The sequence below is a fragment of the Ochotona princeps genome, chromosome 1 (genome assembly GCF_030435755.1).
Source record: "Ochotona princeps isolate mOchPri1 chromosome 1, mOchPri1.hap1, whole genome shotgun sequence".
Lineage (NCBI taxonomy): Eukaryota > Metazoa > Chordata > Mammalia > Lagomorpha > Ochotonidae > Ochotona > Ochotona princeps.
Window position 1 is genome coordinate 69,079,847 of NC_080832.1, and position 144,179 is coordinate 69,224,025.

The window sequence follows — 144,179 nt, forward strand, 5'->3', positions numbered from 1 at the left end:
CACTAGATTGTATAATAATGGGTGGTTAAAACTGGAGATGTCCTTGTGATAAGGCTCAACATAACTGTCTAAAAAATTCACACAGCTCACATTATGTAGAACAGGAACTGGCATTCCATAATTCCCCACAATGAAGAGCTGGAGATCAAGGACCAATCAGCCCAAAGGAACTTCATTGACTTCTCAGCACAGCATCTGAAGATTGGTCATGTTTCTACAAATAATGTCTGGCACCAAACAAGTGATCAAAAACATGGTGGCTGTTATTAGAATAGTCATTTCATTTTTATTCCCTGCAGTCATAATGGCAGAACACTAAAAGCATTTAAATTAATTTTAATGACTCAACCATCTGGCAATCACAGCTTCTATTTTGTATAACAAGGTGCTCATAAATCCTAGTTTCCCAGTTTATATCTGTTGTCCTGGGGTAATTATTAGTAGTGATCCACGAAAGTGCCTAGGATTCTAAAATAAAATACGTTCTCACTCTGTCAAGCACAGTACTCAGCTGCTTTTCTGCACAACAAAGAGAATGAATTAGATGGCCTTTAAGATTGGGTAAGAGCTCCCTGCTTACAGCCTGGGAAAGCAGTGGAGGATGGTCCAAATTCTTGGGACCTATACACCCATGTGGGAGACCAGCTTTAGATGACCTCAGCTCTGACAGTTGCTGTCATCAAGGGAATGAAACAGCAGAGGGTATATATTTCTCTCTGTCTCTCATTGTCTCTGTTAATCTGTCTTTCCAATAAATACAAACATATATTTTTTGCAGATTGGGTAAAACATAAAGATTTTTGTGAAAATATATAGGATATACGTGGGAAATAATTTGTGTTTTTAAAAAAAGTCTAAGAAAAAATAATAATGTCTAAGGTTATGTAAGGTATAGCTTAGGTTAAAAGGACATAATTTGGTGGCTTTTTAAACTTTTCAAATTGAGAAAGAATTTACATGCATGCCTGGGAATCTCTTTGGAACTGTTCCTCACTCTCTCCAGTTCATGTCTCTTCTTCCCTGTTTACTCTCACTCGCCCTTCTCTCTTCAAGGATTGGGGTGGGGAAGGGAATAGGCAAGAAGAGAGAAAGATCTCCTCCCTTCCCTTATACTTAACCCGTACCCTGAAAAAATCAAGGCTTCCAGAAAACATTGGCCAGTCTCCAATCCAAGCCTAGTGAATCATCACTCTTAAACAAACATTAACAGAATTTTTTCAACTACAGGGAACAAAAAAATATACTTGCAGATTTACAAGAGTCTTCTGTCACTGCATGAAATCTACAGAATTGCAATCTCGAACCCAAGAAATAGTAACATTCCCACTTAGTCCATTACTAAACATTTTAAAATACTTACAGCTAGAAATAGACTCTGGAGGTTGGCAGAATTTTTTAAGGTTTAAATTAACTGCAGTGCATGAAAAGTTTGTCATTTCTTTTCCATCAGACCACTTCTCCAATTTGAATATTGTGTTACTACTATTTATGTCCACCTTTAATCACATTGCTTTATTATAAATCATTGATCAGTAAAACTTGTAAAATTTAAATCAAATACATAAGACTTACAAAGCAGATGTTGCAATCAATACTGCTTACTTTAAAAGTTGATTGATTATAGCAACATAGTTCATGATTATGAAAAAATAAAGATTTTTATGTACCTCGGTAGATATGCAAAATTTAATCTTAAATATGAATCATACTGTAATTACTTGATTGTTGCAAAGAGCTGACGGGGGAAAAAACAAAAAGCAAGGATCCTGAAGAGAATAAGAAATTGTGAAAGCAATCATAGAGGGAAATAATTGTTACATTTATGATTCTTTCAATTATGGATTATGAAGACAACTGCACTGCAGCCTTTTCAGTTTCAAGACAGCATGATGTTTGGGATAATAAGCCTCTGCATAAAGCAAGTTTTATCAATAGTGTGTGCAACTTAATTGGCTACCTTTGAAGCTAAGGCAATATTTTGGCTTTTCGGCTTTGAATCCAGCTGTATTTTAAAACATTGGCCTTCTGTCCAGCTGTTTGACCTCCATTTACATTCACAGATCCTCTGGAGGAACATGCATATACGTTTTACTAGAGCTGCAACATTTTCACAAGGGAGGAATAAACCTTACAGTAAGCTGAGACTCTGCTAAGCATCTGTAGGTTTATGTGTTTATCCAACAACATGCCTACGTTGCACCCCTAGTCTAGTACAATTACGCTTAGCATTTACAGGATCATCACTTCAAACCACAGGAAGAATTTATTATGTCCTCAAACAAAGCTAGCCTTTATTAATGCCTGGCCTATTTACCAGAAATAGTATAACGTTTTCTTTTCCCTGTTTAAAATTGCGCCTTGAAGTTTTGCCTTGAAAAACTGTAGCAGGTGAATACTAGACTACTATACCAACAGCAGGTACCCCCAAAGAAATGGGAGCCAATGAGGCTGACAGCTTGAGAAATGGTGGTTTCGCTGCCTGAGTTTGTGGACGTCAGAAAGCAGAGACTTACAAACTTAATATTGTGAAGAGGAGAAGAGAGTGAAAATATGTTCTTGGTGATTGAAAAGGGAGATCAAAAATTCTGATGTCATCAATATCTTGGGAGGTAAATTTTAGGGGAGGTAGACACTCATTTTCAGAAAATTTCATTTATCTACCCCATTTAGTCTCCCTACAGTGGTATCTCAGCTGTAATAAGTCACTGTTCTCTATAATTTATGCCATACAGAAGAGTTTTTTTTTTAATGTTAAGTGTCTTTCAATCAGTAACATCACAACAGAGAGTGCCAAAGAAAGTGAATTATCAGAGACTATGTTTAAAAAACAACATATTGTTTCACAGAACCCAGTTTTCCACTGTAATATTACCACAAGAACTTGGTGTTTTGATTGGTTTCACCAGGATGATATCAGGTTTTCCAGGACTATCTATACATATCTGAAACCATTCATAAGGAAATCATGCAGTTCTAGGCAATAAGGTTTCCATGCCCTCATTCCTGCAAAGGAGCCTCTACTTCCTCAGACAGCTCTTTCTGGCACCCTTTACACCTTGCTGGTCCTGAAAAATAGTGTTAGAACTAGAGAAATGGCAAAAGGTTCCCAAAACACCCACATACAATCCCAGATTGACAAATTTCCAGTTTTCGGGTTTTCCTGAAGATTGAAAGATTGATCCTTGAAAGCCATTATTAAAATACAATATGCTATCAGAAGACCTAATACTTTGCTGTCTGACATCAACTTTGTAATTTCCTAAAACCTTTGATAGAAAAGGCATTGAAAATATCATTAATTTTCATTCATTCAGACACACATTATCAACCAACCACAACCAAGCTAATTGCTATGTATTCTCAAAGCAAGTTTTAAAATTATCCACCGTCAGGTGATTTACCATATGGTGGGGAGGGTTCTTCAATAAGCTGATGGAAATATTCATTATGAAAAGTCTAAACATGGATCTCAATGTTTTTTGGAATCAAAATAAACTCATTATTTAACTCCATTTGCCACAAATGATTTTATTACATGTAGTAGATTAACCTTAATAATTAATCATTGAAAAGGGGGGAAACAGAAACTTACTTTTTTATTTCAGAGAGAGAGAGAGCTCTCATTTGCTAGTTCACTCCCCAAATGCCTGCAGGTGCTGGGACTTCCTACATTGGAGGCAAGAGCCCAATTACTTGAGTGATCACGGCTGCCTTCCAGGGTCTGCATCAGCAAAAAGCTGTGTTGAGGAGAGCCAAGTATTGGATAAATGCAGGCACTTCAATGTGGGTGGGATGTGGGCATCTTAACCAGCATCTTAACTCCAGGACCAGATATCTGCCTCTGAATCTTAAGCCTTAATATAGGGAGAAGAAAAGTTTCCACCAAACTCAAGGCAGTCGGTAGGGGATGCATCAGATATAGAGAAAAGAGCACCACAGAAGTGACAAGTACACATTTTTCCCTTTTCCAGCCTTTCCACAAGTTAGCATATCCTACGATCTCTCAATATTTTAATCCAAATAAATAATGGCATACCCCAAGTCTTTAGGGTATAAGCACAAGGGGCAACAAAATAATTGGTAATTAAACTTTAATCAAAGGCATACTCCAGTTATCCTGTCTTTTTATTAAAATGTCTGTCAATCCAGCCCATTATACTACAGGACAAGAACTCTTTCCTAGCAAAACCTTAACTTGTGGGTCTGGTCCTTATTTCATTATGCATTTAATTATTTTTTGTCATTGTGTATTTTATGATAAGTTTTCATAGCATTGTTTCCCTTTCAATTCTGAGAATAAAAAGTGAAAAAAGAATGTGAACTTAGATGATCCCATGACTTTGAAGCCAATATATCTGAATGTATGATCGCTTGCTTCTGCATTTAGAAACCCTGGGAATGAAAGTATCTGGCTGATTATGAAAGTGTGTATTTTCATAAAAAAATGCAGTCTTAGCCAGCTCAGCACAGGACATTGAAGTGACTAAGTATCAAATTAAAGATTATTCTTTTTTGTGTGGAATTCACTCCAGCAAGAAATTGAACAAGGGGATTTGAAATCCAAAAACAGTGGGACCACCTCCTGAGACATTATTAATTATTAGTTGGCCCCAGTCTTCCAGTTTCTTATCTCCCTATACACTATATGTCCCCATAACTTTAAATTATTATCATTATTTGCTAAATGCCTTCTGTATGCTTGGTACCCTAGCAAGCACAGAAAAAAAGGTACTATACCCACCCAGGGGCTTTCTACCACAATTACACAGATATAATTTAAGCCTGAAAATGGGTTGTCATTGTCAGTTACAGCCTTTTCAATGGGCTTAGAGGCAGTGGAGCAAAACTCCAAGTATACAGATTCATCCACATCTCTTTTATTTCTTTGGCTCTTCTCTCTATTCTGCAGCCTGGTGCACTGGCCCAGACAGCACAGTCACCAGAGGATGTCACGGGTCAGTAGAGAGGACATCACAGCTCAGAGAAAACGACCAACACTTAGGAGAAATCCTGAGCAAGTGATTCACATCTGATCCTGCTGCCTGCCATGCCCAGGGCAGGGCCTGTGTCCAGAAGCAAGGAGAGAGGAGAGTGGGGGAAGCCGCAGTGCTGCCTTCCTTCATGAAATCTGTTTTTCCATGTTATCAGCACCCGTGCACCCCAGGGCCTTTGCTCAATCTAGACATCTCCACCAAAGTCTGGGATGATAGCTTTCTGGAGAAGCAAGGCCTGACACTTCATTCTTTTCCAAAAATGTAAGAAATGCAGCTTATCTATTCCTTAGGTGTATCTCCACGGCATCCTAAAGTATACAAAAGAAAGGAACACTGGGAGGTGCATTTTCACCTCTATTTTTTCCCTTGGCTTTCAGTATTGCTAATAAGAAAATTCCATTTTTAAAGATTAACATGTCCTGGCGGCGTGGCCTAGCGGCTAAAGTCCTCGCCTTGAAAGCCCCGGGATCGCATATGGGCGCCGGTTCTAGTCCCGGCAGCTCCACTTCCCATCCAGCTCCCTGCTTGTGGCCTGGGAAAGCAGTTGAGGACGGCCCAAAGCTTTGGGACCCTGCACCCACGTGGGAGACCTGGAGGAGGTTTCTGGTTCCCGGCTTCGGATCGGCGCGCACCGGCCGTTGCGGCTCACTTGGGGAGTGAATCATCGGACGGAAGATCTTCCTCTCTGTCTCTCCTCCTCTCTGTATATTCTGCTTTCCAATAATAATAAAAATCTTTTAAAAAAATTAACATACACTGTAATGTTTCTGGGTTAAATGCAGAGTAGCATAAAAGTAATATTCACATATGTCTATATTAATATCTCTATTTCACAGCATTGAGAGCATCCCAGACAAAAACCACAGGAAACAGATGTAAGAAAAAGCCAGTGGTGGGATGGGGACAACACGGGGATGGGGTGTAAATAAATGGCAGGAGGTTCAGAAAGTAACTGAGTTTTCTCTACTGGAAATTTCTTCCCAATTCCACAATCCCACCATTATTAGGGCAATCACCAAACCAATTACACCCCAGGCTCTGGCAGTAGTTTTTCTAACAGTGGTGCCACGGTGACCAGGGACTCGTCATTAGGGCATTCCATGTTTCCTCTGCCCAGAAAGTAGAAGAGGAGGAGTCCTTTCCAGTTTTCTGACAGGAACCAAGCAGCACACACACACACAGCTTAGTCCCTGAAAGCCACTTCCTAGCACAATGTGATTACACCTGCTGAAGTGAGCTCTGCCTTTCCAAGGCTGAACAAAGAACCTATACACACACGCACGCACACACACACACACAAACGCTCCATATGATACGGTGGCTAAATTATCTAAATTTGAACACAGGCATCCCAAAGCAAAGCTCTTATCTGACCATGAATACATTGGACAGTGCTAAATACATTTCTGGGAAGAATATTCACATTTCTGCCGCATTATTGCCTAAGCTTCACCCTTTCACTAATTCACAGAGTCAGCACCTCGGTCATTTCAGCCTAGCATCATACCACCAGCTATACCCACATCTGCAATTAACAATGTTCAAGTTTGCTATTCCCTCCCTGGATGTCGTTTATTGTTTCCTGTCTGTGTGTATTCCATCTTGTATTTTCTCCTTCATGTATGTGTTACACACACATTCACTACAATATTAAAGGTTATTTCCTGAATGCTTACTGTGTACAATACATTGGCTAAATATTTCGCATCATTAAGTTCAGACTCTAAATATTCAGCATTCTAGTCATGTCTGCTATAATGCTTAAATTTCTGAAATGTCTTCTAGGTCTTAGTCCATTGATGTAATATGAATGTAAGTTCTTATGCCCTAGATTCCTGGCATGTGTCCAACGATTCCCAAATGCACACAAAGTTCCTTTCTTATGGTTTTCTTTTTTTGATAACCTTCTCATTTGAGCTGTGAAAAATCCTAGCTCATTTTCTTTGAATAAACCTCAGTTGTTCAATCATTAAAATAAACGAACTAGCCTTCACCAAACAGCTCAGTGAAATTGTTTTGGGTCTTGCAGAAGTAACTTCAAAGGTGGTTTTGTCCAGATGGGGCTTAGAACAAGCTAACCCAAAACTGGAACCTTGGCATATTTTAAGATGAAGGAATATTTTAAGCTAAAAGGACTTGAGAGGAGAGCAGATGCGGGAAGCTGTCCCTGACCTGACCTTCTCCCACCTTCCTCCCCGAAGCAGCTCATAAAATCAAGCAGGATTTTCTGACCTTTCCCACAAGCAGGCCATAAGACCCTCACATGAGAGGTGCCCTCTTCATACCCAGAAAAAAAAAAAAGGACTAGTCTTATCACTGTATTACAGAGACAAAGGGATACAGGAAGCTGAGCAAACAGGCCAGGCGAAGTTTGCTCCAATTTATTATTACATTACCTCACACCCTCCTCTTGTCCTTTCATTTTTCTCCATGAAATGAGAGGGGGAAAAAAGCCACTGTGAAAAATATGCTGGCTTAACTGTTTCTTGAGGTTTTTATTTTTTTATGCAGTTTCCCATGTCATATAAAACTTGCATTAAATAAATATACAAGATTTCTTCTGCTAATCTGTCTTTTGTCATGGGCGGTCTCAGCCATGAAATCAGATCCTGCAAAAGGAAAGATATTTTTCCTTGCTTATAGTGCAAAGCTGCCTCTCCTGACACAGAGGACGCAAAATAGATGAAAACGCTAATAAACATAAACATAAAAGTACAATTATAATGGATACTACTTTGAGAATATGAAGCACAGCTATGCTATGTTGACTTTGAAAGTATAGAGTTTCAAGATAAAAAATTAAGGCAAAGATGAGTTTCAATTGACACAAAGATTTCCAGTACCACTTTGCAACATGAGTACGTTAACTTTCAATCTGTAAAAGTAGAACATATGTGCCTTTTTGTGGATCCTGCAGATTTGTAGTATTTATACACTGATCAGCCAATATCAGCTTATTTAATAATAGATGATCATTTTTCAATTTGTAGCTCTCATCCTGTCTTCTAAACCTTGCCAAGCACCTATGAAAATAACAATAACCAGGTGGGAAGCATATTTTTAAGAACAGGTTAAAGGATTTCAGACTGGAACAGCCTTCTGATTTCTCGTAGCCACCCAGATCTGTCAGATCTGGAATCCATAATTGCCACAAGCCCAAAGCTGGGTGATCCATATCAGGGTGGAGGAGCTGGCACTGCAGCAGGGAAGCGAGAGATTACACGTCAACAAAACAGTGCATAAAATCACAGTTGTTAGGTAAGAGATGTTTTCATTTTTACATATTTTTTTTCTTCATTTCTGTACTGCCTAAATTCTTCTTTCTATCCAAACGACTGCCAGGTTTGTTGATAAAGTCCCCTTTTTCCTCTAGAACTTCCTCAAGATCTCCAGGTTTCCTCACTCCTGATTGTTACTCCTCCCCCCTCTCTTTCATCAGTCGATGTAATCTACTTTCTCCTCAACCATTTTATTTTTTTTCTAGCTTTTTCGTATCTCAAACCTGGTTTGTACACCAGGAAAACTACAGACAACAGCAGCAATATCACTCTATTTTTATTATTTTTTGGAGGAAAAAAAAGTCAACTTTCTACTCCTCTGAGGGAGGATTCTGCGTTGCGTTCTTTTTATTGTTACAGGCATCCTGACTCAACCAAGGGTGCCAAGTGCGAACCAACTTTTTCCAACAAGAGCAAACGCCCTGCGCAAGAAGCGCATCAGATTCGGTCTATATAAAAGCCTGTGGGCGCCTCGGCCTTTTGATGAGACTGTATATGGTCTGGATGAAGTCACAGAGGTGCGGCTGAAGAAGCCAATGTCAGCGCGACCTATTCAAGTCAACCCCGAGCGAGGTTGCAACAATGAGCGCGGATTAGCACTGACAGCTCCCTTCATGTGATTCTTTTGGACAGGGATTAATTTAATGTGTTGCTGTCAAATGAAACAAAAAACGAGATGGATTTACTAATGACTCTATTCTATACCACACACGTTCCCACTCCTGATCTATGTCAGAAGGAATCTGACAGCAAGAGAAAATAATTTTTTTAATCAAAAGGAAGAAGACCTCGCCGTCTTGACAAACTTTCAGGAAGGGAGTTTTCACTGAGCTCCCAAGAAGGAAGATGACGGGGGTTGGGGGTAGGGGCGGGATCACGTGAACTAAGGCGAGCGGAGTGGGGGCTGTGGGGCGGCGGCTGCAATTCCAGAGCAGAGCTGCAAGACCAACCCGGACCTGACATGGGTCCCAAATTTCTCCAGGTCTCAGTCACACACACCCCCTCCCCCCCCGTGTGAACGTGAAAGATTACAATTGCAAGACTTCTTCTGGCTTCCTCATAACTTTCACTCGCTCATTTCTGGGAGAGGGGGCCCCTTCAATCCCACCAAGGAGTGCTACCCTTGTTCCTAAAACACCCCTGTTTCTGAGGGCTTGACAGAGATCGAAGGTTGAGCCTCCGCAGAGCGAGGTGCCAAGTCAAATGCCTCCTTAAAATAGTTTGGCTGCTTCTTTGTTCTCTCTAACAAAGAAACTTTAATTCGCAGTTCTCTGCGGGGAAAGACAATGCAGACAAGCCATTTTCGGGTGAAAGGTGTCTCGTCGATTAATAATCATTGAATAATCATCGGGGATTGGCAGGAGTTATTCTATGCACAGGGCGCTCATCACGTGAAGCTGCATCGATTTGCAATCTACAATGGGCAGGATTCCTCCCCCGCGGTGGCCTGGTTTCACCTCCTTGGAGGGACACAGGTCTCTAGCCTTAGGTATTCGTGTATGCTCGTGCCAGTGGCCGTGAATGGTGCAAAACACCGCCCCGTGCCCCGGCCTCCCGGTGTCTGAGTTCAAGATGCCCCGTGCCAAGGCTGGGCCCAGGTGCCGGGAGAACTTCGTCCCGGAGCAATGCCGCGCTGCGCTGTGCAGGAGCCTGGGACCCGCGCTAACTGCGCAGCCCCCGTGGACACTGGTGGATACGGGCAGGGCTGCAGGAGTGGGCCCGGACGGAGGGCGCCTCCCCACGGAGAAGCCGTGGTGGGACTCGAATGGAGCGCGGGCGGCACAGGTTTGGAGAGAGTCTCCCTTGCCTGAGCTCGTGTGTCTGGAAGCCTTCGTTGACTTGCCCAGGTTCTGGCTGGCAGTAAAGGGACTCCTAGAGAGGCCCCTGGCCGCGCCCCTGAGAAGCGCCGTGGCTTGGAGAGGAAATGGCTGCGCGCCGGGCCGGGCCGCCGCCTTTGCGCGCTGCTGCCCGGCCCGGCAGGCGCCGTGCGTCCCTCCTCCGCTTTCGGCGCGGTACTTAGTGCGGTGACTCTGAGCAGTTTCCTAGCCCCAAACAAAGCCTGTGCGGGCTCTCCGAGGGCGAAGCGCCAGAATGGCGCCCAGCCTCGCGGGCAAACCCGCGTCCTGTCCTCGCCGCCGCCCTCACCCCCTCCCTGGTGGGGCCGAGCCGGGTGGTCGGGAGAGGAACGCTGAGTATGTGTTTTCCCTCCGGGTTGCTTCCTTCCCACAAACCTCGACTCTGGAAGTATCCCTTTACTTCTCTTCTTTCCCCTACCTTTCTCCCAGGTTCGTTCTAGATATGTTTAGACTCCCCGGAGCCATCATCCCCTCCCGGGCCGCCCCAAGTGCAGGTCTCCAGACACAGGGCCCTTCACTCACTGTTCCTCGGCTATCCATCCACCTGCACACCCCCAACACACACACACACACACACACACACACACACACACACACACGTACACCCGCTGCCTCCAGGGCAGGAGCCGCCAGCCCTTCTCGGTCACCCTGAACCCAACCCGGCCCGGATGTAGCAAGGATATAACAAGGGCTTGGCAGACACCCAGGCACGCTGAATGGGCAGCTGAGACTCGAACCCAGCCTTCCAAGAGCTAGCCTTGGTTCTCGGTGCAGAGAAAAAAAAATTCCTATATAGTGCTCCATACTCTTAATACGAACACATACTTCTTTTCTCATCTTCAAATAAACTGAGGGATATAGCGTAAAAAGAAAAAGTACAGTATCTAAGTGCGTTTTAAAGAAGCCTTGCTGCAATTGTAACCCACAGAACTGAATTTTGGATCCAGTTCTTAATTTACAGCAATCGATTGGAAAGAGAAATTAAACCACCACACATTGAACTGCCCGAAGTTGACAAGCTGCGTTTATATTCATTTATTGAAACGTTTACAAGATACCTAACCATACGTGTTATTCCTGTACGACAACGAGAAACCACAGCCATGCACAATAGAGTAGTATATACAGCACGAGGTGTAAATGAAATGCCATCAACTTTAAGCAACGCTGGTACAAGAACTTCTTTAAAGAGGCAAAAAGCTAAGGGGGACGGGGCTGAAACAATCTTGTAAAGAAAGCTAACTAGAGAATTTTTTAGTTACTTGCAAGTTACCTAAAAGTATCAGATTTCCTTTGAAATTGTTTCTCATTTTTATTAGAATCTAATTGAAGATCATCTGTAAAAGGAGGGGGAAGGAAGGTAAGTAGAGAAATATCAGTTGCGCACATAGATTTTTGAAGGAGTAAAAGAACCACAGTACCACCTTGTGGGGAACAAAGATTTTTTCTTCCTCAGTATTATGGCTGTCGTATTTCCCTTTCCTACAGTTTCTTTCCATCTCTCCCTCTTCTTCTCCCTCTCTCCTCTCTCTCATATACACATTTAAAATAAATAAAACTTTAAAGCACAGTTTAGGTCTTTGTGAATAATTGTGACACTATGCTTTCTGTATTATTTTAAACATCATTGCATGCTTACACGAACATTTTTTAAGATTATACTAACAAGGGCTCGGCAGCATGGCCTAGTGGCTGAGGTCCTCGCCTTGATCCCATATGGCTGCTGGTTCTAATCCCGGCAGCTCCACTTCCTTTCTATCTCTCCTCCTCTCAGTACATCTGACTTTGTAATAAAAATAAAAATAAATCTTTAAAAAAAAAAGATTATACTAACAAGCTAAATGTAACATTATATTAAGAAATTGTGACTATAATACTACACATCATCCCACAAAAATAATAGTCTTGGAATACTAAGTATGGATGTATGCATGCATCTTTTTAAGGCTAATTCTTTTAAAAATTGGCTTAACCTTCATTATTAAACACTACTTGGGCTTTTATTTTTTAGAAAAAGATTTATTTACTTTACTTGAATGTCAGAGTTACAGAGAGGGGGCAGAAAGTGGTCATCCTTTGCTGGTTCACTCCCCAGATGGCTCCGGCTGCCAGAGCTTAGCTGGTCTGAAGGTGGGAGCCAGGAGCTTCATTTGTCTGTTCACCTGCTTAGCCCTGACCTACAAATCAATCTAAGAGTTGTTTCTCTCATTAGCTCTAACACTAGGAGAGCAACTGGACATTTATAATATTTACCTTGACACAACTATTGCTGCCACTTTCAGGATATAGAGAACACACACTAAGAAGTAAAATTATAGGACTCGAAAGCGAAAAAATGCAAAAGGCAAACTGTTCCCCATGCGTTGTACATCTGGAAAATCTTGCATGACACAAAAGTTTCCTGCTCTAAAATGTGTCTCCTGTAGGGCAAGAGGGAACTCAGGGGTTACCTGTAGGCATTCTTTATTCTTTGTGCTTTAGAATCACAGCGCTGGGGTATCCCTCTGACCTTCAGGAAGGACGAAATCAAAAGCATCCCTGGAAGAGACCAGTGTAGTTCCAACTGTGGTCAGCAGAGCCCTAGGGGCTGTCAAAAGATTATGAGGGGAGGATAACATTGACGAGGCCCCTCATTCCTGCTTCCAGCAAGCCTCCCCGTTTCCATGATTTCCACGTACAGGAAATCTGCCTGCGACAGAATGTAAACAGGCTGCCCGCTTAGTGTTAGAAAATCATTAGCACAACCTGCTTTGCATAGTCTAATGAAGAATTGCTGTAAGACATGATCTTGTCAGTTTAGTAACAAATGCGCTTTAAGAACAGCCCACCATTCTTCCACATATCATATTCTTCCTTTTTTTTTTCTTTAAAACAAATCTTTCATTTAAAATGTATTCAGATTGGTTGTAGAACCAACCAAAAAAATCGCTCTGTCCACAGGTGCGACTTGTGTGGTGCACACGCATGGCTGCACGCAGAGTGTGGGCCTGGTTCCTCCTCAGCAGCACAAGAGTCTGTCTGGGTCAGGAACTGCTGAGCCAGCTCGCCCCTTACCATGACCCTGCAGTGTTCAAGTTACGGATTATGTCATGTATTTCATTTCATCCGTACGGTTGAATATTTAGATGTTTGATTTCTATCATGTCATTGCACTTATGCTTCCTCTTGTCTGAAACGTATTTCCCACACTTTTTACCTGGCCATCATCTCTGTTTGCAGAGAAACCACATCATCAACTAGAAAAAGCATCAATTTCAAAATCTTAAAATTTCTCGTCAATACTTTTCTGGAGGGAGCCAATCCTTTCTGTTGAAACATTTTAAATACCTAAGTACAGTTGAAAATCCATTTCTTCACAAGAAAACAAATGCTTTTACCTCTTTTAGATATTTCCAGTTCTTCAGGACTAGCACTTACGTTTTTTTTGCAGAGCTATTTGGAGCTTTAAGGTATTTAAAATGTGCATTCTTTTTCAAACCAATATTAAGGCGGCTTTTCTCACACATTTGTTGAACCATCTAAATGCGAGACACAAGGCAGGCATTTGGAGCAGTGGTTCAGATGGTGCTTTGCTGCCTGCATCTCGTATCGAAGTGCCAGGTTTCACAGGAAGCAATGCTGCTTTCAGCCTAGCTTTCTGCTAATGCACACCCCAGGAGTCAGCGGATGATGTCTCAAGTGCTTGGATTCCTGCCACGCACGTGGGAGACTTGGCAGGAGTACTCAGCTGCCGGCTTCCGCGGACCCAGTCCTAGCTGTTGCAAGTAACCCAGTACTTGCAAATGAAAGAATGAAAGCTCATTCTTCTCTCTCTCTCTCTTTTTCTCTCTCTGTCTCTCTCTCCTCCCCCTCTATTTTCCACCTCTCTTTCAAATAAAATGAAAATAAATTAGTAAAAATATTTAAAATTAATCATTTTGCCAACTTCTTATACAATGGTTTGTGAACACCCAAGAAGATTATAGTGTGGTGAGAGAAATCTATGCTAGATAAATAACCACAATGCAACATTATTATAAATTATAATAGTAACAGTAAAAGGATATTATAATAAATGACTTAACAATGGGATTGTTTCTCAAAAAGCTGCAAAATGCTGTATTATCTCCCACCTTTTAGACCAAATCTTCCATGGCATGCTTCAAAAATATTAGGTATGTGTTCTTTTTCTAAGAGAAAGCATACATCAACATAGAGACAACTGGCTTATAGCTAACAAAATTTTGATTGAGATCGACAAATCTCTGCTTCCACTTTCTGTTAGTCTTTGCCCACACAGGCGTTTGCATATCACTGCCTTTTCGCTTTTCTGCTGCGAATTCATTTTTCAAATAACGATCAAGTAGGATATTCAAGTATATAAATAAACACTGCTGCTTAGATAAAAACAAGAACATATGTGAAACTACATTTTTGACTGGCAGTTAACACCAACCCAGCTATCTGAAAATCACGGTTGATGAGATGGTTTAAAAAGAGCCTAAACTCGCTTTGCAGCGGGACTCTAGGTGTGCCCGTGCTTAATGTGTTAAAGTCTGCACTTCAGTATAGGAAAAATTTGCACAAAAGCTGAAATATACAGTGTGGGGTGTTTTTTTGTGTGTGTGTGGTTTTTTTTTTTTTTGTATCATATTGGAGGAGCAGGGGCTAGAGAATAAATGGTGTGACTTTTATCTATAGTTTAGTTTCCAAGGATGTCAGTTGTAATAGCTGTAAGAGACCAAGCCTAAGCAGAGCTGTGAACTCACAGGAAATTCAGACATGTCAGAACCTATCTGGGGGACACATGAGATTTGGCCATCAAAGTTCTATCTGTAAAGGAGACTAAGGAGGCTCCCAGAAAATAACTCAACTTTAGATTAACAGAGGCTTTCCGAATATCAATGTGACTCAGTAAAGGGTACCGGGCTGATGTCAACAGAGAGAGGATTGTAGCAGTATTAGCGAGCTTATGTGGGAGACTGCTTGAAAGTGCTGACAAGAATTCAAGAAGCCCAAATGACCTTGGGGTCAGCGGAGTGTGGAGAAGATGACAACCAGAGAAACACTATTTTGTTTCTGTTAGTGTGATCCTCTGCCCCAGGGCCCTATTTTTATTCAGTATCTGGTACACCCTGAGGAAATGTGAGGAAGATAAAATAATGCCAGGCCTTAACTGGAGACTGTTATTATGAAGTTGGCATTGGCTTTGTTCTTTCTTTTTAAGTATTGGTTCAGTTTGGATGTTGGAAGCAAAGTCCCTTTCTATTTGAATCCTGAAAAGCAGAGAGAGCTATTGAAGAAAGATTATTTGAGAGCACATTTAGCAACATTTAACCACTTGAGGGGGGGTGGTTAAAAAAAATGTCTTAGAACTATGACTGAAAGGTAAAACAGACCAGCCCTGACCTCTAGGATTGGCACAGGACTGGTTCTGAGAGGGTTCGAGGGAACTTGCTGGATTTTTGGAAAATGTTATACATTCTGATAGAGTCTGGATTATACTAATGTGTACACTTGTTTAAACTCAATGCAATACTGGAGATTTTTACATTTATTATGTATACATTTTACCTCAGAAGGAAAAATGTAAAAAATCTTGCTTAATGATATGATGCTTAATGATATGATTGCTTATGATATGTGCTAATGTCTGCAATTTGCTTTCACTGGTAAATGACCTAAAAATCACGATGCAGTAATGCATAGACAAAGGGCTCAGCAGCTGGACAAAGATGTGATGAGACAAGAGCAGTAAATGGTTGCAATGAAGGTGAGGAGGTAGATATTTCAGTGTTTATGGTAAAATAGTGTGGTGTGTATTTTTAAGCTTCCGTAAGAAAACTTTGAAAAGAAAAATTCAGTCCTTGAATCTACTAAAGTTTGACGTCTGAAAGATAACGGAGTATCTTTATTTCCATCCTTGTACAGACCACAGAGAACCAAGACAGGAACAGGCAAGATTGAAATGTCAGCTCTCCTTGTTTCCTTTGGCTCTGACTCTTCCTCACTGTCTCTCTCCTTGCCCCTCTGGGGCAGGTTATATATTACTCCCACCTGGAGGTCAGTAGTTCCCTGGCACTGCAGCCATTCTGCATGTCACAGGGAGGATGCAAGCACTGTCACTGGGTAACTATCCTCTCCTCACACACACACATATCACAATTCAACCAAGCTCACAACTGGACTCCTGCCCATCTTCTCAGTCACATCATTGTTTTTCATGTTGCTGGGTAAGTAACTTCTGGCCACCATCAGGTTTGGTATTCAGTGCTTCAGTGAGAACCAATAGGGCTCTGAGATGATCCTGCCCCCTTTGGATTCCAGGTCTGGGAAGTTCTAGTTGTAGGGTGGAGTTTCTGTTTTGGTTCCTGTTATCTCATCAGGTCTCTGTAGTCACTCTCCCACTTTGGTGCTTGAGGCCCAGCCTGTCACATAAATAGATGATGACGGCTGTACCAGCATAACCCTTAGGGTTGGCGGCTAAAGAAAGCACCAGAAAGGGTCCTTGGCTTGGGAGGCGTGAGACAGAAAAAGACTGAGAGAGCTGAGATTGTGGCTGAAGAGTTGAAAGTCAACCCCTTAGGTATTAAAAAAAAATACATTTAATAGTTGACAATATACTGGGCACTGTGCCAGACACTGCCTAATTTGGTGATGAACGAAACAGATATAGTCTATGACCTCACTGGGTTTACAGTGGTGGAAGAGAGAGCAAATAAACACTAAAAAAGCAAACTTAGGACTGGCACTGTGGTATGAGGCTAAGCCTCCACTGCAGTGCCAGCATCCTACATGGGCACTGGTACATGTCCCAGCTACTCCACTTCCAAACCAGTTCCCTAATTATGACCTGGGAAAGCAGTACAGAATGATCCAAATCCTTGGGTCACTGCATGCATGTGAGAGACCTGGAGGAATCTCCTGGCTTCTGGCTTTGGACTGGCCCAGCTCCAGCCACTGCAGCTATTAGGGGAGTATACAAACAAATTGAAGACCTCTCTGTCTCTATAATTTTGCCTTTCAAATAAAAATAAAATAAGCCCTATTTTTTTAAATCAATATTATGTTATTTATTTGTGTGTTATATTTATTACAAACACTATAGGAAAACATGGTTCCTGGAGCATATATGAAGGGTACCCACTTTAAAGGGATGGGTAGGGAAATATCTGAGGAAGGAGGGCGATGAGGAGGTGCCGTCTGTGTTGCAAACCCCGTGAAATGTGATGCAGAGGAACAGTTGTTTAAAGATAGTCAAGGATGATCTTGATAGGGAAGGGAAGAACACGTAAAAGCTTCTGAGATGGCCTGATGATAGTATAAAGGCAATAAAACTAGTGTGACTTGTACAGACTGGTGTAAACTGGGGTGCGTGAGACCTTAGATAGGATTGTGGTCAAACTTGGGGCAGATCTTATTGTGCAGCTTGGTAAGTGGGTTAAATCTTTAGATACTAACATACAATGGAAAATTATTGAAAGGTTTTAGGGTAAGAATTGAAGTCTTCCTAATGGCTAGTAAACTAGTATATAGAGGAACTCTCTTTCCTTTGTCTTCCCCATTTTTGATTACCAGGCCTCCTGGAATACTAGAAGAATGTCAGCTCCAAGAGGTCAGGGATTATTATCCACATTATCTTTCTTATTAGCAGAAGCTCAGTAAATACTTGTTGAGTAAACAGCGTATCTCTAAGGACAGTAGGTCTTCCCTAAAATTGTAGAGTTAGGTAGTAGAGTACAAAGTGACTAAATTTGTTTTGTTTTTTTCGTTCTTTTATTTACTTGAAAGACAGAGTTACAGAGAAGGGGAGAAGAGAAAAAGAGAGGGAATGAGAGACTCTTCCATCCATTGGTTCACTGTCCAGATGGTTGTTATAGCAGATATGGGTCACACTAAATCCAGGATTCAGGAGATTTTACAGGGTCTCCCTCATGAGTGGCAGGGTCCCAAACACTTGAGTCCTTTTCTGCTGCTTTTCCCAGGCCCTTAACAGGGAGTTAGATTAAGAGTAGAGCACCCAGGTCTTGAACTGAGGCCATGCGGGATGCTGCCTTCTTAAGCCACAGCTAAACTTGCTATGCCATAATGCCATCCCCAATAGGACACTACTAATTGTTCCACAGCAAAGAAGACATTACCTATCTTAAACAAAGAATAAAAGCCAAAAAGCTCTTAAAATAGAAGACCGAAGTTAACATTGTGACTCAGTGTGCTAAGCCACCAAAACTAGCAATGATAGCAGCTTCAATCTGAGTGCCAGTTAATGCCCCCAGATGCTCCACTTGCACACTAGCTGCTTGCTAATGCACCAGGAAAGCAACAGAAGCACAGATAGAAGATGACCCAAGCACTTGGGCCTCTGCTGCCACGTAGATCAGGATAGAATCGTTGGCTCCTTGCTTTAGTCTAGACTCCTGGCTTGTTGTTATGGACACTTGAGGAATAAGCTGGTATTCAATCTCTCTATCTCTCCTTCTCCTTCTCTGTTGCTCCTTCTTTCAAATAGATAAAATCATTAAGGATTTAACTATTTTTTATTCACTTATTTGAAAGGCAAAGTTACAGAGATAGAAGGGAAGACAAAGAAAAGAAAAAGAGCTCCTCTATACACTAGTTTGCTCCCCAAATGGCTGCAATAGCTGGGGCTGGGCCAGGTTAAAACCAAGAGACCAGAATTCCATGAGAGTCTCCCAGATGAGTTGCAGGGGCCCCAGGACTCAGACTGTGTTCCACTGCTCTCTCAGGCACATTAGCAGGAGGCTAGATTGGAAGTAGAACATCTGGGATTCAAACTGGCACTCATATGGGACACACGTGTCACAAGTAGCCACATAACCCACCTCACCAGAGCACTGGCCTCCAAATAACTAAATCTTTTACAAAATACAAGTATGTTTATTTACTCACAGAAGTGGCATGAAGGTAGAGAGAATAATTAATATGGTTAGAATGAGGCAACTTTAACTTCATGTAAAATGGGATTTAAGATAAAATAAAAAATAAAACCTTTATTTCTCAACATTAGCATCATCAAGTTCATCAAGTTCAAGACACTTTCGTTAAGTGATAATTTCATTTAGTTCATCACTAAAAAACTGAAGATATTAGGAATTTAACCGTGTTTATATGGTCTTATTTACATTAACTGGAAAAAAAGGGATTCCCTTTAAACATCTTTTGAAATCTGGAAAAGAAGTCATAGGGGGTTAAGTCAGGGTGCTATTAATCATGGATTCCCTTGGGGCCAGCGCTGTGCTGTAAAGGATTAAGCAGCTGCCTGCAATGCTGGCATCCCGTATAGGTATTGGTTTGTGTCCTAGATGGTCCACTTCTGATCAGTTCCCTCCTAATGTGCCTGCAGAGCAATGGAAGATGGCCCAAGTGCTTGGGTCTCTGCTGCCCACCTGGCAGACCAGGAAGAAGCTGCTGGCTCCTGACTGTCCTGGCACAGTCACTGTGGGCATTTGGGAAGTGAGGTAGCTAATGGAAGATCTATCTCTCTCCCTGCCCCCAACCCCTGTAATTTTGCCTTTCAAATAAAAATAAATCTTTTTTAAAACCATGGATTTTCTTCACTTAGAACACTAACAAGATTCATTTCTCAGAAATTGATATGGAAGTTCTGCTGCAGGCTTCATCTTCAACATCATTTCATCCCCAAAGTGAGTTATCCATCTGTGCACTGCTGATTTCTTTAGGGTATTGTTTCCACAAGCTTTTCATGAAGTGACATTGCTATCATCACTCTTCCACCCAAGCTTGGCAATGAATTTAATGTCTTTGCTTTGATTTTATCAGAACTCACATTGCTCTGATAGAGGCTATTTTCAAACTGATATCTTTCTTAGTGTCTCAAAGTAGATTCTGCTTAGAAATACATTAATAAGCTTGTGTTGCTTGTTTGAGTCTATTTTGACTCAGAAATAATTTGCAATCAATGCATAGTTTTCTATGATTATTTGAAGATCTCTAATATTTTAGGAAACCTACGATTGGAAGTGAAAAAAGTTTGAACTGTGACGGTTCAGGGGACTGTTGGTGAAGCATTTGGAATGTACGGATTCAAATACATTAGAGTACAGAGCGGATCTCCAGGTACTACCAGACTGGCCAGGCATTGTCATTAGGAGCGGGTCTCTATCCCTGCTCTGTTGCCTGTGTAAGGCTTTGCTCTCCAGAGAACTCATTCCAAGATGAACTCTAAGATGCTTAGTAGTATCTCTGAGCATACTTACTATCAACTCAGCAATCCCAGGAGAAAGGGTATACCTCTTTCCCATAGATACAGCCAAGTCTTGCTGGTTCTTTAGACCTGACATGCTTTGCATACCAACACCTGAACCAATCACTAAAGGCGTGTCATCAAAGGGATGTACTACTCTGCTTGGCCACTCTTAAGTGACGTTTTATACTGAAGGAAAGGAGTAATCATTTTCATCAGAAACCCAGGTTCCAAGGGGTCATTCGCCAAAGGAAAAACCAAGATGTCAATGTGAAAAGGCAAGTCAGCTACAAAATGTTATGCATCATTTTTTCATGAAAAAAAAAAAAATCAAAGGCAGACAATGGCTAATAAACAACCATTTTTTGAAAGAATGCACATTTTATATGAACCCAAGCCTTCAAGTTATTCACTCTTTTTCACTAAATTTTCTGATAGATTTCCTCAAGTTTTGACTAGGTGCAATTTTCAGAAAATCATAACAACAAAAGCATAGAAATCCAGTGATCATGAGAAAACCATAGTATTGAATTCACAAATGTTTATGTTGACAAATGACAGGAAAACAGGAGCTGTTTCTAAGAATTGTATGCATTTCTCATACAGTATTAACTTAATATTTCAAAATCAATTTTAAAATATGTTAAGTATAGCACTTGGTGCAAGCTTATACATGCTATTCTGCAAAGTAGTAAGAACAATTTGTGGGTCCAGCACAATAGCTTAGTGGTTAAAGTGCCTTGCAACTTCCGGGATCCCACATGGGCACTGGTTCACATCTCAGCTGCTCCACCTCCTATCCAGCCCCCTACGATGCAGCCACTTGAGGAGTGAACCAGTGGATGGAAGATCTTTCTCTCTGTCTCTTCTCTCTGTAAATCGGACTTTCCAATAAAAATAAGTAAATCCTTAAGAAAAAAGAACCATTTGTGCTTTATACCACCTATTTACTTAAACAGAAGTGCTGAATTTTGAGAATTTTTGTATTTATTAAAAAGCTTAAAAATTTTAAGTGTTAATGCAGATGAATCAAAAATGAAAATTTTGAGAATCAATCTCAGCAAGACATTAGTGAAGCAATAAAAATGGAACTTGAGAAAATTCTACAGTAACAAAAATTTATTCTTCAAAGGAAACAATGACTGAAGATGAAGAGCAGAAAAGCAACAACTTCATAAGCAAACATCTCACATGTGCAAAGCCAGTAAGTTACAATTAGTATAAAACAGCTTAACAGAGGAATTATATCATCACTCAACATGCTGTAGTACAAGTACTAAGACTCAAACACACTGTGTGAAACCAACAACTTCTTATTAACAACTACTAATTTTTGCAGAACTATTAAGGTGTGCAAGAGTAACACACATTTTCTTTTTTTTTCCTGAAACTTCCACAAGTCTAAAGTTATTTTATTTTTTTTAATATATATTTTTATTATATTATTTATGTATCTGAGGTGAAGGGGGATATTGAGGGAGAATCCCCACCTAGTCTCCCACCCGCCCAAGGTCCCAGATGTGGGGCATGCTGAGATACTTGCTCAAGTAGTCTTAATAGTCCTCCAGTTATGGATCGCTGCCAGTCACATCCCTCCCAACTCGATTAGGTCATTGAAGAAGCCACTGATTGTCACAGTCCATCATGGAGTCTTCGTTTGCCCAGTGTTTCGCTGCCCAACGTTTAGCTGAGGTGGTTGATTGACCTGTTCCGTCCTCCGTCCTCTCTTAGCCAGGGCTCTGAGTCCAGCAGTTGGATTGGGGAGATCACCAAAGAGACTTAGAGGTATTCCCAGATCACATTCCTGCATGTTCCAGCTAGTACAGGTTCTGGCACAGTCCATCACCACAATCAGTTGGTTATTGCAATCGCTGGGCTGGCTCCGTTCTCAGTCCCGACTTGCACTGGAACCAAGGGGTAACACACATTTTCAAGAAGAGCATGCAGATATACCTGGCAGTAAGCAAAGAAGCTCCTCTTTAAATCGCCATGAAGGTGAAGCGCTAAGCCTAAGCAATCATGAATATCATAGTGATTGCTGAATCTCCAATACTCAATCCTAATAGACATTTGATATTTTGTTCAATTTGAAAATGAAATACATAATTATTCAAACCAATTATTTCTGTTATCAAAAGCTAATAATTTGGTAAGACATTTAGTGATCTCGAATCAAAATCAATTAATCAATGTAAAATTTAAATTAATATGAAGTTTTAAAGATTTATTTCATTTATTTAAAAGGCAGCATTATAGAGACGAGAGAGAGAAACCTTTAATCTGCTGGTTCATTCCCCAAATGGCACCAAATGCTAAGCTTGGGCCAGATTTAAGCCAGGAGCCAGGGGCTTCTTTTGGGTCTCCCATGTGGGTGCAGGGACCCAACAAGTAGGGCCATTCTGAGCCTTTCTCTCTAAGCATGCCAGCAAGGGGCTGGATTGGATGTGGAGCAGCAGGACTTAAACCACAGCCACATGGGAAGGCAATGGCTTTACTGAGTACACCATAATGATAACTTTGTAAATTTTTTTAAGATTTACTTATTTTTATTGGAAAGACAGATCTAGAGAGAGAGGAAAGACAGAGAAAGATCTCCCAAATGGGAGATTCCCCAAATGGGCACAATGGCCAGAGCTGAATGTGTCCAAATCTAGGATCCAGGAGCTTCTTTCAGGTGTCCCATGCCAGTGTAGGGTCCCAAGGCTTTGGGCCATCCCTACCTGATTTTCCAGGCCACAAGCAGGGAGTGTGATCGGAAGTGGAGCAGCGGGGACAAGAATGGGCACCCAAATGGCATATCAATGCTTTTAAGCAGAGCATTAGCCATTGAGCTATGGCAATGGCCCATCAATATAAAACTTCAAATGCTAGAACATATGTGACAATAAATCTGCAATCAAGTAAATCCAGTAAGATTCTGTCATATGTTGAGACACATAAGTTTCTAGGTCTGAAAATGAAACAAAGCATGTACCCACTATCCGTATTTACTATACCTTATCGTAACCTGGACTGTTTGGACAACACCAAGTGTTTACCTGGTATTCCTCTAAAATCAATGTTAAGAACAGAGAGCACAATGTTTATGGAAAATGATAAACATTACAGAAAAAACAGGACAGTGCTAAAAAAAAAAAAAAAAGGCAATACAGCATGCAGTATTAAGCTTTCCACCCCAATAGATGCCATGCAGGAACTTTGGAATTATTCCAGCAATGCAGATAAAGAACCTGGGGCCCCATGAAGACACCTGGAGACAGTATTTCCAACCTGTCCTTCCATGTGAGCAAGTTGTAGCTGCCGGCCTTGGGCATTCAGGTTGACCTGTATAGAAAAAAAAAAGAGAATCTGAGGGGACAAGAGTAGGGCACTCAGAATGTGTGCCACATGGAGCAAATAATAGAAACTGTTACTTAAGAGGAAAAAAAAAAACATTAGAATAAAGGCACAGTGTATTAAAATAAAATGTAACTTTAACTTCTTTTAAGCTCCAGGGTAGGCACTCTTTAAGGGTGCTGCAGTATAATGGCCACTACTGTCTACACTCAGTACGTGATGAAAATGTGATTTATTAGGACTGTGCCATCTAGGTATAAACGCAGCAGAACACAAGCAGAACACAACCCAGTTTCACTGAGCTCTGAGCTTCATTTTTTTTAAAGTTCACCTTTGACAACCTATCTAAAGGCTTGGATGTAAGACTTTTTCTTCTGTAAGAAATAGACAAATTTTTTCAGCCATAGAGACCCAAGAACAAAAATAATATATTAAGCTCTAATAATTTCCCACAGCGACATAATTATATAGCCAATTAAAAATCTAAAATAAAAAAGCATCTTGAGTTTGAGCAATCATCTCGCTCCTTATTCTCTCTATATCCTGGATGTCTCCCACTCTGTCTCAAGATCTGACAGCATTTCAATGCTAAATTCTTAATGCACATTTCACATCTTATTACAGTCCTGCAGCTAAATTTTGTTGCTTTCAGAAATTGGTTTTTAATGCCAGCTCAATATGCTTTAATCGGAGGTGAATTAGCCATTCTGATAATATCTATTTCTTTGTAAATTAAAAGAGAGACCAGGCTATAATGCATTCTTTGTTTTCCAAAAAGGATCAATCCCAGGCTTATTAAAGTTGATAATGAGTCCTTTATTTAAAAAAAAAAAGGTAAAATTCAATTCTGAGCAAGTAAAGGTAAGAAACATTATGTGAAATGTTTTTAAGATAGATTTTATTTTATTGGAAAGTCAGATATACAGAGAAGAGGAGAGAGAGAGAGGAAGATCATCCATCCAATGATTCACTCCCCAAGTGGCTGCAACAGCCAGAGCTGAGGTAATTCAAAGCCAGAGCCGGGAGCTCTTCCGGGTCTCTCACGCGGGTGCGGTGTCCCAAGGCTGTGGGCCGTCCTGGACTGCTTTCCCAGGCCACAAGCAAGGAGCTGGATGGGAAGTGGAGCTGCCGGGATTAGAACCCATAGGGGGGCCCGGCGGCGTGGTCTAGCGGCTAAAGTCCTCGCCTTGAAAGCCCCGGGATCCCATATGGGCGCCGGTTCTAATCCCTGCAGCTCCACTTCCCATCCAGCTCCCTGCTTGTGGCCTGGGTAAGCAGTTGAGGACGGCCCAAAGCTTTGGGACACTGCACCCGCGTGGGAGACCCGGAAGAGGTTCCAGGTTCCCGGCATCGGATCGGCGCGCATCGGCCCGTTGCGGCTCACTTGGGGAGTGAATCATCGGACGGAAGATCTTCCTCTCTGTCTCTCCTCCTCTGTGTATATCTGGCTGTAATAAAATGAATAAATCTTTAAAAAAAAAAAAAAAAAAAAAAAAAAAAGAACCCATAGGGGATCCTGGTGCTTGCAAGGCAAGGACTTTAACTGCTAGGCTACCATGTTGGGCCCATTATGTGAAATTGAAACAAAAGACAACTATGTTTTTGTTGGTTTAATAACTACCCCATGTGAGCAACACACAGATCTCACATCAGAGTGCCAGATTTCAGTGTCAGCTATTTCACTTTTGATCTAGCTCCCTGCTAATGTGCCTAGGAAGGCAGCTGACAATGGCTTCAGTGCTTGAGTCAGCACCATGGACGCGGGAGACCCAGATGAAATTCTTGACTCCTGGTTTCAGCCTGATCAAAGCCCTGGTGGTTAGCCGTCACTAGAGAGTGAATCATACGATGGAAGGTTTTTGTTTTTATACGTTTCCTTCTGTTTCTCCCCTTCTCTCTGTCACATTGCCTTTCAAATAAACAAATCATTAGATGTAAATTTAATCAGTCATCTCATATTCTTTAGAATGAATTATTAAAATTGTTTATTAAAATAACTGCTGCTACCTGTATGTCACATCAAAGATTCTTAACTTTGGACAATGAAATAAAAACTAATGTTGGCCTAGACACATGAGAAACTTACTAAACAGCTGCAAGAATAATACTTGCTCGCTGAGGTATACAGTGTCAGCTAACTTGTAAGGAGACTCTGTTTCTCTATCTAATATTTCATTCGCAGTAACAATTTTAAACCTCACATATTTTCTAGACATTATACTACATACTTTCACATGCCATTTCTTTTCCATTAAAAGATTTAGAGATGGATTAACATTTTAATATTTAAGAACACCGATACAATTCAAATTCCTATTAACAACTTAAATAAAATATTTTAATATTGGTAAGGCATAGGCAAAGGCTCATTTAGCCCAATACATACAGTTGGCACAGTCAGGCTTCAAAATTTTTATCAGATCATTTCTTGATGTAATAATTTAAACTAAAGCTACCAGCACGGGTTTAATTACCCCTGCTGAGGCCAGCTTCTGCATTTCAGGTAGGAGTGTCCACTGAGGAAGAGTTAATGCCACTTGCTGAGTTTCTTCTGCTAATATTTTTTTGAATATGTGAACACTATCGATTCTTCAAATTTATCAAATGTGATAGAACAAGTGAATGTTGCAGGTGAAACTCAAATGCCATTTGGGGATGATTTTCCCATTAGGGCAACTTCCCTTCACTTTATGAATGCTTCTGGGCATAATTACAAGACACTGTTAGTTTTCCTGTACCAGGTATTAAGGCATAAGTGTGTTACATAATTGAGCTGATTAACAATTTTTAGACGATTAATTAGAATCCTAACAGAAATTTAACAGAACTTTTCATTAATACCTTAATCTTGATAGCTCCAATTTTCCTCTCAGAACACTCTGAATTCCCAGAGATGCCTTCTATTTATGGAGCCTCTATTTACTTAATGGAGCTTTTAGCCATTGAGAGTAGCTCTGTGGGGTGCTGGGAAACTCAGAGGAAGATGTGAAGAGAGCAAGAATGTAAAACAGGTCCTCTCAGTCCCGCCAAGTTTCAAGCGCGACAATACCCCTTACCCTGATTGCAACTTCAGCAGAGTGAAGTGGTTTGCTTGCTGAAATAATGAATAGTAGATGGCATCCATTTTAGTGGAAAGTTTTAATTTGTGATTCCCTGAGGCTGTATGAAATGAAACACCCTTATTTATTCCCGTAAATGAAGCTAAATTGCTTCTAGAATTTTTTTTTCTGAGAAACATCATCCAAGGACAATTATTTGACATATTAGTCTGGGAAATAAAACATCTAATGAATGCACGTTGCAGTGAAGATCATTATTTCCATGCCGATTATTTATTTCTAAAGCATGTTCTTATCTGATTTAGTTTATGCCTTTAAAAACTGATGCTGAGGTACATTATAATGTTTTAGCTTGCCTCGGTAGCTCAGAAAATAAAAATCTATTCTCTCTGATTCACATGTTTTAAATAGAATATCAGATATTTTGGAAAAAAAATAACCATTAACACAACAATAATTTGTCATTATTAAATGTCAACAAATAAACTGCTCAAAGAGACTATAGTAGGGAATATTTGGGAAGAACTAGTTTATTCTTAGAAAAATCTAGGAAGAATAAGAATGCTAAAAATCAGTAATATATTAAGATTACAGAGGAATTTAAGTTGACCAGGAGGGGAAAAAAGAGCATTTTCAAAAACCTCAAATACTTACAATATCTCCATTTCAAATAATTGGAAGGCTAATGAGCAATCAATTTAGGTATTTACTAAACCTTCTTCCAATGACATTATATAAAATATTTGGTAACTCAATCCTTGTACCTGAAATAAATTAAATGATACTTACTTACAAATGAAATTGCTTGTCTACTTTCTAATTCCAAATAACAAACTAGTAAATGGAATACTCTTTACTGACCTCCTTCAACAATATTCTTTTCATTAGAATGTACTGGCATAAGCAAAGCTAGCCTCCAACTCCTGCTTTAGTCTCCTGGCCTCCCACTCAGGGCTCACTTTATGCTGCATGGTGCCGTACACACCACTTATGGATATCCGGGGAAAATCATCCTAACCTCCCTCACATACACACACAGAAAGAGACCTCCAAAAGTCAGACCTGCAGAAGAAACTGCACCCATAGCTCTGGGCCATCGAGTATTGGGTACTGGAAACATTATTTTCTGGTGCTCCCATTCCGTGAGGAAAAAATCGAGAATCAGAAAGGAAGAAGCAAAAAGAGACTTAGGAAAAAGAGCAGTCTCACTGGGGCTAGTGGTGGTACTGCACTGGAAAGTCATGAACATGTTTTTTTTCCCTACTAATGTGCCCAGGACAGTCATTCTTCATTCTCCTTCCAAGTGTACACCTATCAAGAACTAAGTGATTCTGCGACAACCGAGCTTCCTCACATCTGTGATGGATAACTGATTTCCTCATTATCACTCATCAAGGAAAGAAAGATGGAAATTTACACTTACTTCGTTTATTTCACCATAATTTCCATGAATCGGTCACTTTCAACTTGCCCCAAAAACATTTGCTGTATTAGGTAGATAGAGTTAAATGCTTATGTACTTCAAAATAAGTGGCAGGATCTAGACATGAATTCTTTTTCTAAAATTTTGGCTTTGAAGAGAAAGGACATAATTCTTAGTTGCAATTACCTTACCACATTTGAAAGACAGAAACAGTTCTCATTTGGTGGTTCACTCCTCAAATACCTGCAACAATAACAGCTAGGCCAGGTCATACTTACATGCGGAGAACTCAATCCACATGTCTGCATGGGTGGCAGGAATCCAGATCCTGGATCACTCACCACCTGCTGCTTCCCAGGAAGCAAGAAGTTGAAATCAAGATCAGAGCTGAGCCTCAAACTCAGACATTCCCAAACGGAATGGAGGTGTTCCAAGTGTTCCAACGGCACGTTAAGTATTGCACCAAATGCCAAAAGTACAGGAAAACTAAAATTCCTTTCAGGGAAAGAAAAATAGGAAAACCAAAGAAACAGAATAACTTTGGCATGGAACACCTTAAAGAGCATGGATTTAAGTGCCAGGATTGTCATCTGAGAATGGTTTATAACGGGGGAGAAATGTTAGAAACAATTTCCATGTCCAACAGCAGAATGACTCAATGACATCCTGACTTTCCAATGTAAAATACCTATCTGCTCCCTTTCGACCAATTAAAGATCAGATCTTGCCCTCAGCCAACACTGCACCCCCTTTGAAATCTCATGCTCAAATATTCCACTCTCTAATCAACACCCTAGAACCATGCAGTCTGCTCAGGAAACTTTCAGCACACTTTTCTTCAAACGTCTGGCAAATCTCCACCACACTGATCCTTCTGGCTTCTCCTAATTCTCTATATCCTCTCATTGTCTTTTCAAGTTAGAGCCCGTGACCCATCATCTCAACTACACTCTTGCCAGAGGCCAAAACTTCCTTGTTCTGAAGTGAGTTTCATCTACACAATTCTGTATCTTGCCTCCCCTTAAGAGTTCAAATTGCAGGTCCAGCGCGATGGCTCAGTGGCTAAATCCTCACCTTGCAACCACTGGAATCTAATGTGGGCACCAGTTTATGATTTGGCAGCTCCACTTCCCACCTAGCTCCCTGCTTGTGGCATGGGAAATCAGTAGCGGATGGCCCAAAACATTGGGACCCCACACCCACATGAGAGACCCAGAAAAAAACTCATGGCTCCTGAATTCAATGCCTCCCCAAACTTTTTAATGTCAAAACTATAATTATAATATTGGAAAATACCCTGGCAGGAAATAGAAAGCATTTGATCCTTCATTTTAAGGAATTTTTTTACACTGTATTTATTTTTAAAAGCAAAATTAATCCAATTATTAGACACCAAGTAGTTTATTTGAATAAAATATCACATGTGCTTCTCAAAAATTTCATTAGTTTTCCTTCAAAATATGTTATGCTTGAGATGACATCCATCAGTTTGTAAGGCTTTTTTTTCTTCAATTTCTACCCTTGGTGTCGGGGGGAAAGTGGGTGAGAACACTGTCTCCAAATCCTCTTTATCCTCTTCCTGTATTTGGGGGCAGTGGGGAGAAAAGGAGAGAATCCACACCCAGCCTCCCAACTGCCCCAGCACCCATCATCAACCCAGGGTCCTCGGTGCGGAGCATGTTCCAAGGGTTTTTGCTTAAATGATTTTGACAATTTTGAAATGTTGTCAATATTGCTGACCCAAGGATGAGGAAATCCCTCCAACATACATTGGCTGACATTGTCAACCCTAGAATCTCCATTTGGCCATTTGCCATCATGGCTTGGTTGGGGCAGCAGTACGACTTGTTCTGCTCTACTTCCTCTGCCATGGCACCAGATGTCCTCTATGATCCTCCATAGGCTGGGCCTGCCATCCACAGCTTTGCATTTTCCACGGAGGAGGATAATGCCCTGGGCCACCCGACCCGGACTGCACTGGACCCCCACCCCAGGATCTCATGGACCATGCATCTGTCACATCAGCAGATAAGGACCCAGGCCAGGCAACCCAGACCCTACTGGACAACCCCCGACGGCCCCCGGGGATCCACCGTGCAAGCAGATCTAAGGATCTAGGCCAGGTGATCAGGGTCCTGTGGGACACCCAGGCCGCAGGGATCACGGACCTAGCACCCACCATGCAGGAGGGCCTAAGGACCCAGGCCAGGCAACCTGGGCCTGGCTATATCCTCCACCACAGGGGCCCATGTTCCAGGCAGCCCTCCCCTACCATCCCCAGAAAAATAAAATAGACTGGGCGACTATCTTGGCACACTGGTATGGTTAACACAGATTTGGCATTAACCAGGCCCAGGATGCTCCCCAGCTATTAGCTGCTTTTCTCCCAGCACTGTAGCACTCGCCTATATACAATACAGGCTAGGCCATTGCCCACAGCTGAGGTAGTTTGTAAGGATTTTAAAGGATGATCTCTTCAAATAATTTTTTAAATGCATTTATTTACTTACAAGGCAAAGAGAGACAGAAAAGCAGACAAGAGCTCCAATCCATGGCCCACCACCCAAGATCAAATGATGCTGGGCCAGGCCACCCGGGTTTCCAATATGGGCAGCACTTTGTGCTTCCCAGGGTTTGTACTGGCAGGAAGCCAGAATTGGTAGCAGAGCCAGGATTCAAGCTCAGGTATTCAAACAAAGGATGCGAGTGCAGCAACCAGAATTTATTTTTCAAAGAAATGAATTCATTTTGAAAGTTGAAGTTGTAAAATGAGACGCCAGCAGCCAGAAGCTTCTTTTGGTCTCTCAAATGGACAGCATGAGCCCAATAATTTCAGTCATCTTCGTCTTCTTTTCATAGGCCATGATGAGGAAGCTAGACTGGAAGTGGAACAGCCAGAACGTAAACTGGGGCCCGCAAGCTGTGTCACAATGCTGCCTCCCCTGCCCCAATTAACACCTTAACTGTGAAGCCAAACACCTGTTACACTCCAATTTTTTTTTTAAGATTTATTTTTATTGCAAAGTCAGATATGTATAAAGAGGAGCAGAGACAGAGAGGAAGATCCTCCATCCTTTGATTCACTCCCCAAGTGACCACAATGACCAGAGCTGCTCCAATCTGAAGCCAGGAGCCAGGAGCTCTTCCGGGTCTCCCATGTGGGTGCAGGGCCCCAAGGCTTTGGGCCGTCCTCAAATGCTTTCCCAGGCCACATGAAGGAGCTGGCTGGGAAGCGGGGCTGCCGGAATTAGAGCCAGCACCAATATGGGATCTGGAGCGTTCAAGACGAGGACTTTCACTGTTAAACCACCATGCCGGGTCCCCAAATGCTTAATAGTTACCAACAAAGAGAAATTTTATTCACATAGCACATTAAAAAGTCGAGTTTATCCTCCTCATTCTAAAATGTACAACAGTTGGAACTGCATTTACAGGATCTAATGGCTCTCCTTTAATGGTCAAGCATAATGTTCAAATTTCTTACAATATTACCAAGGAATTCTGAGATTAGTTGAACTTTTTCATGTCAAGTATTTACACAACAGTATAAAATATTTTATCTGCAGAACACATGGGTGCCATCACAGCATTCACTAACAGCTAGCTTGCTTGGGTTTGGGGGAAGAAAAAAGAACATTAACTGCAAACACATATGTCTGCTAAATGTGATGTCAGAGATTGGCTGGAGCTGCACTTGTTGTAAGCCTCTACTCCATCCTCGCATGCTCCACTGGGACACCTAGGAGCCAAGTCCCTCTGGGAGTTCCATGGGTTAGCTAAATTCCAGTTTAGCTCCTGCCAGGGTGTCAAAGCTCTGGTACAAAGAGGGGAGAAGCAGAAAACATGAAACAGACCTAGGCGTGGAAGAATTGCATCAGTTTGGAGAACCATTTTCTAACAGTTTTCCTGAAATGCCAAGAGGTTGATGATCCCCTACATCTACATTTCAATATAAACATAAAACAGCAGAAAATTGCTTCTAAACATTCTATCCAACAGTTGGGATTTTTGGTTCTGGGGCAAAGAGGAAAGCTAGGGCTTCACAGGTACAGCTCCTGCATTTGGATTCTCCAGAGAAACAAAACCAAAGGATATATACGAAGAGATTTAATATGACAATTGGCTCATGTATCGTGAAGCTGAAGCAGTTCTACCATCTGCTGTTTGCAAGTTGGAGAACCAGAAAAGCCAGTAGTGTAATTAAGTCCATATTCAAAAGCCTAGGAATCAGTAAAGCCAAAGGTGTAACTCTAGGTCCTACTAAAGGGACCTGAGAACAAGGGACACTAGTGAGGTGGGCTCTGAGGAGGTGGGCTCGCCTCTGGTGGGGGTGGGTTCAGCTCTGGGGAGGTGGGCTCTGCTATAGCTGTGAAGTGAAAAGGTCCAATAGGTAGCAGCTCCAGGGTCTGCAGGGAGAAAATGGACGATCCAACTTACGGAAAAAGAGTGAATTCACCTTTCCTTCACCTATCTTATTCAGATCCACAACAGAATGGACTATGCTCATCAACACTGAGCAGGGCAGAGCTTCTTCACTCAGTCTACTGGTTCAGACAATCTCTATGACATCCTCATGGAGACACCTAGATATAGTTTCAGCAGACATCCAGGCATCCTTTAAGTAAGTCGACACAAAATTCACCATTACAGAGCTCAACCATAACGGCAATTATGAACATCTGCTGGTTATATACCCAGTCATAATTCCCTGCTCTGTTGCTCTTAAGAGTGATCCATTTTTTTCTTCTGATTGCCATCTCTATCTCCACCTCAAAGTTAATACTCCCGTAAGTCCAGTCTCCCTAAAGGCACAGCCCTTCTGAGATAAATAAAAAAATGATGCTGTCTGTTCCATTGGACAGTGTGGTATGTGATATGGAAAATGAAACTTCTCATACATGCATTCTAAATCAGGAAAATATCAACTCCAAAGCAGGTGAAAACTGGGGAAAGAAAAACAAGTCTATCTCTTCATGTACAAAGCATAAATACACATACAGCCTATAAATACACAGTGGGGAGGCGTGGGTGCTGGTGTCCACACCCCATAACAGAGTGCCAGTTCAACTGCTAGCTATTTGATTCTAATTCAGCTTCCTAAGATGCCCATGCATCAGAAGAAAATGGCTCAGGTGCTTGAGCCCCGCAAGTTCCTTGCTCCTGGCTTTGGCCTTGCCTAGCATCACCTACCGCACTTCCCCTGTGGATTAAAGACCCCCTTTTCTATCTATGCATGCTTCCCTACCTGTTACTGCCTTTCAAGTTAAATAAACAAAAATACTACTTTTTTTTAGATGTCTTTTGGAAAACACCTAAAAAGGGTCCTCAAGGGGAAATAATTTTTTTACAAATTGAGAAATACTATTCCAGAACATGGCAAATACCACAAAAGGCACATGAGAGTAGAAATGCAACTGTTTTATTTGCAAGCCTATGCAGTAAATGAAATCTGAATTTAGGCTTAGCTCTTTTCTTTCCAGTTAACTAGAACAATAAATAGCCTTACATACTTAAGACATTTTATATTGGGGGCCCCAGTTATTGACAATAGCTCATGTTAGCTGACAAAGCATGAAATGCTATCCGATATGACAATAATTTAACAGAATGTTACAGCAGAGTCATTTGTTTCTGCTATGCTTCCCTGATGCTAGACGCCAGGGGCCCAGTGCTGTAGCTTACCAGCTAAAGTCCTCACCTTCCATGTGCCCAAATCCCATCAGGTACTGGTTCATATCCCAGCAGCCCAGCTTCCCATTCAGCTCCCTGCTTGTGGCCTGGGAAAGCAGTGGAGGACGGCCCACAACCTTGAGACCCTGCACCTATGTGGGAGACCTTGAAGAAGCTCTGGGCTCCTGGCTTCAGATTGCCTCAGCTCTAACCATTGCAGCTACTTGGGGAATGAATCAGTGGATGGAAGATTTTCCTCTCTGTTTCTGCTCCTCTCTGTACATCTGACTTTCCAATAAAAATAAATAAATATTTAGAACAAAAGGAAAGAAAATAGATGCCAGGTAACCACATAGTCAAAATGAGCCAAGGAAGAGAAAAACCCGACTATTAGAATACACAAAGTGAGTGGGGAACAAATTCTAAAGTCCCTCTCCCCTAGGCTCCAATGTTACGGGTTACAACCGAAGACAGAGCTGGAGCCTAGAGAGGAGTTATTAAAGGTGCTGACATGAGGGTGGATAGTGAAGGGTGCTCAAAGTGGGAGATACTTCAAGAAGCTCATCTGCACAGCATGTTATATATCTGGGAATTTCTAGGGCCACAGCAGATGGGTGACTGAGATCGACATGAAATTCTGAGATCTAATTTTCACACTTCATTCAGGAAATGTAAAGAGAATTATAAGGCAAAACTGAGGTGAGTCAAAGACAGGCTTAAGGTGAGTCAAGACAGCTCCCCTGTCACTTGTCCGTGCTTTAAGACTTGTTATCTGGAATCCTTTGTTTAAGTGACAAAGAATACAGGCAGCAGCTTACATGACAAATGGGGTACCTTCTGCACCACCAAATCATACAACAGAAGTGGACTGGACCTTGAGCATGTCTGGATCTGGAGGCACTAACCAGCAAGGGCTTCCCACTAACTAGAAGAAATGTGCCAGGTAGGTAAATTAGCACGGCTTTATTTTAGGCTAGCACAGATAACAGAGGTCAGGGACCAGCACTGAAGTGCAGCAGGTTAAGCTGCCCACAACGCTGGCATCCCATATGGGCATTGGTTTGAGTCAACTTTCAGTCCAGTTCCCTGCTGATCCACCTGGCAAAGCAAGGGAAGACAGCTCAAGCATGTAAGCCCCTGCGACCCATGTGAAAGACCAAGACTAGCCCAATCCTAGCCAGTGCTAACATCTGCGGGGTGTGTCAGTGGATTTAAGAGCCGCCTGCCTGTCTCTACTTCTCTGTCATTCTGCCTTTCAAACAAACTTTTAAAATCAGAAGTCCAAATCTGTAAGTGAAACACAAAAACAGAAATATCAGAAAGGAAAATGTTCAACATTATATAAGCAATTCATTTTGAAAAGAATCCCAATAAAAAGACAGATGGATAAATAAGGTAACAAATAAACAAGGGCTGCAGTTACAGTGAACTTTTTAAGAAAGATTTACTTATTTTTATTGCAAAGTCAGCTATACAGAGAGTAGGAGAGACAGAGAGGAAGTACTTCTGACCGATGATTCACTCCCCAAGTGACCACAATGGCTGGAGCTGCTCCGATCCAAAGCCAGGAGCCAGGAACTTACTCCAGGTCTCCCACATAGATGCAGGGTCCCAAGGCTTTGGGCCGTCCTCGACTGCTTTCCCAGGTCACAAGCAAGTAACTGGCTGGGTAGCAGGGCGGCCGGGATTAGAACAGGTGTCCATATGGGACCCCAGCACATTCAAGCAAAGGACTTTAGCCGCTAGGGCACTGCACTGAGCCCTATAGTAAAATGTTAAAGGTACACGTTTGGTGAGACACAGGTGATTACTTGCAACTTTCTGTTTACTTCATGTCTCAGCGACAAAAAGTTGGAGCAAAATGAACTCCATCTTTACCAGGATTCCGGTCATGAGCAGTAGATGAGGGAAACTGAACTTACCACCTAGGGAAAGGAGACTGACAAAAACAATTTTTATGCTCAGAATATGTTACAAATATTTCCTGAGTCCCTATAGCATCCACGGTACTGAGAAAACAGTTACTGGTGGTTTGGAAACGACAGGTGACAACGACAGGTGACAGGGACGGGTGGTGCCCTCTACTGATTCCATCTGCTTCTGTTTGGTTACCACTCCACAGGGGCGCCTTTCTCACGTGAACAACCGAGATGGCGCCGGGTGGGATCCTCCAGTAAGACTGAGATGCACACAGAGGCCTCCAGCGTGGCTGTTCACGTTCTGTATGGAGCCAAGGGTGCAGCGAGTGCCTAACTCGGGATCTCGGCTTCCTCCCACACACCGCGTCGAGGAAAGCCCACTTTGCAGAGTTCCCGGCAGCTCGGAGCCCAGAGCGGCTTCACCGAAGCCCCCGTCCGTCCGCGGGCCGCTCGTCAAGCAGAGACGGTGCGGCCGAGGTCACCGAGCAGACGCCCACCCACACCCTTCATCTTTCCCGCCGGTCCTTCCAAACACCAGCCACCCCAACTTCGTGTTTTTTCATTTTTCCCGTCGTAAGCGCGCCACTTCCGCTCGCGCACTTTCATGACGCCAGGGCATCAGTTCTCGCGAGTTCCCTCGGTGGCTGAGGTGCTTTGCCGGAGATCTCGCGGCATTTGTCCGACAGCTTCAAGCCAGCCTCTGACCCTCCTCGCCCCGCCCTCCGACTCGCGGCTGCCCGGTTTCCGATTTCGGAGCGGAACCGGAAGTGCGGCGGGCGGGCGGGCCCGGCCGCGGACAGTGCGGCGGAGCCGGAGCCGGAGCGGCCGCCGTGGCTGCTGCCCCCATCCCCGCCACGGGTCGCCGGGTGGCAGCGCTGCGCCGCTCCAGGCTGCGGGTCGGTCCCGAGGCGGGTGGGCGCGAGTCCCGCCCGGATCGTCCGGGCGGCGCGGTCCCCGGGCTCCCGGGGCCCCCCGGGCGCCGCCAGGGATCATGTCTACAGCCTCCGCCGCCTCCTCCTCTTCCTCGTCCTCGACCAGTGAGATGATCGAAGCCCCTACCCAGGTCCTGAACTTCGAGGAGATCGACTACAAGGAGATCGAGGTGGAAGAGGTGAGCCCGCGGGGGCTCGGCTGCTGCTGCTGGCGGTGAGGCTGCCCGTGTGGGGCTTGCCCTGGGCTCCCCGCAAGGACAGCCCGCGCGGCTCCACACCTGCACGCGTTCGCTGGACGCGGTGTTCTAAGGGTCAGCCGTGGCCTTCAGTGCTGGCCTGAGGTCCCTGTCACTCGCTCAGTGCCTGCCCGCCTCGTAGGGGATGCTTGACGCTTGCCAAGCGACTCGGTCATCAGTGCTAGTAAAATGTTCCCCCTTAGTACCCGACGGCTTTGCACTTTCCCGATACCGTCCAACAGCCCTGCCTTCAAGTGGGCTGTTTGGAACGAATGTAGACTAGTCAATGACGAAAAGATGTTTCAGGCAGCGTGTTAGGAGATAATAATTGATGGTCTTGGTGACAAGCAGAGTATTGCTGCTTTCCTAGCTAGTTGTTCACGTTTATCCTTTTTGGTGACAGCCAGGCTACCGCTGAATTTCCGTCTCTGGAAGCCGTTCTATATTCTGCGGCAGTTTATGTTAGGTCAAAGTATTTCACTACTTTTAATATATTGCTCCTCTTTGATTAATAAAGGGGCAGATTGTAAGGACCATACAGTTTAGATAAGGGAAAACCAAATATATGTTTTAAAGAAACACTTTGGAACTTGTTAAAATTTTAGCTGGGTGCAATATGTCCAACAGTTGCCTTTTTTTTTTTTATCATTTTAAAGTTTATTAAGCATTCTGTTTCACCTGTACCGTAAAGAACTTTAACTCCTAGTGAAATATTACAGTATGTCAAAGAATTTTAGAATCCAAAATTACATTTAGGTGGTGGAAAGTGAAAAATTACTGAGCTAATGAACATGTAGTGCCTTTTTGTCTTTTTTTCTTTTTTTATTTTTCAGTTATAAGACAGTTCAGTATGTCCAGTAAAGCACATATTTGGGAACAACTTCCTAACCCATTTGAACTGAACTATAAAACATAGATCCTGAGTTTTGTTTCATTGTATCCATAGAGCGGATCCTACTGACCAGGACATGCAGAACACCAGGCAGTGTCTGACATGTATTATTAGGAAACTCAATTCCAGACAGGAGTGATGACCTGCCTTAAGGTCGCATGGTTAAGTGAAGGCCTGCATTTTGAAAAGGGAGGAAAATTTTGGGTGGATTTTTTTTTCTTTTCCTATTGAAGCTATGATAAATTCCTTTTTCAGAAGTGGATAGTTGATCCAGCTTTCATGGCTAACATTCTTTTGTAAGAATAAAAGCAGAATGAGTCAGAATACAAGAATTGCAGTTTTTAAATAAGCATTTACGTCTACTCTGGTGAACTGCTATGCTGGTAGACAAGGGAGTGTTATATAATAATAACTTGGGCTTTGTGGTCTGCCTCACAAACTGACTAGATTCTGCCGACCATGCTCCACACATACTGCTTTCTGAGGCCTTTGCATTCCTGGGTCATGGAAGAATGCACGTTTCCAAGGAGACATTTGCCATTTTCATGCTCTTCCCCACAACACCATTTCACTTCTAGTTAGCTTCTCCTAAAGTTTCTAAGCCCTTCTTCAAGATAAATTTCAGCTTTGGGGGAAGGGTATATGTGGGATATTCCTAGAGAATAGATGTTTGGTTTTAGATGAGAATTTCTCCCTTAGGTTATGGAGTTATTGAGGGGTTTTTGGTTGTGGCTGTTTTTGTGTTTCTGTTTTTTAAGTATCTAACTTGTTTTCCCTTTCAGTCCTGAATTTACATCTTTCTGATTTTGAACAACTGTTACATAGTTTCCATCATAGTCTTCATTTGCACATGTTAAAACAGTATTATATAATACAGTGCACTCAGTACTGTTTCTCAATTTCATTTCTACCTCTGGAATAATCATGAATAGGTGAACAGAAATAAGATATTTTACATTGCTTCCAATATTTTGTATGAAACAAATATGTAGTCTTTTAAATAAAGACTCTATTTCTCAGCTCTCCAGTAGTAAATATAATTGAATCATTGCTTGTTTATTTTTTCAGATGGCAGAGTTACAGGGAAAAATAGAGAGGGAAAGAGAAATTATCTTCCTGCTGGATGACTCCCCAAATGGCCACCCAGGTCTCAGATGAGTGCAGAGGCCCCCGCACTTGGGCCATCTTCCAGCCATATCAGCAGAGAGCTGAATGGGAATTGAAGCACTGTGGATCTGAGCTGCTCCTTGCTCATGGGATGCTGGTGTGGCAGGTGGTAGCTTAATATGCTGCACTACAATACTGGCCCCGCAAAAACTGTGTTTTAAAAAGAATCCCATCCAGAGGACAAATAAGCAATTATTTAATAGGTGAATAAGATCTGAAACATTGGCTACTTTCAGTCTTTGGGTTTCTAATATTGTGACCCAGTAATGTTCTTTACGGAATTTTTTTTTAAAGATTTATGTATTTTTATTACAAAGTCAGATATACAGAGAGGAGAGACAGAGAGGAAGTTCTTCTGACCGATGATTCACTCCCCAAGTGACCACAACGGCTGGAGCTGCTTGGGTCCAAAGCCAGGAACCAGGAACCTCTTCCGGGTCTCCCACAGGTGCAGGGTCCCAAGGCTTTGGGCCGTCCTTGACTGCATTCCCAGGTCACAAGCAGAGAGCTGGATGGGAAGTAGAGCTGCAGGGATTAGAACGGGCGCCCATATGGGATCCCGGGGCATTCAAGGCGAGGACTTTAACCACTAGGCCATGGCGCTGGGCCTGGAATTTTTTTTAATTATTTATTTTTAAAAGATATATTTATTTACTTGCGTTACAGAGAGAGTACTAGGAAAAGACAAATCTTGCATCCTCTGGTTCATTCCCCTAGCAATGGCTAGGACTGGGCCAGTCTGAAGCTCGGAGCGGAGGGCTTCTTCCAGATCTCTTATGTATGAGAACAGGGTCTCCAGAACTTGGGCCATCTTCTGCTGCTTTCCCAGGTCATAGGCAGGAAGCTGGATTGAAAGTGGAGCAGCTGGGACACATTGGGAGCAGCAGTGCCCCTATAGTATGTCAGCACCGCAGGCTATGCTACTGTGCTGGCTCCAATTTATTTTCATCTTAATTGGAAAGTAGACAGGGGCCCGGCATGATAGTCCAGCAGCTCAAATCCTTGCCTTGCACACGCCGTTATCCCATATGGGCAATGATTCTAGTCCCAGCATCCCCACTTCCCATCCAACTCCCTGCTTGTGGCCTGCGAAGCAGTTGAGGAAAGCTCAGTGCCTTGGGACGCTGCACCTGTCTGGGAGACCCAGAAGAAGCTCTTGGCTCCTGGCTTCAGATCAGCTCAGCTCCGGCTGTTGCAGTCACTTGGTGAATGAATCAGCAGATGGAAGCTCTTTCTCTTTGTCTCTCCTCCTTTCTGTATTTCTGTCTTTCCAATAAAAAAAAAAAATAGGAAGACAGTGAAAGGTCTTCCATCTGCTGCTTTACTCCCTATTGCACCTAACAACCAGAACTGGGCCAGGTGCCTGGAACTCAACCCTGCTCTCCCAATTTGGGGGGAGGGACTCATGTACTTGAGCTGTGTCCTTATCTGAAGCAAGTAGCCTGGCTAGAACCCTTTGACAGTGGGACACTGACAGCTCGGGTGGGAGCCGAGGCCACTGAGCCAAGCCTCCACCTGCATTTGGCACATTTTAAATTCAATTCAGATGACAAATGTGCAAGATCTCAACTTCAGACATCTATTCATATACTTCTTTAAAAGAATCATTTGGGTTTTTTAAATTTAAAAATTTTTCTTTTTTAGATTTATTTCATTCAAAAGGCACAGTTACAGAGAGAAGTATACAGAGAGCTCTTCCATCTGTTGGTTCAATTCCCAAGTGGTCACAGTGGCCAGAGCTGGGCCAATCCAGAGCCAGGAGCCAGAAACTTCCTCTGGGTCTCCCACTAGGTACAGGAGCCCAAGGACTTGAGCTGTCTGCGGCTGTCTTCGCAGGCATGTTAGCAGGGAGCTGGATCACAAGTGGAGTAGCAGGGATTCATACTGACACCCATGTGAATGCCAGTGCTGCAGACAGTAGCTTACCCAATACATCACAGTGCTACCCCCAGGTTACATTTAGTTTCTACCATTCCAGATGATGATACAGACAAGGTCACCAAAAGTTGTGAAGTGTGTACATTAGATATGAGACTGTACAAGTGGTAAATGCAATCTGGAATACAGGAAAGTGCACCACTGGTTAAGCAGCCACATGCGATGCTGGCATCCCACATGGGCACTGATGTAAGTTCCAACTGCTGCACTTCTGATCCAACTCTGCTAATGTTCTGGGAAAGCAGAGGAAGATGACCCAAGAACTGGGACCCCTGCCACCCTGTTGGGAGATCCAGATGAAGCTCTTGGCCGCTGGCTTCTGCCTTGCTCAGCCCCACCTGTTGTGGAAGTGAATGGAAGGTAGATACCTCTTTGTTTTTTTTCTCTTTGCAACTCTGCCTTTCAAATTTAGAAATAAATAAAGAAAGAATCAACCCTAAGCAAAAGCTTAGATGGAATACTGACAGCCATAATTCTGCAACTTTGAGCGTGTCACTCAGTTTGGGAGCTTGTAAAATAATTCAATTTTCAATCATTCAACTTATAATACATTTTTAAAAGTCTCTTCCAATTCTAAAATTAAAGCTTGTTCATTGTTTCCAGTGTTTATGCCCTAGTTCTCTCACAAGCTTAGAATTCCCTGAAGCACAGTGGTTCTTATCTCTCATGGAATTTAACTGATAGCCAAGCAGCCCGAGGTAGGCAGGACAGGTGATACCCCTGTCTCACAGATATGACCAAGAGCTCCTAGAATCTGCCTGTCCAGAAGCCCCGTGCCTAAGGAAAGGATGGAGGAGAAACTGAATGTGAGGTTTCTTGCTTTGTGTCATTTGCTCTTTCCACTGGACCTGTGGTTTTGGTTCTTTGGGCAGACCTTTGTAGCCAACCTTATTGTGGAAATGAGGAGCCACATTCTGATTTTCGTTACACTAGTTGGTCCTAAACATTTCACGAGTGTTCTGCGTGCATGATACTGCTGAAACACTATGGAAGATGAAGAGTCCTAGGATCCTCTCCAAAAAAAAAAAAAAATTGACTTGCCCTGAGATTAGAATAAGCACAGCAGTTAATTATATTTTCAGAACTGCAGACTTAGACCTGTGGATATAGTCTAGAGTGTAAATTGAGCACATAAGCTATAATGTGAAAATGGAGTTAATCCCAGAGACTCCATCAAGTGCAGTTTTAAACTAGGTTTTGAATAAAGTCACTGGGCAGGGAAGCTGCTGTCATGAATCGTCTTTACATTTGTTGGTTTGTCTGGAGAGCTCTTGCCCTACAATGTCACATAACTGACTCCTTGCTACCATTGAAGGGCCACCTCAAGTGTCCCAGGCTTACAAAGCCTTCCCTGAGTAACCTAAACCTTTGTCATTTCCACAAGTGCTACCCTTCAGGGTACTTTACAGCAACTCAAATTATGAAGTGCTTTATTCACATTTGCAATATGTAGCACATGGAAGAGTCTCTATAAATGTTTGTTGAATGAGTAAATGAGATTGTCTTGACAGTAAATGGCCATCTGACTCTCATATCACATTGATAAAGCAAGGATCAAAATAAGCTATGTGTTTAACCAAGAGCATTTACATTAGGAATGAGGTCTGCTTATTTCAATGTTGATCTCATCACACTCAGCAATTGCTCGTGTTCATCAAAAATGGAAGCTCCTGTCAAAGATACTGTGAATAAGCTAAGTACTAATGAACTTTTACTGACATGCTAAAAAGATCCTGTTTACAATGATTGTTTTTTTATTTATTTATTTTTGAAAGGCAGAATGACAGAGAGAAGGAGACCCCATCTTCTGATTCACTCCCCCAAGTGATTGCATCAGTCAGAGCTGGGCTGGTTCAAAGCTCAGAGCTAGGATGCTCCTCTGAGTCTCCCAAGGGGGCTCAGAGGTCCAAGGACTTGAGCCATTCTCTGCTGCTGTCCCGGTCATTAGCAGTGAGCTGAATTTGAAGTGCAGCAGCCAAAATTTGAGCTGCACCTATTTTTTTTTAAGATGAGTTTGTTTGTTTGTTTGAAAGATAACATTAGAGAGCTCCATTGGTTGACTATAAATGACAGTAGGTAGGCCAAACTGAATCCAGGAGCTAAGAGCTTCATCTGTGTCTTCCACCTGCATGTCAGGGACTCAAGCCCTTGGGTCATCTTTCATTGTTTTTCACAGGCCATTAGCAGGGACCTAGATTGGAATTGGAGCAGCAAAGACATGAACCTTTGGCAGCAGGGGATGCTGACATAACAGGCAACTGCTTTACCTGCTACCCTGCGGTGCTGGCCCCACGCGTTGCTTTTTGAAATGGAGGCCTATGATGCTGACCACAACCACAGCAGATGATCAGGGGTACAGCACTGCACACATCATCACTGCAACAGCCATAATCAATGTCAAGGATCATTAAAAGACGTACGAAGGTTGCGTCATATTCCATTTTAAAGACTTGACTAGCAGAGGGAAATGTAGAAAGAACTTGTAACAGTGTATTTTCCAAGTTTAAGCTACAAATATATGGCAGTTTATATTAGAGAAGAACATGATTTATAGCTGACTAAAAAGTCTGTAGATTTGTCAGTTTAAATCAGGATGTCTAGATAATACACTTTCCACGGGAAGCTCAGTGACCATTGATCTGTGGCTGTGTCCTTACAGAGGTCATTTTTGTGTAGCGCACGTGTCACCAGAGTAGCTGAGAAAATGAACTGAAAGAAATCTATCAAATAGATCAGAAGTTTTATGGTGGGCTTTTAAGATTGCTTGAAAAATCCAGAAGAAAGCTTGAATAATGAAAGCCTTTTATATGATCAAAATTCTCTCGTCAGCAGATGGCAGTTCTCTCCTGCCAGGTTATTAATAGAAATTAAAGTTCTGAAATAGTTGGGAGGCTGCATGTCCTACCCAATAAGTGTAGTATCTGTGCTTGTTCTGTCATGTTCCAGACTCCTGGTCAGAGGTGGCTGCATAGCCAGGGAGGGTTCATGCACGTGGTCTGTCCTACAGGGCCAAACCGAACTTTTGGCTACAGTCACTAAGCTAAAACACAAATAAACTGTTCACAGTTAAGATGGCATTATTTCACAGCACATAAAAATACAGATCATTTTCTATTGAGTTTAATTTCTGTGTTTAACTTTTTGAAAGAATTCTTTCCTTAAAAAAATTAAGTTCTGATTTTGGTGTTTGTGACTTTCAGTGATAATTTCACAAAAGCATTCTAATGCCATGTCTTGTATTGTTATCATTTCTGTTATGAAGAAATTAGATTGAAATCTGCTTTATTGGAGGCTATAGCCGAGAGAGGGAGCAATGCATGTCTAAAACATTTAGTTTAGAAAACATTCGTAAACTAAGAGGGTAGTACTGCTAAACTGATTCCCCTTTAAAATCAGTCTTCTTTGCCCTGCTGTGTTCTTTTGTTTTTTCAGATGAGGGGTTTTTAAGAACATCTGAAATATTTGCTTGTAAGTTTACTCTTTTAGTGAATGCTACGATACAGAAGACAACTTATAACTTAGCTGTGTACTGTTTCTTAATAATTAATGACGAAGTGTCAAAGAAACCATATTATTCAGATGTGAATATAATCTAAAAGCTTATTTGATTTGTGAATTTGAACTAAAAATATGTGGTAGATTTCAGTGTTTTGTAGTTTCAATTTTGGAAATCTTTCAAATTATTTACCTCAATTGCCATTGTGCCTGGAGCAGGGCCTCCTGTGCAGGTCGTTTCTGGTCTAGCTTAAGTAAAAGAGAGGCGTCAGGAGCCCAGGCTTTTGGCCAGCCGTTAAGACACCAGTTGGGAGGGTCCTGTCTGAGTACCTGAGTTCAAGTCCAGGATCTCCTTACTGACCCTCACTTCCTGCCCACGCACACTACGAAGTAGCAGGTGCTGCCTCAGGTTGTTAGGTGCCTGGGTCAGGTTTGCTGGCTCCTGGCTTTTGCCTGGCCAGCTAGCACTTGAGCTCTGTCATTTCTACCTCTCAAATAAATAAACAAATATTAAAAAGAAGCAGATGAGATTGCATTTTACAGTTTGGCATTGACTTAGTCCTTACCTAATAATCTATGGAATCTCCATCCAGGTTTACCAGATGTGCTAACTACTCTGTAACTCTTCTCCATCACCTTGCATTTTTTCCGTAATAATTAACTTTGTTAACAGATTTTGTTTGAAACAGTTTCCTAAAAGAATGTATGATTTTGTGTAAAAAAAAAAATCATGCGCTTGTACTATTTTGTCCCCATCAGCAGGCTGCTGTGTGCCTCTCACCCTGAGAAAGCCAGAGTGTGGACACTAGTGGGTTTTTATGACCAGGTGTCTAGTGTAATCATCTGTCTCTTAGTAGCAAAAGAAAAAAATGTATTTTGTGTATTCACAGGTTTGGATTTATATGTATGTAATGTGTACAGTTGAAAACATGCAAAAATAGATGCTTTAGAACAGTGAGAGATAATATAGTAATTAGAAAAAATGAATTTATGATTCTATGCCATCATTGTATCATGACACAAATTTAGTTTCTTTTTTTTTTTTTTGTTAAGTTTTGTTGTTGGTGTTTGTTGGAAAAGTAGATTTATGGAGAGAAGGAGAGACAGATCTTCCATCTACTGGTTCCCCCCCCAAGTGGCTGCAATGGCCAGAGCTGAGTCAATCTGAAGCTAGCAGCCAGGAGCTTCTTCCGGGTCTCCCACGCTAGTGCAGGGTCCTAAGGCTTTGGGCCGTCCTCCACTGTTTTCCCAGACCACACACAGAAAGCTGGATGGGAAGTAGAGCAGCCAGGACATGAACCAGCACTCATATGGGATCCCCATACTTGGAGGTGGAAGAAGATTAGCGAATTGAGCCGTTGTGCCAGGTCCTTGACTCAATTTTATTTTTAAAATATTTCCAAAAGTGTGATGATTGACTTGATTAAAATGAAATAATGTACTTGATTAAGTTCAAGTAAACTGCCATATGTTGAAAAGAAAAGACATAGTAGAGCTGGTATTTCCCATGTGGGGCTTGAGGTGCCTGTGGCACCACCAGTTCCCAAAGACAGTTTTAAATACGGCTGAGCTTGCTGATAAGACCTGGGTGGAAGAAGGATTCAGTAGTGTGAAGCCCTGAAATTAGAGGAAAGTGGACCAAGGATAACTCTAGAAACCATCAGTATCTGCTAAGATTTGGACAGAGGAAGAAGAGTCGATGAAAGAAGCTAAGATGGAACTGTTTCTTAATCATTCCTCTTGATGCTTAGTGATGTTACCGTGAGCTACATGAGCAGTCTTGCCATACCTTTGTCGGGGAATCTCCGAACCCGCGGAAGAAAACCCGACACCTAGTGAATGTGTAGGAAAACTTTATTCCATCAGGCAGCATGCAAACAGGAAAGCCGTCTGCTCCTTCTTTCTCTCTACTCTGTCTGCCCCCTCCCCCCCCCCCCCCAGGACCCAACCTGCTTATATATAACACCTAGCCATTCAGCTAAAAGGTCACCCCTGCACATGGGAAGCGACCAATCAGCTAAAAGGTCACTCCTTCACGCGGGAAGCGACCAATCAGCTAAAAGGTCACTCCCGCAGGCAGGACACGCAGCCACGCCCCAAGGGGAAGACGCTTCCTGAACTTGTTTACTGCTGCCCTCGTGAGGGCGTTGGTCTGTGGTGCTGTGCTAGACAGCCCCATAGATGGTTAGGCGCTCTCAACAGCTCTCCCTTTTTGTTTAATTAACAAGGGACCATGCCTGTCTTAGGTGTTCCGAGTTAGCACTCTCCTTACCCGTCATGGGCTGACCGCGTGGCCGTGGACGCGGCACCTGTCTTAGGTTGGTAGAGCCCATATCAGATACTTACCCGTCTTTGACTACCGGTCCAGCATGTTCAGCCATACCTTGGGGGACTCTCGTCTATGGAGCACAAGCACCGCTTGCACTAGCACCTGCTGTTGGGCTTAATGGCGCCATGCTTGAATTAGGGGATGCGGCCAACCCAGAGCACATGAATGACAAGGAGCAGACCAACGCTGGTTAGACCAGCCCACTGGCGAGCAAATGAAAGGCCTCTCAAGACCCAATCGGGCCACTGCTCTACTGAAGCTACTCTTACCCCTATGGCATTGATGGAAAGAATTTGCGTGTGGAGCTCTCTGGTTAAATTATCGAACCTCAAGGACCAGCTGCCATTATCAGCACAGCAGTGCCTAACCCATTCCAACATTGGGTCAAGCCACCCCCATATTCACTACAATTCAAATAAGAAACATTGAACCAATGGGAAACCAAAAACATAAATGGTGGGGAAACACATGCAAAGGCAGGGGATATAGACACATTACTCTTACAGGTCACATTTACATTTTCTTCCCAACTGGGTGAGTTACTATAGATACAGGCACAGTTCTGTATCCCTGTCCCACCAGCCTAAGCGAATGCTGATATATCTGAGTGGCCACCATTGCTGGTACACAGTACTCAGGCATTCCAAGGTTGAGCGAGCAGGATCACCATATGAATAATTATACCCAAAAAAGGTTGAGTTGGAAAAGATGGAAAGCAAATTTGTCACAGCAAAACCTGGGGCCACTCTTCTGAGTGACACAGTACTTTGACATCCCGTCCATTCCGGGGGCCATCTCCAAACACCAGCACAGCATGGCAGTATCTGATGTACTCCGGTCACAGACCATTGCCACATTCAGCTTGCGGGCAGAGTCAAGGAACGGTGGCAGTCATGGTCATAGCTACTCCATCAGTTCGGTTACCCTGAAACCTCCCTATGGTACGATCCGCCATCAGGATGCAAGGTCTAGTCTCATTTACAGCATAGGCCCAGGCTTGGAAGCACACAGCACCAGGCAAGATGATACTTATGTTCCTTATGGTATCGATTTATTGTCCCAAGGGACAGCGGGCAGTCCGATGCTCTCATTGCTGGTAAAGAACGTAGGCAATATACGGCTGTTATTGGTCACCGGCAGGGGCATCGGCCATGCCCTCACTATCATCCACAGGTGAAGGTTCTGGTCGTGTCCGTTTGCTGCCAAGCTCGTTGTCAGTGCAGTCATTAGCATCCACCACATCAGGGGCTTCATCTTGAGGAGGCTCTTCACCACACGTGTCAGACGTTCGGGTATCCACACTGGTCCTTCAGAATCCTGCGGAAAAACACAAACTGAACCTCGCATCCGTCATAAGACAGGATACGGGCCTCGCCATGCTTTTGTTAGGACATCCTTCCACATAACCCGGTCTTTCAGGGGCCATCACCCAAGGCATGCCGCTCAGCAGCAGAGCAGCTATGCAAATCCAAAATCAAAAAATTAAAAATATATGTAACAAGAGCTAATTAGTGTTTTGGGCTATTGGGGAAGAGGGAGGCTCCTACTTCCCCCCCCCCTTTAAAAAAAAAAAAAACATTTATTAAACTGTGATAAAAACATTCCATCAAATTACAAAACCTGAGTAAGAAAAACAAACGGCACATGCTTAACTGTAGTTGACATTCAAATAAAATTTGCATTCCCAAAATATTATACAGTAATTAGAAAATACCAGCCAAAGTAATATTAGGATACTTTTACGTGCGGTCTCAACAAATTTGAACAGAAGCAAACTTTAACAAAGGTAAATTTTACAGTGAAACATAGCAGTAGATTAAGGATCTTAACATGTTTATTTTACTGCTATTTGACACTATGATACAAAAATAAGAGGATTTACTTGACATTTTTAATAAATATCTCATGGGCTGTTGAGTGCCTTACTGGTGAAAAGATTTAACTGGCTAATCTCATCAATCCATTTTGTACATTTAGTAGGCATCAACTCTGCCCTACATAACTCTTAATGCAATTCACAGCACACAAATGGTTATCATATTAAATACATAATCAACTCGGACTTCTCAACAACGAGGAAATTAGTAAACCATCAAATGGACTGCTTACCATACACTTTCCTCATAACTAAATAACACACAAAAAAATCAAAATAATATTTGTCATCACTCTAAACTATTGCCAGCAACTGACGGAAACTGCCAATTTGCCATATTCATGTTCACAACGTGCTAAATATACTCTGCTGTTACTTCATCCTTTTTGTTTAATTAACAAAGTCTTGAGTATGGCATAAGCACGCTCTACTATAGCCTGACCCGTGGGATTATATGGAATGCCAGTGGAATGTTTGATAGCAAATTCAGAACAGAATTTATACTCTTGAAAATTAGGAACATTCATATACTTGGATATCTAGCATTTCCCAATGCAACTTTAAGAGCATCTTAACTTTTTGGTTTAGGAGTACAAAACATGCTATACAATAATTTCCTCTTTTGCTAATTTGATAAATCACCGTTCTGCTAATTATATCTAATAAGAAACATTCGTGACAACAGCGTTTACTATAACCACAAAAAAATAAATTTTCTTTTGAAGAACAGTCATCTCATGATTTATTTACAGCAGTAATAGAATGTTCCTTTTTTAACGGAAGACTGCATATTCTCTAATACATCCCAAAGCAAATATACTATAAAGTTTATATACCAGTTACACAGTAAGAGGGCTTCAATATTTGCTTTGAATATATTCATTGCAAGTACATTTTGAAGCCTCTTAATTTTAGGTTGATATCATGAGGTTATATAGTATCACCTGTGATATGATCTAAACTGGTTTAAAAGGCCTTTATAATTATCTTCAGGTACTATTTTATACTCTATTCACCGTTTTCAGGTTTTCCCTTTGCCTTCCTAGATATATACATATATAGATACACGGGTATATATAAAAACTGCAGTAAATTTTGCATCCCATTTGTCTATACAACTCTTAAATGTTCATTTATTATGTGAACAATAAAAACTATTTCATGAGGTTCAAGTATAGATGAATAAATACCACTGTAAGAGTAAACAAGAACTGAAAGACAAGCACATGTGCACATGCAAAGAAAAGTCCTTAAAACCTATTCCAAAGTGTTATGATCTCATGTTGTCAATATTTTTTCTAGTAATTTATCCATTTTCTGCTTATAAACATGAACTTAGACCCAAATAGTTCTTCTCATTGTTCAAGTTTGTATGTTACAAGATTTACCAATATACTATTCAAGTTCTTTTTTACTTTTCTGAAGGAATGCTGAAGGATTCATTAGCTTTTATCAAATGACTTTAAGTGTCAATGACATTTTCTATAAAAGGATGAATCAGTCAATTTAAAGAAAGATATTTGATTTCTGTATATCGGATTGTGATGACTTAAATCACTTGGAACCTAGTAAACAAAATGGTAAATGAAGGCATATAATTCAGCTCTTGCACTAGCTTGAAATCTAGTGGGACCCAGGAGAATGCAGGGGATTTGGGGTTTGGTCCTCCTGTATGGGAAAGACCTGCCCAGGGCCACGCAATTCTCTCCAACCTTGCCTCTCCTCCACATTGAGGTCGCATGGCCGGACCCCTAACACATCCCAATCACCAGTCCAGGGAGGAGCCGTAGGCACCAAGGGCGGGTCTCCTGGTGGGGGTCTAGGTACCCAGTATTTCTTTGAATGACTCACGGATGCAGTTTCTAGTCTTTCTACCAGCTCATCCAATTCGCTCCCTGAGGCTTCCTCTTTCTCCTCTGAATCTGATCCTCCTGACTCACTAGTTGCTCCTTTTGAAGAAGCTTCCTCTTGCATTTCTCGCAACAGCTCTTCCCCTTCCTGCAAGATTTCCTTAAACTTGTCTGACCGTTCCGTAAGACAAGACTTAACCAAGGTCTAGAAACCAATGGTTCCCGGCGGTAACGGACTCTTCCGCTCAGCCCACAGAAGGTCTCTCCCGAGGCGCTCCCATTGGGGCAGAGTCGTAAAACCTGCATCTAAGAACCAAGGGGAAACCCTACCCGCTGTCTGCAAAAATGCAAGCACCGTTTTAGCCTTCACAGGAGTACCATGTTTTTTCAACAGTTTCCATAACAGCTCCTGCATACACATACTAGAAGACAGATTCCCCATAGTGTTGAACGGTATTATTCCCTGACCGAAGGCTGTCTCGTCACTAACCCACGATCCTTTCTTGTCGCTAACTCGCAAACCTCTCTCTCGTCACTAACCTGTGAACCTCTCTCGTCACTAACCCGTGATCCTCTCTCATCGCTGCCCTGCGAACCTGACGCGCGCGTCCCTGCAAAAGCGGCTTCCTGTGCCTATGCTCAGCTACTGACTTTTTCCCGCGTGTGCGGCTTCCTGAGCTGTGCGCTCAGTTGCTTACCTTGTCCCGTGTTGTGCGGCTTACCGGCTGAAGTGGATCCGAGTCACAGCACCAGATGTCAGGGAATCTCCGGACCCGCAGAAGAAAACCTGACACTGAGTGAATGTGTAGATGTCGGGGAATCTCCGAACCCGCGGAAGAAAACCCGACACCTAGTGAATGTGTAGGAACTCTTCATTCCATCAGGCAGCATGCAAACAGGAAAGCCGTCTGCTCCTTCTTTCTCTCTACTCTGTCTGCCCCCCGCTCCAGGACCCAACCTGCTTATATATAACACCTAGCCATTCAGCTAAAAGGTCACCCCTGCACGTGGGAAGCGACCAATGAGCTAAAAGGTCACCCCTGCACGCGGGAAGCGACCAATCAGCTAAAAGGTCACTCCCGCAGGCAGGACACGCAGCCACGCCCCAAGGGGAAGACACTTCCTGAACTTGTTTACTGCTGCCCTCGTGAGGGCGTTGGTCTGTGGTGCTGTGCTAGACAGCCCCATAGATGGTTAGGCGCTCTCAACATACCTTCTGATTTTTGCTTAGAATAAATGGCAGAGATAGTATTGCTGGGTTGAAAATGAATATATTTAAGATGTATCCTGATACATATATATCACCAAGTAATATTGGAATTTAGAATTTTTGCGAGTCCTATTGAAATCTGAATATTGTTTTAATTAGCATATCTTTGATCATAAGGGGTTTTGCCATCACTGTGTTTGTTGGCCATTTATAAGTTCATCTGAACCTTTTTTGCCATTCATTTTTTCGTATCAGGCTTGGAAAGTTTTTTCCTATCCCTGTTTATAAGTATGCATTAGCATTTTTTTTTTTTACTTCTTATGGTTTTAATTATTACACTAAAGTATTTCACTCAAGATTCTTAGGAAATAGTTTTTTATTTTTGTTTTCCTCAAATTGTTATTCTAATGTATTTTACTGCCTAATCCATCATTCTCCCTGTAGTTTGCATTGACTCAGGGGTGAGCTGAACAGTTCTGTAGTGGTTTGGTGAAGATGCAGTTATCTGAGAACTCAATTGGAATACCAGGAATCCAGGATGACTCACTCGTGTCTATGGGGTACCGGTATCTGCTGGGACCTGGGTTGATCTGTCAGACACACACTCTCTTCTCCACACAGCCTTTCCTGAATCAGTTGGGCTTCTTATAAGAGGTGCCTGAATCCCAAGAGGAGTGAATCAGACGCTGCTGCTCTGCTCAAGTCCTATCTTTAGACGTTCCCAAACATTGCTTCAATTACAATACTGATTGAAACAGTCCAGAGCAGCCTTAGCTCAAACCAAATCTGCACTCCCTTCTCAGTGAGGAATAGCAGGCACAGAGGGAAAGAATTGATGGGAGTCAGCACTGGAAACTTCTACCATATGTCTGTGATAAGTAAGCCTCCCATTGACCCAAATCCATCCTTATTTCTTAAAATAAACTAGACCCTTTTGCACCCCTCTTCTAAATTATCAAAATTTTAGTTTGATACAGGCTTGGCATTCCTAACCCAGAACTACAGAGTCTGGATTGTTGACTTGATGCTGCAGTTGGAAAATTCCACACTTAATCTCACATGAAGGTCACAGTGAAAACTTAAGTGCACCAAAAACATTGTATAAAATTGACTTTGGGTTGTGTATTTAAATGCAAATGAAATATACATACATTTTGTGTTTAGACATGAGTCTTAGTCCCAGGTATCTCACTGTGTACTTGTACGTGCAAATATCCCAGAATCCAGGATAGGAAAACCTTCGATCCCATATGTTCTTTATAAGAGACACCCAATCTGTATAACTTTGAAAAGTTGAGTGCTATATCACGCTTGCTACCTCTGGGGTAGTATTTCCTAATCCTCCTTCTATACAAAGTACTGAACCAAGTACTGTGTGCCCATGGGCTGATTAAGTCTTTCTTTTGACTTTCTTTGTGTTTTTGTTTTTGTTGTTGTTTTCCAAGCACTCAGCTGTGGTCGTCTGTATTTGAGCTGTCTACCACCCATAGCCTCTGATAGAGGTACCAGCATTGCCTCACTTGGAAGACTTTCATGTTAAGTCCTCTGGCTTTTCTCTTGGCAGGGGTTTTACTGTATCTCTGCTAGGTCCCGCCAGGACTAAGGGAGCCTGCCTCTTGTCTATCTCCCTTGCCGCTATCCTGATTCCTTTGTAGATGCCTCTGTTTTGAGAACACCTGTGAAGCTGCCCTGAGTGAAAAGTAGAGAGTAGGTCCTCCTGCCCTGGAATCCTTTGGCTGTTCTAGCAACCATAGGCTGCAAGTTGGGGGAGGAGTGGTGGTGCCGAGCTTCCACCTGAATTCTGACATTTTGTTCTGTTTCAGCTGCTGTTCAAAAAAAATTGCAAGTACTATGGGCTAATCTTTAATTTCTTCTCTACCTTACTTTCAGCCCAAAAAGGCATTTTTTACCTATGATAGCTACATTTATGCTATATGGAAAAATGAAAAATCATGTTTTTTTAATTAATTTTTTATTATATTTTTGACAATCTTTACATAATTAATTAGGGTAAAGGGTTCAAGGGCTATAGGAAAGTGGGTAAGACTATTATTCCCGTATTGTTTCCTTCATGTTTAAAGGGGGGTATTAAGGGGGAAGGCCCACCCAGTTTCCCACCCTCCCCAGGTCTGGATGTAGGGCATTCTCCAAGGTTCTTGCTCAAGTGGTTTTGATAGTACACCAGTTATGAATCGTTGTCAATCTTGCCACTCCAAGCACGATGAGGTCCTTGAAGAATCCACTGATTGACACAGTCCATCATAGAGTCTCCGTTTGCCCCGTATTTCGTTGCCAACATATAGCTGAGGTGGTTGATTGACCTGTTCTGTCCTCTGTCTTGCTTAGGGTTCTGAGTCTAGCATTTCGATTGGGGAGATCTCCAAAGAAACTCTGTGTGAGTTGTTCCCAGACCAGATTCTTGTATGTTCTAGCAAGCACAGGGCCCGGCACAGTCCATCGCCCTGATCAGCTGGTGGTTGTGATCGCTGGGTTGGTTCTGTTTTCGGTCCCGAGTTGCACTGGAACCAATGGGTGTTGCAGTCCAGGCTGGTTCTGCCCAGCACATACTCGGCCCTCACATAAACCAGTGGGTGTTGCAGCCTAGTTGGAGCGACCCACAATAACCCCCACCAGGCCCACCCCCTACCCTGGTTTGCCAGTATGTGTAGCAGTAGTCCAATCTGTCCCACATCCCATTCGGCTTTCGTACATGTCAGTGGGTATTAAAGCTTTGTTCCATCTAACCAGCTGCACTATACAGCCCACACAGATGCTGTTGGGTGTCTGTCTAGCCACCCCAGCCCCTGTCCTAGTTTTTGTGCCCTCCCGTGGAAGTGGTAACACAAGAGGGTGGAGCCCACTATTTTCCTCCCAGGCCTCTCCCACTCCCGGATTATGCACTCCAGGTAGTTCTGTGGTTTGACTTGACAGAATTAGACCCCAGTGCCAGCTTCTGCCAGCTGATGCTGTGGCTAAGCCCAAACAACCCTCTAATTTTGTTTGCACCAGTAGGAATAATCAGCCCAGCTTTTCCCTGATCTAGGCCACATGCAGCGCACAGGTGTTGTAGCCCTGCTTAGTCTGGTCTGCCCCCATCCCAGCTCACGCTCTCCAATGGAAGTAGCTATCCAGCAAGGGAACCACCCCTTATTCCCCTGCTGGTTCTACCCCCTCCCTTGCTGGTTCTCACGTGTGCTGGTTGGGTGCTGCAGTCAAATCCAGTACAGGCAACCTCACCTTGGCATTCCATATTGTGCACTGGTTTTTGTTGCGACCAAACCCGGGTCGACCCACACGGTTCTGGTGTTTGGATTTGCCAGTGGATGATGAGAACTGATTCAGCCTGGTCTCCGCCCAACCCATGCCAAATGTATGTCAGTGGGTAACTTTCCCTGGCCTGTTCTGGTCTGTTTCCTATCATGTTTCTTGTGCTTACCTGCCGGGTCTGTGTCCTGCCAGAGGAGTTGCCCAGTCTCCTCCATCAGAACCTCTCCCAATGCCAGATTTTGCGCATACCAGGGGGTCCATGAGCCAGCCCTACTCGGTTCACCTCCTGTCCTAGTAGGAACAGTGGCTTGTCCTGACTGGCCTTCTACCCAAACTGGTCCTTGCTGATGGATATTTTGTCCCAGCCATGGCTCGTCCATACCCACATATGGCTCACACATGCTCAGTAGGGGTTGAGACCTTGCCTAGTCCATCCCACATCTACCCTGGTCTTCCAGGACACCAGAGGGTGTTTGACTCTGACCCAGCTCTGTGCATCCAATCCCAGTCCACACTTGTGCCTCGGGTGACTACAACTGTTTCCTGATCAGAACACAGCCCCCATTCCAGCACATGCGTCCCTTGGTGGGAACCTCAACCCAGCTAGGGTTGTCCCCTTAGCTCCCCAACTGGGCCTGTTCCCAGCCATAGATCACGCGCATGCCAGTGGTTGCTCTGACTCAGCTTAGCTCAGCCCCTCACCTGTCCCGACCTCTGCCTTAGACACTGTGGCTTAGCTTTCCTGGCTCATGCAGACCAGGAGGTGCAAGAGCCTAGCTCAGCATGACCTGTGCTCCATCCTAGTCTCTAGGTTTGCTTGTGGGCTAAGGTTTGCTCAGTCCTACCTGGTCCACCCTGTTCCATTACCAATTGACACATTGCCCAGCTTGTCCGACCCGCAGGTCTGGACCACATGTTCACCAGCGGGAGCTATGACTCGCCAAGGGAGTTTCCCAAGTTCCTTCACTTAATCCACTCCCAGACCCAGTTCTCATACATACCCTTGAGTTTAGGCCAGGTTCTGGCGAAGTCTGGCTTTCCATTTGGTCTTGTATGAGCTGGTGAACGTTGCAGCCCGGCCCACCCCACACCCTATTCAGGATGCACATTTGGGTGCTGCTGCCTTGACCAGTCCAGACTGTTGCAGGTTCCTTTACCTGTGAGTGATGGCAGGCTCCTGGGTCACACCTAGCTTAGTCCATCACCACCCCAACCTTCGAGCTAACCAGAGGGGCTAGAATTTCCACAGGGTTTGACCCACACATCCCTCACAGAATCTATGCCCGGATATGGTTCTCAAGTGCTAGTTCATGTAATGGCCTTGCTTAATGTGACCCTTCTCCTGATCCATCATCATGTCAGGTAACAGGATATGATTCTGCTGGACAAGCCCCAAGCCATAACTTTTGCATGGACTGGTATTTGGTGGTCAGCATTAAGTGATTACAAGTTTTTCAAAGGAAGAGTTACTGTCGTTGGGAGTCTTTATGATTGATTCACGTCCTAGAAGCTCTGGGTTCAACCTGGAGCTACCTAAAAAGTAATTCAAAGAACCAAAACCCCCAGAGCTCCCCAGCCGGGCAGCCAGCAGGCAGAGCTGGCACCAAATGGCGTACTGGCTGCCCGGGGACAGCTCACCACGTGCACATGGTGACTGGCATCTGGGATCCAGGCATGAGATGTCCCGTCCTGAGGCCCACCAGCAGCCCGGCTGCTGAAAGTTTAAACTCCCAGGCCCAAGGTCGCGCCCCTCCCCAATCCCATTCACCGCCCAATGAGGGTGGTGGGTGGGCCCCGGACCTGCCCAGTCACGGAAACCTCCCCCCCCCCCGGAGAAATCATGTTTTAATATGCAAAAAATTAATTTGTAAGCATCACCTCTAAACTTACAACTGTACACATTTGATTTTATATTATTTCTATAACGTTTCACATTTTTGTATGCAACTTTGGACATATCTTTCTTATCATGTAAATGCCAGTTTCATGTAAAGAAAATCGATGCTTCTTGAGGCCATGGGCTGTCATCTCACATGAATGTACCTGTATAGTATTTCAAAATATACTGGAAAATTCCTTCTCAAGCCAAAAAGAGAAAGGTTATTATGCTCTCATCTGTTCCTTTGGTTTTGAGAGCTCTGAGTCAGCCATCATCTCATCACTAGGTGGCACTGTGGGTCATGAATAGTCATACCAATTCAATATGTTTTGTGTGATCCACAAATATGGGTGTTTGAAAACCCTGCATGGACATTCAACATTCATTCCTCAGAACAAAAAAAATATGGAACAAGGAGAATCCATTAATTTTCTAATATGCCAGTTGTTTTGGTGTATTAGAAAATTCTTCAGAGTACCTGTTTGAGCTTACTAAATTACTTCATTCATTTTAGTTGATAATAGCATGCATAGTATCAGTAGATGGATTGTTTCCACGTACAGCTTCTTAGTCTAATGTTGCCGTAATGTTAACCATTTTTAATACTTGTTTGCTCTTCATCTTAGTTTATTGTGAGAGAAATAAACACAATGGCCTCCAATGTTGATTGACACCCTACTCCAAACACTAAACCTTTTGTAGTATATCAGAAATGCCTGCTTTTACCTATAGATATTGACTAGGGAAAACGACAGCATCTCTGTTTTACTCTTGAGGAGAAAAACTTAAAAGATAGCCTGTGCACCATTAAGACTTATGTTTTTTAGAGCCCGGCGCAGTAGCATAGTGGTTAAAGTCCTTACCTTGCACACGCCAGGATCCCATATGGTCATCAGTTCTAATCCTGGCATCCCTGCTTCCCATCCAGCTCCCTGCTTGTGGCCTGGGAAAGCAGTCAAGGACAGCCCAAAGGCTTATGACACTGCACCCATGTGGGAGACCTGAAAGAGGCTCCTGGCTCCTGGCTTCGGATTGGCTCAGCTGCAGCCATTGCCGCCACTTGGGGAGTGAATCATGGGATGGATCTCCTCTTTGTCTCTCCTCCTCTCTTTATATCTGGCTTTCCAGTAAAAGTAAATAAATCTTAAAAAGCTTACATTTTTACTAGGAAGTTCCCTGGCCACTTGTCTTGCTACAGTTATTAGTGCCCCTTTATACTGTTCAGTGTGTGCTGATACAGATAATAACTCATTTGCTCATCTTACCTGTAGTAGTCCCTTTTGTTATAGAAGAGTGTTATGCTAGGGTTTTGTGTGCCTACCTTTTGTCTAGGGTGAAGTTCCCTCTAAGGGAAGACATAATTGCTACTTTCTATTACGTGGGCAGCGTTATGTGTTACAAAGTAGAATGGATGACATTCTTGTGTGAGACTGCCTGGCATCAAACCAAACTCAGCCACTTGCAAACTATGTAAACTCGGGTAAGTTATCTTACCTTGTTAAAGCTAGATTCTTCATATGTAAAACTAGGATACCATTAGTAACTTGTAGGGTTGTGGAAATGAACTAATGTATGTGAACACTTAGCTCAAGGCTTACTTTGTAGGAAATATATATAAATGGGATGGGGGAGTTTGTTTCCCAAGGAAAAGACCTTGGCACAGTATTTAAATACATGGAAAGTTAAGATTGGAGTAGATAGCATTTAACTAGTGTCTAACTAAAATCTATTAATTTTCATTTTCCTTTGAATATTTTATATTATGGAAATTTAAATGTTTTATAAAAGTAGACAAAGCAGCATGACCAACCATGAATTCATGTGATACTCATTGTTTAACTTCAGTATTTACTTTTATAAGATTTGAGAATTAGGTTAGTGAGATATAATGTACATATGAAAATTCACTGATTTCATATGGAAAATTCAAGATGTTTTTCATGAATTAACCAAATTGACAGCCATCATGACATATCGGTTTTGAAATATTTTCATAGGCCCGGCGGCGTGGCCTAGCGGCTAAAGTCCTCGCCTTGAATGCCCCGGGATCCCATATGGGTGCCGGTTCTAGTCCCGGCAGCTCCACTTCCCATCCAGCTCCCTGCTTGTGGCCTGGGAAAGCAGTCGAGGACGGCCCAAAGCCTTGGGACTCTGCACCCGTGTGGGAGACCCAGAAGAGGTTCCTGGTTCCTGGCTTTGGATCAGCGCGCACCGGCCGTTGCGGCTCACTTGGGGAGTGAATCATCGGATGGAAGATCTTCCTCTCTGTCTCTCCTCCTCTCTGTATATCTGACTTTGTAATAAAATAAATAAATCTTTAAAAAAAAAAAAAAAAGAAATATTTTCATGATTTCAGCAAGAGACCTGCTGCCTATTTATGTCTTTTACCCTCAGCACTGGGCAATCTCTGCTCTACATTCTCTGCCCTATAGATTTGTCATTGCTGGACATTTCATATAAATGGAATCATGTAATACATGGTCTGTCGTGGCTGACTTCTTTAATTTGACAGTGTTTTTGAGGTTCTATGTTGCAGCATATGTCCTGTTTCTTTTTTCTGCGCAAGTAATATTCCATTATGTTGATAGCATGTTTTGTCTTATCTTCACCTTGGTTATTCTTTTGTTATCTATATTGTTGTCTTCCTGCATCCACTTCCCCTACTCAGTTACTGTGTTATTGCTTTTTAATTTTTCAGTGTATTTTTATTTATTTGAAAGAGCGTCATGAAGATAGAGATCTTCCATCCACTGATTTGTTTATTACCAGGTTCCCAGAACAACCAGGATGTGGCTCAGCCCTCTCACATGGGCGGAAGGGACATCATACCGCCTCCCAAACTGCAAGAAGCTGGATCAGAAGTTGAAGCAGGACTCAATCCTAAGCACTTCAGTTTGGGATGCAGGCATCCCAAGCACTTGCTTAACCTGTACCACAACACATTTATTCTTGATTTTACTTGAAAATAAAGGAGTGTATATTTAATCGTCCTTCACTTTAATGAGCATTCTTACTGCTTACTGGACAGTCTAAGACATGATTTCTCAAATTTTGTGACGTAATTGTTAAATAAAGATTGACATCAGTGTTATATGTTAGACTGGATGTGTTTGCTTCTGATTCTTGTGGGTTTATTTTTAACTCAGGTTGTTGGAAGAGGAGCTTTTGGAGTGGTTTGCAAAGCTAAATGGAGAGCAAAAGATGTTGCAATTAAACAAATAGAAAGTGAATCTGAGAGGAAAGCTTTTATCGTCGAGGTAAGTTGGAATGTCATTTCTATTATGTAATTCTCCACCTGGGATAGTCCAAGAATTTAATAGTATGAAAGAGACTGTTTCTTAGTTATTTCTTCTTGTAGTATTTAGTATCATTGGTACACTGTTTCCTTAACATTCTGAGTAAAATTAAAGAGAAAGTGAGTTATACTCTCACCCAGCAGTTCAGACCTGGGATGATAAGGTCATCGCTGAGCTTTGAAATCAGAGATCTTTGAGTCTGACTTTGGACCAGACCCTCTGCCCCCAGCCCTCTTTTATTGGCTCACTTGCATACTACCTTCCAACCTTTTGGAGATTGTGTGAAATAACTGAAAAGTCTATTAGAATTGAAAAGCTAAACATGTTGGCTATAGATGGGTAAAGCTTACTGGTAGCTTGTAGTAAAAAAGATTTAGAAGGCAGGTGTTTGACCTAAGGGTTGAGGGACCAGCGTCTCATCCTGGAGTACCTGGGTTTGAATTCCCAACTCTGGCTGCAGACTACCTTCCTGCAGTGCAGACCCCGGAGGGGTGGAAGGGGAGAGTAACAGTGAGAGCTAGAGTGTTTCCGCCTGCAGGTTCAGGTGTAAACTGTGTTCCCAGCTTTAGCCCTGCCAGTATGAACCAGTACATGGGAGCTTTCTCTGTCATTGTAGCTGCCTCTCAATAAATAATAACAATTTTGAAAAAGCTTTAGAAGCTTAGTGGACTTAATACGGGCCAGTAGCACAGTGTGGGTAATAAGGAGAGGAAGGAGAGAGGGAGAAGGGCAAAAGAAAGAATTTAAAAAGGCAAGAAGTAGTCTGAGGATGATGGTGGAAGATAAGATTCATTAACAGAATTTGAGATGTAGAATAAGAACAATTACAGCTGACTGACCTCACTGAAAAGTAGGGAGACCAGCTGCATGGTTAATCGTAATTACTGCAGTGTTGGAGTTATTAAGGCAGGAGCGGTGCACATGGAGAAGAGGGAATTGATTGAATAAGATATGGAAAAGAGAGGCCAGTATATTCAAAGAGTGTACCTTTTAAATCAGACCAAAGTTCAGACCATCATTGTGTGACTTCTTGGCAGGAGCATGTTTAGCAAATGGCTTACCTCTCGTAGCCTTAACGTTAAGGTCTTACCTTTAAGAAGGAAGTGACAGTAGCACCCTTGCAGCATTGTTGTGCTCGCTACCTACCAGTGTGGATGGACTGCACTCTGAAGCTAATGGTGTGGGCAACAGGATCATGACTTCTGCTTGGATGTCAGTCCTGGGCCTTCTCTGGCATCTTGTCCTAACGTTACTTGCCAGAGTTCATTTTCTTTTCTTTGTATTTATCATGTTCTGTTTATAACTCCTATTGTAGTACTTCCTGTGTTGCTTTAATTATCTGTTTATATGTCTATCCCTCCAACTCATCTTTTGGAGGACAGGAAGTTTTGTGCTGTTCTGGACAGGCAATTGGTATTTTGAGTGCTGCAACCCCACAGTGCCTGCCATTAAAAAGTTATTGTTCAGTGATGTATACAAATGTTTTAGAGTGGCACAAGATTATAATGATGCTATAAAATCAGAATGTCAAAAAAAAATCACCACTTTTTGAAAGAAACTTTAATTTGTTACAGCTTCGACAGTTGTCCCGTGTGAACCATCCCAACATTGTAAAGCTATATGGAGCCTGCTTGAACCCAGTAAGTTTGTCACTTTTTGTCATCTGCCTATAAGAATGATGTGGAAAATGTGTGCAAGTGTGTAGTTCATGAAATTACTTGCATTAGTTGTTTCAGAAGCATTTTTGAAAAGCTGTTGTGCTTGATGCATTTCTCTAGTTTTAGCAAAGCTGTGTATTGGAGGAGTTATTTCAGGTTCTTATCCAACCACCTCATCTTCTTATGAGGTTTTTGATAACCTATGACAGCATCTGCTGCTCCGCTCTGAAGAAAATCCCAAAAAAATCTTGTGCTTATGGCTTTTCGTTTGTTTTTTTTATCTCCCTTTTTAGGAGTACTCCTAGGAGACGCACTCATCTTGTTTCCCTCTGGTCTCCTTCACACAGTACAGACTGAAAATGATTTCTAATGTGTTTATAAAACCAAGAGATTGAATTAAATTCTCAAGAACCATAGGATGCTATAGCTCTAGTTAATTCTTCTGGTGTATGTTTCCTTTAGGTGTGTCTTGTGATGGAATATGCTGAAGGAGGTTCTTTATATAATGGTGAGTGTCAATATGCCGGTCTTTTCTGGTGGATCCAAAAGTTTGAAAGCTTTTAATATATACTGTAGATTATTCAGTATTTATAATTTACCATCAGAATTTAGAATCATTTTTAAGTTAAAAATTAAGAAGTCATATACACTGTGACCTTAGTGTATAATGTTTAGAGGTACATTGATTTTTTTTTTTTTAATTTGGGGGATTTTTCATTAAGTTGAAAAGCATTTAAGGGACTGACACAGTGGCTCAACTTGCTCATCCTCTGGCTGCAAGCACCAGCATCCCATATGGAAGCCGGTTCATGGCCTGGCTGCTCCACTTCCCATCTAGCTCCCTGCTTGTGGCCTGGAAAAGCAGTAGAAGACGGCTCAAAGCCTTGGGACCCTGCACGTGCATGGGACACCCGGAAGAAGCTCTTGGCTTCTGGCTTTGGATCAGCTCGGCTCTGGCCATTGTGACCCTTTGGGGAATGAACCAGTGGTTGGATGATGTTTTCTTTCTCTCTCCTGCTCCCTCTACATCTGCCTTTCTAATAAAAATAATTTTTTTTATAAAAAAGCATTTTGTAGTTAATGAGATTTGAAATCAATTTAAAAATATCTGCAAACTCCTAATCTACTCTTACTTCACTTCAAGCACTCATTTTAGAAATTTTAGAAATCTTTATTCTTACTTTGTTTAAAAAAATGAAATGGTAGAAACTCATTTCATAGAGCATTTTAATTGAAGCAATAAAACAAAACTGTGCCATTTAGTTTTCTTTGTAGAGAAAAGCTGTTTCATCTTCCTGAATATCACCTATATAGTGAATTTGGCATCTCTAGTAGTAAGGTTATATAAATTATTACAGATTTTCAAAGTAACATTTTGTGTAGTTGCTTTATCCTTAGTACTTTTGTATTCTTCATTCTTAATGGTATCTAGTTTAGTGCCCAGTGAAGTAGTATAGTGGATAAAGCTACAGCCTGCAACACCAGCATCCCAGATGGGCACCAATTTGAGTATCTTTTTTTTTCCTGGTTTTGCTGTTTTCATTTTCTAGTATCTTGAAGATTTTTTGTTCACTGAAATCTTATTGAGCATACAGAAGTCTTCTGCAAATTTATTCCTCTTTTCTGATATCTTTATTTTTGTTTTAAAGATTTATTTATTTTTATTGGAATGTCAGATATACAGAAAGGAAGAACTTCTGTCCAGTAATTCACTTCCCAAGTGACCACAGTGGCTGGAGCTGAGTTAATCTGAATCCAGGAGCTTCTTCTAGGTCTCCCAAGTGGTGCAGGGTCCCAAGACTTTGGGCCACCTTCAGTTGCTTTCCCAGGCCACAAGCAGGGAGCTGGATGGGAAGTGGTGCTGCCACGATTAGAACTGGTGTCCATGTGGCATCCTGGTGCATGCAAAGTGAGGACTTAAGCTGATAGGCACTGCACCGGGCCTGACTTCCACTTCTGATCCAGCTCTCTGCTAATGTGACTGGGAAAGCAGCAGAGGATGGCCCAAGTGGTTGGGCCCCTGCCACCCACATAGCAGACCTGGAGGAACCTCCTGGCTCTTGGTTTTAGAACAGCCAAGTTCCTGCTGTATGATGATTTGGGAAGTGAACCAGTGATTGAAAATATCTCTGTCCCTCCCCCTCTGTCTGTGACTCTGGCCTTTAAATAAATACATAAATAAATTTTTTAAAAGATATCTGGTACTTCAATGTTTGATTTAGTTCAGCTGCTTTATGTTTTTGTCTATTATAGCAGGTACAGTTACAAATATCTGATACATATAATTTTCTTCCATTCCTTTTTTCTGCATCTCCATTACAGTAGTATGACTAAGACCATTTACATTTTGTATCATTATTTCAAAGACTTTGTCCACTTAAAAATTACAGAAGGCATTATTACTTTGGCTCAAATACATGAATAGCATTTACTAAGGGTACTGCTAAATGTTATATGCTTATCTGGCAATTATCCACATGCAATTATTGTTATTATTATTATTATTTAGAAGAGATTTAAGATTGAACGGAGCAAATGTAGACAAATATCCGTTTGTGTGTTTGGATACTGTTTGCGTTAATAGTGTGTGTTTCATTATATGCAATAAAGTTCTTTTTAGTTTGTGCCTTTCTTTTGCAGTGCTGCATGGTGCCGAACCTTTACCGTACTACACTGCTGCCCACGCAATGAGTTGGTGTTTACAGTGTTCTCAAGGCGTGGCTTACCTTCACAGCATGCAGCCCAAAGCTCTAATTCACAGGGACCTGAAACCACCGAAGTAAGTTGTGATGAAGTGACAGCTCCTTTTCCTCCCTACTTTCTCATCTCCCTCCCTTACACCCTTGTTGCCACCTCCACACCCTCAATACTGCAAACTAATTACTGCATTGCACTTGAGTTTGTTTTTTTTTGATGGACTTTAATCATTTAGTCATTTATCCAAGAATGTTATCTTTAGTAAGATGTTTATTTTTTGAGAACTCCTGCCCTAAAGTAGCATGCTTCTAGGTGCTGTTGGTCTGTGAATTTACTTCTGTGCCTGTAGTCTGTAGTGTCATCTCAGCTAGTTCCTTAAGAACAGAGACAGACCTGACCTGTTCCCTGCTCTGTCCCTTGCACAGCCTCCACATAGTGGACATTCTATCAAAATTTACAGAGTGGTTTGCTTGCGTTTTCATAGAAAAGCAAAATGCCATTTATGGCATCTGAGTAGAAATAGAAAATATTCTGGATTTTTCCATAATCAGAATCCTATGATTTTGAAAAAATTTTGTAATTCTTTTTTTTTAATTTATTTTATTTTATTACAAAGTCAGATATACAGAGAGGAGGAGAGACAGAGAGGAAGATCTTCCATCTGATGTTTCACTCCCCAAGTGAGCGCAACGGCTGGTGCTGCGCCGATCCAAAGCCGGGAACCAGGAACCTCTTCCGGGTCTCCCACGTGGGTGCAGAGTCCCAAAGCTTTGGGCCGTCCTCAACTGCTTTCCCAGGCCACAAGCAGGGAGCTGGATGGGAAGTGGATCTGCCGGGGCTAGAACCGGCGCCCATATGGGATCTCGGGGCTTTTTTCAAGGCGAGGACTTTAGCCGCTGGGTCCAAAAGAATTTTGGTTTTAAACTAAAACTTTAGGGGTTTTATTTCAGTCAAAACCTGTTCGTGAAATAGATTATACCTTTTCTTTCTAATTTTTTTCTTCTTTATGAAAGAGTGAAAACATCCATACCTGTCTTCTTTCTACCCTCATCTCAGTCTATCGGTTTTCTAATAAAAGGCATCCTCTAGGAGATAGGATCTAGTTAGGTCTGCATACTAAAATTGATGTTCTTCTTTGTATTACCATTTTCCCTGGTAACTAATAAAGTCACATTTGAGCTCTAGAGTCATGAAAAACATTTATTTATTTATCTGTATACCTATTTCTTTATTGTATTATTTTGAGGCTGTAGTAAGCTACCAGCTGTGGCTTCTGAGGAAGAAACACTTGGTTTTTATCCTTGGCAGTGGATTTTCAGTCCCTGTTTGCCTCTGTATTATCATGGAATTGAATTCTTAAACTTACAAAAATCATCGCTCTTATCCAGCAGTAATGATTAATGTTTCTTCTATGTTGGTTCATTTTCATTTATTTTTTAAAATATTTAGTATTTCTGAAATCATTTTTTTGTGGTTGAATTCCCATTTCAGGACGCTAATGTTGACATGCTGGAAGATTGTTTAAGCCTCACATTTTAGTTTGGCTGCAGAGAAATGTGTTCAGCATTTTTGCTCTGGAGCCAGAGACCGATAGATCAAAGTGTGGACCTACCAGTTTCCCTACAAGAATTTTAGGTTATGGTCAGTTTGTCTTTATCAGTATTCCAAGCTATGGTTCATAATTTTAATGGCCATTTAAGTGACCCAGTAACATTTCATAGAAGGTGAAAGATAATATCCATGTTGTTTAACTATTTCTAGTCCCAGAAATATGTTTTTATTGTGAAAACAAATATTGGCATTGTAATGATGGTTGTTTTTTTTTGTTTTTTGTTTTTTTAACAGCTTGCTGCTGGTTGCAGGTGGGACTGTTTTAAAAATCTGTGATTTTGGTACAGCCTGTGACATTCAGACACACATGACCAATAACAAGGGGAGTGCCGCATGGATGGCACCCGAAGTTTTTGAAGGTATAATGGCAAAAGCATGATATGATTATAATCCCTTATCCCATGAGACAGAGGGTGCACGGCAGAGCAGTGTGAATTTTGAGTCTCCTGGCATTTCAAGCTTAAGCTGAACAAGGCGATGCTGTGTTTTCTTGTTTTATTCTCTCAAACAAGTGACCTTTGGCAAACTGCTGAAACCCTATTTTTGTGCTTTTTTTTTTCTGTTAAAATAGTTCCCCAGTGTGCTACCTAAGTCTAAGAAGGCTGTGATGTGTTTTACACGTTTGCAAGCAGATGTGCCAGATTATCTTCATTTAGGCATGAGTTATAGTATCATTGACCACTAGTTTAATGCTGATGAATTGATGTACATTAAATAAGGTATCGTTAAACAAAAACACATATGAACGAGCTTTGTGAATTGAACAGTTAAAATTTTTTATAACAAGAAATATCCGGGAAACTGACCTTTTATTTCCTCTAGGAGTAATATTTTTTGATGTAGTGTTTCTAGATACTCTAGAACATTAATACCAGGAAAAACAAGAACCAGCTTTGCTCGTGTTAGTTTCCTAGCAATTAAAAATTAACAACCCTAAAGTTTAAATGAAGTGGCTCTAAGAAAATTCAGATAACTGAGCAGAAATGCTATACTAAGAATTTTAAATAACAGACAAGTTTATGTTAAAATCATGTTTGCTTCCTTTTATACCTTCATATCTAATTTGGGTTCTAAAAGTATACTCCATGAATATGCTTTTCTTTTTTCTTTTTCTTTCTTTTTTTTTTAAGATTTACTTATTTTTCTTGGAAAGGCTTTAGAGAGAGAAGGAAAGACAGATGTTCCATCTGCTGGTTCGTTCCCCAAATGGCTGCAATAGCCAGTGCTGAGTCAGTCCAAAGCCAAGAGCCAAGAACCTCTTCCAGGTCTCCCACGTGGGTGTAGGGCCCCAAGGCTTTGGGCCGTCCTCGACTGCTTTCCCAGGCCACAAGCAGGGAGCTGGATGGGAAGTGGAGCTGCCAGGACATGAGCCAGCACTCATGAGTTCCCAGTATGTGTAAGGGAAAGATTAGCCAATTGAACCATTATGCCGGGCCTATTATATATGCTTCTATATAAAAACAGCCAATTATCTCTTAAATGTGAGAAATTTACTTGAAATGTGCAGTTTTTTATGTTCAGAACTGTAAATGGACCTAAGATGAAGATTTGTTCAGTAATCATAACCTGATTATGTCTTATTTCTTTTAGTTTGGTAAGCTGAAGGTACTTTTAGCCATCTCAGAGAAAATGTCACTGGAGTGACGTTACTTTCCCATAAAATTCAATTAAATTAAATAGTGGACATGCAAGTGTAAAATTGCACAAAATTAAAGAATGCCTCTTGGGCCTGGTGTGGTAGCCTAGCAGCTTAAGTCCTTGCCTTGCATGCGACAGGATCCCATATGGATGTTGGTTCTAATCCCGGCAGCCCCGCTTCCTATCCAGTTCCCTGCTGTGGACTGGGAAAGCAGTAGAGGACAGCCCAAAGCCTTGGGACCTGCACCCGCGTGGGAGGCCCGAAAGAAGCTCCTGGCTCCTAGCTTTGTATTGGCACAGTTCTGGCCATTGTGGCCACTTGGGGACTGAATCACTGGATGGGAGATCTTCCTCTTTGTCTTTCCTCCTCTTTGTATCTGACTTTCTAATAAAAAAGTGAATAAATCTTAAAAAAAAAAAGAGAGAGAGAGAATGCCTCTTGTTTTGTATTTAAAATACATTTATTTTGCTTTTTAAGAATGTATTTGCTTAGTTAATATACTTTTCTGTATGCGGAAATGGCACAATATTGTAGCAAGAACAGAAAGATTTATTTATTCAAAAATATAATATTGGCTTTTGCATGACTCAGTTTGGGCACTATAGCAGAGTTCCTAAGGCATTGGTTTGCCATGTCATGATGGCAATTTTGCTTGCAGAATTTTGAGGTGGCCCAGATATCTGATGGCAAGAGACAGCACACAAGTTTACAGATACATTTATTTGTCGCTTCTAAGGCCACCATATTCCTCCGTGGGAATTCAGCCCCAAAGCCTAACCCAAGCTAATCAGTTCACAAAGGCTCTCCTCTAAACAGCATGATTGGATTTAGTTTCTACCCTCTTTGTAATATAAGACTTTGGAATATCAACTCCTGGAGTTCAAGGGATTGAATATTCAAACCATAGCGCAACTGATTGTCTAGAGCAAGGAAGCTCAGACTGTTACACTGTGTAAATTTCATTTCTGAAAGATATCAACTGAAAACACTTTGTAGTCCACAGTGGATAAACCTTGTAGTGCTGCATTACCGTGTGCTCTTGAACATATAAAGCTGTCACTGTAATGATTGCTGAGTCTTTGAGAGTTTTATTGATTTGTGTTATGACCTGGGGTTTGTTCTTTTTTTTGTTTTTGACTTTGTTGTGCTGGTTCACCTAGGGATTTAGTAGTCATATAAATTTTCCTGAATAATCTGTTTGCAATAGTCATTTTCATTCAGAATGATAGATATCTTCTGCTTTGATAGCTGAGAATAGAACAAGAAAATTCAAGATTAAAAGCTTTGAGTAAGGAACGTAGGAATTTTTCATCCTCTATCCCAGAGAAAGTGCTGCTCTGAATATCTGAAGGATAATGGCCTGCGCCTTGTGACAATAGGTAGAAGATAAATAAATGTAGAGTAAGTTTTTGTTGGAAAGATTTAAGGTACTTCAGAAAGGCTTTTCTTAGCTTTACCTGTGGCAGCCTCTTTACATCCAAGATTCCTGAAGATTAATGAAAGCACTTGTTTGTGCACATCCTGTGGGGGCAGGAGTCTGAGATTGTACTGCCTTCTTCTTCCAGGTAGCAATTACAGTGAAAAATGTGACGTCTTCAGTTGGGGTATTATCCTTTGGGAGGTGATAACACGTCGGAAACCCTTTGATGAAATTGGAGGGCCAGCTTTCCGAATCATGTGGGCTGTTCATAATGGTTCGTAAGAAATTTTTCTTTAATAGATACTGTATTTCCTATTTGAAAGTTTGTTCCTGTCTCTCTCCACTTCTGCATCCCTGGACCCCAATCCCGAAAAGGAAACAGTTTATCCCTAACATTAAAAAGTAAAGTTCTTTGTTACCAAACTATCTTCCTTTTGTCAATCCCCACCCTCTGAGTACAGCAGTGCAAATCTGGGGGCTTTGCTGGTCCCAGGACAGGGCTAATGGATAAGTGCTGGCTGTGCTGCCTAAGGGAAGGCTATGAGAGCAGGGCCACTGCCGGCTCAGTCTCTGGCGTTCTCTCAGGTATAGGGAAGCATCATACCAGACTCTGAAAAAGTCGATACGGTAACAAAATCTCATGTGGCTAAGATAATTAGGAAGCTATGGCCTCTTACTCCTCTTCTCCTAATGAAGGGAGAGTCTCACTAAGGGAAAAAAAAGCAACAAATGCTAATGAGTTGTTGGTTAAGTTCATGAAAGCAGAGTGTAGTCATTATATACCCCCTCTGTGGATTTTCACCCATCCTCAGGAGGTGAGTGCTGTTGCCTCATTTTATAGGAAGCTGAAATACAAAAAATTTGCCCATGGACACACTCACCTGTATTTTTAAGACATGTTGACTGAGAGACCCAATATTCTTGCCCTCCTTGTTCTCAGATATCTGTAGTGATGATATTTCTTACCACTTAGCTATTTGTTTCTAACCCCATCTTATAGAATAATTCTCTACATTAATAGTTTTCCCACATTTGCTTTGGGAAAATTAAGTTTTCATGAAGAACAGTTATTTAACCTTAGTAAATTTTAGCTTCATTCATTATTTCATTTCTTTCATTTCATTGTGATGATCAGCGGCATTATTATTTACTGTTCTGTATATAGAAGAATTAAGCAATGCTGCTGTCGCAGTGGTTATAACTGTTTTTAGTGGTTTTCTCTACCACATGTAGTACTTTTTGCATTCAAAGTCATTGTAGGAAATGCTGGATTGTTGACCCAAGACAGTTTGCTCCTTCTGTTGATTGCCATAAAATGACTGAATGCCAAGAAATTAGGACTAAAAGTACTAACTTGTTACATGCTAAAAATCAGCAAAATCTCATATTTTAGGCCTCCTTTAATTATGTACCTTACTGATAATATTACACACTTGATAATTCAGAAAGTTAAAGTTTTGAGCCTGTGAAATGATCGAGTCACAGCAACTAAAACTTCTCTGAAGCAGTCATTTGCGAGTCAGCAAGTATACTGCCATAGTTGACAAACGTTTTGATATGAAAGATGAGTTTTCAACTGCATTTTGAAATTGTTGAAATTTAGATAACTTTTCATCAAACTACCATTTTGACTTTCTTCTAAAGATGCATGATTTATTTAAAAGGCAGAGTGACAGAGAGAGGGAGCAATGAATACAGATCTTCTATCCACTAGGTAATTTTTTTTTAAGATTTATTTTATTTTTATTAAGCAGATATACAGAGAGAGGAGGAGAGAGAGAGAGAGAAAAAGATCTTCCATCTGATGATTCACTCCCCAAGTGGCAGCAACAGCTGGAGATCAGCCAGTCTGAAGCCAGGAGCCTAGAGCCTATTCCTGGTCTCCCACGTAGGCACAGGGTCCCAAGGCTTTGGGGTCGTCCTCAGCTGCTTTCCTAGGCCACAGACAGGGAGCTGGGTGGGAAGCAGGGCTGCCAGAATACTAACCTGCAACCATATGGGATCCCATGTTAGCAAGGCATAGAGTAGTCACTAGGCTGTTGCGCTGGACTGCCACTAGTTCATTCTGCTCACGGCCACTATATCTGGGGTTAGGCCAGGCTGAATCAAGGAGGCAGCAACTCCATTCCTATCTGTGGCAGAGACTAGGCTTTTAGGCTCCCCATGCCCTCCCTCGCAAACTGATTAGTAGACAGCTGGACTGAGTATGGAGTAGCCGGGACACGAACTGGAATTCTGAGAAGAGATTCTGGCATTAAAAGCACTGGCTTTGCCACAATACTGGCCCCTTTTAACCTTTCTTAATAAAACACATGAAACCATTATTAAAAAAGAAAAAGAGTGAGAGAGAGAGAATTTAACAGGCCAAGCATTGTGGCAGCCCTATCGTTACTGGAGTGAGTCCTGGGTGCTCCACTTCTCCGGCTCCCTGCTGATGCACCTGGGAACAAAGCAGAGAATGTCCCAAGTACTTGGATCCCACCCCACATGAGAGGCTTAGAGGAAGCTCCTTGCTGCTGGCTTCTGCTTGTCCCTGTCTCAGCCATTACCCCTTTCAGGGGAAAACCAGTTGATGGAGGATTTTCTCTCTCACTCTCACTCTCTCTCTCTCTGGCTCTGATTTACAAATAAATAAGGTTTTAAGTAAATGAAAGAATGTGACAAATCAAATTATTAAATCTCAGTCTTGCTATTACAATATTTTGTAAAAGCTTTAATTTTGCTTTTAAAAGATGTAGTTTTCCTTTTAGGAAAATATATATAAACAGAATAAATATTAACTTACATAACAGAACTTTTGTTATGCCAAATACGGATTTTAAATTATAGAATATACAATATACTGCTTTGGGAATACAAGTGAAGTGCTTGCTCCACTCTTTAGGTAAATTTATTCTTTTCCCTCATTCTCTCATTTTTAATTATAGGTATTCGACCACCACTGATTAAAAATTTACCTAAGCCCATTGAGAGCCTGATGACTCGCTGTTGGTCTAAGGATCCTTCTCAGCGCCCTTCCATGGAGGAAATTGTGAAAATAATGACTCACTTGATGCGGGTATAATCCTTCTTTTGAGGGGCTTTGGATCTAGGGAAACTTAATATATACTGAATTTACTGGAATTTTAGTGTAAAGGAAACGTTATAACCATTTGCTTTTTCATATTACTCAAGTAACCAGAAGGAGTATTTGGGTGTGAAGGACGCAGGTAGTCTGGCTGCTTGTTATAGAAAGATGGCCAGGCTAGGTTCCTGGGTGTGCTTTTTCACACTGCTTGCGTTGGTGAGCAAGTGTTTCCAACCCTGTTATCTCATCTGTAATGGGAGAGAAGCTGAATTAGGTGATGTTACAGTTTATATTCCCAGTAGCAGAGACATAAAAATTTTGTGATAAATATCATCAGACACTTAGTACCAGTTATTAAATTATACAGGGAAATAGAGAGGCCATATTTGAGGGTTTTTTTAATTGAATTTTTTTTTTGCGAATGTACAGGTTTTATAGCTTAAAAAAACTTTAAAATTCAGTTTTCTTCTATGACTTACAGAAAACTTTCCTACTCTACAAAGCAAAATATTTTAAAATTGCTTAAAATATCTTTTTAGGCTTTTAGACTCTTGTAAAGTAAGAATGCTATCAAGTAGAATTTTGGCTAAAATCAATTTGTATACTTATAAAAGTAGCTGAATTTCAGAGCATTTTGACCCATAAAACAACCTTGAGGTCTCCTTAAATATAGATCTGGTGATTTTTCTAGTGGTCAAAGATACCAGTTTTTCAGTCTATTGAAAACATTATAAGAAAAACAGCTTCAACTAATTTGGTTAGCATTGCTGTCGTATTTGGATTCCAGAAAATATAGAAATTAAGGTCCTAAGGATTTCATGCATAAGGAAACAGCTTAGTATCTGATTAAAATAATAGAATTTTCAGATACAGAAATTGTTCAATTTTTACTGTATATATATGTGCTTGTCTAATTTCAGAAGAGTATCTTTTTTCCCTAAAGTAAATATTTTTGTGTTGCTAGTGCTTTCAGTTTTATGTCTCCAATTCTTAAAACATCTGATACCTATTCTCTTGACACTTAGGATGTTTAATATTTATTGTTTTAACAGTTATGCTATGGTATATTGTCTCTGTTGTCAAATTGATAATCTTTGCAGCAGTTTAAAAGGTTACATCATTGCCTTCAGAACAAAAATACATTTCAGATGCTTCTGAGCTATGGTAACTTTCTGTTTTACATGTTGCTCTGTTTGTGGGCTAGTAGGTCCCCTGAAATCATTTGGTCTAGCCCTACCAAGAAACCATAGGCAGAACTCAAAGTTCAGTAAATCTATGGCTGGCTAATTTTGAGCCAATAATTTTGTATGGCCTGTGAATGATATTATAAATAACCAGATGGCCCTTGACAGAGGAAAAATTTCCCCCACCACTGCTCAAGAGCAATATTTGTTGTTTCCTTCAAGATTTTTTGCACTACATGTAAATAAGTTACTTAGATAGGTTGCTGGCAGTCGTCATGATTGAAATTCAAAAGAGTATGTCATCATCTTACTAAATCAGAAACTTGGGCAAGTATAAATTTAGTATTTATCTCAAGGAGAATCAGCACATTCGCTATAGTCCAAATCCTGACAGAAAAGTAATTCAGATACAGTTTTTGGGTTAACCTTAACAGGAATTTATTTGTAGTAAAGAAATATTAAATTATTCTTTATTTTTTGATATATAGTACTTCCCCGGAGCAGATGAGCCATTACAGTATCCTTGTCAGTATTCAGATGAAGGACAGAGCAACTCTGCTACTAGTACAGGTAAATGAGCAGAAACAAGACTGATAACCTGATTTTGGGGAGGAGGGGTGGAGTCCTATCTCCATGAAATTATAATCAAGAAGCAGTGAATGATGCTCGCATTTGCATTTTAATTCCTTCATTTCATATGATTGACTGCAATTTGAGTTTCCAGGTGCATCCTTTTTCATTAAGGTCCCAGATTAAAGACTTTATTTCAGACCTGCTTCCAAAGCTTGGAATTCTTGCATGGTTATATAAAATAAGTTTGTATATTATGTTGCTGTGAATGTCATTCTTAACATGAAGTTTTTGCCCAATGCTCCTAGGCTAAATAGTATTAGAAAGTATTGTAAAAGTGTTTAATAAATTTTTTAATCATGACCATCTCTACTTTTAGGCTCTCTTTTGATGAGACTCTTGTCTAAGAAACTGAGTAATAGTTAAGAATTTTTCTTCATTTCATTAAAAAGTATTCAGATATGTAGCTTGTGGGTGTCAAAAATATAGAAAAAGTACTCAGATTTACACTTCTCAAAATATATGACATTTACCCATTTTGACATCAATTATAACTAAAAGATGTGCTTGTATACATATATAACAGTATTTCAAAAAGTACATGGAAAATGGAATTAAAAGATATCTCTTGGAAGATCTTACTAGTCTCCTCATATATTTACTTTTCATTTAAAATTATTTTTATTGAAATTTTTACTGGTCTGTCTCTCTCACCTCAAAAGTAGTTTCATTTATTTTAAAACTTTTGCTTAGTTGTACTTTCTTTTTTTTCAATTTTTAAAATTAATATTAATTTTTTTCTGACACATTTCCATAGGGTCTGAAATTTCCCTGACCCCTCCCCCAAATCTACATACACTGATTTCCCCTGTATTATTACAATAGTATAGTTCTTCAAAAACACTTGTATTTCCATCATTGTGGGCATGGACAATGGCAGAGGGTCCAGCGTCCTATTGTCAAGATATAGTTAATAGTTTCATTGGGAGCTCATCTTTGATCTGGAAGTAGAGATACACACTGCATTTATCTTCACATCTGGATATGATAGTCTCCATTACACAGTTACTATACATCCCCGAAAAAGAAAAGCCACAAAACAAAATTGACAGCAGGAACAATAAAGAAGTTAATAACACCATGAAGTTAAATAACATGCTACTGCAGGATTAATGTGTCGTTAAAGAAATGCAAAAGAAAATCAAGAACCTTCTTGAAAATGATGCTGCTATATGACTTATGAGTCAGTGAAGAATTTAATATGAGAAATCAAAACTGTTTTTGAAGAAATGAAAATAAAAAAACATCAAAATCCATGCGATATAATTTCTGCTGATTTTTGTTGGTGAGATGTGTCTCCTGTAGGCAACAGAGAGATGGGATTTGTTTTTTGTTTCAGTCCACTCATCCATGACATTTGATTGATGGGTTTACAACATCTGCATCACGGTTAATAGGAATAGGTGGTAACTTGATCCTGTCATTTTAACAATGGGTCGTTCCTTGTTTGATTAAGTCTTCTGTTGTTGTTTTACTGGGATGTTCTTCACATTTGCCTTTGGTTTTGGTGGGTACTGTTGCTTTTCTCTGTCATGAGAACATCTTTAAGTATCATTTGTAGGGCAGGGCTAGAAGAGGCATATTCTTTCAGTTTGTTTTACTGTGGAAGAATTTTATTTCATTTTCAAAGACAACGGAAAGCTTTGCTGGATACGTTATCCTGTGCTGTGCTTTTTAGAATCTGAAATATGTTGCTTCTTTCTCTTCTGGCCTGTAAGTTCCTGTGAGAGGTCAGCTGTGAGTCTAATTGCCATTCCTCTATATGTCCATTGATTTTTTTTTTCTTGTGCACATTTAAGGATTTTTTCCTTATGTTCAGCTGAAGAAAGCTTGATTGTCATGTGTCATGGTGAAGATCACTTTTGGTGAGCACTGTTGGGAGTTCTGTGCCCCTCCTGGGTGTTGTTTCCCAATTCTTTCTCCATATTAAGGAACTTTTCCTTTATTGTTTTATTAAATACATTTTTAAACCCATCTTCTCTTTCTGCACTTTCTGGAATTCCCATGAATCTTATATTTGGTCTTTAATATTGTCTCTTAATTCTTGAATACTTTTTTTTTTTTTTTTTTTTTTAAAGATTTTATTCATTTTATTACAGCCAGATATATACAGAGGAGAGACAGAGAGGAAGATCTTCCGTCCGATGATTCACTCCCCAAGTGAGCCGCAACGGGCCGATGCGCGCCGATCCGAAGCCGGGAACCTGGAACCTCTTCCGGGTCTCCCACGCGGGTGCAGTGTCCCAATGCATTGGGCCGTCCTCGACTGCTTTCCCAGGCCACAAGCAGGGAGCTGGATGGGAAGTGGAGCTGCCGGGATTAGAACCGGCGTCCATATGGGATCCCGGGGCTTTCAAGGCGAGGACTTCAGCCGCTAGGCCACGCCGCCGGGCCCTGAATACTTTTTTTTAGTTTGATTTGGTTCCTCTCCCAGCTTTTTAATTGTTTCACCATTGTGGCTATAAATATCTTCCAATTCTGAGATTCTTTCTTCTGCCTCATTCATTCTGTTTTTGAGACTTTCAACAGAATTTTTAATCAGCTCTATTGCATCCTTCACTCCCAATAATTTGGCTTGACTTTGTATCAGTCCTGCTATTTCCTGTGTGATATATTCCTCAAATTCTTTGAATTCCTGTATGTGCTTCTCGTTGATAAAGAACTGTATAACGAGTATTCTGTGTTCCTCAGTGAACTCTGAGGGTGGCAAAGGCTTTTGCTCCTTGCAGGGGAGTGAGTATGTGCTTACTGCTGCTAGACACATTTTCATTTCAGCCCCTCACTTCTAGAAAATTTTTTTACTTATCCTCTCTCCTCAAGCTTGCAACACCTCCTCACCTCTCCTCACTCTCAGATAAGACTGGTTTACTATTTTAATGAGATGATTGGAGTAATCAAAAGACAGTTTCCACAAGCTACTTCACTATCATTTGTCTGCCTACTACAATTGTGCTCATCTACTCTAAATTCTCTCTTTTTTTTTTTTTTTTTTTTTTTTTTGCTGTCACTCAGCTATCCAAGCTCCTAGTCAATAACAAATATTTCTGGTTGTGTATTATATCCTATCTGTCCTTCCCAGAAATTCTCCCCTCTGATATCATCAGCTATAGTCTTTCTGCTCACTCAATTCCCAGAGCAAACCTAGGCTGTATTTGCATTATCTGAAAATATTCTTTCTTTCCATTTTTTCCGGTACCTACTCCATTTAGTCTACCACAACTCTGGATTTATTCTTGTCAAGGTTAGCAGTTATCTGTGTATTACTGACTTTTTAATCAGTCAATTTGCAAGTCTCATCTTACTTGACTCAGTAGCATTTGACATCACTTACTACTTTGTCCTTCTTGTAGCAGTTTTTTCTCGCTGGTTTGCAGAAGAGCGCACCAGCCTGGTCTTTATCTTATTCCTCTGCCCACTTGTAGTTTCTTAGCTGGTTATTCTTCTCATCTCTCCAATCTATCAGTGTCAAAGTGTCCAGGACTTGATGTCTGTTTGCTTGGTAACTTCACCCAGTATCATTGCTTTTTCCAACATTTATATACTGTTACTTTTCTCCTCCATTTGGAACTCCACACTCATCCTGGGAACTACCTCTTTAATATCTAATAGAAACTCACATTTAACAATTCTTAGTGAGTCCTTGATTACTTCCTTCATCTCATTCTTCCTGTTATCTTTCCCACCTCAATTAAGAGCCTTCAGTGATATTCTAATAAGATCATTTAGGCATATCATTTCCTTTTTTCTGCTATCTTTAAGTTCCACTTAAAATGGGTTTATTTGAAAGCATATGTTGTGATCCAACAGGGTAAGCTGCCACTTGGAACATTGGCATGCCAAATCAGGATGCCTAAGATGAGTCCTGCTTGCTTTTCCATCCAGTCTAGCTTAATGTACATGGGAGGTAGCATGCAATGGCTGTTTTGAGTCCCTGCCACCCATGTGAAGGACCTGGATTGGTTTCTAGCTCCTAACTTTGGTCTAGCCAAGTTCTGGCTTTTGTTGGCATTTGGGAAATTAACTAGCAGATGGAAGATCTCTCTCTCTTTCACATAAATAAATGAATCTTGTTTTTAAAAGGCAAGTTTGAGCTATCATTAGTTTAAAAAGTCTTATTTTTCTATTTATGTCTCGCTAGTTTAGAACCGAATTTAATTTAGATATTATTGTGTGAAGTATTTACATTATTCTTAATCTATAATCATAAACGTTCTGCTTTCCTAGGTTCATTCATGGATATTGCTTCTACAAATACAAGTAATAAAAGTGATACTAATATGGAACAACTTCCTGCCACGAATGATACTATTAAACGGCTAGAATCCAAATTATTGAAAAATCAAGCCAAGCAGCAGGTTTGTTCTCTTAGGAAAATTGTTATAATAACCTTATCTGAAGCATAACATTATATTAACTGAAATTAATAATTTATTATTTTCTGTTTTATAAATTCTGAATCTTCCTGGAACAGATGAGCTTAAGGACAGAGATGTGATGAGATTATTCTACTGTTTTGTTTGTTTGTTCTTTTTTTTAACAAAATTGTTTTCCTTCTAATTATGATTGTTGTCTTCGCCAACTTTTTAGCCCTTTCCCTATGAGTAGTTGCTTAGTTGAAAATATGGGATGAGGTGATATTTTGGTAGCACTGTCCAGTTACAGGAGTTATATCCTATTGATTTATTATTTTAAGCCAATAAGCAATTTATTATATTGTTGTCAATGTTAGTTTAAAAATAGTTTAAGAGTGATTTTACTCATCATGCCTGAGGCATTTGGGTGAAGTACTAACTGGGGCATTTTAGTTCCCAATTCTATGGGTCCGTGACTGCACTTTGAAAAGGCAATCTGTGTAGCTTGTTCTCCCTTCTCCTGCAAACGTCCCTCTTCTTTCAGAGTAGGACAGGATCTACATATAGGAATCCCACCTGCCATCTTCTTCCTTCTAGGGCCTCCAGGATTTCTAAATCTAAGGAATTTCAGTAATTCCAACTAACCTATAATTTTGACAGAGTGAATCCGGACGCTTGAGCTTGGGAGCCTCCCGGGGGAGCAGCGTGGAGAGCTTGCCCCCCATGTCTGAGGGCAAGAGGATGAGTGCTGACATGTCGGAAATAGAAGCTCGGATTGCTGTGACCACAGGTAAAAGTAGCAAAACTGCAGTGCTGTGTTGGCGTGCTAGCTCTAGCTGTTTCAGTGAGGATTCAGTCTTTTTCTATAAATTTTTAAGGGAAATAAGTTTATAATGTACTTTTCTAAGCTTCTAGGAACAGTTTATGTGTTCCTCTCTCAAGTTCCATAGAAGGAAAGTAAGATTTGTAAAACTATCTGATTTATAAAATAGTCCTTCCTAATTACAGAATTTATCAAATCTTCAGTGGTGGAAATAGCTACTAGAAGGGTGTGGTTAACTTGTTTAATTATAAATTGAAAGATAATGATTATTTTATAAGATCTTGAAAAATCTAGCATATAACTTTGATGTTATGAAGAACTAGTCTGCACAAAAATAATATTATAGATTTTGTTGTTAAACTGACAGCCATCTCTTTGAATGTGGTTGTTTTGATTTTCCTTGTGCTGGAAGGGAACAGATACTAAAAGTAAATACATTTCTGTTTTGGGAAACATGGAACTGTAAATAAACCAGGAAAAAATTTTGTATAATTTTCATACTCAGAGATAAGCAATTAACCTTTTTGTTTATTTGCCTCTAGACTTTTAACTGTATGTGTATAAATGTGTATTTCCATGTGTATTTGGATATGTATTTTTTAACTTGCCTAACCAAGTTTGTGTTTTTCGGTCTTGTTTTTTCTTATTTGTTTTTTTCCCCTAAATAGAAAACCATTATTGTGCGTAGATCTCTCTTGAGACTGTAGTCCAGATGAACCATCAAACATATTATACTTGGTATCCAACTAATCTTGTTACTGGTTTTATCAGCCAGCTCTGGAATTTGTTAGATAAAACAAATAGTAATTTGTTAAGGCTTATGTCACTGAGGTACAAACTTTGTCACACTTAAACTTGGTAGTGTTAACCATGGGGCATCTGATTCATCTCTATGGTGGTGTCCTCTGTCTCTCCATGCTACAGTCCTTGTTGTACAGCATCCATTCTCAGGTTTACCTCCTGCTCCAAATGGACTGTTAAACTTCCATTCATCACTTTCACCTTTCAGGCCTCAAGAAGAATCAAATAGGGGGAAGAAGAAAGGCTATTCAGGCTGTTTGAAGGAGCCTTCCCAGAATTCTCTCTAGACAACTTGCACATAGGTTCGTTGGCTAGAGTAATGTGGTCAGCTATCTACACATACTGCTAAGGGGAGCAAGGCTGTAACGGCCCTTACAGGGTCATGCTCACATACCAGAGAACCTTCACTCTTCAGGGATGTTACTCAAGATAGACTTACCAAATACTGGTTGTCATCCCAAACCAGGCAGTATTATAATAGTTTTATATCTTTGCTATGAGTTTTTTCTAGTCAAGTATTAATGTGTAAGTATTCTTTATAGAAGTGATACTTCACCAAGTTAAGGATAACCAAACATTAAAAAAATTACGCTCTGCTTTTTTCCCTAAGTATAGTTGTACGTCATGTGAATTTTACATAACTCAAATTTTTCAGTGAATGATCTTATTTTGAATGATTCATACACTATAGCCTTTCCTTCTAATACCCTAAACTGGAGACATACAGACATATTCAGTTGACTAGAAATACGTATGAGTTTTTACACGTAAGAAAGCATAGACAGTGTCTACTTTGATTCAATAATCACCTTTAATCACTGAATTTTTCTTTATAGCATACTTTAAGAAACACCTTGTTTGATTACATACTCTGTACTTGCATGATTAAAACAAATGGCAGCTTCTTGAAGTCCTCTCTTCTTGCCTCCTCTCTCCTCCGCTCCCATTGCGGATCAGCAGTTTCACTTAGGTAGATTGTTTCTGGGAGCACATTTGGAATTTAACTTCCTCACTGCTGTGCAGCTTAGTCTGTATTTTTTTCTCTCTGCTGATTAAAATAAGTGTGTGAAACATCTTGCATCGATAGTTGTTTGCTCTTTACTCATGCTATTCCTAAGCATGGATGTCAGGTAGATAGTTGTGCATGCCATTCTGCATGAGATGTTGTTAACATAACTATTTGAAAAGTATTGTGTTTTTGTAGTTCATCGTGTTCTGTGTTACTATTTGTTTGTTTGCATGTATACTGTATGTATGTGTTTTGCAGCCTATACCAAGCCTAAACGGGGCCACCGTAAAACTGCTTCATTTGGCACCATACTGGATGTCCCTGAGATCGCCATATCAGGTATCATACACCACCTGTGTCGGTCCAATAACTGTGGAACCGCAATAATGATCCCTGGTACCTTTTAAATGCTTCTTGCTCCAATTTTTGTGAGACATGAAAACAGATACCTTGCATGACAGTAAACTATACACTTACACCAAAACAAGCTTGAAAAAATAACCTCAGGTCTACAAAAATGAGGACAAAGTAGAAAGGAAAGTAAACCTTTCACAAAAAGGACAACACCAGCCCAGAGCCCTGCACCCGGCAGAAAGAGGAGGCGACTATGGAAGTTTGGTGGTCCCTTTCTTTGCTAGTGTGTCAGTTTTGGGGCTTCCACAAGGTTTTCTATTCCTGCCTCTTCCTGTTGGTAGCTAACACATTTAAAATTAAAAGACTTGCTGTATACCCTTTTATCTTTACATTAGAGGGCAGAATACAAAGTGAAAATGAAACTAAAGGTAAAGTGTGCTGTTTTGCAGGGTATCTTGCCAAAAATTCATGTAAAATATGTGGTCAATCCTGGTTCTGTGTGTCATCAGGAAAATCTCACAAACCAAATATTTTTTATATCTAGCTCACACATGGTACTTCAATCTCACATTAATAAACAGCTTTTATTTCATAGAGGAATATAAAACACCAGTTTCAGTAGAAATTGAGATGCATATTTGAGTTTGAATACTGATTAATCTGTTATCCAAATCGTCACTTATGTGTCTCCCTGCAGTAGGTGCCTTTCCACTTCTGTCCCCAGTTTTTTTGATAAGGAAATATCCAGTGTTTCTGCACACATTTATGCATGTAATCTGGGTAGATTCAGCATACCATATTTTGTCTATAATTTGTGCTGAATACCTGATGGTATTCTGTCTCATCTACTAAACTGAAAACTGTGTCAGTGGAGACTGTGTCTTTGTTTATTTTTTTTTAATCAACAGTAGTTAACATTAGTTAACAGTAATGGTTGACATTAATAATATATTTATTTTAAAAAGAACACACCATTATTGAGCATCTCCTGGCTAAGAGCCAGGATACAGAAACACAAATTGGGAAGTTTATCTATTGCTGTTCAAAAAATAAGGCTGATTTTTACTTAGGAGTATGGTCTGCAAATACTTGCAATCATTTTTCCTCCATGAAGAAAGGTACTAAGGAACTGGTACTCCGGCTAAAGAAGTGGCACTGTTTAAACTTAGTGATGGGCTGAGGTTACCTCAAACCATTGAAAGGATCAAGAAAATTTAGACAAATGGCCACAATCTTAATCCAGATCTTATGAGTAGGCATTATTAATAAGTAATGATACGGCAAGATAGCTAGTAATAATAGATTTTTAGTTCAATTTTAGTTCAAATTTCTAGGAACTTTTTGAAGTTACCCTCTTACAAGATAACTGGGCAAGAAGAAGAATTTACAGCTGGCGAGTACTACTGGGGTATAGTGGGCAGTCAGCAGTGCTGCTAATTAACCTGTGTACCAGAAGACAGTCTCCTACAATTAAAGTTATCCAATTCAAAATGTCAGTGGTGCTGTAGCTGAGAAACCCTGGTTAGATGCACTCCATAGCCCTCAAAGCAGTTAAAGATCCATCATCTTAACTGAACCTGATGACAGCTTTATCAGAAGAAATCGAAGTCACTTTACAAATGAAGAACTTATGAGTGCTTTTCCCAGAGTCACATATGGAAGACCCCAGCCCAGATCTTCTGAGTCCTGATCACATCCATTTTTGCTCTTTTTAATTCAGAAAGATAATATTTAATAATTTTGCCAGAGGGAGTAATTCTTCCTTTTCTTTAGTGTGTTCACTTGGAGAGACTGTTACATTGATTCCTTGTGGAGTCAGGAAAGCTTAATGCTGTGCTAATGAAATGCTGTTAAGGGGCCAGTGTCTGATGCCAGTTGCTCAGACACCCCATGTTTTACATCGGAGTACCTGAGTTTAGTATGCAGCTCCTGCTCCTGGATGGCTCACAGCACTATTCAATATGAACATTTATTCCTGTGATTTGGACAGTTGGACCCCAAATTTTCCAAATTGTTACTGAGTTAGAAGCCTATTGTAGGCTCATACATTGGAACAGAGTATGGGAAAAGAAAATAAATGTTTTGTTTTAAGTTTTTTCTGTTAAAGCACAATGCTGGAGCTGATATTGTGGCGTAGTAGGTAAAGCTGACTGCTGGACTCTAGCACCCCATATGGGCACTGGTTCAAGAACCGGCTGCTCCACTTCTGGTCCAGCTAACTGCTGATGGATTAGAAAAGCTGCAGAGGAAGATTTGGATGAAGCTTCTGGCTCCTGGGCTTTGGCTTGGCCCAACCCTGGCTGTTGTGGCCATCTGGGGAGTGAGCTTACCAACAAGATTTCTTTCTCTCTCTCTCTCTCTCTCTCTCTCTCTCTCTCACTCTGACTTCAAATAAAACACACACACACAATCCAATCTCCTTTTCAGCCAATGAAATAAGAGTTTGTTGTACTTTTATTTAAAGAAAAGGAATTGAATGGCAGATTATTGGATTGCTTTAAGTTTTTCTGGTGATTTTTCTGCCAGTATTTAATATGGGCAATAAAAGCACAGATCTTGACTTTGCTTTCTGTTTCTTCCCGTCTCTGCATCTCAAATACTCAGATGAAATATGGGTATGAGTTATGACTGTGAGACTGTAGTACACTCTGATAATACCACTTCTTCTGGTGCTAGAAGAATACCTAAATTGTACGTTTCTTTTAAAAATCCACATGTCAAAGGTAAACAAGTAAAATGCTCAAAAGTTACAAGAAAGGAGGAGCAGGCTTTTCCAGTTAAAAGCAGAGTAAGTAGTTAACAAAGCAGATCTTTTTCTAGGGTCAGTAATTGAGGAAGATAAGCAGTCGTGCTCCTCAGCCCTTGCTTGTGTGAATAGAGCACTTAGAGGAAATCAGCTGTGATTATAATGCAGTTTGGAATCCACTGGAAAAAAGTACTTGTGCATATATATAAAACACCTGTAAAAGGTTTAATTGAGCCATTCATCTTCATACTTCTCCAACTCTAATATAAAATTTGCTGTGCTTCATTTATGCTATGGTTGCCATTATAAAATGACATGAATTTCTAAAATGTGATTTCCGAAAGTACATTTTTAAAAATACTTAAATTACATAAATAAATAAATCTTGAAGATTAGTTGAGTTGGAAATTAGGGGCAATTTGTACTTGAACAATTTTTATTCATGTTAATACCTAAATTTCTTTTTTCAGACTTTATTACACTGGTGAATTGCTTTTTGGAAAGTTAGGGGTTCCAAGAGACAGAGAGAACCAAATGGACATAGACAAATAGAGAATTCCCATTTTCTGCTTCACCTCCGATGCCCATAATACTCAAGGCAGGGGCTGGGCCAGCGCAGCCCGGCCCAGCCCTCAGCTGGGAGCCAGGAATACAAGCTATCCATTAGTGGGAAGCTGGAATTGGGATCCGGAGCCTAGTCTCTCTGCTGTGGGACATTGGGATCTTAACTGACTTGTTAACCAACAGCCCAAACACCTGCCCCTTGATTGCATTTTCAGCACTTGAAAATGTTTTTAGATGTTCTGTATTTAAGCAGTGCATTAAAGTGCTTTCCATTTTTTGGCAATTTCCTACTTGCACAGATAATGTTACAGACAATTGTAAACCTTTCAATAGGGATACCCAGATCCATAGGAAGGTATGATAGATTTTGCCCTTTTCTGCCCTGTATAAACACCTCACTTTCAATAAAATTCTGTGTTTGTGGTTAGATAGGAAAATTAATACAGCATACAATGAATATTTAGGAGTTTGTCTACTATATGGTTAGCAGAAAAAAAGTTCACAAAATAAAAAATCAAACTATAATAAAGCTGATTTACTAAAAGCAAAGTAAAAAATTTGTTTCTTTTACGGAGGAGCAAAAAACCCCACTTGTATGGCCTTTGTAAGGAAAGAGCTGGAATTTGTTTAAGCTAGTAAAGGAGTGTCAGATTTGTGTGACTTTAATAAGAACACATATTTTGAAATTACAAACTAGCTTTAAAATAATTTAATACCACAGTGTATAGTGTTATACATGTTTTTAAATCACATTTTACTTAAGAGAATGTGTCCCACAATTTGTAATGTTCAAAAAGAAAGAATCTCAAAATTACCAACATTTTGCTTAAGATGAGGCTGTAGAAAATACAGTGTTAATTGTTAAATGAAGAGCCCAGAAACTTGGAAAGCAAAGCTATCAACTTCTTTAAACTGATCAAGATGTGTGCTTCCTGCAGCAGCAATCTCTGGGTGGATTCTGTGATAACTCAACAGGCAGCTGAGAGAATTAGTTAGATGAAAAAGAGCAGCTTTTTTAAATGACACAAGTGATCTTTTTTCTGTTCTTACTATAAAAAGCATCAAATTGACTTATAGCTGCTGTTCTTAGCCCCCTAATTTTTTTTTTTTTTTTTTGATAGCAGAGAGGTGGGAGATACAGATTATGTTGGTCTTCTGATGAATTCCTTTTGTTGTGTTTACTTAAAAGAATCATTCTCAAACAGGATTCCTTACAGAATGAAATACTTAGGACATTAAAAGCAGGTGTCAGATTCCACATCAAATACGTGTGTAGGTCGTGTTGCTGTTGTTTCTACTTCTTGTTTGTTTGTTTACTATGTGTACTATGGATGTGCACATTCCAGAACACCATAAAAATGTCAAGTTAGTGAATTTCTAAATTAGAATTCAGTTATATAAAATTTAGAATCCAAATTTACTGAGCCAGTAATTTTTATTTGTGATAATAGGAAATTGATTTTTTGTTTGCATTCATATTTCTAAATCAATTCTAAACTAATATTGGAGCAACAAGTATTTGTTGATTTTTTTTTTTTTTTTTTTTTTGCTTTGTCTGAACTGTTTGGATGGATTCTGCTATGGTTGTGCCAATTAAAATGCATTGCTTGATACTGCTTGCCTTAACTTACGCTTGGATATGTCTCATTTGTGGCATTAGCAGTCAGCTCTTCTTTACCCTATCAACTTGTAAGTTTTCATATGGCTGTGCTCCTGTGCTCCACCTAATTTTGTTGGAATGGTGATGTAATGGTTTATAGCACTTGTGCAGGGTGGTTCCTCACATTCACAAATGTTGCTAATCTGAAAAGAGAATTCCAGACACTTTTACAAGCCTGTCTCATCTCTTCTAATTTTAGAATGAGTGTGTTGAATGAAATGTCCCCTAAAATTGCTCCTTAGTCATGGTGATGGGGGTCCTTTTTGTACTTGGTAAGCAATGATGGTTGAAAATATTCACAAAAACACCTTGTGTATGATTCAGTGAATGTGTGGTTCTTTCAGTTTCTAACTTTGTGGAATAAAATGAAATTTTAAGTAAATTTGCATTCAGATTATGCAAAAAAACATGGCCTATAATGGAAAAAAAGGATGATAACCTAAACCTTGAGGGACGATTATAAATTTGAGTTTTTATGTACTATGCCTTTTATGTATTAAAATTCTTATTTGATTTACGCCTTTGTAGTTTGTGCAAAATAATGTTAGAATCACGTGGATTAGCATGCTAAATCATATTAATTGGTTGGTTTAAAATAAAATTTGTGTGTTTTTGTGTGTGCACTCATACATACTCAGGATCATGGAAATCTAAAATTGTTAAGAATGACTGTGTCTGCTACTTGGATCACACTATCAGATGACAGATTCTCAGTGCTGCCCACTAGTTGAGAACTTACATAATCCAGTTAACTGTAAGCTGAGAGAATTTAGAATATTTGGTCAGCTGTTACTCAGAGTATTTTGGTGCTTCCTTTTACACAGCTGAGCTCTCATCTTAGAAGATACTGTGTAAAGAACCCCGTTCCCAAAAAAGTGCTGAGTGAGGCTACTTAATTCATTATGTTTTATTGAAAACTGATGCTTAGAATTCTTTGCTAAATGATTTTTTATTGAATTATCGTTAGCATAAAAGTTTCTAAAGTAGAGCTAATGCAATAGCCCATTTCAACAAGCTGTATTTGAGAAAGTAATGACAGTCATTCCTCTCCAGCAGGAAATTTATAGCATTATTATTCACAAATAATAAAAATTACCAGATTCTGTAAAAGCTAATGGGAACCTATAAGTATGACTTGGTGTGATATATTTAAGCCTGAGCATCCTGTTAGGTCCTGAAACAAGGTATTGCTGCCAGTTGAAGTCCAGTTGTGTCTTACAACCTGCTAGCTGTCTTGCTGTGAAAACTAACGTAAGGTTCCTGAAATAGATGCCGTCATCAGCCCCAGCCCCCAAGCATTTGTCTATTTAAACACATGACAGAAGATGGTGGAACAGAGTTCAGCAGCTATTCATGTGGTAGGAGTGACTGTATTAGGACATACTCCATCATAGAGCAGCAACTTTTGAGTTAAAACACTGCAGCTGTTACGCTTCCTGTCCTTCCTTGGTCCTCTCTTTCTCAACAAGCTTACTTGTTCTTTTTCTCACAAACATTTTGTGTAGGTCCAAGAAGCAACAAATTCCAACTTCCTTCTGTAGCAATTACACCTTTATTATCTGTTTCAGTATATTTCAGCATTTGGTTTTTCTTAATTTCTCAAAAGGCAACGGACAACCAAGACGTAGATCGATTCAAGACTTGACTATTACTGGAACAGAACCTGGTCAGGTAAGATTTAGCATTCAAATTCCTGTCTTTGAAGGATTATGATAAACAGACATCAAGAATTTGCTCTGATATGCTTTGCAAAAAAAGTTTTAATTTGGCCTAAAATTGTGATACAGAAGTTCAGTGGCACTAAACTTAAGTACTTAGAGGGAAATAGCATAAATGTTTATTTAATTTGAAAGTAATTTCTACAAGTAGATTTAAATTGTATAGGGAGGAAAGTTGTTTAGCAGTGCTATGTAATTGTTCTGTGGCTTTTGCATATATCTAATAAGGAAGTATTCAACTCTGTAAGGTAATCATTTGTCATTATGATTGTCCTCTAACATGAATCAGTAATGCTGTCTGCTTTTTATTAATGAGGAGCATAAATAAGGAAGGTCCCACTCCTCTGTCACACAGGACACTGGCATCCTTACAGCTCTTGCATCCTTTAACCTGGCATCTCTGCTGGATTTATGTTTTTGTGACTTTTCCTTGAGGAAATAACTTAGAATGGCTTTTGCCCCAGTGAAGATTTTTATTCTTTGTTGTTCTTAATGCTCTTCTAAAACTGTCACTGTCTGTTACTGTTTTATTTATAAGTGATACAGAGAGTATTGTTATGGAAGCCATTCTGACTAGTATAGTGTCAACCAATCAGATGTTTAAAAGTAATCTAGTCTGAAATTAATACACTTGACAAAGCATAACATAGATCATATTCTGTAAAATGAATTAGGAATCATTATTAGATATTGTGTTTTCATCTTGTTTTCAATTGTGCTGAAATAAATTTTATGAGTACAATATTCCATCATCTCTACTAGTACTTTTAATCCTAGAAAGATGTTTTTCACTTTTGTAGAATAAGTTTTCAGGATTCTCTGCAGTCCTTCCTAAATTTTGGAAGTGCTGTATAGCAAAAATCACTTGATTAAAGTGACAGATCTCTTTTATATGTACACATACTTAAATATATTTCTATTACTTTAATATTAGTGATATTAGTTGCTATAATCTTGATTTCACTTTTTTAATATCACTTTTTGTGAGGCCCCAGAACATTTTTGTCAAGTTCCCCATGTTCTCTTTCTGAAATACTTAAAGATTTTAGTAAGCCCATTTAGTAACTGTTTGCTATCTGGTATTTTCTTTGATTCTTTAGAGGCTGAACGAGCTCAGCCCTCTATCTGTTTACTATCGCCATTGATATTCCACTTATGAGAACCTCTAGCCAAGTGTTCTCCCTTTGACTAGGAATGAGAAGCTGCCCCCTGAGACATGTCAGGTGCGCTGCTGAGTACTAAAATCCTTGCTGTATATCAGGAGTGGTCCTCAGGTCAAGCCTACCTTGTTTCCTCACAAGTTCAGTTTAACTCGGAATTACGTTTCTTATCCCTTTTATTGATAATACTTTCAAATAGTTAAAGACACAGGAAAAGGGGATAATTGCACAAATCAGACTATAGCAAAAGATTGGGATTAGGGAAAGTTTATTATAGCACCAAAACTTGTTCTAAAACAATTGAGTTGTAGCCATCGGAGTAGCAGGGTTTTTTGTTTCTTTTTCAATCTTATTTATTTGAAAGGTAAAGTTATGAAGCAAGGAGAGATAGAACAATCACTTCCATCCTCTGGTTCACTCACCAAATGGCCAAAACACCCAGTGATGTGGAAGGCTGGAACTTCCAATAGTTCCCCATGATGGGTGGCAGAGACTCAACCACTATGGCCAACTTTCAGTGCTTTCCCAGGCACATTAACAAGAAGTTGGATGGAAAGTAAGACAGCCAAGACTTGAAGTGGCACTCATGTAGAATGCCACCATTGCACTCTGTGGCATATCATGCCACGGGCCAACCCCAGCCACTTTTTTTTTTTTTTAAGATTTATTTATATCTATTGCAAATCAGATTTACAGAGAGAAGGAGAGACAGAGATAAAGATGTTCCACCCACTGGATCACTCTGCAAGTGGCCACAACAGCCAAGACTATCCGAAGCCAGGAGCAAGGAGCTTCTTCCGAGTCACCCATGTGGGTGCAGGGTCCCAAGAATTCAGACCACCCTCTACTGCTTTCCCATGCTACAAGCAGGGAGCTGGATGGGAAGTGGAGCAGCTGGAACATGAACCTGTGCCCATATGGGATCCTTGGCATGCAAGTTGAGGATTTAATCACTAGGCTACTGCTCTGAGCCCAATTGGCCCCAGCCATTTTAAAAAATATATCCACTTAAAGCATTCTAACCTTAAAATGTCTAATGTCCAGGTTACTGTCACTGTCCCCAGCCCTATTAACTACAACAGGGAACACAGGAACTGTCCAGGGAAGAAGGCTGAATTCACACCATGCATTTAGAGAAGCAGGCTGAATTCCACACAGAGCTAATAAACACATTTTAATTACTCATGAAGATAAATTCATTTTTGATAAAGAAAAGTGTCCACAACGTAGATTTCTAAAGCTAGAAGGTATCATTCTAAAGTCTGGCTAAGCAGTGATGAGACAGATGGCTCAGAATTTTTGGTCTGTGTTATTTTATCTTATTTTTCTCAGTCATGGAAATTGATAGCATGAAGGGAAAAAATATAGCTCACCTAAAACAATCATCAGAGGCCAGAGAGCTTAACTTTATGTCTCACAGGGGAAAATGAATTGAAGCATATTAATAAAATCTCTTGTATTTTCCATCTATGAACTGAGATTAAACCAGTTGTTTTTATATTGCCATTTCCATTGAGAGAGTGGATAAAGCAAGCTTCTTAACCAAAAGCAAAATGGAAATGTAAGTATGAACAAGTATGTTCTCACATTGTACAATTCAAATTGTGAGCATGTTCTTTTATTAATTCAGGGAATGTATGAACCATTTTAAATAAACCTAACATCCTAGAGGTGAAAAAAGCAGCATCTGGCATCCACAAAGTGACCTGACACTGAGACCTCAGTATTGTCAGAATCTGACCCAGCTGTCAGAGCTAGGCTGTTACTGTCCCATTGGACATAAACAGTCTCCTAGAACACTCAGATCAGACAAGGTTATTCGAAGATAATGTTAAAATGAAACTGAACAAGACCATTTTATAGTGTTGTCTAAACACAAAAACCAACGTTTCCAGGCATCTTGTAAAAAATACCAATTGTTGCCTCCTCTCAGCTCAAATATGCAACTGTTCCTTCTTAACCAATTGCAAGGTTTACCTTCATTCTTGTCTGTCATGCCCCCAGCAGAAGAACCACTGTCATTGAGAGAAGCCAGTCTAGAATCAACCCTTCCTTCGTTAGAGCCTTTTGCAAATCACTCAGGTGAAGCCCAAATTCTATAATAGTTTATTTATAAAACCCTTTTACTGGGGCACTGCCCTGGGCCCACGGGAGCTTTCTTTGCTGCAACAAATAAGCACAACTCCATTACAAGTGTGTTCCTCTTCGTCTTTGGCAAGTGGGCACTGAAAGTACCAATAAAGCCCATTCCCTAAGGGGCTAATTTGAGCAGATCAGATTTACCTGATCTTTTTATCTTTTTCTTTTGTAGCAGGTGTGCAATTACAGAATAGCTACTTTTGGTGTACTCTTTTTGCTAAGCAGGCTCTTATATAAATCCTGTAAATCTCATTTATTTGAAAATTAGAAAAGCACCAGAGCTTCCATCTCTAGGTCATTCTCCGTAACATTGCTGCAGTTGGGTTGCCGTCCTGGGCTCCCAAATGTGTGTCAGAAACTTCATCACTTGCAGGCATGAGCACTGGCTCCCAGGGTGTGTGTTAACAGGAAGCTGGATTCAGGAGCTGGAGTCGGCTCTTAACCCAGATACTTTAATTTAGGACATGGGCAGCTTCACCAGCATCATAACTGCTAGGCCAGACACCCTGCCCTCATTATCTCAATCTTAATTCTTTTTAGTGGGTGCTTTGTATGTCTCCTTTTGCAGGTTGGTTCCTATCATTATGTTTCGAGTATAAAGAAAATATAATATATGCTTATGTAATCTTAGCAAACTTTAAATGTTTTGACTTCTGGTTGTCTCCATAGATAATCATTTCTATTTTGAATATTTTTCACTGGGGGGCCAGTTTTGTGTGGCAGCTAATGAAGCCACCATCTGCAGTGCTGGCATCCCTGTAAGCTCTGATTCAAGTCTAGACTGCTCCACTCCCCATCCAGCACACTGTGTAGGAAAGCAGTCAAACGCCCTGCCACTTCCTTGGGAGTCCAGAGTTGTGTTCCAGGCTCCTGTAACCATTTGAGGAGTGAACCAGTGGTGAAAGATCTCTGTCTCTCCTTCTCTCTGCTATTCTGTGTTTCATGGAAATATTGTCAGTGAGTATGAGTTCATTTTTCAGCAAAACCAATACTAAATATTCATTCTAACAGATTTCTACAGATAACCACACAGATTTATTTTTTATGTATGAGGGGAGCCTTTCTGTGTTGTACTACAATTGTATTTTCATGTGTGCCTGCATATGCTTTGAATTGTGTCCAACTTAAATCTACATTCAGGGTTTCTCTTGGAGGACTGCAATCAGTAAAAATCACAGCTGCATGGTGATGGTGCAGTTCTGTTTATTTTGAATGCTGGACACATTTCATTTTTAGGAAACATTAGGATCTACCTGTATTAGTCAAATATGTGACTTTAGGCAAGTTGCTTATTTCCCTAAGCTTTAGCAACCTTGTTTGTAAATGATAAATACCCGGCCCTTGGGGTTGTTATCACATATGAAAGTATCAGACAGATACTAGATCCTAACTTAGATTCTGTGACTGCCTCCCCATAATGTGCCTCCTAGGGTTCTTGGAACTATTTCCTGGCTCTCATGATAATAAGAAGTAAAATAATAATAACACTTAGAAAAAAAGGTAAAACTCAGTGACAGTCCATCCTTTGTAAGAAATAGTGTGACTTGGGATGTGAGAAGTATTTGCCTTAAAATTTGGTCATTTATCCTGGGGCCAGCAGTGTAGCGTAACCAGTTATAAGCTGCTGACTGTCATGTTAACATCCCATATGAGCACTGGTTGGAGTCCCAACTGCCACATTTCTGATTCAGCTCCCTGCTAATGCATCTGAGAAAGCAGCAGAAGATAGCCCACCCTGGTCACTCACATGGGAGACCCAGATGAAGCTCCTGGCTCCTGGGTTTGGTCTGGCCCAGCCCTGACCAATGTAGCCAATAAATGGTGAGGCAGCAGATGGGTCTTCTTTATCTCTTCCTCTGTGTGTGTGTGTGTGTGTGTGTGTGTGTGTGTGTGTGTGATTCTGCCTTTCAAACATGTTTTTGAAAAGTTTTATTTTACATGCTGAGATTTATTTACTAGAAGTTTTTATTTTGTTGATGTTGTTTTAAATTTTTTTAAGACAGAAACTGACAGACAATCAGGGCTTCCAGTTGCTGATTCACTTCCCAAACACCCACAGCAGCTAGGACTGTGCTGGGTAGGAGTTCAGGACCAGAAACTCAGTCTGGGTCTCCTGCTTGGGTGGCAGGGACACACCTCTTGGAGCCATCATTTGCTGCCTTTCACGTTTGCACTGGAGGAAGCTGGACTCCAGTGCGGGAGCTGGGAGTTGAACGCAGACACTCCAGTGTGAGACACATTTGTCTTAACCAGCATCTTAACCACTAGGGTAAACACACACCCCTCTTTAGTTATGTAAGGCTCATGATTTGTTATACTCCTCATTTTGAACCTCCTTTAGTATGAATTTTTCTGTTAAAACTCTAAATCAAAGACATAATAGTTCCCCATAATTATTGTCTCATAGTATACCTTTCTACTGGGTAATTTAAAGACCATGTAAGAATAATAAACTTCCAAAATTTCCACATAAAGAATCATAGTTGAACCTAAATTAGATTGCACCGATATCTTTTAAAAAGAATGTTTTTGCTATGCCTTGTTATCTTGTTATAGATTCAATTGAATTATTTGTGACTAACCAAGTGAAAAAGGCACCCCTGTAAATCCACATTACCAGCTTGTATTTTTAAAAGATATTATTGAAATATTACTTCAGCTAGACTGTGATATAAATCAGCACTTAGTCTCTGCTTTATTCACGTATAATTGTAGCAACTAAGATTTCTGAGGGTTTAAAATAGCTTTTAAATGTCAGTCTAAATAGTAGCACTAGGCATTAGTTCTTGACTTAAGAAAATGTTTTCCCAGTCTTGCAGGTGAGACATAAAAAGCTAAGCTTTATTTCTGTCTGTAAAATAACTCCCAATTCCTTTTTATAAATACAGAGATAAAGTTCTGGGCAAATGCCAATTCTGGTTCATGTCTACTGGTGGTAATTTGCCCCTGTGGTTTAAATTTGGCCTAGGACTCTTGCTGTCTTAGCTTGCTATGTGGCATTTCTAGACTCCCATAAGCACTTTCATATCCAATTCTGCGGTAAGTTTTCTTATATCTCTTAAATTTTGAACTTTGGAAATTGAATAAAGTAATTGGAAATGCCTTGAAGGAAGGAGCAACTTACAGGAGTTAATAGTTGGAGAGTATTTGTGGCCATCAGAATTTTGCCAATCATTTGAAAACAAAACAAAACAAAAAAAACCCACTGTTATACAACAGTATTTCTTCTGAAGTTAGTTAGTTACAAGAAGTAATGTAATTTTACCCGCAGACTGGTTTAAAATTTTCAAATTGTCAAATGTCAGCTTTCCTTTTGTTTGTCCTCTGTATTTTTCATACATTGAAAAAGTCATGGCTTTAAATATTCCTTTAGTTTTTTTATACAAGCAGATCAAACTAATTTGTGATTCATGTCACGCACAGACATACTTAGCTACCTTATGGATTTCAATTTACCTCATAGCTTTTCTTACTGCTTTAGAGAAAGAGCAGTTTTGAAACTTCAACTGAAACTGCCTCATTTCTTAGTTTGAGATAGCTGTAGCAAATCACAACTGCAACAAAGGAGCGTGCACGTGGAGTACGAGGAGTCTCTTGGAAAGTAGAGTGAAAAGAGTGCGAAGCCAAGAGTTTTCTTGGGAAAGAATTAAGCCTAAGGAGTACTGTGATGCATATCAAGTTCAAATTGGCTTACTCATTTTAATATCACAAATGCTCAGTGGCCTCTTTTTTGGCTACATCAAATCCTTTATGTTTGAAAACCTAATTCTTGTATCTTGTTCTATCTCTAATAATTAGTACTGATTTTTAAATGTCACAATCTCATGTATTTTTCCCTTTAAAATATTAAAGCATTAATGTGAAATTGAGGTGACTCTGAAACCCTCTAGTCTGTCACCACTTTAGAAGAAAAATTTCTCTTGTTTTGCAGTAGAAATTATGATTATTAGGAAAAAAATTCTTCAATCATCAAGACATGCTTTCAATCAAAAGATTAAAAGGCTCAGGAATAATTTCTTAATATCTATACCTTTCCAATTATGACGGTGCTATAAAAGTGAGAGTTACTCACTTCCACACAGGTTGTGTGTGTTTTGGGTACCAATCAGTGGTAAATAAGCATGGCACTAACCAACAGCTTGTGTTATTACTTCATTCAGTGAGTATTTACTATAAGGTTATTGAGTATTCAACACTTGTCCTAAGGCATGAGGATATAGTCTCTGTCCTTAAGAAATCATAGTGGTTTTGAGGAATAAAAACTGAAAGTAGTTTAGAGCATGTCCATTTCAAGTTTTATGTTTATGTAGAAACTGACTATAAATGTAGCTGACATTCAAAGCAGAGGGGTTAGTATACTAGCATACTTTAAAAAGGACTGTCGTTTGGAGCTAGACAGGGACTTGCTAAGTACTACCGGCCTAATCATATATTCCCATCTTGTATTTGCAGCCTTTACTTACTCAGCATTTAGTGAGCATTTTTATTGTGCTAACACACTTACTGTACATCATTTTGTTACATTGTTACAGCCTAATGAGGCAGGCAATACTGTCCTTATTTTACCCTTGAGTCTCAGAGGTTTAATAACTAAAGCTGCACAACTCAGAAAGGCAGAGAGGAAACTCGAAACTATGCACTGACTTGTCTCCAAGGCCTGGTTTCTTTCCTTTTACTATTTCTTCTCAACCACACTTCATAAATGAGAAACCTAAAACTATGGGAGCTCACATACTTACACAAGTTCCCAGAGCCATAAGTGGCAGAACTGAAACTAAAACCCAGGTCTCCAGAGTGTTAGCTTGACAGTGTGAGATTGCTAACATTTTACCTTATAAAATTGACAATTTTGTGTACATCTGTTTGGTACATGCTCTGGGGCCTACACCATATTAGACTTGAATTAAGATGGGATCTGAACTAAAAGTCAGGAGGGAAATGACATATGGAACTTTAAGAGGAAAGAATATGGATGGGTGAGGGAAACCTGGAAGGAAAGTCTTCAACATCAGAGAATCCCAGAACTGACTCCTTAACTAGTAAATGAACATTTTTATTTTTGGTACAGTGCCAGTCACACTCCATCCTCAAACAGGGCCTGGTTTTACATGCAGAGAACTGGAGAAGTGGCAGAAATGACCACATAATATTGAAGGAAACCTGAAGCCAAGCTTTTCACAATGGGGAGATAATACCAAGGAGAGAGAAAAACAGAATTGAAGAACGTGATAAGCCAGACATCTTTGTGAAAGTAGCGTGAATGAAGAAATTTTGGAAACACCAATTTGACACAGTTAAAAATTATTTTGTTATAAGAAAACTATCTCAGATCTAAGCCATTTTGGTAGGTGAACAAGATGAAAGTAGTCTTTCACCCATTTTTCTGCAAAATTATTTTTTGTGTGTTTTATCTCTGAAATTATCATCCAAGTCTCTTGGGCTGTTTAAAATATCCATCATGGGTTTGCAAGGTTTAAAGTCACAGAATTTACTACTGCCTAGGTCACTGGAAGTCATTACCCTCCGAACCAAGGCCCCACATCTACCTCTACGAATAAAGTGCGCATGAGTTGTTGAAGTGACCGGAGGCAGACATTATAGCATGATTAGAGCTCAGCATGTGCCTGTACTCAAGTGTGCCTTATCTAGACTCGTGCTACGTGATACAGTGTTAAACTTGAGATTGTGTGCTTACAAGCTAAAAGTGTAGTAAGATCTTTGTGAATTATATATATTTTGCTTTCCTTGGGGTGGGGCTGTTTGATATTCAGTAACACTTGAAGAAAAAAGGTACTTTTAGGGCCCGGCGGCGTGGCCTAGCGGCTAGAGTCCTCGCCTTGGAAGCCCCTGGATCCCATATGGGCGCCGGTTCTAATCCCGGCAGCTCCACTTCCCATCCAGCTCCCTGCTTGTGGGCTGGGAAAGCAGTCGAGGACGGCCCAATGCATTGGGACACTGCACCCACGTGGGAGACCCGGAAGAGTTTCCAGGTTCCCGGCTTCGGATCGGCGCGCATCGGCCCATTGCGGCTCACTTGGGGAGTGAATCATCGGACGGAAGATCTTCCTCTCTGTCTCTCCTCCTCTGTGTATATCTGGCTGTAATAAAATGAATAAATCTTTTAAAAAAAAAAAGGTACTTTTAAAAACTACAGCATGCGAGAGGTATTTTGATGCAACAAGTTAAGTGGCTGCTTGGAGACCGTGACCCATGTTGGTGAGCATGACTCAGGTGTGACTACTCCATGCTTCCAGTCCAGCTACTTGCAAATGCGCCTGCGAGGCAGCAGATGATTGCCCAAGGACTCGAGTCCCTTGTGTCCTTGGAGGAGTTCCTGGCTTCTGACTTCCAACCAGCCAGTCTCTGCCTGCTGTGAGCATTTTGGAAAAGACCTCCCTAAGTTTCTCCCTCTCTCGCTGTCAGTCTTCTAGATAAAAAACTTTTTCTTGAAAAACCTGATGTAATCCATTTTATAATACCCTTCTAGAGTTTTTAATACATGGAAAATCAATATGTAGACAAGAATACATATGTAATTTCAAAGTTAAAAAATCAGAGGCCCACATGGGTGTGCATCCCTCTTCAACTACATCAACAATGTCAAAAGATTTTTTTTGGGGGGGAGAGTAAATTGATATGAACCTACCACCCAGCTTAAGAAATGAAACATTACCATTTCTAGTACCCTTGCATGTTCTTTTATCCGGCATAGAATTTATCATCTTTATTCTTCAGCTTTTTTTTTAACATTTATTTTTTATTGGAAAGTCAGATATACAGAGAGGAGGAGAGACAGAGAGGAAGATCTTCCATCCAATGATTCACTCCCCAAGAGGCCACAATGGCCGGTGCTGCGCTAATACAAAGCTAGGAGTCAGGAGTCTCCTCCGGGTCTAGCACATGGGTACAGTGTCCCAAGGCTTTGGGCTATCCTCAACTGCTTTCCCAGGCCACAAGCAGAGAGCTGGATAGGAAGTAGGGCAGCTGGGATTAGAACCAACTCCCATATGGGATCCCGATGCATACAAGGAGAGGAGTTTAACCACTAGGCTACTGTGCCGGGCCCAAAATATCAATTTCAATGAAATTTATTTTTGTTATGTGTATTTTTCATAAAAAGGTGTTAAATTTTCATGTTTAATGTGTCAATGTAGATTTTTTCTACTTAACTATTGTGATTAATTATATTAATAAATTTCCTAGAGTTAGATTTGTAACCTTTTATTTGTTAGAAAAGTCCATTTTTTCCAATGGCTTTTATTGCTTTTATAATATCAAATTCTGCTTGATTTTTTTACTTTTTCATCTCTTCATGAAATTAACTAGTAATTTTTGTGTCACACTATTCATTACACTATTCTTATCAGGTCTTTGTGCCTTTGTATCATGAGCTAGGGATTATTTTTCTATTTTCTAGAATAATTTCTCCTTCCCTTTTTATAAGTTTTATTTTTCTTGTATGAAAGAGTGACAAAGGAGACAGACAGTAAGAGATCTTCCGTCTGCTGATTTACTCCCCAAATGGCCCCAAAAGCTAGGAACCCAGAATCTTTTCTGGATCTGCTGTGTAAGCTGGCAGAAGGTTCAAAGCACCTGCCGATCTTCTGTTTCCTTTCAGACACAGTAGTGAATCCAAAGCAGAACAACTGACATTTGGCTAATAGCTGCTGGGCTGCCTGCTTCCCAGGTGACCACTGAACCTGCAGTGCCATACCACCAACCCCTTTATAAGACTGAGAAAGACTTCTTTCTTGAGTGTGTGATGGAAATTAACCAATGAAAACCTCTGGGTTTGGTGTGTGTGTGTGTTTTAATCATGTGTGAAAAGTTTGATAGTCGTGTATTGTTTGTAATTTATTTACATTGTTTGGAATTCATTTAACCTAAACTTTAGCTTAAATTTTAATACTTAACTTAATTTCCAGAAATGTATTAGGAACTATTTTTCATTTGAGAAAGCTTATACTGGTTTTTTTTGTTGTTGTATTGTTGTTGACAATCTTTACATAGTTAATTACGGTTAAAAAAAAAAAAAAGGTTCAGGGGGTATAGGGAAGTGGGTAATACTATTATGTCCATATTGTTTCCATCATGTATCTGAGGTAAAGGGGGATATTGAGGGAGAAGCCCCACCCGGTTTCCCGCCCACCCCAAGTCCCGGATGTGGGGCATGCTCTGAGATATTTGCTCAAGTGGTTTTAATAGTTCTCCAGTTATGAATCGCTGCCAGTTTCGCTCGATGAGGTCGTCCACTGATTGATATGGTCCATCATAAAGTCTCTGTTTGCCCCATATTTCGCTGCCAACATATAGCTGAGATGAATGTTTGACCTGTTCTGTCTTCTGTCTTTTCTTGGTTAGAGTTCTGAGTCCAGCAGTTCGATTGGGGAGATCTCCAAAGAAACCTTGAGGTATTCCCAGACCAGATTCTTGTATGTTCTAGCAAGCACAGGGTTGAGGTTCCCACCAAGGGGCACTTGTGCTGGAATGGGGGCTGCGTTCTATCTAGGAAACAGTTGCAGTCACCCGAGGCACTAGTGTGGGCTGGGATTGGATGCACCAGGCCAGTTCAGACCCCAACACCATCTGGTGTCATGGAGAACCAGGGTAGATGTGGGACTGACTAGGCTGGGTCTCAACCCCCTACTGAGCCATGTGTGAGCTGTATGTGGGTATGGACGAGCCATGGCTGGGCTGAAACATCCAATAACAAGAACCAGAATGGGGTGAAAGCCAGCCAGGAAAAGCCACTGTTCCTGCTAGGACAGGAGGTGAACTGAGTAGGGTTGGCTCAAGGACCCCCTGGTATGCGCAAAATCTGGCATTGGGAGGGGTTCTGATGGAGGAGCCTGGGCAACTCCTCTGGCAGGACACAGTCCTTGCAGGTAAGCGCAAGAAGCATGATAGGAAACAGCCCAGAATAGGCCATGGAAAGTTTCCCACTGGCACACATTCGGCATGGGTCAGGGGCAGACCAGGCTGAATCAGTTCATGTCATCCACTGGCAAATCCAAACACCAGAACAGAGTGTGGGTTGAGCCGGGTTTGGTCGTGGCAAAACCAGTACACATTATGGAATGTCAGGGTGAGGTTGCCTGTACTGGATTTGACTGCAGCACCCAACCAGCACACGTGAGATCCAGGAAGGGAGGGACAGAGCTGGCAGGGGGTTAAGGGGCTGGTCCCCTCTCCGGACAGCTACTCCCCCTGGAGAGCGTGGGCTGGGATGGGGACAGACCAGACTAAGCAAGGCTGCAACACCTGTGCGCTGCATGTGGACTAGATCAGGGAAAAGCCAGGCTGGGCTGATTATTCCTGTGGGTGCAAGCATAAATTAGAGTGGGTGACGGATGTTTGGGCTTGGCTGCAGCATCAGCTGGCAAAAGCTGGCACTGGGGACTAATTCTGTCAAGTCAAATCACAGAACCACCTAAAGAGTGCACAAACCGGGACTGAGAGAGACCTGGGAGGGAAAAAGTGGGTTCCCCCTTCCTGGGTCACTAGTCCCGCGGGAAGGCATGAAAACTAGGACAGGAGTTGAGGTGGCTGGACAGAAAGGCACTCAACAACATCCGTGAGGGCTGGATGGTTGAGTTGGTTAGATGGAACTAAGCTTTAATACCCATTGACAAGTACAAGAGCCAAATGGGATGGGGGACAGACTGATCTACTGCTACACAGACTGGCAAACCAGGGTAGGGGGTGGGCCTGATGGGGGTTATTGTGGGTCGCCCCGACTAGGCTGCAGCTCCCACTGGTTGATGTAAGGGCCGAGTATGTGCTGGGCAGAACCAGACTGGACTGCAACACCCATTGGTTCCAGTGCAACTCGAGACTGAAAACAGAACCAACCCAGCAATTGCAACCACCAGCTGATCGGGGTGATGGACTGTGCCGGGCCCTGTGCTTGCTAGAACATACAAGAAGCTTATACTGTTCTTTTTCTAGCTATGTGTGTTAGATCCCTTGCCTTCAATTGTATGTATCTATTGTCTCTTCCATTACTTCTGGAAATTTCTTCAGGTTCACAGTAGATACAATTCTTCCATCCTCCCATCACCACTATAAGCTTATTTGCTCTCTGCTTTTGTGGGACTGGATGTTTTCTGTTTTGTTTTCTTTTTTTCCTCCAAGTTGCTTACTGTGAGTATAACCTTTCCAGAGTTTTAGCTCTGATCAAAAGTTTCTCCAGTCTTAATCCCATCCTGCAAAGTTTTTTCTGTTCCACTGACTTTGTCAGGCAGTCAACAAAAGCACTAGACCGTTGGATGTTTAGTTGAAACCCATTGATGGAGCTTAAGTTCTTGCTGATATCCTGTCTTGCCTTTTTTGTTGCTGATTTCAAAAGAATGTTTCAGTTACTTTATTGCAAGCTCATCAGTTTTTAGGAGGTATCATGTGAGTGTCTATAAATACTAACATTGATAATCTTCTCAAAAGGTGTATTTTTTGCAGGAGTGCTTGAAGTTGTCAATGAAGAGAGATGGAAGCCTGTCCAGTATCTTTTAATTGGAATACTCTCTTATCCTTTTTTCTAAGCAAATGCTGTTTTGCTTCCTTTCGCTTTTTACAGGTGAGCAGTAGATCATCCAGTCCGAGTGTCAGAATGATCACTACCTCAGGACCAACTTCAGAAAAGCCGACTCGAAGTCATCCATGGACCCCTGACGATTCCACAGGTGACTTGTCAGTTTTTCACACATGTGTTCTTTGGGTGTATCTCTACCCTAGTTTTTACCAAGTTAGGCATTGTTCAGTGTAATATATTGTACTCTTGATGCTGTAGTATTCCTGTTATGATGCATCCTACTAGGTGATAGCAGTAAAGTTAACATCTTCTAAAACCTGGAATCAGTAATATGGTAAATAAATAATCATTGTCTTTATCATAGTCTGTTATTTAAAGGACTATACAATTTGTACCCTAGTTGGGAGGATATTTGTGACCTTTAAAATCATTTTTAGTGATACTGATAGTTCATTTGTATCATATAAATATTCTATTAATACATCTGTAACAGCCGTTAAAAGTTGTTGAGACTACCCAACATGAGCAACTAAATGGTCGAAATATTAGCATTAAAATATACCCTCTAAAAGTATTAATAAAATAGTTTCATTACAGGCAAGCAGAAAATGATGTACTATTATAGAATTAATTTTTTACTAAGAAAAGGCCTTGATAAAAGCTCAGCAATAGGGCCCTGCATGGTGGCCTTGCAGCTAAAGTCCCCCTCACCTTGAACTCCGGGATCCCATATGTGCACCAGTTCTAATCCCGGCAGCTCCACGTCCCATCCAGCTCCCTGCTTGTGGCCTGGGAAAGCAGTCAAGCACGACCCAAAGCCTTGGGACTCTGTACCCACATGGGAGACCTGGAAGAAGTTCCTGACTCCTGGCTTTGAATTGGCACAGTACTGGTCGTTGCAGCCACTTGGGGAGTAAATCATCAGACAGAAGATCTTCCTCTCTGTCTCTCCTCCTCTCTGTATATCTGACTTTGCAATAAAAATAAGTAAGTCTTTAGAAAAAAAGCTCAGCAATATATTTATGTGAAAATTTTTATTTGTTTTATTAAATCAGAGAGTGAAAGATGATCTCTTATACTCTGAAAAATTAAACCAATTGAGATTTTTTTATATTACATCAAATGTGTTGTTAATAGTAGCAATTAAGTTGAAATTAAAAAGCTTTCTGCCTTTACAAACTAAAACATGGCAAGTATTAATAGATATTTGGCATGGTTTAGTCAATTACAGCTTAATTGAAAACATTAATGGAGTGGCCTTTCTCTGTGTCATGTAAGATAGGACTATGTTTAGCCAGGGCTGTACCCTCTAGTTTTAGTAATGTTAAATTTAGTGGTGGTAAAAACTCTTCTAATTTTTACTCTTGGCATATCCGAGACTCAAATTGTCATAGACATTCATCAGTACCCTGCATGTACACAGGATCTGTCGTGAATCAACCCCTCCCCTCTGCAGACAGGAAAATGCTCTTGGCAGATTTTATCACTAGCACTCACAGGGCGGCGGCTGTTTGGTTCTTGAATTTTCCAGTGTAGGAATACACTCCCTCAGATTAACAGCAGCATTTGTCCAAGTCTGTTGAGCTTGCCTCCTAACTTCAGCCTAAACTAATGTAAATACACCAGTTAAAAGTGTAACAGGCTGCCAATTACAGAGATAAAATCCAAATTCTTATAAGTGTCTTTTACTTAGCTAGAAATCCTACCTGGGTCTAACTTGCTTTATTAACCAAATTTTGTCTATGCCTTGAAATAGTTTTAAGTATGTATTTTTAAATTGAAACTCTGGTTTTAGTTTAAAAATTAACTAGTTCATAAAGTTTTTATTCATTTATTTGAAAGGTTGAATGACAGAGAGATGGAGGGACAAAGAAAGAAATCCTTTATCCATTGTGTCACTCCACAAATGGCTGTGACAGCCAGGTCTTATCCAGGCTGAAGCCAGGAACTCTATCGTGGTTTCCCATGTGGAAGGCAGAGCCCAGGCATTGGAGTTATCTTCTATTGCTTTCCCAGGTACATTCTGGGTGGTAGTGGGAAGCACAGCAGCTGGCACTGATATCAGTCCTCCCATATAAACTGCCCGTGTCTTAAGTGACAGCTTAACTCATTGCACCACAATGCTGGCACCTTTGCAGGATTTCTAAGAAGTATTGAAAACCAGGCTGAACAAATTATATGGAACAGATAGGTAAAGCATTTTTCTTGGACTATCTTCTGACCCAGGAGAAAATTAAGAACACAAGTTAAAACAACTTGATCATGTTTTTTTCATTTAATTATAGTATGATGGGTATATTATGGTTTAATGATGTATAAAGAAAGACTTTCGTTTCTGGACCCAGAGCAGGAGCCACCTGGGGGAACTCACTTGAAGAGTTCTTGCTGTGGGCCCAACACGATGACTCACTAAGTAGCTAAATCCTTGCCTTGTACGTACCAGTTGGGCACCATTTGATATCCAAGCTGTTCCACTTCCCATCCAGCTCCCTGCTTGTGGTGTGGGAAAGCAGTGGAGGACAGCCCAAAGCCTTGGAACCCTGCACCCGTGTGGGAGACCTGGAAGGAGCTCCTGTCTACTAGTCAGCTCAGCTCTGGCCATTGAGGCTACTTGGGGAGCAGAATCAGCAAATGAGAAATCTTTTTCTCTATTTCTCCTTCTCTCTGAAATCTGCGTTTCCAATAAAAATAAATAAATCTTTTAAAAAAGGGGGGCGGTTACTGCTGTGCTTGCTACTATCAAAGATAATGCTACGAGACCTGGCCCGTTCCTTGCATTCCTAAATGCATTATGACTCTAAAGCATTAAAAATAAGCAAATAAGCATCATAAACTAGAATGCTTACAAGCTGAGGGTTCTAAGAGTAAAAGAGAAAAAACAAGTAAGACCTGGCATAGTTCATTATTTTTTTTTAATTAAAAAGTGATTTTTTTTTTTAGTCATTAAGTAGAACAGAGATGGAAATATACCCCATGTGAAGAAAAGGCATACTTAACAATAGAAGGTGAAACAAGCTTGATATTGGGAGGGACCTAGAAAGATTTTGCCTCATTTAAGTAAACCAATGTGAGTCTCAAGATTGAAAAGAGGTCGGGAGGAGAATCAGGGTGATGGAATAGGGTAAGGACAGGTTTAAACGGAGAATCATTAGCCATAGTGAAGCAAAGAGGATACTTTCCAGGAAATAGGAGAGCACAGGCCGATGACAGAGGGGTACTTGGAGACTGATGGACACACAAGAAAACAGCAGACAACAGAGTGGTATTACAATGACCAGATACCCCAGTGGCAGTCAGCTAGCAGTGATCTGAGCTCCAACAGTGGCCAGAGCTCCACCAGCAGCCAGGTAAGAAGGGGAGTTCACCAGGAACTCGAGAGGTAAACCAGGCAAAGAACTGCCCGTCCTGCTGATTTATTTGCTTTGACCAGAAGCAGACAGCAGCAGATTCCAAACAGGTCATACAGGAATAGATTTCACAGCCCAGACTCCATCAGAGCCACATCAGGCACCATTTTGTGTAGTGAGGTAGAGGCTGTGGTATGGGACTGTGAATGCTCTAAGCTGGGAGGAGACTCATTTCTGACTCAGTTTATTGCACTGACATGGCATCATACAGCTTTCACCCAAAATAGGTCCAGGTAGCACCCAGACCTATTGGCTAGCAGATGCAAAATTCCTTGAGTGGCATATCAGGTGCAATTTTTTACACAGTGGCAAAAACTTGGGAAACTGGAGGGACAACAGTGAGCTGCACATGCACAAAGTTGGGAGCAAACTTACTTTCAGCTTAGTGTACTATGCTGGTCCCACAGGGAAAATAATACCAACTTTGGCATCCTGCTGGTCCCAGCCAAAATAGGTCCGGGTAGCCCTGAGACCTAAAGGCCAGCAGGTTTTGGCAAGATCAGCACCACCAACAGCCGAGTTAATTAGGACACCTAGTGTCTCCCTAATCCTAGGAACTACGTGAACTGGAAGTGGGAAAAATGTTGTACAGACAATAGTGCAGCCACAGCACAGGATCACAGGAGGTGGAGAGTAGTGAGCCAGGAGCTGGGACTACAGAGACCGTGATGAAAGCCTAACACAAGAGCCCAGATCTGAAACTCACTGGAGAGAGTAGCACAAGTGACTGCAAACAAAGAACCAGGTACCAAACGCGATCACTATAATAGAACTGAAGACGTGTGGGTAACACAGCTTAGAAACTTGCCCTAAGGAGAAGAGCCTGCTAAACAGAAGTACAATGACCAAGAGCAAAAGAAGAAACAGGCACAGTGAATACTACTGAAGACTCCCCTGCAAAGGAGCAAAAGCCTTTGCCAACCTCAGAGTTCACTGAGGAACAAAGAGGAGTTCAAAGAATTTAAGGAATGTATCACTCAGGAAATTAGCAACACTGATGCAAAGTCAAGCCGAATCATTGGGAATGAAGGATGCAATAGAGCTAATTAAAAATTCTGTGGAAAGTCTCAAAAACTGAATGAGGCAGAAGAAAGAATCTCAGAATTGAAAACCAAAGGCAAATGTGAAGAACATCCCGGTAAGATAACAACAGAAGACTTAATCAAACAATGCGCTACCTATTGCTAAAATGACAGGACCAAATTACTACCTATTTCTATTAACCGTGATGCAGATGTTGTAAACCCATCAATCAAATGTCATAGATTAGTAGACTGGATCAAAAAACAAAACCCATCTGTTGCCTACAGGAGACACATCTCACCAACAAAGATCAGCGGAACCTATGTCTCATAGATTTTGATGTTTTTTATTTTCATTTCTTCAAAAATGGTTTTGTTTTTTCATTTTAAGTATCTCATTGACTCATAAGTCATGCAGCAGCATGATTTTCTTCAAGAAGTTTCTTGATTTTGTTTTGCATTTCTTCAGTGATACATCAATCCTGCAGTAGCATGCTTTTAACTTCACGGTGTTGATTTCTTTCTTCTGTTGTTGATTTTGTTTTGTGGCTTTTCATTTAAGCGGATGTACAGTAACTGGATAATGGAGACTGTCATATCGAGATGTGTGGGATGCAGTGCAGTGTGCATCTCCACTTCCAAATCAAAGGTGGACTGCTAATGAAACTGTTAACCATATCTGTTTTAATTTTTTTATTACTTTATTTTGACAATCTTTACAAAGGGTCAAGGGCTACAGGAAAGTGGGTGAGACTATTGTTTCCAAATTATTATCTTTTTTTTCCTGTATCTGGGGTAAAGGAGGAAATAAAGGGAGAAGCCCCACCCAGCCTCCTACCAATCCCAGGTCCCTGTGCGGGGCATGTTCCAAGGGTCCTGCTCAAATGATTTTGACAGTTCAGCAGTTCTGAATTGCTGCCAATCTCACCACATGAGATTCTTTCATTGCAGGCATATACCAAGCATGGAGTCCAGCATCTTATTGTCTAGATAAATTCAACAGTTTCTTGGGGAGACCATCTCTGGTCTGAAGGCAGAGCTGGCAGAATATCATCCCTATCAATTAAAAGCCCCAGCATAGCATCAACAACAATTTACAACATTATGGAATTAATTGACATGGTATTGAGTAACCAATATGTTAAAAAATGCAAGTTCTTAACTATATCCTGTGACTATTTCATTGACATTTCAATTTTAGTTTATATACAACCAGCTTCTATACACCTTAAAAAGGCTATACGGTACTATTCAGCTGTGTCGTGTCCATTTTCATTTTTTAAGATACTTAATCTTTCCATTAAGTCAAGGGTATATTTTTATTCCATTTTACTGTTACAGAAAGCACAAGGAACTTGGTTTGAAACCGCTTTTGGGATAGGGATAGGGCTGGTCAGAAAAATGGAAAATTAAGTTTATTCCTTCCGCAACTTCAGAAAACATTTGTAGGAAACATTAGTGTGCCTTATAAGTTATACTGTGAGCCTTCAGACTATCTTAGCTTTTTATTGGATTGACCACAGTGTCCTGACCTTGCCTTTGTGCGTATTGAAAAGGGCTAAACGGCTCATTTCGTTAGTTAATTTTTTTCTATGTATCTTATATTTTCTCTACTACCATTGAGAAAACAGGCACTTTTATTTGTTTTAGATTTGTTTGTCTGAAAGGCAGAGTAATGCAATGAGAGACAAAGTGCTCTCACATCCGTAGGTTCACTCCCCAAATGGCTGTGATGGCAGGGTCTCGACCAGGTAGAAGCCAGGATTCCAGAGTTCCATCTGGGTCTCCCATAGGGGTACAAGGACCCAAGTACTTGGCACATCTTCTAAACAACTGTTTTTGAAATACGGAAGTTGTGAGACACAATTACTCTGTTTACTAAAGGAACTCTTCTACGTAAACACTGAGGTTGAGAAAAGCGCCATGTTATGGATCTCAGTCAACTTTTAGACTTTTTCATTGCTTTTGAAATATAAACAAAAGCTGTGTGTTTAGATAGTAGACTGGTTGTTTGAGTTAACCAGGTAACTATTTTTAATATGACAAAACAAACCTTTCTGTTTCCATATTGTTCATATGTGTAATATAATTACAATAGTATCTCTCATTTTCCATACTGATTCTTAGTAGGAGGGGCAAGACGGCAGTTCACATTTGATATTGAAAGTTGACCTAGAAAAGAATGTGTATCTTGGGCCCGGCACAGTAGCCTAGCAGCTAAAGTCCTCGCCTTGAACGCACCAGGATCCCATATGGGCGCTGGTTCGTATCCTGGCAGCCCCACTTCCCATCCAGCTCCCTGCTCGTGGCCTGGGAAAGCAGTCGAGGACGGCCCAAGTCCTTGGGACACTGCACCCGCGTGGGAGACCCGGAAGAGGTTCCTGGTTCCCGGTTTCGGATCGGCGCAGCACCGGCCGTTGCTGCTCACTTGGGGAGTGAATCAGCGGACGGAAGATCTTCCTCTCTGTCTCTCCTCCTCTCTGTATATCTGACTTTGTAATAAAAATAAATAAATCTTTAACAAAAAAAAAAAAGAATGTGTATTTTGCTTTCTCCTGTAATTTTAAAAGGAACACCTGTTTTCAGGGTTCACACAACCTTTTAGTAGATTTAGCATGATACAGAAATATTGGGGTCTGATCAGGTAAGATCAGATGAGACTAAATTAAGAATATAAAGGTCCAGGTGCCTACACTGTGATGTAGCAGGTTAAGTCTCAGACTACAGTACTGGCATCTCATGTGAGCACTGATTGAGGTCCCAGTACAGCTCTCTGCCGGTGAGCCTGGGCAAAGGTCCAAGTTTCTGGGTTCCTGCAACCCACATGGGAGAGCTGGAAGAAGCTCCTGGCTGTTCGTCTTGGCCTGGTCTAGCCCTGGTCATTGCAGCCATTTAGAAAGTTAACTAGCAGGTGGAAGAGTTCCCTGTATCTAACTCTGCTTTTCAAATGAATAAAAAAAGTTTTAAATATGTATGTTTTTATATGTGTGTGTATATATATTTAATGTGTGTATATAATGTATACACGTATATAGGACCTATATCACTGTTCTTAATCAAGTCGGAGCTTACAGTCTTTAATATATTGTATTCTCTTCGTTTATAGCCAACTTAAATTGCAAATAAGAGAATATAACTGAGTTGTAATAATGTAATTGGGTGTCCTCTTTTTGCCTTTAAAATTGAAAATTAGATTTTTTTTTATTTTCACTAGCAGTAACTTTCATGTCATTTCCTTTAACCAAGGGAAAAAACAATACCTCATGCATGATTTCTTGCTGGTTGTTTTTAATTGTGTGTAACAGAAATAAATAGACTACGTGCTTGAATTTCAGATACCAATGGTTCAGATAACTCCATCCCCATGGCCTATCTTACACTGGATCACCAACTGCAGGTAAAGGAGAACTTAGCAGTGAAAGTTCATTTTTATGCTCTTAGAGTTTGTCTTAAAGCTAACAGTTTTGTTCTTACCTATAAATTTATATTCATCTGTTTACACTTTTATTTGCCCTTCTATAAAATGTTCTGAAATCATATTCAAGCAAATAATTATTTTAGTTGACTCAGTCAGACTTAAAAATGACAGGATCAGATGCTCCTGCTGTAACAGTCATCCTAAATATACTTGTCTGTGGTCAAGGCTGCCAGGTTTTACATGTTCAGTTTTAGTGCATTAAAATATAAAATTCATAGACACACGCTCATTCCTATCTCATGCATTTTGTGATACGTTCGCAATACTCAGATGGCTGAAGATGCAAGTATGAACCCCGGTGCCACCTGTGATTCTGAGAGCTTGAACACCTTTGTTGTGACACACGTGGACAGCCTGAAATGTCATACCTGAGGCTAGGTGTGCTTATTCTAGACCTGCTTTTCTTTAACAGCTGAAGTGTTAATCAGTACACACAATTTAAATTCTGAATCAGCTCAAACCAAAGGAACCTGAGGTTTTCTAGAGTATATGTTAATAGCACTTAAACTTTTAAAAGATCATTGTTTTCATGCCATGAAAATATATCACATTCTTTCTACTTTCATCTTAGCAGATACTGAGATATGTTTTACTGTTGTTTTAACATTCCTGCTTTATTTTTAGCCTCTAGCACCATGCCCAAACTCCAAAGAATCTATGGCAGTGTTTGAACAGCATTGTAAAATGGCACAAGAATACATGAAAGTTCAAACAGAAATTGCATTGTTATTACAGAGAAAGTAAGTTGTCTTTTATGAATACAAATAACATTAATATTTTGAGCTTAAAATGTGTTAAGGTATAATATTACTTCATTACATGAAACTATAATTTTTACAGTTGCAAATTTATGTTCATATTTTCAAGTTTTAAGCACCATTTACAAGATTCAGTGCTTCCAATGGTGTCATTATGGTGGTGCTAAGGAAAATAAACTGGTAGTATACTCATATGTTTTATGTTCTCAAGAGTTTTAAAATCAAACACCATTTAGATTTGCTGTTATAAAGATTTATTGTTTCCTTTGGGCATAGGTAAAATAATTTGAGTTACTAGTATTCAGTTGTGTTTTGTCCTAGAAACATTTTTATAGATTTGGGTTTTTTTAAAGAATATATTTAGGATAATAGGATTGTTTGTTAAAAGGTCTTATTTTATACCCATTAGTTTGTGTCTAGGAAATTTTATACCTATACATATGCGAGCTAGAAAAACTACCTTTCTCCTGTTTTTAAGAAATCGAGTCCAGTTTCCACACTGTTGTGCATATAGTTGTTAGGAACTTCAGTTTTTCTAAAGTATGTCCCTCATGAAGCTTTATATTTATTAATCTTGTTTATGAGTGGTAGCTAAAATGACTTGCAAAAAAATCATGGCCACTGTATAAATGTATGTTCAATACTTTGGGACAGGAGTGGGGAACTTTTTTTCTGTTATGGGCCATTTGGGATATTTATAACTTTATTGATGAGCCCTACAGGATAATCAACTTAAAAGTTAGCCTGCTCTAAGTTTAGCAAAGTTCAGGTCCTGCTTGCAGTTGCCTTGGCACAGAGACCAAATGATTTCATGGCCCATGTATAGCCCACGACTAGGTGGCTCCCATCCCTGCTTTAGTGGTTTAGCACAGTAGTCAGGAAGCCCCTAGCGATACCAGCATCCTGTATCAGGATGGCTATGGATAGCCCACATATAGCCCACGACAGGATGCCTCCCAATACCAGCTTCCAGCTAGTGTGCACTCTGGAAGCCAGCAGATGAAGACTGAGACATTTGAATCCTATGGGAGAGCCTGACTGAGTTCTAGCACATGGATGATTACTCTCTGTTTCTCTACCTCTCTACCTCTCTACCTCTCTCTCTCTCTCTAACTTTCAAATTAAACAAAAATAAGCAAAATGATAATTCTTAAAAATAGCAAAATGTTTTCAGATTAAATATTTAAAATGAAAGATTATGATGTTGAAAGGTTTTTTTTTTTTATTAGTTACTCATTTTATCCAGTAACTTCACTGTAGGATTTAATACTGTCCCCTGGATAAAAATCACTTTTGTGTAACAGTCTATGAAACACTGAGGATTTGTTCTCAAAACATTGGCAAAGTTAGTTTGAAATTGATACTTTGTGTTGTGCTCACTTTTAAAATCAGAAAGTGTTTCAAGTTAGATACTATCGGTTTTAATGAGTTTGCAAATTCTAATGAGTTCTATTAGTTAGCCCAAAGCATTGTAGTTAAATAAAATTGTGACCAGAATATGAGTATGAGTGTATGAGTATAAAAATAGAATGTGAAAGGATGGTGTTGTGGCATTGCAGGGAGAGCTGCTGTCTACAGCACCAGCATCTCACATGGGTGCCAATTTTGGTCTTGGTTGTACCATTTACTATCCAGTTCCCCGCTCATGTGCCTGGAAAAGCAGTGTGGGACAGCCCGAGTGCTTTCACCCCTGCACTAATGTGGGAGACCAGGAGAAGGATGTTTCCGGCTTCGTCCTGGCCCAGCACCTGCTTTTGTGGCTGACCATTTTGGAAGAAATTAGTGGATAGAAGCACACGTGTGTGTGTGTGTGTGTGTGTGTGTGTGTGTGTGTGTGTGTGTGTCTTCGTGACTCTACCTTTCAAATACATAAATCTTTAAAAATAGAATATGAATAATAAGAAAAATCTCATTAAATTTTTTTCCTATAAACTTAAACAACTTTTCCCAGATACTTATTTCCTTTTAATACAAAAAGACACCAAGTGAAGTTGTCTGAAACTTCTATTTCACCATTTTGTCTGTTTCCTTGCTGACTGTCTGGGTCCATTGACTTATTGAATGGATCATGATGTTTGTGCCAATGTACAAGGGAAGTGGGTGTTAGCTTCCATCCTAGCCTGCCGTTACTTTTGAGTGGTGTACCTAAGATGCACAATGTTATACTCAGAATAGAAGTTTTCATTAATTGAACTTCCGGCATCAACTTTGAAGGTATGGATTTCTCCATCGTTCGTAATGCTTTATTATATGGTATTTGTTTTCAGGCAAGAACTAGTTGCAGAATTGGACCAGGACGAAAAGGACCAGCAAAATACATCTCGACTGGTACAGGAACATAAAAAGCTTTTAGATGAAAACAAAAGCCTTTCTACTTACTACCAGCAATGCAAAAAACAACTAGAGGTCATCAGAAGTCAGCAGCAAAAACGGCAAGGCACTTCATGACTCTCTGGGACTGCAACATTTTAAAATATGCAAGGACTTTTCTTCTAAAGAAAGAAAAACCCATATAATGACAGTTCATGAGTGTTAGCTTTTTGGCATGTTCTGAATGCCAGTACCTACATTTGCTGCCTTTGTTTTCATCATTTATTTTCCTTTTCTCAAGGTGGACATGCAATTCCACTGTTTCGTTGTATAATGTGTTGGCATCTGTGACTTGAATAAGCAGCAGTTCTCAACTTCAGAACCGATGCAGTGAAGTGGCCGTGTATGCATGCTCGTTGTGTGAAGGCTAGCCTAACAGAACAGGGGGTATCAAACTCGCTGCTGTGTGCAAGCATCGACCTTTTCCTATTAGAGGTGGAACCTCAAGGATAACTTTGTTCTTGTATCTCATCTCAAAGAACTAAAAATTATTTTTTTCCAAAAGGTGGTATATACCAAATTGAAGAACAGGGTATTATTAATCTAGAGTAATTAATGGTACATTACAGAAGTACAGATCATTTAGAGTGAAAGGCTTTGGTGCCAAGAGCCTTGGATCAGAACTGAACTTAACTCCATCTATAAAATACTTACAGGTAAGTAGAGGCTGCTGAATTTAATGAAAGCATTTTTTTCCACATTTCACTCAACTAAATTTTGTTTCTGATAAGTTGGACAAAGTGGATCTTTTTTAAGGCATAAAGATTTCTAATTCCGTGTGTTTATGTGTGTGTTGAAACTGTAAAGCTTTTATGACTCTGATATTAATCTCTCTTAAATTAAAGGACAAAAAAAACCATAATACATCTTAAATGACCATTCCTTCCTGCAGTGATTATTGGATTGTTTTTAACCACATATTTGGAAAAACTAGAAAGAAATGATGGAAAATGGCAATAACTGTTCCAGCTAAAAGCCTGGTTCTTCAGGTGGCTTTGTGCATCAACTGAAAAATAAGCCAAGAAAATGAGGAACAGTAAGGAAGTTACAGAAGTACATTTAAATTTATCAAGTATCTTGATTATTCTAGATATTGGGATAATTGATTTTTCCTTGCAAGTCCATTCTATCTTTGCTGTCTGTCAATTCTTTTAAGAAAATTCCAGTGTATATGAAGAGAATATTTATATTCTTAATAAGAACTTTGCTACCAACCTTCAAAATAACTTTAAAAAACATTATTGAAATAATAGCCCATGCAAGCTCTATTTTTTCAGTTGGTAGTCACTTTTTGATACTGTACAAAATGTGTTTTAAATAAGAGGGTCACAAATTTCATTTTTGTAGCATTAATGTTATATTAAAAGAAAGAAAATAAAAACATAATTACCCCAACTGTTAGAATTCTATATGATTGTATTGTAGATTTTGCTGTTTCAGATAAGCAAGTTGATCTAAGAAGTTATCAAAACTATTCCTAAAAATGCTAAAGCAGGTAACTTTTTCTTGCATTATTTCTTCCTCCTCCCCATGAGTTTTATAATGAATTCCTTATGTATACAAGCAATAAAAGTAAAGGACAGTTTGTACTAATTTGTGTCATGTTTAGCTTCTTCCAAGGCTTCTGGAAGCTGATTTGCATAATAGGAGGGAACTGTCATTCCCAAATAATTGAAATACCTTCCTGAAACTCTTACTGAGGTGAGCATATTTGTCATAATGAACTACATACAGTCGGCACAGAAAATACCTGTGGAGAAATGGGATCCAGCATTGCTGCTGATAGGTACATCTGGCACCTGCACCGGAAGGGTCCTCCTTGCCCTGACGCTCCTCTGTCTCAGACCTGAGATGGATGCCAAGACTTGACATCTCCCTAGCAGTTAGCATTGAGATGTCAGGTCTGAGTACTAGTCACTCATGTGTTGTTGTATCAGAGCACATTTAAAGAGAAAATGTTTTGTTTAAAGGGAAAATGTGTTGCACGTGCACTCGTAAGAATATCCAAGTAGATAAGTGGAAGACAAAAGTAGATTGTAGTTGTGCACCAAATGTGAAGAGCTGTTGAAGAGTTGCTTGTTTGTTTACAGTACCTTGACATTTTCAGTGCTGTGGATATTCTGGACCCTGGGTGCAATGCAGGCTTACGCTGGTTTTAAGTAGTTGCGTTGCAGTTTTAAGTCCTGATTATGCCTGGAACTGGGCCCCATGGATGTTTAGGATCCATAGCCAGTTTCTTCAGTATTTTCACCCATTAAACCTTTAAAAACTTTATTAGTTCTGTTTTTTGTGGTATATTCTAACCCTCATTAATTGGGTAAAAAGAGAGAAACAAACAGGCAAGGAACTAAGCTGCCCCAGTCTGAAATAAATTCGCAGTCCCCGCAGAAGGCCTAATTTATTTTTGCCTCTAGGGAAAGAAAGCAAACCTTTTGTCTGACCCAGGAGAAAATACTCCTCAGTAGTAAGAATGGCTTTTTTTGAATAGGACAAAAGTCAGTTAAGAACATTTATCTTCCAGCAATACTGCATATTGAACAGATCTCTTTCCAAGTTGGGTACCCATGTTTGGCTCTTTCTGCTGAAGAATTTTAGAGTATTGAATGCCTTTTTTTTTCTTCAGATTTCTTTTATGTTCCTAATTTCAGCCCTTGCCTGCAGCCGGAGATCATAGTCTTGCCTGTGGTCCCTTGGTGTCCTCCTGTAAGGGTGGTGTTGTGTTAGCACTCAGCTCCTCTCTTCAAGGAGGGTAAATTCTACAACTTCTGTCACTCAGTCCATTTTATGTGAAAGAATGTGTTGCTGAAATTCTTGTGCCTACTGTGTAACTGAAAGAAGCTCTTTAATTTTTTTGTTTTTTAATAAAAAGTGATTGTTCTTCTAAACTGGGGTGTAAAAATGGTGAGTGATTTATTTCAGCAGACACTAAAAAACACCAAGTCAGGATTCTTAAATCCTCTAAACTCATGTACCAAAATCTTCACATGAGAAACTGGTGATGGATCAGTTAATTGAACATGTCCAAATAATTTTGGGGTTAAGTGGGTGGTTCTCCCAATTCATGAGTCCTAATTTGCTTGAAGTACAACACAGCAGACATCACTGTTTGATTCTTTGGAAATGAATTTCTTACAGTATTTCTAAGTTACATGGTTATGTCAGCTCACTTCTCAGCTTCAGCCTACACGCATGCGTACATTCTTAAGAACCCTACCTTTCGTTCACCCATTACTTTAGCAGATAGTTATTGGTACCCTTTATTATAAGGTGAGTTGGAAGTCCGTTTCTGGTATTAACCGTTTTACAGATGCGAGCATCGGCTGCTGAAAGAGTAGCATGTGTGCCTGAGTCTGGCTTTTGGTCATCTGCTTTAGGCAGAATCTCATCCCTGGGGATTCTGTGGCCATTGTCAGCCATGATATGAAAAGGAGCATAAGAAAAAGCTAAATGGTTAATGAAGGAAGGGGGACATGGGGAAACTTGTAAACAGCAGGGGTGGAACTTTAGGACCTCTATAGAGAATAGCAGAGCCAGCAGTGAGGTCCCTAGCTGTCTTTTAAAGCTAAGTCTGTGTGCTTAGCAACCTGTCAGCCTGTAAGAAAATGTTCACCAGTTCTGAGGCTCATCTTGGCTTTCACATTCATTCATCTGGCAGATGTGGTGTCTTCATTCTACCCCCTTCACCTGAAACACAAACCCAGAGTAATTTTGTTAATCTAATCCCTGTGAGAAAAGTCTTTAGTTGAGCTATTTTCTAGAAATATTTATTTTTGTTGGAAAGGCAGATTTACAGAGAGGAGAAACCGATCTTCCATCTGCTATTTCTGCTTCCCAAGTGACTTCAATGGCCAGTGCTGAGCCGACTACAAGCCAGGAGCTCCTTCTTGGGTCTCCCATGTGGGTACAGGGTCCCAAAGCTTCAGGCAATCCTCTACTGCCTTCCCAGGGCACAAGCAAGGGAGCTGGATGGGAAGCAGGGCAACTGGGACATGAACTGGTGCCCATATGGAATCCTGGCAAATACGCGGCTAAGATTTAACCACTGAGTAATCACATCAGGCCCAAATTATTTCTAATAATACTTGAAAATGTCTAATTATTGATCTTTAACGGTAAACTTAGATTTTAGCAGGCCATAGAAAGATGTGTTCAGTATGGTATGCTTGGCACAACGTTTCAGACCATGTATATTATCTCCTTAAGACATAGACTACTGCGGGTTGGACACGCTGAGCCAAACTCCACTTCGTAGGCCAATCTTGGCTGATGAGCGGAGGAAGCAGCCCACCCCTCCAACCCCACTCACCCCCTCCCCCGGGGCTACTTTTTAAGCATCCGGCACCATCATTTTTCTGCAGGTGGCCGGCTCTGGGGACTTGGGGATGATGAAATATTGCCTAGGGACATCATGGATATGGACGCCATATGTGTAAGTGAGGAATTAATCCTGAAGGACACCTAACAACAGGGCCACTGTACTGGTTGTCAAGTGAGCTGACTGAGACCTAGTGGTATGGAGGGGAGAGACTGAAAGATCTGTATGGGTCAGACTGATTCATCAGCCTACATGGGAGTCCTGAGATGTGCTTGTTAATGCAGAGCATCACCGACCGCCACACTCCATACCACACTATATCTATGGTTGGGGTCCTGTCTAGCAGAGCTATATCCAAATACCTGACTGTTGGAACAGGGACAGGTCACACTAGACAGGACCATGACACTAACCAGCACATGAGAGAACCAGGCCTGGGAGTAGATTCTGTTGGGGATAAATGGGCCCAACCCTGTGGAAATACAAGTCCCACTGGTTAACTCAAGAGTTGGGGTGGTGACTGGCTGAACTAGGAGTGAACTTGGAACCTGCCAACACTCATGGGTATTAGAGCTGAGAATAGGCTTGGCACGTCCAAGCTGCAGCACCTTCATGTATATCCTAGAACAGTGTAGGGCAGGCCAGCCCACAACATCCACCAGCTCATAAAAAGGCCAAGATGGAGGGGCAAGGGCTATGCCAGGCAGGGGAGTGGGCTGAGTGGGGAAACTTGGAGAGAACCTTATGGGCTATAACTCCCACTGGTGAGCATGTGTTCCAGGTCAAGCAAACTGGGCAAGGTAGCCCCACCTGTTGGCAAGTGTGTGGGTCGGTTTTGGAAGGGGGAGGGACCTGGCAGGGCCGAGCAGATCTTAGCCCGCTGACGAGTGCAGAAACCAGGCTGGAGTGCAGGTCATGCCAGGCTAGGGTATCACACCTACTGGTTCATATGAGCCAGTGATGGGAGCAGACTGAGCAGGGCCAGGTTGCAGCACCCACCAGTAAGAGTTGGGACTAGGGGCTGGCTAGATCAGGCCAGGCTACAGGCTAAGATGAATGGGGCTATGCTAAACCGGGTCAGAGCAACCACTGGCACACGTGAGATCTATGGAGAGGAGCAGGCCTGGCTGGGGAGAAAAGGGGATGCCCTGGCCAGGTTGTGATCCCCATTGGAGAGCGCAGGGCCAGGGTAGGGGCTGCATTCTGGTCTGGGTATAGCTGCAGAATCCCTCAGCGTGTGTGGGCTGGGTATGGGTTGTGCCAGACTGGGCTAGAATCCAGCACCCATTGGTACTTGTGAGAACCAGGGTAGGTATAGGATGGGCTAGCCAGGTTTCTGCCCCTGCTGAGCCATGTGTGAGCTGTGTCTGGGTATGGATCAGGCTTGGCTGGACCGTAGCGCCCAACAACAAGAAGCGGAATGGGTGAAGGCCTATGAGAAAAGGCCACTGTTCCTGCTAGGACAGGAGGTAGACTAAGTAGGGCTGGTCCGTGGACCCACTGGTGTGTGGCATTGGGAGAGATCCGGATGGAGAAGCCTGGGGAACTCCTCTTTCAGGACACTCTCCCTGCAGGTAAGTGCAAAAAACCAAGACAGGGAACAGACCAGGCCAAAATACGGTACCCATCAGCACACATTTAGTGCAGGTCAGGGGCAGGCCAGGCTGGGTAAGTCCATATCACCAACTGGCGAATTCAAGTGCCAGAATGGAGTGTGGTTCAGGCTGGGTCAGGGCACAATACCAGCCAGTCCACATGAGGGCCGGGATTGGGGCTGGCAGAGCTGGGCTAGGCTGTAGGACCCACCAACGTGAGCTGGAATTGGGTATGGGCCTGGCATGGCTAGACTACAGCACCCACTGGCAAATGCCGCGGTGAGGGTGCTGTAACAGACTGGGCCGCAACACCCAACCAGCACATGTGAAACACGGGAGATAGCGGGAATAACCCCAATGAGGGGTCTGCGAAGAACCCCCTGCAAGGCCACTACTCCCACCAGTGAGCATGAGAGCTGGAATGGGGGCAAGCCAGGCCATGCAGGGCCACATCTGATGAAGTTTCTTGCATGATTCCCTACCAACTGAACTGCTGGACTCAGAACCCTAACCATGGAGAGAATTGCAGATTCCATGGGCTGACTGGCAGTGGGCGTGTCAGAGCTGGGCCTCCTCTGGCTCAGATGGAGCAGAGGACAGCATATCCAAATGTACATGGAGCATAGGTCAGTACATCTTAGCCTCCAGAGGACACCTGGTACCATAGCAGAGGATGGAGGACAGAACAAATTGATCAACTACCCCATCCAATCATTGGCAGTGAAGATCTGGGCAGACAGAGACACTAAGGTAGACTATAGCAGCCAATGGATTCGGGAGAGATTTCATCGTGAATGGAGTGGTGGGGTCGCCAGCAATTCAGGCAGGACTGTTGAACTATCAAAACCTCTTGGGAAATTCATGGTGTTGTAAATTTCTATTTTTCTTCCTGTTGATTTTATATTGTGGCTTTTCATTTAAGGATATGTGTAATGGAGACTATCATGTCCAGATGTGAGGATACAATGCAGTATGCATCTTTACCTCCAGATCAAAGATGGACTCCCAATGAAACTGTTAACTGTATCTTGACAATAGGAAGCTGGACTCTCTGCCATTGTCCATGCCCGCAATGATGGATATGTGACTGTTTATGAACAGCTATGCTATAGTAATAATATAGGTGAATTCAGTTGGCAGGGAGGAGATTTGGGGAGGGAACAGGGGACATCCCAGGGCCTATGGAACTGTATCATAGAATGATGGTAATAATTTAAAAAGAAGTTAAATTAAAATTTAAAAAAAGAAAGTACTTAGAGAAAATCATTTTCATCTTAGAATTATATGTAGTTAAATTGTCTTTGGCGAATAAATGCAAAACGCAAAAACCATTTTGATTAAAAAAAGACATAGACTGCTATCTGGAATAATGGCTTAAACAAGATAGCCATTCTTTCTCTTTTTTAATATATTGAGGTAATATATTTATTCTTTTTTTTTTAAAGATTTATTTATTTTATTACAAAGTCAGATATACAGAGAGGAGGAGAGACAGAGAGGAAGATCTTCCGTCCGATGATTCACTCCCCAAGTGAACCGCAACGGGCCGTGCTGCGCCAATCCGATGCCGGGAACCAGGAACCTCTTCCGGGTCTCCCACGCGGGTGCAGGGTCCCAAAGCGTTGGGCCGTCCTCAACTGCTTTCCCAGGCCACAAGCAGGGAGCTGGATGGGAAGTGGAGCTGCCAGGATTAGAACCAGCGCCCATATGGGATCCTGGCATGTTCAAGGCGAGGACTTTAGCTGCTAGGCCATGCCGCCGGGCCTGGTAGTATATTTATTAAGGAGAAAAACTAATTAGCATCAGTGAATACTTTTAAAAGACATGTTAAAGTCTTTAAACATTTTTAGTTCTTTTCTGTATTTTTTTAGCTTATTCAATATAACATATACACAATAAGAATATAATATTCTCTCCCTCTTTTTTTTTTTAAGTTTTGAGATAGTATTTTTTTAATTATTTATTTTTATTTGAAAGGCAGAGCTACAGAGAAAATGAGAGACCCAGAGGTCTTTAGCCACTGGCTCACTCCCTTGTTTGGCCACAATGGCCATAATTGGGCCTGTCCAAAACCAGCAGCCAGGAACTCAGAGGTCTCCCCAGTAGGTGCAGGGACGCAAGGGCTGAAGCCATCTTCCATGGCTTTCCCAGGCCGTAGGCCGGGACCTGGATTGGCAGTGGAGCAGCCAGGACTTGAGCCAGTGCACATTTGAGTTGCCAGTGCCACAGATGGATTCTTAGCCTACTGTGCCATGGCTCCAGCCCCAGAGCAACATATTTTTTTATTTATACTACAATCAAAGGCTTTATTCTTCACCAAATTTAACAAGTTAAAAAGCAAAAAAAGGCTAGTTGAAATATAGACAAGAGTTACAAACAACGATGACCCATATATGGTAAATTTTTAAATAGTCACTTGATATTCTTTTTTTTTTTTTTTTTTTTTTTTTTTAAATATTCATTTATTCATTAATTACATTGCATTACATGACACAATTTCATAGGTACTGGGATTCCCCCCCCTTCACCCCAAACCCTTCCCCCATCATGAATTCCTTCACCTTGATGCATAACCACAGCTCAAGTTCCGTTGAGATTCCCTAATTAAAAGTTTACACCATACAGAGTCCAGCATCCCACTTGTCCAGTTCAAGTTCAACCGCCTCTTAGGGAGGCCCTCTCAGGTTTGTAGGCAGAGCCAGCAGAGCGTCACCTCGATCAATTAGAAGCACCAACATATCATCAGCAACAGTCCAGGTATGATGAGGCTGGTGCAGAGTCCACTGATTGACATAGTCCGTCTTAGGGTTTCCCCTTGTCCAGTTTTCCGCTGCAAGCATAAAGCTGAGGTGGTTGATTCATCTACTCCATTTTCCATCTTTTTTTGATTAATGCTTTGATTCCTCCATTTTGTTCAGGGGAATCCCCCTAAAAAAAACTTTGAGGCATTCCCAGTCCAGGCTCCTACATGTACTACTAGTAAGCACAGTGCCCGCCACCGTCCATCACTCCGATCAGCTGATGGTTTTAACCCCTGGGTTGGTTCTCTTCTGAGCCCCGACCTCTATTGGAACCAATGAGTATCGCATCTCTCCCCGGCTCTGCCCATCACACTCTTGTCCCTCACCTAAACCAGTGGGAGGAGTTCTGGTCGGGTGTTGCATTCCCTGCTAGCACAGGCCATTTCACCTTGGCATTTTGTGTTTTGTACTGTTTTTTTTTTTTTTTTTTTTTTTTTTTATCGCAACCAAACACGGCCAGGCCCCCACACAGTTTCAGCACTTGGGCTTGCCAGTGGATGACGTGAACTGACTCAGCCTGGTCTGCCCCACCCGAGCCAAGTGTATTCCAGTGGGTCACATTCCAAAGCCTCTTCTGGGTTATTTACCTCCATGCTTCTTGCGTTTATTTGCAGAGTCAGTGTCCTGTCAGAGGATCTGTTCAGGTTCCTCCCTCCGACTCCTTCATGGTGTCGGGCTTCACACATTCCAGCAGGTCCTTCGGCCAGCTCCGCTCTTCAATCCATTCTGGTTCCTGCTGTTGAGAGTTTCAGCCCAGCCACGGCTCGTCCATACCCACGCATATCTCATATATGGCTCAGATGGGGTTGAGGCCTAGCCGAGCCCGTCCAACGTCTATCCTGGTCCTCCAGAGCACCAAACTGTGCTGTGGTCTAATCCGGCATGGTGCGTCAAAGCCGAATTGATATTTGTGCCAAGGGATTACAACTGTGACCCGACCAGAACTCAGCCTCCCTCCAGTTCCTGTGCCCCTTAGTGGTAGGCTCCACGCAGCCAAGGCCTCCACCACGCTCTCCAACCAGGCCTGTTGCCAGCCAGTGTTAACTATGCCAGAGGTTGCTCTGGTCAGCCCAGAGCGTCCTATAGACTGTCATGCCTCCTGCATAGACTCCACCGGCCCTTCTAAACCGTCCAATGGGGTCAGAGTGTCAGGGCATTGGTCCACGTATGCCTTACACATTCTAGCCCCGAGTATGGTTCTTCAATGCCAGTCAGTGTCATAGTAATGCCTTCTGTGACCCCTCTGCTGATCCCTTATCCTATCAGATAATGGGGCATCCTGCTGGAAAAGCCCGGAATTTTGCCTTTTAAGTGAGCTGATGTTGGCGATCGGCACTATAAAGTGACTACAGGTTCTTCAGAGGAAGATTAAATGCCTTTGAAAAGCTTAAGGACTAATACATATTCTCAGAGTACTGTGGGTTCAGCACGGAGCGTCTCACGCAGCATATCAGAGAAACCAAATTCCAGAACTTCCTGGCCGGGCGGCCAGCAGGCGAAGCCTGGCGCCAAATGGCGCACTGGCCGCCCGAGAGCCTCGCACCCCATGTACCTGCGCAGGTGGTGGAAAGCTTGGCTGTGTTAGGCTGGAATCGTGGCAGGGACCCTCGCACCCGGGCCGCATGGCGGCCCGGGGCCAAGCTGCTTGGGCCCCCGCCTGGATCGTGCTAGCTAGCTCCTCCCCTACTCCAGCCCCTGGCATGGCGGCTCAGAGGCGTTCCCAACCCGCTTCTCAGGGTCCTGGGACAACCTTCCCGCCCAGAAGGAGGCCATCAGACCAGGACCCCGGCAAATCGGAAAGCTGCCCGAGAGCCTCGCACCCCATGTACCTGCGCAGGTGGTGGAAAGCTTGGCTGTGTTAGGCTGGAATCGTGGCAGGGACCCTCGCACCCGGGCCGCATGGCGGCCCGGGGCCAAGCTGCTTGGGGAGTCACTTGATATTCTTAACCAGTGGTTTGATAGAGGTGTAAAACAAAGGTTTACAAAATTACATTTGAGCAATGCTGATATACGCAGGCATATCACTTTTTGTTTGTTTTTTGATTTTCACTTTCTCTCCTATAAAAAGTGTGAGGTGATTTCATAATTGTCTTCTGCACCTTAGCCAAAAGAAAGCGTAAAGGAGTAAGAGCAGTGTGGGAGTGCTTACGGGCACCCATCACCCAAGGAAGCTGGAGTTCTCTGTTCACAGGCAGCTCCTGCATAATCACGTTTCGAGTTCAGTCACAAGTGAAAGACAGAAAAGTTACAGGGGACATGGAGTAGACTCCACCACACTCCCTGGGGAGGGAAAGGAAGCCACCAGCACTTCATCCCCCTGCCCACAGTGCCAAGAGCAGGAGAGCGGCTGCTTGAGTGAGGAGTAATGCTTTTTCACAAACGGCGGTATCTGGCAGGCACAACATACACATACTCAAGCTTTCTCTGCATTTTCAAGTATTGCAATTTAGAAAAGTGAAAAGTCAGATACACAGAGAGGAAGATCTTCTGTCCAATGATTCACTCCCCAAGTAGCTGCAACAGCCAGGGAGCTGAGCTGATCCAAAGCCAGGAGCCTCTTTTGGGTCTCCCACGTGGGTGCAGGGTCCCAAGGCTTTAGGCCATCCTCGACTGCTTTCCCAGGTCATAAGCAGGGAGCTGGATGGGAAGCAGGACTGCGGGGATTAGAACCCGCACCCATATTGGATCCTGGGACGTGCAAGGAGAGAACTTTAGCAGCTAGGCTACCGCACTGGGCCCTAATCTTTCCTTGTTTTCAGAATTTAAAGTTGTATACAAAGTCCAGAAGACTGAAATACTATTGGAATTTTATAAAAAGGCTGTCTAATGTTAAAATCAGTAGTTACTTTGTTTCACAATAAACAGATACAAAATTTTAAAAATATGTAGTACTGGCAATAACACAAGTATAAAATACCAAGGATAGCAATTTAACAAAAACTAGGAAGCATTGAAGAAAATCATGGAGTCTTAATACTATAAATATATAATAATGATATAAAACAAGGCTTGAATTTAACAATTCTGAAGTATGAGAAAAGCCAAACTTTTGTAGATGTACATTGAAAGTGCACTTAGATTATTTACTTGTAATTTTTATTGGAAAGCCAAAGGAGTAGGAGTTAATTTTTAAAGGAATTTGTGTTCCAACAATTAGGAGAGAATTTATAAGCCCGGAACAATAAACTAGTGGCTAAAGTCCTTGCCCTCCATGCATCAGGATACATATAGGAGCCAGTTTGTGTCCCGGCAGACCCGCTTCCCATCCAGCTCCCTGCTTGTGGCCTGGGAAAGAAGTCGAGGACAGCCCAAAGCCTTGGGACCCTGCACACATGTGGGAGACCTGGAAGAGGCTGCTGGCTCCTGGTTTCTGATCAGGTAAGCTCTGGTCATTGCAGCCACTTGGGAAGTGAATCAGCAGATGGAAGATCTTTTGTTCCAGATCTTCCATCTGTAAATCTGACTTTGCCATAGCAATAAATAAATCTTAAGAAAATTTTTATAGACTGCATCTGAAGTGTACAGATTTGTAAATTTTAACAAGTTGTCAATACCTGTTAAATCACTACAGTTCAGCAAGGTTCCCCAATCCTTAAAAACTTTCTGTGCCAGTTAGTATTACCCCTCCTCTCGATGCTCAGCCCCAGACAACCACCGGCCCTTTTGCTATAACTAATTATTTTGCATTTAATTTACAAATTAAATTATAATTTAATCCTACAGAATGTATATTTTGGGGCAGCTATGTTTCGTTCAGCATGGTTTGACATTCACCTTAGATGGTGCATGTTTTAGGGATTTGTTTCTTAAATTATTTTTAGCAGGAATCCATTGTAAAGATTTTAACAATTGCTTGTAGCCACTCACTTATTGAGGGATATTGTGCATCATTTCCTGTTTTTGACTCTTACACATAAAAATGCTATATAATTACAAAGATTTCAAGTAAGTGGCAGAGTAGAAGAAGCTGAGTTCTGTGATGGTTGCACTTTACTGATTTAAGAACTGCTATGAAATGCTTCATTCTCCCCAGCAGCGTGTGGCCGCTCTTTTGCTCCACATCCTTGCTAGCACTCGGTGTGGTCAGACCTTTGGACTGTTCTAATAGACATGGGGTATCTTACCGTGACTGTAATGCAGAATTCATCATTCATTTCCAATGATCTATACAAAATTGTATAAGCTAATCTTGAAATCAGTAATGCAAATTGTCTGATGTTATTTTTAGCAGTTTCAGTAATTCCCATATAAAATTTAGTATCATCTTAGTTTCTACCAAAAGGAAAAACACCCTCATGGCTCCCTGCAAGCTAAATAACCCGTGAAGGTCCCCTTGGAATTCCCAGAAAACTATAGGCACACTAAACTGCCCCAACTCCACCTCATTCACATGTTCAGCTGGAGAACCAGTGACTGCTGTGTGGTAGCGGCTGTTTTGGCTTCCTGCATTCAACTAAAGGCCCTTCTCTTCCCTTCTCCCAGTCTCTCGCCTCATGGGCATCTCTCTGGCCCTCTCCTGGCGGATATTTCTCCTCGTCAGATTGCCTCACATGTGGATCTACTGTCTGTGTCTTTAAATAAACCTTGCTCTCAGTTTTGCAGCCTCAGTGCTCTGCCCTAAACCCTTACTTCATGTGAGGGCAAGAACATATTCCCAGAACAGTAAGAATGTATCATGATGTTGGGGGTGGGAAGAGAATGGAATTGAAGTGGATTTGCTCATTCTCTTTTCAGGAAGATTGAAATTGTCTCAGTTACAATGATGCCAACATGGGTCCTTTACAACCTTTTTGAAATCTTGCTTTGCTTTAGAATCTGTACATGAATGAATGTGTGAACAAATGTAAAAAGGTTGAGCTACTGGTGGAAGACTCTTGGGACGGGGGGAGAGTGGAGATAGCAATTCCAGGAGCAAGTATGGCCTGTTGTAAGTCTTGGTGTACTAAATCTGAGGAATGCTGGGAGAAATCGACTGCTTCCAAACTGAAGTGGAAATCAAACTTAACACTCTAATCACCATAAATTGTAGTGATTATTTATGTAAAACCATAAATGTATACTATGACTAAATGAGTCATTTACAGACTATCCTTTCTGTTAACTTGGCATAAATACTAATCCCTGAAGATTAAATTGAACACTAATCACTTTGAGCAAGCAAAGACATTTTCTAATCCCAGATTTTGTATTTACATATGATAATTTTCCCCATGGTAGCTGAGTAGGGCTAATCACAGCCCTGTAAGCAAGAATGTATGTCAAAGCGGGCTGGAACGAGGAATGGGGCTTTCATCTCTTCCTCCTACCCCTCCCCTCCTTCATTCCCAAATAGAGCTTCATTAAAAACACTCTGTTTCACAGGAAGGCAGAAGCAGCCCTCCTGAAATTCTGACAGGCCTGTCTGACTCGGGCCTGTTGGGTTAGCTCATGAAGGGTCATGACTTTACAGCACATGCATTGTGGGCAGGCCACAGATTAGGGGCGCAGAGCCCAGAAACTGACTGCATCGCAGCAAGTAAATCAACTATTTCTGCAGCTTTTTACAAAAGATTTATTTATTTTTATTGGAAATGCATATGGACAGAGAGGAGAGATAGAGAGGAAGATCTTCCGTCCGATGATTCACTCCCCAAGTGACCGCAATGGCCAGTGCTGCGCCGATCCAAAGCCAGGAGCCAGGAACTTCTTTCCGGGTCTCCCACGCGGGTGCAGGGTCCCAGCGCGTTCAAGGAGAGGACTTTAACTGCTACGCTATCACGCTGGGCCCCATTTCTGCAGCTTTTTGCAAGTGTTTTAAAGTGGAGTTTTGATTTAATTTATACACACAGCTTTAAAATTGAAGTAGCCAGGATTCAAACCGGCACTCTGTTTTGGAATGTTGGGTTTGTCAAGTGTCAGGTTAACCAGCTGCACCACAATGCTAGCCCCTGTGCTGCCATTTCTTGATTTGCATGCTAAAATTTTGACCATTCTGGTCAAAACACCTCTCCTGTTTCTCATTCCAGTTTATTTCAACACAGTTTTGTATTAAATTAGTCAATGTTGCATCATTATGAATGATGCACCGTGTTACTGTAACTACTGTAGTAGAGATATCTGTGTTTTGAAATCTTCACCCCAAAGTGATAGTCTTAGAAGGTGGGCTTTTGGGAGGTAATTGAGGTGACGACGTCCTCACAGATGGGACCAGCACCTTTGTAATAAGAGACCCTGGAGCATTCCCTTGTACCCCTTTTTGCCTGTGAAATGGCAAGCAAACCCTCACCAGGGACCAAATATGACAGTTGTAAGGACCAATGGCTTCTGGCAACACAGCACATAGTCTGGGTTTTTATTATAGCAACTTGAATGGATTAAGGCAAAAAATCACACTGATTTCACCTGTTGTTTATGAAATAATCATCTTTTAAAATCAGAGCTCCAACAGGTCTAAATACTGCACACCTCTCCATTTGTTTCTGTATCGCCGAGGATGGTGCTGTCAGACCCAGTGCCCTCCCGCTCCCGCGGAAAGGCTGTTGGGCACTGCCCCGGGCTGTCTTGGGGCTCTCTCCAGTCACTTTCCTGGGATGGAGTCCTATTCCTGACTTCATGTCTTTCTTTGTCGCAGTGAATTCCTTCATCCCACTGATGTCATTCAGTAACATCTTCAGAAAGGATAATAGTGAAGCAATTCTCTTCATTGACTCTATGATGGGGCACTTAGAGCTGTTTATGGAAAATGTGTATTATAAAGAAAACTAGGCATGATTCCAAGGCTGTTTTGTACCAAAATACGCTTGGATTTTAGCTCCTTTTTTCATGGCTCATTTGAAGAACGTTTCTATGTCTGCGAGGGGTTTTATCACACCAGCTGCCCAGGGGCCCTTTGTTCTCTCTCCCCCCAGATGCAGCAAACCAGCACCGGCTCTGCCCTCTTGTTTTGGAACAATTTCAGGCTGGGGGGCAACAGGCCTTCAGCAGCGAGGAGTCTGCGCTATTACTATAGAAAGCAATTCTTGCTGCCCTATGGTGACACGCTTCTTTTTTGTCACATCTTTAAGACTTTTTCTGTACAAGGACATGGATTGGGGTGTAAAGCAGTTCTGCTTGGATTATGAAGGATCAGCAAAAGATTACAGAGCTGCAGCCTTTCAAAGAGTGTAGAGAGTGGACTCATAAGTGCCATTGGCCCAGTCCCTGGTGCTCCACCTCACATCTGAGAGCGAGAGCAGTGAACCTACAAAAGAACCCACACTGGAGTCCTTGGCTAAGACATCATCACCCTATAGGAACACTGGTTCGAATTCCACCTGTTCATCTACCAACCCAGCTCCTGTTAATGTGTCTGGGAAAGCATCGAAGGATGACCCAAATGGTGGGCCTCTGCTACCCATGTGGGGCAACCTAGATAAAGTTCTAAGCTCCTAGCTTAGCCTAGCCCACTTGGGAAGTAAAGCAGTAGATGGAAGAAACATTCTCTCTCTCTCTCTTTTTCTCCTCCCTCTGTCACTCAAACAAACATTTCCCTGCAAAGTAGCCAAGTCAATTTAATGTAGTTCTAATGAGCAGGAGAATTTAGAGTTGCTATTTAAGGGGAAACAGAAGCAAAAAGAAAGATATGACCGTTACTGTCTCTACCACCCTTTCCCTGTGCCACCCCTGCCACAGAGGACTGAGACAGAGATGTGCAACTTCACCTCCTACTGCCCTTCGGAGTGGCTGCATGCCCCTCATCAGCTGTTGAGTGCTACGAGACAGGCTGTTGGGAAGCTGTTGGCAAAAGTTTCTTTCCAGACAGAGAGAGGCTTGGGGGGAAGCAGGCTGTGTTTCCACCTGTCCTTCCTGCTTAGAATGTGGAGTGAGGATCTGATACCAGAAGCCACCATGTATGAGTGGACAGGGTGAGCAGGACCTTGATGAGTGGCACAACCAATCCTGGAACCCTACTTCTTTTTGTGAAGGAAGCTATGATTGTCCCCCTGCAATTAACCACAGCAATTCAGATTTTCAACCGCTTGCAGCTGAAAGCCTACCTATCGGATGCCAGGAGCCAGGGAGAACTTTTCCCTTCCATCGTGCCCTTGCAGGGATTACTCATGTGCCTTGGCTGAGCATAACCACCCATGGGAGATTTGGGCCAGTCAGGGTCTTCACATCAGTTGGCCCTTGCTGTTCATAGCCTAACAGCATGACCATTGCCCTGGAGGGTTGAAGCCTGCCTTGACCTTGCCCATTGCTGGTTTAATCCTGACACAAGATCCCACCACAGAGCCTGGATCTGGTACAGCTTATCCCTCCGGCAGGGACTCTGTTCGCAGCATAATTTTTAGCAGGGCCTCCCACTCATGGTTCTTGACCTGGCCAATTCCCTTTCTTATCGAGACATACAAATACAGTCTGTTTCCAGGTGCCCCAGCAGGAGCAGAACAAGAGACCCTGTCACCTATGATACCTCCCTGAGATTGGTTGCTTGCAGGAACGGTCAGACCTTGGCCTTCTGCCGGGCCTCTTGCTGTCTTCCTCACCTCCAGCTGTGTTTCCTGACGTTTGTCCCAGAGCCCCTGCCCAGTGTCGGGGAGAAACCTGGCTGCATGTCCTGCTTCCTGAGTAATGTAGCAGACGGATAGTGTCTAGGCTGACTTCATGCCCTACGTGGTTTCCAGTCAACATGGAGTCCCTCACTCTGTGCTAGATTTTAGCTGTTTCAAATCAGTTAAAGACTTGATACCAAAACCAAGTTAAAGCCATAATGTCAGGGGGTTGTTTTTTCTCTTTTCTTTCTGTAGGTGATGACTTCTTTCAGAGTAGAGATTCCACAAAATGTTTTGACACACAGCATGCTCCCATCCATTGCTGGCTCACTGTGCTTGGCCCTGAGCCTGTTGGGATTTCTCGTGGTATTTAGGCTAAGCTCAGAGACCTTGAACATGGCCTCATTTCCTCAGCCACTGCCCCCTGCTTGAGTTCCTGCTTTGTCCTGCCAGTGGCAAATCCTTCCCTATACACCTGTTGCTCTATAAATGATGCTGCCTCAGAGAAACCTTCCTTGCACTCCAGGGTAAATCAGAATGCCTTGCTAATGTTTTCAAAGATTTGATGTAAAATTTGCAAAACAGAAAATTAGCCATTTTGAAGGATACAATTCAGTGTGGTACTTAGTATGTATACAGGGATGTGCAACTGCCAGCTCTATAATTCAAAGCATTTTCATCACCCTCCAAGAAAGCCCTACAGCCATTAAAGTCATTCCCTATTTCTCCCTGTCTGAACCCATCCCCTCGCCCCAGAAATCACTAATACGCTTTCTGTCTTTATGGATTCCCCTAACTTAGATATTTCATAAAGAATAACATTAAATCTTTCGTCTAGCCTCTCTCATTTAGCAGAACACTTTTGAGTTAATGCATGTTGCAACGCTTCCTTTTCTTGACATAGCACATAGTATCATTGCCTTCTAAAGACGGCACTTTGTACATTCATTCACTACTGATGGACCTTTGGTCGGCTGCCATTTTTTAGTTACTATGACTAGTGCTATGAACACTTACATACAAGTATTTGAGTGTCTGCTTTTAGTTCCTTTGGATGTGTACCCAGGAATGAAATTGCTGGATCCTATGGTGATCTGCTTTCCTTTTAGAGGAAGAGTTGGTGATGGAGGCTTAACTTGCCATCCTACAGTGCTTTCCCCAGGGTAGTCAACATTTTAAGACATAGTTCCTTCAATAGTAAAATGGAGACAGTGATGGTTCCTGCCTCATAGGACTCCTATCAGAAATAAAGAAATAAACTGGGTCCAGCAAGGTGGCCCAGTGGCTAAATCTTCAACGTGCATGCACCAGGATCCCATATGGGTGATGGTTCTCATCTAACTCCCTACCTGTGGCCTGGAAAAGCAGTAGAGGATGGTCAAAAGCCTTGGGACCTTGCACCCGTGTGGGAGACTGGCAAGAAGCTCCTGGCTCCAGGTTTCAGACTGGCTCAGCTCTAGCCATTGCGGTCACTTGGGGAGTGAACCAGGGACTGGAAGACTTTTTCTCTGTTTTTCCAACAAAAATAAATAAATTGTAAAGAAGAAGGAGGAGGAGGAGGAGGAGGAGAAAAAGGAGGAGGAGAAAAGAAGAGAAACCAAAGTTGCTTTGGCGGGGAGGGAAATCCCAGAGCCTATGGAACTGTATCATAAAATAAAATTTAATAAATAAAGAAAGAAAACAAATAGTGTTGCTTCAGCAGGAAAAAAGTAACAGAATTTCCTAAATAGAAAAGATCTTTTCAAGATATTTTTTTGTATTTACAAACTGAATTAAGTGCCACTTATCAGAGGGGCTGAAGATATTGAAAACCAATATAAACTTCCTACAAATCAATCATACCGGTCAATAAAAAAGAAAATTCGAATCTTGTGTTTCAACTGCCAATAAGGGAAGCTTTATGAACATAGATGCTACAGGAGAAATTAGCATTAGCAGCCTCAGTAATTGGGTTTTTTGCAACTATCTGCTGACAAACATAGAGTTACAATTGCATTCACAGAAGGAATAAAATCAGCTGTCTGTACCTAAATCAGAATCTCACAGATAAGACTGAAATTCATTAACAGTCAAGGCCACTTTTGACCAAAGAACAAGTGTCTGTCTTCTGCAAATGACCAGCATCTCCAGAGCCCAGCTTGGCCCACTGGGCTCTGAGTGGTCAGTGCATTGGTGGCACAGGCTGCCTGAATCAGTCACCCACAAGCCTGCACCATGGCAGCCCCAGCACAAGACCCAAGGAGTCCACCATGGGCCCACTACGACCAATTCTAATCAGCTTCCTATTGTATTGTACTTCCTTCATTTGCTAGATAGAGAATGACCAAATTGAAAAGATTACCAGGCGGCAAAGGTGAATAAAGCAAGCAGCTGATATAAGGCACCATTTCAAAAGCAATGGCCTTTAATAGAATTTCCCAGTTTACAACTCTGAACATGAAGACAAGTTACCATGGAAACAAATAGTCTCTTTCAAGAGAGACAGGTTCCTCTCTTCCTCTTAGCTCTTTCCTTGAAGCGGGGAGTGGGAAGGACAGGCCAAGGATGTACGACCAGACAATGAAGAGACCTTTTCTTCTCTCTCTTTGGATTTTGCTAGTGAATCTGCAGCAAGGTTCTGCTTGAAGCTTTCACTCTCTTGGTTGTACTGTTACAAACTGCAAGTTAGGTATTTCGAGATATAGTTAGAAGAATGACACTTTAGTGATCATTTACTTTTTTCTGTCTTTATTCTGTTAGTAACATACAGGTGCCTTGTGTGAGACCCTATGGTACCAAGACATCAAAGGCAAAGAGGAATACATTTTCCTGGTTTTTTACCCTATGCACAGCCTCTGAGGTAAGTAAGGGCCAATTTTTTTTTCTTGTACCTCTTTCTTGTTTATGTATACATTTAGAATAAGGGGAAAAAACAACAAAAACCTGAGTTGAAACTAGGAAGGGGTGGCATAGCAGGTTAAGCCACAGCCTACAATGCTGCCATCCCATCTGGGCATGAGAGTCTTTTCTGGTCCACTTCCTCTCCAGCCTCCTGCCAATGTTCCTGGGAAAGCAACGGAAGATGGCCTGAGAGCTTGGGCCTCTGCTGACTACATGCAGACCCAGGTAGAGCGTCTGACTCCTGGGTTCAGGCTGACCCAGACCTGGCATTTGCAGCCTATTGTGGGAATGAGCAAGTAGATCTCTCTAAGTCTCCCTTCTTCCCTCCCTCTCTCTTTCTCTTTCGCTTTGTAATTTTTATTTTCAAATAAGTAAAAATTTACAAAGATAGATAAAACCAAGAAAAAGACTCAAATGGTCATTTCTCCTAAGAAGATATGAAAGTGCCCAATAAAAACCGGAAAAGGTGCTTAACATCACACAAGACTCAGTAACGAGAATCAAAATGAGTTATTGCAAAGCAGTACCTCCTGGCTTCAGCATGGCCCAGTTCCAGGCATGGCAGCCACTTGGGGAGGAAACCAGCACCTGGAAGATTTCTCTGCGCTTCTCCTTGTCTGCGTCACTCTACCTCTCAGATCAACAAACACATTCAGCTTAAAAAGACTTAAAAAAAAAAAAGAATGTACATATTCCATGACAAAAAATGTTCACAGTGACTTGAAAAGAATTTTTCATGCCAGAAAAATTACATAGTGAATATACATTGGGTCAGCCTAAAATATGAACTTTGGTAAACAGGAATGAAGTTTTCATAGCTTGGAGATTACACTTTTTAGAACACAATTGGTTACAAACGTCTTCGGCGTCAGGGTACTGTCTCTGAAAAGAAGGCTGTTGGGCCCCGCGAGATGGTCCAGTGGTTAAATCCTCACCTTGTGACCACTTCGGGAATGAACCAGTGGATGGAAGATTTTTCTCTCTTTCTCTCAACTCTGTAAAATCTGACTTTCCAATAAAAAATAAAATCCATCTTTAAATAATATTAATAACAAATCTTTTTTTTTTTTTTTTAAAGGAGGCTACTGGTTGGTTTGAAGTTCATTTCAGAGAATAGATAAGGAAAGAAAAAGGAATCAGCAAAAACAAAAAAGAAAAGAATGAAAAGCAAGGGATTGCACGAGTTTGCTCTAAATGGCAAAGTTGAAGTTGACCATATGTGTACATCACCCAAGTCGGAGTGAGCTGGTAGGTAAGAGACAGGTCTCAGTGGATGCTTCTCTTAAATAATTCGCAGGATTTTTAGGGGTCATATGTTCTTGCTGCCACCATCACTAAATTTAGTTAGTTTTTTTTTTTTTAAAGATTTATTTTTATTGGAAAGTCAGATATATAGAGAGGAGAGACAGTGAGGCAGATCTGTCCGATGATTCACCCCCCAAGTGACCGCATCAATGGGTGCTGCGCCGGTCCAAAGCCGGGAAGCAGGAACCTCTTCCGGGTCTCCCACACGGGTGCAGGTTTCCCAGGCTTTGGGCCATCCTCGACTGCTTTCCCAGGCCACAAGCAGGGAGCTGGATGGGAAGTGGAGTTGCTGGGATTAGAACCGGCACCCATATGGGATCCCAGCACGTTCAAGGCAAGGACTTTAGCCACTGAGCCACCTTGCTAGGAAGCAATGACCCATTCCAGTGACCTATGTTTGTCAAAAGGCATGCAGTTCATAGATAGGACTAGTCTGACTTGACAGAAAAATCCGAAACTGAATTGTGCCTGTGATTCCGGTTGGGTAGGATTGAGCAAGTGGTCCATTCGCAAAGCCTCTTCCCTAAGCCAGCCAATCCAGCCCACAGTGAGGCTTACACCCTCATTAGGGTGAGGAGGATGAAAGGCTTAATTGTTGGAAGAGCAGAGAGCTGTGTAAGTGCCCAGTGGCTTTATTACAGTCTTCCTAGGAGCTTTTCATCACAAAGACTGCTCAGCAGGTCCCCATAATAGCTGGAGGAAAAAAAAAATCTGAGAAGGGATGCTCAACTGTATCAAGTGTTTCCCTGGGAGCTCCTCATTTCAATGAGAAGTATATTCTCTAACTAAAATGCCACTACATTAAAAAAAATTGTCAGCTAATTCTCCTTTGATCTGGTTTATTTTCCACTTGCATTGCAAGGTTTTATACAAATTTCCCAAATGCTTTGAGTCTGCAGTAATTTTATTTCATTCTGATTAAACTTCAATGAAGGACAAAAACTCAAAACCATCAAACAAGCTAAGTTTTATTTCACATTATTTTTACAATGCGCATTTTCAGGGCATCTACAAAGTGCCTGACATTGTGTTGGAGAAACAAAGATGGATAATACAATGAGGTTACTGTCTTCCTGGGTTCAGTGTGCTGAGGAGGTGATCAAGACCTGAACAGAGCATTGTCATGCAGTGCGACAGTAAGAGAAAGACTGTCATGTGGCCATCTTCTAGAGGGCTTTGTGGGAGCTCAGGAAGGCTCTGGAGGAGCTGACACATTCAATGAAACCAAAAAGATGACTACAGTTTTGCCAAGAATGTCAAGAAAGACATCCCACACGGGAGAGATGGAGTATGAGCTCAGGTGTGAGGTTAGAAAAAGGCACTGCCTGTGTGTGTGTGTGTGTGTGTGTGTGTGTGTGTGTGTGTGTGTGTGTGAACCAGTATTGATAGAGACAGGGGCTAGTCAGATTCTTAATGCAGGCAAGTAGAGAGGGAAGCGAGGCCCCGAGGAGGAATAACACAACCATCAGAATCACCCAGCCAAGAGTCAGACCACCACAGACCAGGTAGAGCGCTCTATCCACTTCCTTACGCAAAATGAGTTGTTCCAAGTCACTTCTGGTTGGCTTGCCAGGAGCACTTCAGTTTCACCTCATTAACACATGTATGTAAAAAATGGTGGTTCTAGCAGCTGCTCCTGGGCGGTTCATAGACTTTCAATAATCTTACTTAGTTGATTAGGGAACATAGTGTCAAGGGCTACAGGGTGAAAGTGGGTAATACCATTGTTTCCACATCAATATCATTTTATCCTGTATCTGGGGTCAGGGAAAAAACAAAGGGAAAAGCCCCACCCAACCTCCCACCCATCCCAGATCCCCAACAGGAGGCGCGCTCTGAGGGTCCTGCTCATACAGTTTTGATAGTTCATCAGTTCTGGATTGCTGCCAATCTCTCAGTTCCAATCACAATGAAACCTATTCAGAATCCACTGGCTGACAGTCTCTTCATGGTTGGGGTTCTAAGATCAGCAGTTCAGTTGGAGGGATCTCCAAAGAAACTTCATCTGAAATGATCCCAGGCCTGATTCTTGTGCGAGTTTGCTAGTACAGAGTCCGACACCGTCCGTCACACCAATCAGCTTATGCTCATGCTGGTCGTTGGGATTGCTGGGTTCGTTCTGTTTCCAGCCCTATCTTCCTCGTGAACCAATGGGTGTTGGAGTCCAGTTCGATCCTGCCCACTTCATACTCGGTCCTCACGCAAACCGGTTGTAGCTGCAGCCTAGTTGGGGCGACTCCCCGTGACCCCCACCAGTTCTGCTCCCTACCCTGGTTCCCATGCTTGCCAGTACGCACCGCAGGCTTGTCAAGTCTGTCCCACATCCTGTTTAGTTCTCGCACGTGTCGATGGGCATTGAAGCCCAGCTCAACCCAACCAACCTACTATCCAGCCCACACTCCTACTGGCAGGTGCCCTTCTGTACAGCCACCCCTGCCCGTGTCCTGGTGTTCGTGCTGTCCAATGAGTGGTAGCCCCGAAGGAGGTGCCCACTATTTCCCTTCTAGGCCACACTCACTCCCCAATTATGCACTCTCCAGGTAGTTCTGGCATTTGACTTGACAGAATTAGCTTCAAGTGCCAGCCTCTGCCAGCTAGTACTGCGGCTAGCCCAACCAACCCTCAACCACTCTAGTTTTTGCTTTCACCAGTCGGAACAGTCAGCCCACCATAGTCCTTCCCTTATCTAGCCCACATGAGGCCCACAGGTGTAACAGCCCTGCCTATTCTGATCTGCCCCCATCCCGACTCACGCTTTCCAATGGAAGTAGTTGTCAAGCAGGGGAGCCCACATTCCCCTGTCAGCTTTGCCTCCTCCCCCTGGTTATCACATGTGCTGTTTGGGCGCTGCAACCACATCCGGTACGGCTCATCTCACCTTGGCATTCCTTATTGTGTACTAGTATGTGTTGCAACCGAACCTGGCTTGACCCACACTCTGTTCTGGCGCTCTGACTCACCAGCGGGTGATGTGAACAGGTTCAGCCTGGTCTGCCCCCAACCCATGCCATGTGTATGCCAGTGGGATAGTTTCCATAGCCTGTTCTGGGCTGTTTCGTATTGTGCTTGTTCATAGACTTTCACATTATCAGCATTTATAGACCACATCAGGGGAAATTTTCCATTGAAAAGCATAAAAGCTCCTAGACATGGCCTCCTAGATACGGAAGGTGGCCCCATTCCGCACACTTTCCAAGAGCTAGGAGCTCTTTCATTTTCTCTTAATAAGCTTCCTTTGCATTGCTCACATTTGCTTGTCAGTGTGTCTAGATCTTCATGGTCATAAGACAAAAAGCCTTTGTCTTATGAAAATCTGTGCAAAAATCTGTGACATTGCTAAACCTTCAGCAGAAAAAAAAATCTGCAGCAAGCTGAGTGGATGTAGTTGGGGTTTTGACTGACAGACATGAGGACAAGTCAGCTACCCTGAAGCAAGAGGGCTGTCCCATGTTACCTGCAGATCTTAAGGTTCAAATGGTTATAGTAATCATCTAGAGAGAATCCAAAATGAGTTCTGCAGAAATGCATTTGACTTCAGTGTGTGCTTCGAACACACATCCTCCTGGGGGATTCTGGACTCCGATACATATTTACTCCTGGAAAAAAGAGCCAGAATTGTGTACAGTTCTCCTGGGAAGTGATTTGGGAACCCGTTGACCTCAGACTCCAATACAGGGCATCTTAAGCTTTAACATCTGTAGGAATCACTTGAGATCTTGTTTGTTTTCTTTTCTTTCTTCTTTGCCAATATCTCATTAATGTTAACAGAGACAGCTGCAACAGTGGTGGTTACCTTTCCGCAAGGAGTTTCAAACATGAGGCAGCTACTGGCAGTGAGCAAGCTAGTGATGTTTAATGATGACAATATACCTAACAGGCCAGGTAGGCATCTCAGCAAACAACTGAACTGCCCATCTCATTCGGACTAGAGTTTTTATTGCTATAGACATGAGTCTTCCACTGTTTCTCCTCCATTTTCCCTTTACTTCTGGGACACTGTTGGGCAGCAGGCTTTCTGGCCATTGGATTCCTGAAATCCTTTATCAGCACTGCGTTATTGGGCTGGACAGCATCCTTTGAATCCAGCTGGAACACTCCCCTGGGATACTCCCCAGCAAGGACTGGGACCCATCTACAAGGCTGGCTATGAGAAGAAGGACAAAGAGCTTGGGCAAGGTCCGAGTCATGGCATTACACAGTGACTGTGTGCTAAGGGTTACATTCAAGATTTACATAGAAGCCACATTTCGTTTTCATACAAGTCGTTGCAAAATAAACTTTGAATCCTTGCTAACAGATGAGAAACTTCAAGCACAGAGCAATCCAGTCAATCATCCAATCTCCATGCTGGCACGTAGTGGGTCTGCAGCTCACACCCAGGTGTACATGGCCTGAAAACCCAGGGATTTGAGGTTCCCTGACTGTCTGCTCTTCCCCCATCTTTATAAAGATGGATCAGACAGGACTCCAAGGCACGAGAGATCAGCCAGGAGTAAAGAAAGCACTTGCCAGTGTAGTTGCAGCATAGCTGGTTAAGCCACTGCCTATGACACCTATATTCCCGTATGGGTACTAGTTCATGTCCTGGCTGCTCACCTTCTGACCCAGCTCCCTGCTAATGATGTGTGAAAAGCAGCCCAATATTGTCCATGTGTTTGGGTCCCTGCTACCCATGTGGGAGACCTGGATGAAGCTCTTAGTTGCTGGCATCTGACTGACCCAGGCTTGGTCTTCGTGGCCATCTGTGAAATGAACCAGTGAGTAGAAAATCTCTCTCTCCATCTCTCCCTTTCTTTCTAACTCCACCTTTCAAACAAATATACACATCTTCTTTTAAAAAGTACTTGACAAATACTCTTTCTTTTCAGATCACATAAATCTCTTGCCATAAATAGTGTTTGGCCAAGAGAAGCTAGCATTGAATGGAGACCTGGATGTCTAGAACTTGATGATTCCTAGGCATAGTGGCCTTGTCCTCCTGACACGGAAAAGGATCTACCTCCAGGTGGGTCAGTCAGGGCCCAGGTACCCCCATGGTGTTGTATTGCAGAAGCTAGCAATCTGTTGATGAGCATCTTGAAGCCATATGAACAGATACTTAAGTGGAAATGGAATTTTGAGAGAAAAAGAAGAGGGGACACTAAATGGGAGCAGCTATCATCTGACGACGTGTCTAAAACACTAAGAAATCATCAACTGATACTGCGCCGTCTTACGTATGCAGGGATGTGTCTGCACATGTAACAGTAAATAGAACTACAAACATATATAATTCCTTCTGCATATTACATTCAGAAGACCGGTAAAGCAGGCGAGAAATCTCTACAATCGGTAAAGAGATTCTTTAAAATGGAAATTGCCTGGAGCAGACAACGGGAAGTCGATCTTCACTGTAACACCAGAGGAGGGAGCCGTCTAATTCTTGGAAATTTAGATACTCTTCTTGTAATTTAGTACAAAAATGGGCCTGGCTCAATCTGCCGTTCACATTTTGGCAATTTAAAAGGACATAACAGAATTTTATTTTAATGGTAATTGCAAACTCATGCAGAAAATGTAAATGCACAATTCATGATTAGCTTGCAGCCTAAACTATGGCTTCTATTAATGTACTCCAATTTGTAATTCTTTTCACAGTGTGAGATTTGAAAGCTGTGATTAAAATTAATTAGGTTAAGTAAAGTTTATCCCCCCTGAGCACCGCCATCGGGAACAAGCAAGAGGAAAATGCGAACTACATCTGGCTCTGCAGGAAGCTGTGTCTTTGCGCCAAGTCGGCTGACTTCTTTTCTCCTACGGAGGTTGCATGCTGCTTATTTGGCATATCTCAAGCACCATGTATCTCCTCAAGGAGCTAATTGAACCATTAAGCTATTCTTTGCTGGTTCACAAGATTATGTGGGTTTGTGACTACACCATCTCTTCAAATACAGATAGTAGGTGAATCCGTGGACTGTTTGAACACAATAAATCTTGGTAGGGGACATGGGAAAGCAGAAGCCTCAGGCAATGGTGACTACCCAGAACCCAGTACCACGGTTGATGTTTGAGCGGTGCCAAACTATCAGTCACTAAGTTTCTTCCTAGCATGGACATAGAGCTCCTCGCCTCATACATAAGTGACTTGAATATTATATCCTTTGATCCCTTCCAAGACCCTAACAACAAGTTCTTATGGTAGATTCATTTTACAGATAAGAATACTTAGGTAAAGCACGATGCCCAGGATCAAACAAGGCTGGAGATGCTATCAAAGTCTTCCGAACTCTCATCCTACACTTTGGTTACAATTTGCCAGCTACTAGGACAAAGCATAACTTTTAACCAATGCCTTGAAGTTGTCTTCACAATGATTTGAAAATTATTACCAAGTCTCATAGAGTAAGAACTAGGGCCAAGGTTGATACATCCAGAACTGTGCCAAATGCTCCAATAAACAGAGTATGCATGTGGAGGGTCAGGAAAGATCTTAGAGTTCTCTGCTCTTCTCCAAAAAACCCTGTGCTTGGTGCCCAACAACACTTACTCCTGCTGGCTCCTCTCATTTCCTTCAGCCCACTAGAAGCTCAGCCCCGGCCCAGCCCCGGTCCGGGCCTTGGGAATACAGACATGGGTGAAGCACACGATAGCCCTGGGCTGGCCTGTGCTCTGAGTCATGGAGGGTCCCTCCCCAATCTCCACCCTGCTTGGTTTGGCCTCTTCCTGGGAGAACTGAGACGATTCTAGCTAATAACTGGTAATGATATGTACTGTTACCATTTGAATGTTAAATGTCTCCCAAAGGCCCATGTGTTATAGATTTGGTCCCCAAGATGGCACTGTTGCTAAGTGGTAGAAACTTCAGGAGGCAGAGTCTAGTGGGAAGGCCATAGGTGACTGGGGCATTGCCTGGAAGGTAGTCTGCATTGGAAGATTGCCGTACGCCTGAGTTTGGGCCAGACCCCTTGCTCCACTGCCTGTTGTGACATGGCACCCTTTCTGTCATGGACTCTGCCACCCCTCACCAGCAGGGTTCCTTGATGTTGAACTTGAGCCTCCCAACCTGTGGGTTCAATAAGCCTTTTCTCTTTGTGAAGTGAATAGTCTTGGGCATTTTGTTAGGGTAATGAAAAGCTGACTAATGCAGGTACTAACAAACTATTGAGAAACCTCTCAACCAGGGTGTTTTCAATGGTGCTTCCTCCAACGTAGACAAGAGAGGAGAGAGTTCCAGTATGGACAGCCACAGACAGTGGCTCATCCTTTAGCAGGTGAGCGGGACAGATGAGGGCAGAGTTGGGAACCTCATGATGAGCCTCATATCCAGCTGCGTGGAAAACAATAGGTTCCTGGAGACCAAATTTAGGATAAACCCATGCTATGAAGGTGGATGATGATGATGTGAGGAAAAGACTCTCTCCCTGTTTTCAGTGGAGAGTGGGCCAGGGAAGCACAGCTTCATGCCATCCCTGGCCATTGCCACTGCATGCTACTGGTAAGATGTGGGCACCTGCAGAAACACCCCAAGCTCATTCCTCCTGCTGCCAGCGACGTAAGATCTGGAGCTACCTTCTAACCCCTGCAGTTCATGGGGTGCAAGTTACACACACACCTGGCGAATTCTCTTCTCTTTGAGCTACATGGCACTGGACCCCTACAGGGAGTTGCAAACTGATCTTCAGTAGAAAACCCTTTAGCTGAGCACAACTCCAGCCCTGATACAGGCCCGGCCCTGACCTTCAGAGGATCTAATCAAAGGAATGAGTAAGCACTTCTGGTCCTATGTTACACCTTAGAAGCCATGAACTATGTGGGAAGTTTATAAACAGGATTGGGTTTGTGACTGTTTCCTTGTGAGCATGGAGGCACAGCATCACAGAGGTTTAAAACCTCAATGAGAGTTTTACAGACTATTGAGGATTAGGAGGGATTTTAAATCTATCACTTCAGCGCAGCTCCTCAACTAAAATGTGTAGTTCCACCCTTAACCTAACAGTTTTTCCTCATTGTATTTGAAAGCCAGAGACAGAGAGAGACAGATTTTTTTTTATTCATGGGATTTACTTCCCAAATGCCAGCAAGAGCCAGGGCTGGGCCAGGCCAAAGCCAGGAGCCTGGAATTCCATCCAGTTTGCCCACACAGGGGGCAAGAACCCAACCACTTGAGGCTATGCATTAGCAGGAAGCCAGAGCAAAAGACATGATACGTGGGAATTGAACCAGGCACTGCAATATGAGATCACAGATGCACCGAGGAACGACTTACCTACCATTGCATTAAACGCTTACTCCCCTCTCCCCAGTTTTGTGTATTGAGAGAGAGGCACATTCCTGGGCAGAGCTTCAGTTCAGCGGTAGCTATGTGCAGAGAAATGTCATACACACAGAGGGCTAGGTAGTCATCATCTGATATCCCCAGGGCTGCTGATCCAGTGGGACAGTCCCATGTCCCCAAACCAAGGAGTATCCCCATATAAAGATGTATTTCCCCAAATTCAGAAAGTAGGAGCCAGCATTGTGGTGTAGTAGCTTAAGTCCCCATGTGCATCTCACACAGTTCTTGTTCTGGCTGCTCCACTTCTGATGGGCCTGGGAAAACCAGCAGAAGTTGCACCCATGTGGGAGAACCAGACAAAGCTACTGGCACCTAGCTTCAGCCTGTTCCAGCTGTGGCTGTTGTAGTCATTTGGAGGAGTTAGTCAGCAGATAGAAGATTCTCTCTCCCTCTGTCTCCTTATCTCTAATTCTGCCTTTCAAATAAATACATAAATTTTTTCAAATTCAGAAATTACTTCAGGATTAGTCTTTCATGGGAGTGAACAAGAAAAAAGCAACATGTTTTAGAAGCTGGAGAGCATGCAGGCAGCAGGTTTTACAAAGGAGCGGGAAGTAGTGCTTTCACAGTCACACCCTGAGTAGCAGATGCTGGGTGCTGTTGACTCACACATTTTTGAGAGAGAACAGAAACCGTTTCACCAAACTACATTCTGAGTTAATGTCCCCGAAGCACCTTTAATTCCCTAGGCTGGTAGCCCATATCTTGACTATTAGAGACTTTTCAGTGTTTTGAGGGGATTGGAAATTCAATGATGAAATTGACATGCCACTCCTTGCAAAGTTTTCAGGTGGAACAGTCTTGGTGGCAGTTTCTGGCCTGAGGGCTTCTAGAACGCTTCTCGAACTGAGCCTGGAACTTTTAACCACTAGGTGGCAGTGGAAGCACGGCCAAAGCCCCTTGACGCGACTGCCACGGCTACAGGCAAGAGGTTTCCCCACCAACCCCGGGATTAGTCATCTCGCAACTGCACTGCTGTGTCACTTTCAGTGTGTTTGCTACCTGGCGTTTCTCTGTGCCCTCCAACTTCCCCCGAGGCTGCGTGGTTTGGCTGGGGGAGCCACCTGTTGGGACCTTCTACTGAAAAGCTTCACTGGGCTTGCTTTCTCCCCCAAACAGGACATTTCCAGCCCTAGATGCAGGCTGCATGGTGGCTGCAGGTCTCAGTTGCAAAACCCAGCGCCTGGGCCTCAAGCATTCCGGTCATCTGTGTGTTGTGATGAGCTGTAGAGAAAGTGCAGTTAAGTGAAGAGGCGGAGGGGGAGATGGCCTTAGCGATAAAGACCCTGGGTGAAACGTTCAAGTCCCCGGGCTCCAGCTCCTGCCTCTACATTGCTGCTGATGCAGACATGGGCAGCATTGAGCTCCTGGGAGACTTGGATTGCAGTCCCAGTTCTAGGCATTGGCCTGGTACCGTCTCAGCTGCTGTGGGCATCTGGGGAGTCAGCCAGTGAGGTAGTAGGTGCTGTCTCCTTGTCTCCCTGACCCTCAAAAGAAAAGTGAAGTTTGCAGAAAAATAGGTTACAAGCTGTAGTTTATTCTAGGGCAAAATCTT

The 144,179-nt window shown here is 41.7% G+C and overlaps 1 protein-coding gene across 2 annotated transcripts; it reads left to right on the top strand.

Moving 5' to 3' along the window:
• The first annotated feature begins 36,499 nt into the window (after positions 1-36,499).
• MAP3K7 (mitogen-activated protein kinase kinase kinase 7) lies at positions 36,500-114,494 on the top strand. Of its 2 annotated transcripts, XM_004580378.4 has the most exons (17): positions 36,500-36,850; positions 59,957-60,067; positions 61,681-61,746; positions 62,227-62,272; positions 64,405-64,543; positions 66,307-66,431; positions 69,277-69,405; positions 72,059-72,189; positions 73,871-73,952; positions 78,237-78,367; positions 79,025-79,154; positions 81,256-81,336; positions 87,928-87,992; positions 101,912-102,017; positions 109,631-109,692; positions 110,398-110,513; positions 112,799-114,494. In XM_004580378.4, exons 1-17 carry the CDS (start codon positions 36,731-36,733, stop codon positions 112,977-112,979), a joined length of 1,821 nt encoding a protein of 606 aa, XP_004580435.1. In that variant the 5' UTR covers positions 36,500-36,730; the 3' UTR covers positions 112,980-114,494. The 2 variants fall into 2 exon arrangements, with proteins under 2 accessions (XP_004580435.1, XP_004580436.1); XM_004580379.3 differs by lacking the exon at positions 81,256-81,336.
• The last annotated feature ends 29,685 nt before the right edge of the window (positions 114,495-144,179 follow it).

Coding starts and splice junctions, on each gene's coding strand:
- MAP3K7 (XM_004580378.4), top strand. CDS start 36,731: ATGTCTACAGCCTCCGCCGCCTCCTCCTCTTCCTCGTCCTCGACCAGT. Junction 36,851..59,956: donor AGGAGATCGAGGTGGAAGAG/GTGAGCCCGCGG, acceptor TTTTTAACTCAG/GTTGTTGGAAGAGGAGCTTT. Junction 69,406..72,058: donor CATGTGGGCTGTTCATAATG/GTTCGTAAGAAA, acceptor TTTTAATTATAG/GTATTCGACCACCACTGATT.